Here is a 144,179-nt window from a genome sequence, read left to right as displayed (position 1 = left end):
AATCCAGACCAGCAATATACATGCTTAGTGCTTTAAAAGAACTAGGTTTAGAAGGGATGGGAAGGCAGCTATAAAATATATATAAAACATCTATAACAAAGAGAATATAAATTGGAGAAAATTTATATAGAAAGCAAAGGGAGACAATGAGAAATGTATGGCCAGCAGAGTTAAGGACAATAAAAAAGAGTTTTTAAAATTATATTAGGAACAAAAAGAATCCTAACAACAGTATTAGTCCATTACTAGATGCAAATGGTAGAATGACCAAAAATAATGCAGTAAAGGTGGAAGTGTTCAATAAATATTTCTGTCCAGTATTTGGGGAAAAAATCAGATGATATATCATATGATAACACTCTTTCCATTTCACTAGTATCTCAGGAGGATGTTAAATAGCAGCTACTATACCAGCAGGTCTGGATAACTTAAAATCAAAGAGTTTTAAAAGAGCTGGTGGAGGAGCTTGCTGGACCCTTAATATGGATTTTCAGTAAGTCTTGGAATACTAGGTAAGTTCCAGAACACTGAAAGAAAGCTAATGCGCCTATATTTTAAAAGGGTAAATGGGATGACCCACATAATTATAGGCATGTCAGTCTGACATCTATTCCAAGCAAGATAATGGGACTCGATTAATAAAGAACTAAAGGAAGGTAATATCATTAATGCCAATCAACATGAGATTATGGAAAATAGATCCTGTCAAACTAACCTGACATCTTTTTCTGATGAGATTGCAAGTTCAGTTGATGAAGATAATATTGTTGATTTAATAAACTTAGAATTCTGTAAGGTATTTGAGTTGGTATCAGATGACATTTTGATTAAAAAACTAGAACAATACAAAATTAACATGCCACACATTAAAAGGATTAAAAAGCTGGCTAACTGAAAGAGCTCAAAATGTAACTGTTAACAGGAAATCATCATTGAATATGTTTTTTTTCTAGTGGGGTCCCACAAGTATGAGTTCTTGGCCTTATGCTATTTACCATTTTTATCAGTTTGCTGGGGGAAAAAATCACCGATAAAGTTTGCAGAGGACACAAGATTTGGAGGAATGGTAAATAAAATGGAGGACAGGTCACTTATACAGAGACATGTGGATCTCTTGCTAAACTGGTTGCAAGCAAACAATATTCATTTTAACATGACTACATTTAAATATGTACATCTAGGAACAAAGAATATAGGCCTTACTTACAGGATGAGGGACTCTATCCTGGGAAGTAGTGACTCTGATATAAAGATTTAAGGGGGGGAGGGTGGATAATCAGATGGACATAAGTTCCCAGTGTGATGCTGTGTCCAAAAGGGCTAATGCAATCTTTGGATGAATAAACAGGGGAATCTCAAATAGGAATAGAAAGGCTATTTTACCTCTGGATTTGGCACTGTTGTGACTGGTGCTGAAATAGTGAATTCAGGGTCCAAATTCAAGAAAGATGTTGATAAATTGGAGGGGGTTCAGCAAAGAGCCATGAGAATGATTAAAGGAACAGAAAACATGCCTTATAGTGATAGATCTCCTTGTGACTATCAATTTAGCTTAACAAAGAGAAAGTTAAGGGATGACTTTTATTACAGTCTATAAATACCTACACGGGCTCTTCAGTCTACCAGAGAAAGATATAACATAATCCAATGGCTGGAAGTTGAAGGTAGACAAATTCAGAGTGGAAATAAGGTGTGAATTTTTAACAGTGAGAGTTAATAGCCACTGGAACAATTTACCAAGGGTCGTGGTGGGTTCTCCATCACTGACAATTTTTAAAATCAAGATTGGATTTTTTTTTTAAAAGAGATGCTCTAGAATTTAGTTTGGGGAAATTCTATGGACTTTGTTATATAGGAGGTCAGACTATATGATCACAGTGGTCCCTTCTGGCCTTGGAACTAACCATTCTATGAATATAGCTTTCTTGATGGAGCTCCACTGTTCTATACCAGTTGAGGATCTGACCCTTATCACTGGTGTGAAGTGGTTATGCACACAAATTATTGTACCTGCTATGGAATTCCAACTAGAACTAAATGTTTTTCTGTCACTGGAAAGCTACAGAAGTACAAGTTCCTGCAGTTCAGAAAGTGAAGGGATCTTGCAACTGACCAAGTTAGATGGTCAATAAACAGGGGCTGTGCATTTTGCCAATCCATATCAGCACTAAAATGCAGCCTGACACACTAGTTGACTCTCTCACTGCCGTACGCACCATCATAACAGTATGTACAACCACTTCATGGTTAAAAGTCATGAAAAGAGCTGATTTTCTTGTAAACCTCATGGTGTTTTATGAGGCCACATTTAGCGTATTAGTGAGAATTATAATTACAACTAGAATAAAGGAATTAGAAAGTAGAAAAGTATTATACTACGTATTTCCAATATTAAAGCATTTATAAGTAATAACAGCTGAAAATGCATAGGAAGTATTTTAACCTTGATGGTTCAGATATCTTGAAGTTACAAATGTATGTATTAGAGATCAAAGATCACAATACATCCTATATTTTGTCTCACTAGAGGACATCTCAAATAGCTTCAAGTGCAGATATGTATTTTCAGGGATTCAAATCACTAGAACAAATTCCCCAAACAGCATGATTACATTAAGGTCACTCAGAAACAATTGCACAATAGTTATAGACTCCATTTTAACACTAAATTGGATCTTTCCCATAGTTTTCAGTAACAATTGTCTCTGTAACCTCAGCACCACCTGGTGACCCCTGCCATAAAAATATAAAAGAAGAAGAAAAGAACTAAATATGTTGTTACATTCCCTTGACTTCATAGTTTAAATCAGAACCTCATTTTTATTTTAACAAGTATTTTTGTGTTATCTTCTATTTTCCTTCCAAGTGACAGGTTAGTTTGTGTTATGTTAATCCATGTTGACAATACAGAGCGGGATTCTTCGTCAGAACCAGGCCTTAACACAACTTGCCATTGACCTTTATCATATAATTAGATTCCCTTCATAATTTCACCTTGATTATCCTCAGTTGAGCCATGAGGAGTCACAGGATATTAAAACAGAAACAAAACAAAACTTTTAAAATTAAAACAAGTTGGCCAATACCAAGAAGTTTTCAGATGCTTTTTTGTGGGAGTGGGAAGGCGGGGATGGTGAGGGGACAATTTTCAGGCAAAACTCGATGAGGTGTTTTCAATTTAAAAAGGAATACTACTCATAAAAATAATTTAGTATTTTAATGTACTATACCAAATATACTAACGCTTTTATGAATTAATCTAATTTTTGTTTGTTTGTATTTGTCCATTCCCATTTCTTTCTTCAGTTTAATGATGGCCACAGTCTTAGTTACAACAACATTAAAAAGATGACCCTGCCAATGACAAGCTGTGCCCAAGATTTTGTGCTTGTCCATTTAGCCCATGAGGATTTTCTACATGTCAAACACCACCTATTGCGCTCACTGCAGCCTCAGTTTCCCCTTAGGGGCTCCCCAATAACTCACAAAGGCTTTCACATGTCCAATAATACCCCTTTCTGGGGTCCTATTTATTAGCATAGATTTTAAAAGAAAAAAAGAAAAACTTCCACCTGAAGATTTTCCTTCACCTACTTCTTCCCTACGCTTCAGCCTTTCTAGTTAGTACTGGATTTCTGCATTCCTCAGGCTGTGGTTGGGAGCTAAGAAGAGTCTTTTGCCTAGTCTACGCTTGCAGTAACCTGCAGGACACATGTAGCTACACATCTCAGTGAATGACATAGAGAGGCAGTGGGGAAAGACTTCGTTCAACAATTTCCCACTGCTGGAGCCTTCCACCACTGCCTCACCTCTGCCAGAGCTTTTCCCTGCTGCCAGAGTTTTTCACTCCGGGGGAAGGCAATGGGACATTGCACTACTAACAATAGCAATGTAGATGCGGGAGGCGCTGCCTGAGCATGTAGAGCTGTATGGAGTATATGCCCTAGAATTCTGCGTATCTGTACTCTGCTTGCCTAAGCAGTGCCTCACCATCTATACTGCTATGTATACCTGTGCTAGCTGGGAGCGCAGTGTCTTTAAATCTGCCCTTTGTGTAGAGTTGCCCTCCTGCTGCATACCATCTAGCACCTCCCAGGACTTCTTACCTTTAGTATCCCTTTAATGCTATATAGGCTTCCCTTATTTACACTCTAGAGGCCTGATTTAGCCACAGGATCTGCCTAGAATGTGACTTTGCCCATTCTCTCCACCTGGGAGGCGAGCTAACTGTGTTACACATGGGGCTGCACCCATCTCCCCTTCAAAGGGAATAGCCACCCAGGATACCACACAATAATTCAGAGAATAAATACACTGAGTTTAATTCTTCATTGCCCTACAATTTGTTTACATCAGTGCAAAGTAAATGCAAAGCGTCTGTTAAACATTCTGATTTGGTAGCATAATACACTCACTTTGCACGAAAGTAATTAATTACACAGGGTTAACAGCGATGAAAATTTAGGTTCATTATAGCTAATAAGCAACTATCTTTTAGTTAATATGGTACATCACACAGTAACAGCTTACAGTTTGTTACAGTGGTTATTATTTTTAGCCCATCTGACAACCCAGAAATCATATCGCACTATCTCAAATGCAACAGAATCCAAATCTATTTCTTTTCCTCACTTCTCCTTCTATGCTAGTCTAGACAGGTGCATTAATCTAGTTTGCCAAGAGCAATCTCTTTATCTATGCAGATAGAAACTTTTTTTTTCACTTTTATCATTATGAATATCTGCATACATGCATAGGATAAAATAAAGGTTCCTCATCACATTTTTAGTCAATTTCTACTTAAATTTTGGTCTGATCATCTTTAATTGCACGTTCAGTAATGAATATCTGACATTTGTGTTTGAATAAGAATGAAGGAAACGGGTTGCTTTTATCCTGCATTTTGTTGATAATATTGTTATGAGCTGGATAAAACCCTGTTATGCGTTGAGTTAAAACCCCATTGAGACTGGTAGATGTGAATTCACACTTCAGTTAACATAACTAAAAACACCTAAGACAAAAGGTGTCTAAACCTATGCAGGAGCTTTTTCTGAGTAGGATTTTGGGTAGGTGGATGTGTCCTCTCTCCCCCCACCCTGAAACCAAGGTCAGACAAGAATGGATGAATAGAAAACTGAAAGCATGGTGGCTGACTCTCGAAGAAACCTGGGAAGAGGTTCTTGGGTCAGGTTTGCAGGCTGAAAAGAGTGTTCTTGGTGGAGTGAACAAAAGACGTTCTTGTTTCATGCTACTTGATTCCTTCTGCATCTAGAGATGCAGGACTTTGATGCATTTTTGTTTATTTTCAAAGAATGTAGAAAGAAAATACCAGACTCAATCAATTTCTATTTCCAACTAGAACAACCTAGTAGACCTTGAATTTTTGGCTAGCCACTCAGCTAAAGAGGGGCAACAATATTAATATCACCTTACGCTGTCATTCTGTTAGCATCTGAGATCTAAGCATCATCATCAACCTAAATTAGTATTTAGATGGGAGACTTTTAAAGAACATGTGTATCCATCAGCATCTAGTGCTGGTGATTCACTAGGTAGATCCAAGACTGAGATCTTTAATATTACTGACATTGTTTTTGCCATATAATGATGCTAAGGAACATGGGTGATGTTGAAGGACCAGCTCTTTGTTTCAGACTCTGTTTAATGAAAGGTCAACAGAGTTCCATAGTTCAGGACTCTGCAGTAGGGCAGACTTCTCTTATTGCCATTCCCTACATTGGTGGTGGTGGACAGGTGATGTGACTTACTTAAGGTTGCACAGTAGGTCAGTGACTGAGCCAGGAAAAGAAACCAGATATTCTGACTCCCAGTCCAGTAGCCTGGCCACAGGCCCACACTGACTTTTGATAGCAACCATAACAAACATAGGACTGTCACAGCTAGTTTCAGGCTCAACACATACAGCTGGCCACATTCAGGAGCTAGAAATCAGGATAGGAGCACAGGCAAAGGAAGTAGAAATTATGACCTTGTCATATGCTATGCCCACCCCACTCCTTAGACTTCAGAGCCTGAGCTCCTGTCCAAGCCACAACTTAAGTGTGGCCTGGAGAGCTATTTTTAGAGAGCTAGCATGAGCCCCGCTGGCCAAAAGTCTATCGACCCAGATTGGGACACTCACTCCCACTCGCTCCCAATGCGGTGAAGACATACCCCAGCAGCTGAATGTGTATACTTTCTCTGTTTTCCGAGCCAGATACTCCTCTGCCATATGCTTATAAAAATGAGAAGTATCCCCATGAAAGATAATGGTGCTACACTAGTGTAAAACTAATGTAAATGAGAGAAGACTCAGGACCACTGTGTATGCAAGGCAGGCCGTTTTGTGGGAAGTCCCGAAAAGTGAGAAATAAGACTCTAAGGGGCAGGTTGTGTTAGCACATCAGAATTCAAAACTCTGCTGCAGCTTAAAAAAAAGTGGAGCATACACAACTGTACACTAATAACTAATGTATAGAACTGACAAAACAGTGGCATAGAGAAATAATACAAAGATATTATTGAAGCTAAACTTTTATTTTACTTACTATTGTAATATATACAATAATGCTCCAACTACATACATGATCAAAGCATTCCTTGTAAATCAATATGTAAATTAATTCAAGGCTCATTATTATTAATTGAACCTGAACAGAAATAAGTTTTAGCAAAAATAGAATAAAGAAACAAACAGAAATCGAGAGAGAGATTATGTAGGGAAACATTCATTAATATGATTATTTCCTCTGTCTTATACATAGATACCTACTCCTCTCTCTTGCTCACTCTTTCTCAGGTATGATTCCAAATACAAATCTCCATTATCCTGCACCTTCTGTTTTTGCTTTCTGTTTCTATGTTTATGTCATTCTCACTGCACACTCTCTCAAATAAGGCCTGCATAGTCTAAAAGGTTGTCATTATGTTCAGCTTTATTCATCTCTTTTCCAAACAAAATCTAATCTAAACTGTTAATAATATTCGCAAGGACATTTCTCCAAACTAAGTTTGTTATATCAGTAATTGGGTTGTACTTCTGAATTAATGAATGGATCACTTATTTTTAAAAAAACATAACACAGATATGCTTATGGCCTTTCTAATAACTTTTTAACATTGATCTTTCTTTTGTTGTAAGGGTTTCTTGTTTCTGCAACTGCTGAACAATCAATAAGGTTCCTTTTAGCATGGACCAGGATGAAGTGCCAGGATTAAGCTATTCTCCAACACAGAGTTTTCTATTCTAGAGGGGGGTTTTTTAAGTGATTTAATTGTATAATATACATATTTCACTTGATATCAAATTTACTTCAATCCAGGGAGATTACAATCATCACTGTCCCCTCTTTCTCTAGGTAATTCTAAAGGGCTTGATCTCCAGTCATGAAGAGATGTTTTGCATGGATGACTCCCATTAATACCAATAAGAATTAGATGCATAAATCTTTCTAGAATTGGATCCCTTCACTGTAATGGATATGAGCAACTTTTATATCTTTGTGAATGAATTATTATGTTTTGATGCTAATTCTGTCCCTCCTCTTTTGCTTACTCTGTTTCAGATGACATATCTTCATCTTTTCCTATAATAAAAATGCCTGATTTGAAATTGGAATCTGTTTACAATACTTTATTTGGTAAATGTAATACACTGGATGGTAAGTTTACATACTTTGTGATCTCATTCTCATGTAAATGTGCAGGTTTTTATCTCAGTCCATTTTATTTTGTAAGAAAGACATTAAGTATCTGCCTACTAATATTATAATAGCAAATATTTTTCTTAGTATTCTGCAATAGTAAGAAAAATATTTGCTATTATAATATCAGTAAGCAGATACTTAATGTCTTTCTTACGAAATAAAATGGACTGAAATAAAAACCTGCACATTTATATATGCATGTGTGTGTATATATATATATATATATATATATATATATATATACACACACACAAAAACACAGGTATTTGTTGTGGAACAAAAATATCTCCACTAATAATTATCAGATCATATGTAACTTATTTAGCAAAGTTGGTTTATATTTTCCATTCAAACAGAAGTTGTTACAATCTTCTACTTCTGATTAAAGTCAACAAAGTACTGTATACAACTTTGTGCAGAGAGGAAATTTCATTGTCGTATAATATAAATAATGCCACACAAATTTTGTATTCCTGCAGGACAGTGTGTTTACCATCTACTATATAGCTAATTTTAAAATATATGACTCAGGAAATACAAAATAGTTCTGGTTTGTTTTAAAATATTTTGGGGTTATTTTGACAGCCACTTTGACTTAGCCATTGAACTGACTGGTGTAGGGAGAGAGGGTGTGGTTTGTGTTTCCATTCTACTTAAATGTATTCTCTGTTTTACTTAATTAGATCACTTTTTTTTCACATGCAAAGGCAATCACAAGACCTCTTTCCTTGGTGTAACTATACATTCCTGTTCACTTGGGGAAAGAGTCCTGAGACAAACACTACTGACTGCCCCTTTTGTAGAAGTGTTTCTCCAAGCCCTGACTCATGCACATATTGTAAAGTATCATTTTTTCCTATGATACTATTTCAAGCTAAGTGGTTGGTTGCAAGGGCTTCTTCATGTGATAGCTGTGTCAAAACTGCGTATTTGCTTGCTAAACATCTCAAAGGTTTGCATTCACCGTAAGAGACTTGGGAGGCATTCTGTTAGATAGTTCATGAATCCATACTTGCTGACTGCTTTGACATCTGTGAATTTGGGCTTTTGGGGCCTGGTCCAAAGCCCACAGAAATAAATGGAAGTCTTTCAGTTGGCTTTGCAACAGGCATTTGTTTTATAGTATTGTGGTCTGGGCAAAATGTCATTGCAGAAGTTGGGTGTAGCTTCATTCCAGATACATATAGGAAACAGTTAAACTCTTTTTTAGAAGTCCTCAGCTAAAACATAGGCATACATGAGTCAGCCTGGGAATTAGAAGTATGTGAGTGGAGAGTTTTGTTGAGTATTGTTTTGGGTAAGATGGGGCAAGGGAAAGTAAGATAGCAGAGAAAGACTTAGAGAAGGAACAGAAAGCCAGATTTAACCTAACTGGAACAACCTGCAAGACCCCAAATTTGTGGGTAACTGTTCAGATCAAAAGTGGTGTGTAAGAGTCCTCGATGGATGATATGGCCTAATGGTTAGTACACTTAGTGCCCCCTCCCTGTGTGTCAGTCTTACAGACCTGGTCCTCCTCCACTCAGAGGTGTGGTGAGGAATATATATGCTTCAAGACCCTCCTGTAGTGGGAGCAGTGGTAGGGGAGCCCAGACCCACCCATACACTAGGCTGCAATCCAGGGCCCTAGAAAGGTCAACAGTGCCTGCCCCCAGAAAGGTGCCCTCTGAGTTACCCTCCCTGCTCATTTCCTACTACTGCTTTCCTTTCTTAGCTTTCAGTCCCACATAAGGTGAAAAGAAAAAGAAAAGGTAACCAAACCATCAGCCTCAGCTGGGCTCAGCATACAGTCTTACTCTCTCAGGGAGACTTCTCTGGCACCCTCGTCACAAGCCTTCAGGGTAGGTCTGTCCTCCTCCCCCGCATCCCCTTTCTGCATTCCCCTTTCAACTCCTTCTCTAGTTGAAGCGTGCTCTGCAAGGCTTGAGGTCCAGGCTACCTGGGCCTACTAGTGTCCTTTAACACTTTCCAGCCCAGTATTGGGTTTGTATACCCAATCACATGGAAACAATAGCTTTTACCTTCTTGAGATCAAAATTGTCTTTGAGACAGACGTCTACAGGTTCTAAAATTGGTGTTGTGGTAAGTCACAGTTTGACCTTTTTGTATAGTTCTGCATTCACATTTCTGGCTTCCATGAGCCGAGCAGTACGGTCGCTATCATTGTCTGTTACCACTTTGGTCTCTTTGTCTCCACAACCAGGTACTAAAATATCCTTTGTACAAAATATCCTTAAGCCCTTGGATCCCTGCTAGTATTTTGCTGGCAGCAGTGATATTCTTCAGCTGTAGTTTTGATCCTAAATAGCCATTTGCCAGTTATTCTGCCTGTTGATGTACAAAACAAGGGGAGATAACTTCAACGTTCCTCCAAGACCCCTTGCTGATATCCATGATTGGCAGCCAATGCTGAGAATCAATTTGCTTTGGCTGGGTCAGGTAGAATTTCTCCAATTATGGATTCCTCCTTTTTCAGTTTCTGCATGTGGTTTCAAATGATGAACATTTGCTGTTATAATGCCTCACTCCATAACAGCCATAGCTTTCTATTGGGTGCTTTGTATTTATGATTTCTTTAGCATAAGTAATATGGGGTACTGCTGTTCCTTTGCCTGCCCTGCCCGATGTGGTGAATTGTCTCTGATCTTATCCTCATCTGATTATGTGGTTGTTCACTGTGCTTCCATATTTGTCTCTTAGTAGATGCAATGGCGAGGTCAAATACCACATTGGATGTGGGCTGGAATGGGTTAATGGCCTGTACTGGCTTCTATCACAGTCCTTTTCTCATCCCCAGTGGCCTCTCCCAGCTGCCGACTGACGTGGGCAGGTCACAAGGTCCAAATGAACCCTACTGGGGTATTTAAGAACCCAGCAAATAAACAGTCTATTTGCCCTCTCTACAGTCTCCAGCCCAGCTCTGCCCTCTGTAAATTCAGACCTTTGTTCAAACTTCTAACTAAACAGTGTCCCTTTTTGGGATTTACACCACTTTACCTGGGGCAGTGGGGAACCGAGGCCTGCCCACTACTCCAGGTTCCAACCCCGGACCCTATACACAGCAGTCACATATTGCTCAACTTCAATCCTCTGCTGCATTGTCCCTGGAGCTCTTCCTAATAGGCCCTTTTTATCTCTGGCCCTATGTCAGGGCCAACATCCTCAGGTTCTTCTTTCCCTTCAATCCAAGCTACAAAAGTTCAGCCAGCTTTGATTGCCAGGCTCCTTTGACCAGAGAGGAGCCCCCATCTTCCCTCCTCTGCTCCCAGCCAGGAACCAACTAGCTCAGGCCAGGCAAGTCCTTTTATCTCAGCCAGCAGGGCTCTGATTGGCTAGTGCTAGCCCCTTTGGCCCTTGGAGGAACAAGTCTCCAGAGAGGCCTCTCTAGGCAGGTCTGGAGGACACAGCTTCACTGCTCTTTCCTCCCACATCATTGCTTACTGAGTCTGGGTGGATAGGACTGCAGGGCCTCCTGTGAGCAGCTACAAAGACCAGGTACACATCGTCACACCTTTATATTGCATCACACCTTACTCCGCTGGTGATCTCATTGAAGCCAGTAGGAGTAAAGAGCTGGACAGTATGAATCTGGGCTCAAATAAAGACCAATTTTAAAATAAATTCCAAGCAGTCTTCTAAAACACTTGTCACTGCTTCAGTATTTCCTTTACTGTACATGTTGCATGTGTCCCTCATTGACAGCTGCTATTTTACTGATGCTATGCAGCACAGGATGTCCAGTCTTATTATGTTTCGAGACATAGGAAATGGAGCTCAGTATTTGAATGCAAAAGAAGGAAGGAGACTTTCAAAGTTCAAGGTAAGTGTCATTTTTTTTTTAGAATCCTGGGGGAGCAGGGAGAGTCTAATGGTGCTTTACTTAATTTAAAAAACAAAACCTTGTTTGTCACTTCTAATGTTTCCAATAAAATGCAAGAATAATATGGAAAATATTATAAGGGCATTATATAAATCAATCATTTTGTAAATCAATAATATGCCTTCACATGTGTCCAGTTCTGGTCACCTCCTCTCAAAAAGTGTATGGCAGAATAAAAGGGGCTCAGAGATGCGTGGTGAAAATGATTAGAACATGATTAGCATGAAAAAACTCTCATGAAAAGATATTGAAAGACATGGGATTGATTATCTTAGAGAGGAGGTGAATAAGAGAGGACAAATTAAGGTATGCAAAAGAATGAATGATATAAGGAAGGTAAGTCGGGAATTTCTACTTTAAGGTACAAGACTGCCACTAAATATTGAGGCTTTGGAAAAAACTTTCCCTAGGACAGGTAATCTACTCCAGGGGTTCTTCCATCTTCTCTAAGCATCTGTGGCTGGCCACTGTTTGTGACATAATACTGGATCAAATAGGCCACTGGGCTGATCTAGTAGAGTTTCTTAATCAAAACTGGCCCATACACATGGCAAACAGTGTCTATGATAAAGCAATGAAGAGGGGAGGGCACAAAAACTCTAACCGAACATCTATCCTTTGTTGCTATTGGATTTTCTTGTCTCTGGGTTTGTTCCTCCAGCATTGTTGCCAGTTTATTCTATTATGGCCCCATATGAATCCCTTCAGCTTCATAAATTGTATGTTTTGCCTTGGACTGCAAACTTGACAGATGATGGATTTTATAATGTATAAAGCAATATATTGTGGGGCAGATAGTAATAGGATGAAATATAATAGTGAAAAGTGCAAGGTCATGCACTTAGGGATTAATAATAAGAATTTTAGATATACGTTGGGGACGCATCAGTTGGAAACGACGGAGGAGGAGAAGGACCTTGGGGTATTGGTTGATAGCAGGATGACTATGAGCCGCCAATGTGATATGGCTGTTAAAAAAGCAAATGCGGTTTTAGGATGCATCAGGCGAGGTATTTCCAGCAAGGAGAAGGAGGTGTTAGTGCCGTTATATACGGCGCTGGTGAGACCCCACCTGGAATATTGTGTGCAGTTCTGGTGTCCCATGTTTAAGAAGGATGAATTCAAACTGGAACAGGTTCAGAGACGGGCTACTAGGATGATCCGAGGAATGGAAAACCTGCCTTATGAAAGGAGACTCAAAGAGCTTGGCTTGTTTAGCCTGGCCAAAAGAAGGCTCCGGGGGGATATGCTTGCTCTATATAAATATATCAGGGGGATTAACGTTAGGGAGGGAGAGGAATTATTTAAGCTTAGTACTAATGTAGGCACAAGGACAAATGGGTACAAACTGGATATTAGGAAGTTTAGACTTGAAATTAGACGAAGGTTTCTAACCATTAGGGGAGTGAAGTTCTGGAACAGCCTTCCGAGGGAAGTAGTGGGGGCAAAAGACTTATCTGGCTTTAAGACTAAGCTTGATAAGTATATGGAGGGGATGATATGATGGGATAGTTTAATTTGGGCAATTGATCTTGGATTATCAGCAGATAAGTCTGCTCAATGGTCTGTGAGGGGATGTTGGATGGGATGGGATCTGAGTTACTGCAGAGAATTCTTTCCTGGGTGCTGGCTGGTGAGTCTTGCCCACATGCTCAGGGTTTAGCTGATCGCCATATTTGGGGTTGGGAAGGAATTTTCCTCCAGGGCGGATTGGCAGGGGCCCTGGAGGTTTTTCGCCTTCCTCTGCAGCGTGGGGCATGGGTCACTTGCTGTTGGATTCTCTGCAGCTTGAGGTCTTCAAACCACAATTTTGAGGACTTCAATAACTCAGTCATGTGTTAGGGGTTGTTATAAAAGTGGATGGGTACGGTTCTGTGGCCTGCTTTGTGCAGGAGGTCAGACTAGATGATCATATTGGTCCCTTCTGACCTACGAGTCTATGAGTCTATGAGATGATCTTGGTTGAACCAAAGTTCCTGTGAATTTTTACCACTGTAAACCAAGATCAGAATCTAGCCATAAGGTACCGATGGTACTCAAGAACTGACTCTTGCAAACCATATGAAATACCATCTTGCTATGAATTGCAGCTCCAGGCAATACTTTTTCAAAACTGAAACACATGACAGAAGTGGAATAATTTGTTTAAACAGCACAAGTACAGAATTCTTAGCTTTACCAGTATCAAAGGAGAACAAAGTTGAACTTGAATTATAAGTAACATTTTGCTGATTATTGTTTCTCTTCTGGAATAATAGGATGAAAGTCACTATTGTCATGATTTTTTTTTTTCACATTCTGCTTGTCTTTATTATTACTCTGATAATTCAGGGGACCAGAAACAAGAGCTGGATGTTTGTTTTTTGGGTTTGTTCCCACTCCTGTTTCTTGCCTGGAAATCTATTTAGATTACTCACCAGTATTTGGTCATTGAAGGTCATTTGGTTTACAGCTGAAATTACAGCCTCATCTTGTAATTAGAACTTAAAGCTGTAGTAAGATTTTGTAGCTCTTGTGAAAGGATAGGTTGTTGTATGATTAGCTTCAGAATGTTAAATTAGGTGTAATGATAGGTAATTTTTGGGGGCCTAAACTGCACGATGAAAACACCTATCTTGAATAGCAACCTTTGGGCTATAAGGAACACTATCCTAGGCCTCTGCTAAATGTTAATTGTATTACACATTAACATTTCCTTTACCGTAAAATGGCAGAAGCCAAGCCAACAAGATTTTAAAATCTTGATAAGTTAACACTTTCATGTCTTGTTTCAGATTCCCAAAAGCAAGCTGCTTGCTGAAAATGTCCCTTGAATAAACATCCACTTACATACAGTGGACACTTAAAAAATCAGCATTTGGCAATAGTTGCCCCACAGCAGTGGTTGCCGGGAAATGTTAACTTTTTAGTGGTTACCATGGCACATGAAGCAATCTTTTCAAATCTGCGCACAATGCATCCATCTCTGCCTTAGATGTAAAGCACCTATCACGTAGCATCTGGGTGTCCCTGGGGGTAATTGAACATCATGGAATTTGATGTTTTGTGAACCACACAAACCATGGTATTTTCTGAGGTTGCCAGATCATCTGGAGTTTGCAAATCTTTTTTTTTTCCTAATGTCTACCTCACCCAAGCAAGATTCAATTTGAGAATGTAAAGTGAAGCCTATGCTCCCTATAAAGGGGTCAGAAACCCATTCAATAGCTAGACTAGCACAAATGGATGCCTTACACATGGTGACTTGATCTCTGCATAGCACTTAAGTGAAACACTATTCCACCTTCTTTCCCGCCCCCGATCACTGGGACCAGCAGTACAGGACAGAGCAATCTCACAGCTGATCTAAATTGTATCAACAGTTAAAGTCTCCTTGGAGTTGTTATCCTGGCAGGGATTACTGAAGCACAGTGTGTTACAGCCATGACCTGGTGTAATTCCCAGATGCCTCATTAGGGCTGTTGAATAGTGTAGTTGTACCGTACTAGGGCCATTGGATTGGCCCAGTATTTATAATTTGCATTTGAAAATGTGAGCATTATCCTCTACCTGTGGAGTTTGATGAAGGGGGAGTCCCAGAGAGAGTAGCCTCTAAGCCAGTGGTTCTAAAACTTGGGCTGCTGCTTGTTCAGGGAAAGCCCCTGGTGGTCCAGGATGGTTTGTTTACCTGCCATGTCTACAGGCTCAGACAATCACAGTCCCACTGGCCGCGGTTTGCTGTCCCAGGCCAATGGGGGATGCAGGAAGCAGCGTGGGCCGAGGGAAGTGCTGGCTGTCCTTCCTGCAGCCCCCATTGGCCTGGAGTGGTGAACTGCAGCCAATGGGAGCCGCGATCGGCCGAACCTGTGGATGCGTCTGGTAAACAAAGTGACCCGGCCCACCAGGGGCTTTCCCTGAACAAGCAGCAGCCCAAGTTTGAGAACCACTGCTCTAAGTCACATTCTCCACTGTCTTTCACTTTATTCAGTCATTTATACCTGTGCAAAGTGAGTGCATCCTGAGTTGCTGGTTTTACACACTCACTTTGCACAGCTGTAAATGACCACACAAGGTGCATGGACTAGAGAATCAGAATTCCCTTTCTAATGGATTTCAGCTCAGTAAATCAGATTGCTTCACAGAAACTAGCATTATGTGCACTACAAGCAGGTGGCAACCTCTAATGATAACTCAACAGTTAGGCACAAAGGGCAGCACTGCATATTTATCACAAGGGTATATGCCCACTGTGACATCCTGCACCCCATATTCACTAGAATGATATGATTATAATATGGTTATAATATACGGTAATTATGGTGCATCTTATACAAATTGTGATGTGAGCTGTCAATGGAAACATTATGGTTTTCTGAATATCATTATCCTATTTGTATGCATGTATAATTTTTGTATCTGGAGTTACAAATATATCTATATTTCAAATGTGTTTGCTCCTGGGTAACACCCACAAAGTAGTTTACATCCAGTCTAACCATCACATTGTGAAAGGACTACCCAAGACAATGACCAGTCAGCGAAAACAACGGGCCATGGGAAAAGCTTAGCCTCACCTGATAAGCTTTCCTGTAGATGCTTCAGCCAAAATACAAGTAATGGCTCCCATGACTTATCAAAGCATGCAAGGGCATGTGACTAAATCATGTGATATTGGACTCCTTTTTGGTGCCTGTGTTTTTCCACAAACTGTGCTGGGGGCTTTGTTTGGGACAATGAAGTTCCCTCCACATGGAAGAAGCTATAAAATGGGCAAGTGACATTGTCACTGAGCCTCACTCTCCCTACAACACAACACCTGAAAACAACTAAGGAACAAAGGCTAAACTGGGGAAGGGTGTCCCAGGCAGGATAGAAGTTCAGCTTGTGTATGCAAAAACTATAACCTGCTTGTACTAGCTAACAGTGTGAGACACTGCTTGGTTCAAATCCTATCTAGTTTATAAAGCTTAGATTGCATTTTTGTTTTATATCTCAGGTAATCTGCTTGGATCTGTATGCACACTATTTATAATCACTTAAAATCTATCTTTCTGTAGTTAATCAATTTGTTTTTTAAAAATCTAAAATTGTTTTTTGCTATAAGTGCTTGGGGAAGCTGCTCAGAAACAAAAACTGGTGCATTGTCCTCGCTGCTTTGAGAGAGGGGCGGACTGGCTAATAAACTTACTCTGGTCTGGCTTTTGACCAAGGCAAGACAGTATAGTTTTGGGGTCCTAGGCTGTGGAGGAGTTGGCTTGATCTTTTCCATTGTCAGTTCATGTGTGGTAGAGGAGAAGCCTTCATGTAACTGCAGCTGGGTATGTCCCTGCCTGTGTAAAGGTTTGCATGAGTGCAGGACCAGGAGCAGTCTGCAGCTTGCCACAGCAGCAGAGTGTGAGAGGGAGCCCAGGCTGGTGAGACAGAGGGTTCAGTAGTACCCCAGTTCCAGGTTGCATCCCGGGAGGCCCTTCCTACTCACTTTGCTCCTACTACAGTAAATACCCCTAGAATTGTGACTATTGCCTTTGATTGAAGATACTAGATGAGCTACTGCCCCTTTGTGCCTATCTAATGGAAAGCTGCCTTTATAGGGTAGCTGAAGACTTCCCACAAGGGAATCCCTAGTTGGTACAAAGGCAATGTAGCCAGCCCTTCAAAGCCCTCTCCTGATCCTCCTGACAGAGGACAGATGGGGAGCATACCAGCAGGTCTGGACAGGGCACACAGCCTCCCAATATAAATCAGAGCAAGCCTGAGGCTAATCAGAGCAAGCCTGTTAGTGACCAAACCATTTTCTGGCAGCCTCTGGGATCAGGAGGGTACAAATTATTTGACTTCACCCTCAAATCCTGTGTGGAGCTTGGACAGAATCATGATCTATCTTTCTGAAGCAGCTTATGTGAGGAAAGCTAGACTCACTTCCACCAACTAACAGACTCTCTACCATTCTTCACAGGTGAGCACTGGGGGAGGAAACTGTTTTAGCTCCCATTAAAAGGGCACATTCAGCTGCATGTGCTGTTCAATAGAAATCTTGCTGCTTCTCTCAGACTGGCAACCAACCACCAAGATATCAGTGAATGCACTGCTCCTTGAAGGAGCCAGGAATTTAATGTGCTGAGTTGGATTAAAGTTTTATCACAATCTTTTACTGCAGATATGTATACAGCGTTAGGAAGAGACTATGTAGAAAGACTGCAGTTCAACATACTTTGCCTTTCAGTTGCTTGTGCGACCAGATATAAATGGTTGATCATGAAGCCCATTCTGCTAACATTTCCTCAGCAATAGTGTAGGTAGTGCCCCCTTCTAGGATATGCTTTGGTTGATGTTCCTGAGCCTAATGAATTTTGGCAGCACAAATGATGATGACAGACAATTGTTTGTCTCAAGTCACTGAACTTTGTTACAAAGTCACAATAAGCCTGTCTGGTTGACTAGTCTCACGTGTAACAAAATCAAAATAAACCTTCACAAGGAATCATTTTCAAGTGCCATTTTACTTTTGTCTTAGGCTCACAAATGTCTCATGTTCTTTCTGATGTGTTGGATATAATGCAAAAGAAATAACCAACTAAACAAGCACATTCTGTGTGTGGCTGGTTGTGGATAAAAAGTGCTTAAGAACCATTCATTCCTCCCCACTCTTCTTTTCCTTCAATGTCAACTGATTAGGATGGAGGGTGTGTGTCTTTGGTGTTGGGGAACATACTCGTATTATTTTAAAGGCTTACCATTACTAATTGTAGTTGTAATGGATTGGTCATGCTTTGAGCAGGGGGTTGGACTAGATGACTTCCTGAGGTCCCTTCCAACCTGGATGTTCTGTGATAATTACCTTACCATTACTAGAGCTGATATGGTGAAACCACCTAAGAGCCCATCATGGAGCAGTGCCCTATTGTGCAAGGTGCTGTACAAATGGAGAACAAAGTCAGTCTCTACCCCAAAAACCTTACATTCTGTGCTCCACTCCACATGCCTATGGTCCAATGAACTCCTGCTGGCTATGTTATTTTTCAGAATCTGTTGGTTACCACATTTATTGTTGGGGTTTTTGCTTTTTTTTAAAGGAAAAGATAAGATAAAATCCACAATTTGTTAGAAGATTCAAGGCTCATTCATAGCACAAGTGGAGTGTGTAAATTCAAATTCATGGTGAAGAGCAATGTATACAAAGGGATAAAAGCACCTCAGGTCAAATGCTCATAAGTGACTTAGGAGCCTAAGCTTCAATTTCAAAAGTGATTTGGGGCTCTTCAGAGTGTTTAGTCTCATTGACAGTCAATGGGCTTGTGCTCCTGAGGTCCAGATTTGTAAAGCTACTTAGGCATTGCTGCAAAGGAGCCATCATTTCATATCCAAAAGAGCACTTAGGAGGCTGGGATTTTGACTTTCCCTTTTGAAAATGAAGCATAGGTGTTGCAACATTGAGCACAGCCATGCCTAAATACCTTAAAAAAAAACCTGGGCCTAAGTGTCTTTTGAAAATAGGACTTAGGCTACTAGGGTCATTTAGGCATATCTGAAAATGTTACCCCTTGGTTTTAAGGGGCGTTGTCACATAAATCCTCGATCTTGCCATTGATAGTCAATGATAGATTGGCAATATTGGGACCCCAGGTTATCACAGCAGGGTGCTCACATGTTACCAATTTCAGGATTGGGACCTAAAAGAAGTACAGTGCAGCCTTAGCTTACAAAGGAAAAAAAAATGAAGTGATTTGCGTTTTAATTTAACTGTAGCCAAAGTCAAACTTATAAATAACCCCTCCCCCCTCTCTCTGAACTCTAGCCCAAGTACTGGAGCTTGACTTTGCATTGAAGCAATCAAACAAAACTTCAGAATAACATAAGGACCAGTGACCTATCATTTAGCATCAGTTTGCATTTTTCCATAAAAGCAAACCTGTTTGTGCTAGAAATGGCCAAAGGGTTTGTCTCATTAAATTTTGTTTGAATGACTATTTTTTCTTCTGATCAAAAATAAAATGTTATTTCTAAGTTACCAAAAAATATGATGAAAGTTCCTTCCTAAAACAAGGCACGACTGCTTTCTTTTAAAAGCAGGGATCATAATTAAAAGCTGTTATTTCCATTTCCTATAAAGATATTTTGGCAATTAGGTCTATTCTGAAGAGAATTTTTTCTTTTATAAAATGAATAATTGTGTTTCCAAAGAGTAGTAAAGTGGACTAATTCACTCTGGAAAGGATAAAAACAAATGCTTCCTTGCCTATAATTTCTTGCTCTTGACCCAGAGGGTTAGGATAATAAGTCATGATGATATTTATATCTCTCTCTTTAAAGCAAAATGTGTTGATAGTGGCAAATGGCTGGTTTAAAAACAGATCTAATAAGTGATGAAAGACATCATAACTTCACTAAAAAGAGACTCAGTAAACCTCTAACTTTTCAACTTCTGTGGTTTCAAAGTCTATTCCTGAGCTTGTCCTCCACACTGAACTAACTTTATGATTTCATTCCAGTACTGAATATTCTGCAAGCAGCTCCACTCAGGCATACTCCCTGCATCTATACAGTTTCCATTGTTGTCAATGGAGCGCAGTGCAGGTCTAGGGGTCTGCTTGCATGGAGAAACTTTAAGCATCAGAGTCTATATTAGAGCCCAGATCCTCACTGAGTGTAAATCAATATCACTCCATTGACCTCTTCCAGCTGAGGATATGGCCTCACATTTTCAAAGAAGCCTCGTTTAACTAGTCTTCATGTGTATGAGTGCAATTTCCCACACATTCTCCCATTCACACACAAAGGGCCTGCTCCAAAGCCCAGTGAAGTCAACAGATGTTCTCCCACTGACTTCAATATCCCTTACACGTTATAAAATGTAGACACAATATTCATTTGTGCTCAATTTGCAGATAAAATGGAGTGTATGGGCCATATCCTGAGCTGCTGTTACCTGGCATGGCTTAGCTCTAATGAAGTCAAGGGAGCTAATTTACACCAGCCAAGTATCTGGCCTTATATGTATATTTTATCATTTGATCACAGAGGTTTGTGCACAATAAATTGTGCATACAAATGACTGCATGTGGAAAAAGGTAGCCACGCAAGCAGAGATTATGTTTTGAAAATGTAGATATATTAGGAAGGTAGAAGATAGGCTTTTCTTTAGAATGGCTTATGACAAGCCTTAGCCCCAGTAAACTCCTAATGAAATTTTGCCCCTTTCCCTTAAAAATAATGTTAGTAGGTTGTGTAAACATATATATGTTTTTTTCTTTTTCTAGGGCTAAGGATTATAAGGACATTGGCATGGACATGACTTCTTGTTTAGCTCATTTGCTCCTATTGGCTAACTCTCACCAAGAGTGACAATTATCTGTTTGTGACCTCATAAACATCCAGATATGATATTGTAAACGGAGGGAATATCACCTCAAGTGATGGTCAGGAGCAAAACAGCCTGGGCTTCTGAATAGCTGTGATCTTGCTATCATGAAGAAATCCCTCACAGTAAAAATAATTTTAAAGGAAGACAAATAATTTTGCAAAAACGTAGATATGCCCTAAACAGTGGGTCTCTAAGTCTTCCCTAAACTATACGTGGATCTGTTCAAAACTTCATATTTTATAAGCATTCATTGAGTGAAATATGGAATGTGTGAACTCTCTTGGCGTGATTTTGAACCTGCTCAAACACTATGGGTTTGACAGTTTGACTTTAACTCAGTTTGGTGTCCTCTTGAGAGACTTGGAAAGAACAGATGGGGATATGAGGATGAGTAGGGAGGACAAGAGTCTACAGCAGCTTGTGCTGCGTTTCCTTCAAAGCTACCCTGCTACACACACACAATCCTTGGCAAGCAGTGATCAGGGCCTCCTTTTCTTCTCCTCTCACAGCGTAAGTACAAGAGCAAAAGCTTGCCATTTTAAATTACAGTTTTCGTTTCCCTGCATGGGGCCTTTAAATTACAATTTTTTTATGGGCAGAGACATTGAGTCAGAACCTCAGCTACATAAAGGCAGTTTTCCACCGCAGACCTACTGCTGCCTTACCCTGGTCATAGAAGAATTTCTTCTGCCTATGGGGATTCTCCGGTGGTGTGGAGCAGCTGTAATAGCTCCAATGTCAACCTGCCTTTCTGCAGGTGGTGCAGAGGGCGTGACTGAGATCTAGAAGGTGTGGCCCAAGCCTCACTACAACCCCAAAGGCACCCCCCAAAACTTTAAAGTAGCCCTTAGGCTGCTCTGAATGGTGCTAGAGGGCCTGCCTAACGCAAATTGAAGGGGATAGAAGGGGTGATCAAGGCCACCTTTGCAGTCCTCTGACACACTGAGCTTTCCCTAGCACTCCTTAATGACAGCTCAGTATTGTCCAATTGACTCATCCAATACCTGTAAAAGTGGCATGCACAATTTTTATGTTCCTGTATAGATAACAAATGATACCCAACTATATCACCCCACTATTTACTCCAGCAGTGTGAACACTTCTTTGCATGTTAATATCTCAACTTTTAAAATACTGTGCATTTCTAAGCATTTTGTCTACTTGCCCCGTTTTGACTTCTTATTACATAGAATGTCAAGGCACATATTTACTGAAAATTCACAAAGAATACTTGGTGCTTTCCATCTTCCAAGTGCTTTACAAACATTAATTAATTAATAATGTATTCCCTGTTTTCAGGCATGTTAGTGTTCTTGGATATTAAGAGAGATTCTGCTAAATCACCATCTCACTGCATCTCTTCTACTTGCTGTCTAATCCATTACATTGGTCAGATTTCTGATTATTGAGCTTCGCTATAGACAGTGAGTCTGCTTCATAATTTCTCCTAAGCACATGCATCCACAAATGCCTTTATAATTCAGACCATGATTCTATACAACACTCATTGTGACAGATAATAGTGTCTGATTTCATGAGCCAATATGATCTTAAAATAAGCAGAATGCCTTTTACCTGGCTAAACACTACTACTCCTGTAATATGCCTAACCTCAACTGGCCAGGGACTTGCCCATGGATTCAAACAGGTTTTGCCATTCTCTCCATCATGCTGTCTGGAGTGCCGACATCAAGGCAGACTGTCAAAAAGCAGGGCAGACATCCTGAACTGGCTGTATGTTCTATAATTAGATTTCAACAACTCCAGTAACAAATATGAACTTCTGGATCACTATAACAGTCTTACCATGAACTCAGAAACAGCCCCCTTAGACTCCCCAGTCTATCTTGCCACCCAGGCAACCTTGACTTAGAGTGATAAATGGTCACTTACACCAAAGATCAAATATTCAGGTTGCTCCCAGTCTCAAGAGACCAGTCACTTACCCCCAGGTCAATTCGTCTCTTAGATCTCACACCAAAGACAATGTTGGTATCCAATCCTATATTAAACCAACTAAGGATTTATTAACTAGCAAAAAGAAATGACAGATTTATTTACAGGTCAAAGCAGGCAACATAAGCAAAAAAATGAGTTACAGTCTATGATTCCAAAAGGTGACAGAGATGTAGTAATCTGTCCACTGAATGTCTTTTAGGACTAATCCAGGTTGACCCTGGAGACCTCTGCTTTTGTTTCTTAGATTCAGCCCTTGTAAGAGGCCGAACAATCAAGAGATGACTATTTCTTCTTGTGAGCATCTTTATATGCCCTTCTCCCTGAGTTCAAACTGATGGAACGGTGCCCTTGCATGTAACTTCTTCGTGGGTAGATGGGGCAACCAACAAAGATTTTGTCCTACAATGGTTCATTTAGTTTTGATGGTCTTTCTTGATGGGTGGGGGGAAGCACTCTTTCTGTCTGAGTTCACAAGTTCAGAGCAGGCATTTTTACAATTATAAAACAAACTTGCACATTACCTTATAGCATGGGATACAGACATCATAAGTAAGGTTAATGCATGCCGCAGCTTACAAGCATTTTAGAGAGTCTAATCACTAAACAAATCCTTACAAATCTAACACCTGACTCAAACAATACTAACGTACACACGGGCTGTGCTGCTTTCCAGCTATGAATGTGTCAGTGGTCAGCGGACACCTACAGACTTGGTAAGAGCGGGCACCTGGTCTGCCAGCATCATACTGTCTTATACTAACTAAGGTCCAGAACACATAAGCTGTTTTGCACAGACAGATGGCTGTTTAGAGTCTTACTACACTCAGTGAGCCACAGAAGTGTGCCCGTGAAGAGAAGTATAAAGGGTCAGTGTGTTTGATTTAACCCTTTTCAGCCAAGAGGCCATCACTTAGAGAAGCACTGAGGAGACTCCTTTGAAGGTAGAGAGTCAGGATAAGGAACTTGGTAGTGCTGTCCACCATGCCCAGGCCATGTAAACATAACGACTCAGATTTGGTTCAAGGGTGTTCTGTTTCACTGTAAAATTTTACAGAGGCTGCAACTTTATCTTAGGACACCCTAGCAATATCTGACTTCAAGGCTCATTTGTTGTGGTTTCCTGTTAGCAGGGATTTATCATCAGCTGCAGTTTCTTCAGGGGGCTTGCTCACTGGATTGACAGCTCGAGCTGTATTACTCCTATCTTGTACTGTTTGATTTTTGCCACTGTTTGTAACACATTCAGCTATTGTTCATCTCCAAATTATTTTCTCTCTTCAGAATTTTTGTCTTAAACTTTTGAAATGAAAGGCACCTAAAAAGGAAGTAAGGAAAATGTCCCCTTTTGATACTTCCGCTCTAGAAAACCACACATCACCAAGAATCTCTTTTCACCAAATAGCTTGCTTTTCAATACTAAATCTAGAGGAAATTGTCCTTAGAGTTTGTTCCACTGAGTGAGTGGCTTCATCTTTGGATATATCATCCACTTAAAGAACAGCACAAGAAGTACAGAACTTAACGTACTAATAGATAAAATTACTGAGGAGGAGAGCAGCAGGTACTCTCTCCCTCTATCGTGGGAAGTTTGTCTGAATTCAACACATCGGCACTTTTCAAATAGTTATAATTCTCTCAAAAGAACTGTGGTACTTATGGTTTCGTTAAGCTTCCCATGTACATTTGTATGTTTTCATGTTCAGATATAAGAACAGATGCATGAAAACCAGTGTGAAGCTAGCTTTTTTGTATCAGCATAAAGAATTTCTTCTTCAGGTAGCGCTCCTGGCAATACAATTAAATCCACCACACTGCTCTTTTTCAAACATACTATCCCTTCAAGGGTCAATTGATTAGTAACTTCTACAAAATATTAAATTACTGTATTAATTTTTGAAGTTTCCAATAACTGGAGTTGCTTTGAAATTCATTGTTCTTTTCTTTCTTTGAAGTGTATGGAGTCATTAGTTAAGCCTGCAGCTACAATAGTGCCAATAAAATAAAATGTGAAACAAGTGAATAGTGTTGCTCTATAGATGCTGCTACAGAACCAGAACCTCTTCAGTGTACCCTTGCCATGCAGAAATTAACCACCTCTCTAAGAACTTATGGCTACTATAACTCTCAGACTAGTTATTATAAATAGCCAACTTAATACTTGGACGGCCTTCAGGGACTGCTGACCTTGAATTTCCTTCCTATGCGCATGTCTAAAACTGAACAAGAAATCTACATTAAGCAAGTCCTATATTTATAAAATTTCTAGAAATGGATAATGTGGTAGCCTTGCTTACTGGGCTTGGAACCAACAACTATTTTTACTAACTCTGTGTTAGCACAAGGATGAAGGAACATGCAATATGTATCACCAGCTATGTCTTGACCTAGGGGTTGTCACTCCTGCAATTGACTTAATGCCTTCAGCTTGTATTCCATTCAGTCTCCTCTACTAATATGGCTCTCACTCCAGAAGTAGGTGTAAAATAGATGGAAATATCCAGCTGAAAAGCAACTTGAAAATCCCCAAAAACTCATCTCAAATCCTAGAGTGATCTAATTACCCTAAACACTTGAGCATTCTCTCACCTATGACAATTTGGGCGTACAGTAGAGCCACCAAGGCAGTTCCTACACAACACTCCTTACCAAATATTAACAAAGGGGCCTTGTCCAAGGGAAATGGGATGTGATCACGGCACCTGTGCAGACTTCTTTTTCCTGTTTTAAGGGACAGCAAGTTAGAACATTCTTTAGGTTGCTTTACTGGCACCTGGGGGTTCAGGTCAGCAGCTCCAGAGAAAGAACAATGATGGTTCAAAGCCACCTTTATTCCCCATCTGAACTTAAGCCAAGTGTTCTTCACACAGCCTGAAGAAATTGATTCTTAACTTCAAAAAAAAAAAAAAACAGTTAAGCTTTTTTTTTGAAGGTTGAAGCAAAGAAGGTTGCTAATTGGCAAAAGTATACTTATTGCATATTTTATACAACTCAAAACTTCAACATAAGACAATAACCAATTGAGAATACCATTTTTATGCTACCCACATCATAATAAACAAACATTATACTTATCAACAAAAAAAATCTTATTCTAACTCAGATTGATTATATTCATTAAGTATTATTTTTATCTGAAATTTGGTATCTATGTAACCCCCACTTCTGTTCACTGGCCCAGAATGAAGTTGTTAAAGATAGGGGAAGCCTGCCTTGTGACTTTTTACACAACTCTGGGAAACTGGACCTGAGGCTCCTTTGTGTGCTCTGAGTTATGTGTCAGTGTGTGTGCAACTCAGACCAGACCCACTCAGACAAATCACCAGGAATAAGGCTTTATTCTCTAAAGAACATAGAACAGGATTACAAGCAGCCTCCTCACTGCTTGCCTGCTATGTGCTCCCAGCTGAGTCAATGCTGAGACCTCTTTCTGGGGGGGCAGAGGGTATATCCTGGCAGGAACCAGGAATTCTCCCAACATGCCACAGTTTGTAGTCCACAACTTGTAGTTCCCAGGGCTGCTGTTAAAGTACACTGGACTTTGAGCTACACCCTTCCCCCACTTATTGAAAGGGCAACCTCATCCCTTTCCTTAGTCAAAACCTCTCAGGTCAAATATCGCATGCAACCCCTTTTTTCAAATTTCCTAAGAGCTTTCTGCTGCATGTCACCCCACAGCAGCACTGGCCAAACTCCCCATCTCTGCTCCTTTTTCATCAGGCAGCCCACTGTTCCAAATCAAGCTGGATAGGTGCCCTTCACTGTCTTGCTGAGCACCGAGAAGCTGGTGAACTATCTCTGGACACTTATCCAATCTGGTCCCACTCTGTCTGCCCTTCTCCAATCCAGTTAGGTTCATTCAGATTCTCCTCCATTTGGTCAGTCTCTTCCGTGGTCCCCATGGTCTGGTCAGACTCCTCCAGCTCAGAGTACTGTGGGTCTGAGTCAAAATGGTCTGGGTTTGGTTCTGGGTCTTGTGACTCAGTACAGTGCAGCCCTGGCTCCCCGTTACTGCACTGCCCATGTCCCAGGTGTCCCCTGTGTATGACTTCCCCCTACTGATTTCCTTTCCCCTGTAGCAGCCTGTTCTATCTACAGAGCCCCCAGTAAGTTCCTTCTCTGCCCCTGCCTCCAATGGGAAATTTTCCTCAAGTCCCGGCATGGCTCCCTCCATTTGTACCTCACTGCCTGCTGGCTGATTGACTCCACCCATAGGTAGAAACATGCATGGTATCATCCGTTCCCCTCCTCTTGATTTCGGCTGCACAGCATAGACAGGTAAGCCCCCTTGTCTTCTGATCACGATATAGGGAATTGGTTCCCATCTGTCTCCAATTTCTGTCTCCCTTTTTTCTCCCTGGCTACTAGCACCCTGTCTCCAGGAGCCAGTGGGGCTTCTCACATCTGGTGGTCATAGTACTGTTTCTGGTGAAGTTTGGCAGCTCCAGATGCCTGTGCAGCCTGATGATATGCTCTCTCTAGGCATTCCCTTAGCTGGGAGATGTACTCCTCCACTCCCTCATCTCCCCGGTAGGGGCCAGATCTACCTTCAGCTTTGGGTTCTGGCCAAACATTCAGAAGAATGGGAATAACCCAGTGAACTCATGCCAAGTGCAGTTATAGGCATGAGTCATGGACTCAACATCGTCCTTCCAGTTCGCCTTTTGGTCTGGACGCAGGATTCCCAGCATATTCATGAGTGTTCAGCTGAACCGCCCAGCAGTTCCATTCCCTTGAGGATGATAGGACATGGTTCTGCTCTTTGAAGTCCCCAACAGTTTCCAAAGCTGGACCAGGAGATTACTTTCAAAATCTCTCCCCAGTCTGTATGCATCCTTTCAGGGATGCCAGAGTGGTAGATGAATTGCTTTCACATCTCCTTGACCACAGTAGATACCCACTGGTCCTGTATAGGGTATGCCTGAGCATAGTGAGTGAAGTGGTCAGTGACTACAAGGACATTCTCGATGGTCCCCAAGATGGTTCCAGGGTGAGAAAGTCAAGGCACACTAGCTCCAGAGGCCTACTGGTATGGATTGAGACAAGCGGAACTCGGCCTTCAGAGATGTCTCTTTCTTAGGCAGCACATTTTGCAAGAGAGGCACCACCCCGATTGGTGGACTGAATGCCTGAACAATAACAGTGAGTGCAGATGAGATCGATAGTACGGTCAATGCCCACGTGTCCCATGTCCATGTGCAGAGCTTCTAATACTTCTCTCTGGAGTTTCTCTGGCAGCACCACCTGTTGGATTTGTCCCTCTCCTGGGATTGTTGTCCTCCTATAAAGGATCCCCTCTATCAGCTACAATTGCTTCCATTGATTCAGTAAAGTCCGCACTGGTATTTCTTCCTTCTGCCTCTCCCAGGCACTGGGTGCCCATTGCCTGGGCAGGTAGGTCCTTACTCAGGAGATTACTGCATCCTTTTCCTGCAGCCTCCTCAATTCTTCTTTGGGCAGGCCCAGGATTAATTCTATACCTGGCCTGGGGAGCAGCTCAGCTCTCTCTGTTGCATTCCTTTGACATTCACCCTGGGTTGTTATGGAGGACACATTGCATCCAGCATTCAGAACTGTAGCCACTTCCTCCCAGGGTAACCAAGACAGACCATCAGCATTGACATTACTTCTCCCTGGCTAGTACTTTATGTCAAAGTTGAACTCTACCAGCTTTGCCATCCACCTTTCACAGATTGCATCCAATTTAGCAGTAGTAGTAACGTAAGTCAGTGGATCGTTGTCAGTCAGCACTGTAAATTGGCGAGTAGATAGTCTCTAAATTTATCTGCAGCTGCCCATTTTAATGCCAAAAACTCCAGTATATGGGCAGGATATTTTTTCTTCTGAGGGAGTTAAGCCCCAGCCTCATAAGTTATGACTCTCTCCTTCCCTGACTGAACCTGAGCCAGTACAGCTCCTAGCCCCTCTGTGGATGCATCTGTCTTGAGTATGAATGGTAAGCTGTAATCAGCATATCCCAGTATTGGTGCAATAGTCTGCTTTGTCTTCAGCTCTGTGAAAGCCTGATCACATTCCTCTGTTCAAACAAAACTGCTTTTCTTAGTGGGATCCTCTGATTTCTCCTTCTGGTCTGGGCTTCAACTGAAGTTAATCTGAATAATGAGGCTGCCAGTTTGAAGTAGCTTTGATATATCTCCTGTAATAGCCAGTGTATCCAAGGGCATGTCTACACTATGAAATTAGGCTGATTTTATAGAAGTCAATCTGTACAACCGATTTTATACAGTCAATCGTGCATGTCCCCACTGAGCGCATTAGGTCAGCAGAGTGCATCCTCAATACCGTGGTTAGCATCAACTCACAGAGTGGTGCACTGTGGGTAGCTATCCCACAGTCCCGCTGCCCAATGGAATTCTGGGTTAAACTCCCAGTGCCTGATTGGGCAAAAACATTGTCGTGGGTGTTTTTGGGAACATGTTTTCAGTCTCCCGTCTCTCCCTCCCTCCCTCCTTGAAAGGAACAGCAAACAATCATTTTGCACCTTTTTTACTAGGTGCAGCTAGCAAGCACAGCAAGCATAGAGCCCGCTCAGCTGCACATTGCTTTTGTGAGCATTGCAAACACCTCGTGCATTATCCTGCAGTATGTGCAGAGCCTAGCTAGGAGCTGCCAGCATGAGGAAGATTGTGAGGAGGACATGGACACAGACATTCCTGAAAGCACGGGATGTGGCAATTGGGACATCATGGTGGCATTGGTGCATGTTGATACAGTGGAATACTGAACCTGGGCCTGGCAAGTAAGCACAGACTGGTGGGACCGCATAGCGTTGCGGGTATGGGATGATTCCCAGTGGCTGTGAAACTTTCGCATGTGTAAGGCCACTTTCATGGAACTTTGTGAGTTGCTTTACCCCACCCTGAAGCGCAGGAATACCAAGATGAGAACTTCACTGACGTTTGAGAAGCTAGTAACAATAGCCCTGTGGAAGCTTGCAACGCCTGACTGTCAGTTGGGAATCAATTCAGAGTGGGCAAATCTACCATGGGGTCTGCTCTGATCCAAGTAGCCAGGGCAATCAATACCATTCTGCTAAGAAGGGTAGTGGCTCTGAGAAATGTTCAGGGCATAGTGGATGGCTTTGCTGCAATGGGCTTCCCTAACTGTGGTGGGGCAATAGATGGAACGCATATCCTTATCTTGGCACCAGAGCACCTTGCCAAAGAGTACATAAACTGCAAAGGTACTTCTCAACGGTGCTGCAAGCACTTATGAATCAAAAGGACCATTTCACTGACATCAACGTGGGATGGTCAGGAAAGGTGCATGACGCTCACATCTTTCAGAACTTTGGGCTGTTCAGAAAGCTGCAAGAAGGGACTTTCTTCTCAGATCTGAAAATTACCATTGGGGATGTTGAAATGACTATAGTTATCCTTGGGGACCCAGCCTACCCCTTGTTCCCATGGCTCATGAAGCCGTACAGAGGCAGCCTGGACAGCAGTAAGAAGCAGTTCAACTATAGGCTGAGCGAGTGCAGAATGCTGGCAGAATGTGCCTTTGGATGTTTAAAGGGGCGCTGGCACAGTTTGCTGAGTAGGTTAGATCTCAGTGAAAGCAATATTCCCATTGTTATTGCTCCTTGCTGTGTGCTCCATAATATCTGTGAGAGTAGGAAAGAGATGTTTATGGCAGAGTGGGAGGTTGAGGCCAATTGCCTGGCAGCCAATTTTGAACAGCCAGACACCAGGGCAATTAGAAGAGCACACCAAGGTATGCTGCACATCAGAGAGTCTTTGAAAAACACTTTCATAACTGACCAGACTATGGTGTGACAGTTGTATGTGTTTATCCTTGATGCAAAGCTGCCCCCTTTGGTGAAGGTACTTCCCTGTAAGCCAATTCCCCTCCTCTCTTTGACCATAGCTGGCACAGGAAATAAAGTCCCTATTGTTCTGAATCCATTCATTCTTTATTTATTAAAAAAAAAATTTAAGATCACTGACAATGCTGACTAGTAAAAGGAAGCCTGGGTGTACAAAGGGTTTGATAAGGGGTGGGGTGGGGGAGGAGCAGGGCTGGCTCCAGGGGTTTTGCTGCCCCAAGCAGCCCCCGCAAAATAAGCCGCAATCGCGATCTTCAGCAATTCAGCAGGAGGTCCTTCGCTCCAAGCAGGAGTGAGGGACCCTCCGCTGAATTGCCGACAGATACCTGAAAGTGCCGCCCCGCTCCGGAGTTGCCACCCCAAGCACCTGCTTGATAAGCTGGTGCCTGGAGCCAGCCCTGGGGAGGAGGAAAGGGCAAGGCCACATTGCTTATTGTAGACACACTACAAATCAAAGCTATTTGAATGGCAGCCTTCTATTGCTTGGGCCATTCCCTGGAGTTGAGTGGCAGGGTGCCTGGAGCCTCCCCACTCCCCACCCCTGGTGCTTTCTTGAGTATCTGAGTAAGGAGGATATGGAACACACCAAGGAGGGCAGGCAGTTACACAATGGCTGCAGTGGGGGTCTGTACTCTAGTTACCTTTCCTGCAACTCCACTAGTTTTCTCTTCATGTCCGTTTGCTCCCCCATAGCCTCAGCATCTCTTCCTGCATGTTCTGATCATGCTCACTGTATGTATTCCTTGCCTGCTGTGCATTCTTCTCCTCCTCTTTCTCATCCACGAAATCCTCATCCATGTTGCATAAGGCTGCTACCTTGCAGGTGTCCACTGAGAGTGCTGGGGTACTGGTAGGGTCCCCCTCTAGAATGCCATGCAGCTCATCATAGAAGTGGTATGTCTGGGGCTCTGACCCAGAGTGACCGTTTGCCTTCCTTGTCTTTTGGTAGGCTTGCCTAAGCTCCTTAATTTTCCCGCAGCACTGCTGTGCATCCCTGGTGTAGCCTCTTTCCACCATGTCCTGTGCGATTTTGGCATATGTATCAGCATTTCTTCTTTTTGATCGGAGTTCTGCCTGCACAGATTCTTCTCCCCATGCAGCAATTAGATTCAGTGTCTCCCGTTCACTCCATGCTGGAGCTCGTTTGCAATTCTGGGACTGCATGCTTGCCTGTTCTGCTGAGCTCGCCACGCTGACCAAACAGGAAATTATATTAAAAAGTTCCCGGTGCTTTTCCTTTGTATCTGCCTAGTGCCTCAGAGTTGAAAGTGCTGTCCAGAGCGGTCACATTGGAGCACTCTGGGATAGCTCCCGGAGGCCATCGAATTGCACAGCGCTGCATCTACACTACCCCAAATTTGACCCAGGAAGGTCGATTTTAGCGCTAATCCCCTCATCGGGGAGCAGTACAGCCATTGATCTTAAGAGCCCTTCAGGTCGGCAAAATGGCTTTGGTTGTGTAGACACATTCATTATAAAATTGACCTAACGCAGCTAAATTTGACCTAACCTCGTTGAGTAGACCAGGTCCAAGAAACTGTAACACTTCCTTCCTGTTAGAAGGGGTCTTCCAATCCCTCACCTGCTGTATCTTATTTGGATCTGTTTCAACGCCTTTGGCAGACACTATGTGCCCAAGGTATCCTACCTCTTCTCATAGCAAGTGACAGTACCTGGGCTTCAGCATGAGACCGTGTTGACGGAGTCTATCAAAAACCTTTCTCCAGGTGCTGTAGATACTTCTCAAAATATGGGCGAATACTATGACATCATCAAGGTAAATCAATACTGCAGAGAAGTTTAAATCCCCCAAGAGATGCATCATCAGCCTCTGGAAGGTAGCCAGTGCATTCTGTAGACCAAAAGGCATCTGATTACATTCAAACAGCCTGATAGGGGCGATGAATGCAGTTTGGGGTTTATCCTAGGTTTTGGTTTTATGCCATTTCCACCTGCCAATACCCTGATGTCAGATCCAGTGTGGAGTAATATCTGGCTCCTCCTAGGGCATCCAGGGCTTCTTTGATATGGGGCAGAGGAAAGACATCTCGAGTGGTTTTAGCATTCAACTGTCTGTAGTCAATACACACTCGCATAGAACCCTCTTTCTTCCTTGCCACCACTGTTGGTGAAGCATAAGGGCTCTGCCTTGGTCTGATTGCACCTGCCTTTGCTATCCCCTGCAAGTGTTTTCAGACATTCTGATATTGTGCCAGAGTATTCTCCAACAGGGTTGCCTCGCAGGAATAGTATCAATCAGGGGTATCTCATGCTTGATTGTGGAAGTGCAGCCCAAGCTGAGATCATTTTTAGAGAATACGTCTGCATTCCGTCTCAGCAATTCTTCCAATATCTTCAGTTGAGCTGGGTCCTGCACAGCTACCTGACTCAGATCCACTTATCGCACAGCAGCATTGGCCTGCGCTACTTCCCTCAGTGCTTGTTCTGGAGAATATTTTAAGTTGCTGCTCATGCTAGCCATGCTATAGCTAAAGGTTGGTTCCTCTTTAATACAGCTTTTATTTGTCCTACACTCTGCAGATAAATATAAGCCCTCTCATGTTCAACATCCGTTATACCTTTCTCCAACCTCAGATCTTCTGGCAGGTGAGTCTTAGCATCGGGTTCCTACCAGAATAGTGTATGGTCCCCATCCTGTACCCCAGGGGACCTTCACAGGTACACTTCTTCCTTCTCCAGCTCTTAACAAGATGGGCTGCTTGCCAGCCTATCTCAAGGATGGCCTGTCTTGGCCAGAGATCACTTGCTAATAGGTTGCCTTCCAGGCTGGTGACTTCCCTTTCAGGCAAGCCAGGAATTGGTTCCCCTACTGGTTAGCTAAATTCTGCCAACTGGAACGGATGACATTTGTCCCTAACAACATGGGGACTCCCTGGCGGTACTTCGTCCCAGGCACCACAAGGGCAGGGACTCTCTTGTAGGTTTGGCCAAGAAAAGATAAATCTAACTTGATTGCTCCTTGATGGGAGACTTCTTGGCCACCGGCTGCCTCTATTAGGATATCTACAGGCATGAGATGCAACTTGCCCAGGGTAGGGTGGTTTCTCCAGAAATCCTCTGTGATTGTTGTGACCTGAGCCCTTGAATCAATTACAGCTTTGCACAGGATACCATTCACTTCCACAATTTCCTCTTCAAGGGCTCCACCAGGCCAGAATGCGAGGTTGCAACTGGTAAGTTGTGCACACTGATGCTACTGGGGAACTTCTCACCAGCTCTACATCTTTCACCTTCCCCTCATTTTCAGGCTTTAGCAGTTTAAAGAAGAGGGAGCCTTGACTTGCCCTGGCCCCATGGGGTGTGGCTGAGGGGACTGATGGCAGCCACGGGCTATGTGACCTTGTCCACAACAATGGCATATGAAACAGCCTCTGGCTCTATGGATACTAACATCAGAGATACCTTGACCATTTCTCCATCTAGAATTTTGGGGCATCGTCCTCACTACTGCATCCTGCTACAGTATTTGTTGCTCCAGTTGTCCCATTCTCTCATGGCTCTGCCTCTGGAGGACAGTCAGTTCTTGGACTAGCCCAGTTAGGCCCTTCACTGCCTCCAGCATCACATGATCTGGGGTACTGCTGGGTGGAGACACCTCAGGAGCAGCCTGCACAGCACCATCGAACAGGGCAGCTCATTGCATGCTGTTTATCCTCTGGGCTGGCATATCCATTTCTACCCTCTATATTCCTCTCCTGGGCCAGCTGACGCAGTTCTGCTTGCAGCTGTTGGAATGTCATGTAGCGAGGCTGCATAGGTGCCAAACTGTCTCACACTTCTCGTTCCCAGATGCCCCACATGAACTGCTGTGTCAATTTATAATCCCGATCAGGGAATGGATGGCCCTCTCAAAGATTCTCTACTCATAGGCACCGACTCCATGGGTGATCCAGGGCTGGAGCACCCATGGGGAAAAATTAGCGGGTGCTCTGCACCCACCGGCATCCAAGCTCCCTCCTCCTAGCCTCCTTCTCTCCTGAATATGCTGCATCCCGCTCCTCCCTCCCCCGCCGCTGCCTAACAGCTGTTTGGCAGTGCTTAGAATTTTCCCAGGAGGGAGGGCATGGAGCAAGGACGTGGCGCACTCAGGGGAGGAGGCAGAGAAGAGGCAGGGTAAGGGCGGGGACTTGGGGTAAGGGAGTGGAATATGGGCTGGAAAGGGGTGAGGATGAGGTGGGAAACGCATGGTGGGGCGGGGCCAGGGTAGTCGAGTACTCACCGGGCAGAGGAGAAGGCGGCACCTATGCCTCTACTACCTGCAGTAGGGCTGCTAACTCGATGGCATAGGCTTTCTCTCTAGGGTGTTAGTGTCTCTCTCATAAAAGTTTGCCATGGGGTCCAGCGATAAATGGCAGTCACTGTACTCTATTCTAAGCTCTTCAATAGGTCGGGCTGGAAACTGCTCCTGAGGTGGCAAGTTAAGGACCAATTTACAGGCCCCCCCAGTCAGGTATCTGACAAGGATGGGGAACTTCAAAGGCTCAGGAATGCCAGTGGCTGCTAGAAGATACTGTTTATCTTTTATCCAGTCCTTAATGTCTACCCTGCAATCTGCACAACCACTGAAAACAGGAACCCCATGGATTTGGTGATGTGCAGGGAGGTATGGCATTATCGTGTTCCTCTCCAAGATCCTCCCCCACACACACATACCCTCACTTCAAGTAACAGGAGTCTCCAGGTTACAACACCCATTTGGGGTCTCTACTTTCACTGACACCAAACTAGAGTCAGGCCAACCCCCCTGAGCTCCAAACTGTGAATCCATGCTGTCCTGGTTCTCTTGTGTGGCAGCTTCCCTACTGTGTGCAAAAAATTAAACTTCCCTATCTGAGTCATGGCACGAATAACTAAAAAAATGTAACCCCCTCTCCTGTTCACTGGCCCAGTATTAGGTTGTTAAAGATAGAGGAAGCCTGCCTTGTGACTTTTTACACAACTTTGGGAAACTTGGCCTGAGGCTCCTTTGTGTGCTCTGAGTTATGGATCAGTGTGTGTGCAACTCAGACCAGACCCATCCAGACAAACCATCAGAAACAAGGCTTTATTCTCTAAAGAACATAAAACAGGATTACAGTCTATCAGCCTCCTCTCTGCTTGCCCGCTACCTGCTCCTAACTCAGTCAGTACTGAGTTCTCCTGCTGGGGGATGGGGTGGAGGGATAGAGAGTACATCCTAGCAGGAACCAGGAAGTTCTCCCAACATGCCACAGATTGTAGTCCACAACTTGTAGTTCCCAAGGCTGCTTTTAAAGCACACTGGACCTTGAACCAGAACTTCAGCTGTGATAAAATACCCTTCACACACAATTACATAATTCACTTATGCTTGAGTTTGAGACTCTCCCCATGCACCTTGTAGTGAGGCGCCCTGGCTCCCAGCTGCGTCTGAGAGGGCCAAGCCCCTGCAGCCTCCAACGTGGGCGGAGCCACCATTGCCCATTCCCGCCTCCTGGAAGTCAAGGGGCGGGACAGGAAGTATAAAAGCACAGCCTCGGCACTCACTTGGAGGCCAGCCACTGAAGAGACCAGACACAGGTGGCCGAGCTCCCGCCCAGCCTGAGCTTCCCCGTGCCCAGTATCCTGAGGAGCTGCCTGAGCTTCCCCATGCCCGGTATCCTGAGGAGGACTGGCCAAGCCTGCCCCGTGCCCGGTATCCTGAGGAGGACTGGCTGAGCCTGCTCCGTGCCCTGTATCCTGAGGAGCTCCCTGAGCTTCCCCACGCCCAGTGTCCTGGGGAGCTGCCTGAGTTTCCCCGTGCCCGGTATTCTGAGGAGCTGCCTGAGCTTCCACATGCCCAGTATCCTGAGGAGCTGCTGGAGCTTCCCCGTGCCCAGTATCCTGAGGAACCCAGGGTCTGGGACCCACCGGAAGATGCCGGCGAGACACAGGTACCCAGAAAGGGGGAGGTTGGAAGTGGCCCGGGGGTAGCTGACCCTGGTATGGCTCCCGAAGAGCCTGAACCCATGTCAGTGTGTTGCGGCCAGGATCCCCACTGACAGCAGCGAGTCTTGGCCACTGCTAGGGCCCCAGGCTGAAACGCAGTGGAGTGAGAGGGCCTGCATTCCCCCTACCACCCTTCCAAGGGTGGCAGACTCCCCCTTTCGCTGGCCTGAGGAGGACGTTCTCATAGACTAAGAGACTATTTGTTTGCTCAGCCCCTGCTGAAGGGCCTGAGCTCTGAACTGCTTAGTGCCCCGCCCTGACCCAGGGCCTGGGCTGATCGACTATTTGTTTGCTTAACCCCTGCTGAAGGGCCGGAATCCAGAACTATTTGCTGCGTCTAGTGAGGCGCCCTGGCTCCCAGCTGCGCCTGAGAGGGTGAGCCCCAACACCGGACAGTTACACACCTTTACATGGCTAGTAACCTGTAGAGTTACACACAGAGTGTGGTGTTTGAGACAGAGGGCCTGACTAAACTCAACTAATTTTATTCAACCTCTGTAACTCCACTGATGTTAATGGGCTTCTCTATTGTGGGTGCTTGAGTTACACTCTCTGTATCGAGGAGGGAAGAGCAAGGTGGCTTCATGTCATCTTCCCAGCCCCTGCTGTTGGGCCCAGCTGGGGGCCAAAGTGGCTTTTCTGATACCCACCTCCCTGCTGTTGGTGTAGGGGTAATAGCTGTGGGGAAGAAAGGGGACATTTGCAGGCCATCATGTTGTACCACTGATTCTTGTCTACCATACTGTCCATTTGGGACCACTGGCAGTGTGTGCAAGTAAATTACGCCCTGTGCAAATCTGGCCCAGGTCAGGGGATTACACAGACTGCCTTAGCATCTCCCCATCTAAACTGTGCTGTGCACTCCAGAGCCATAACTGCCAAACCGGACATTGATACCTGTGTGTTGAGTCCCCATAAAAGCAGCCAACAAAAGCTTAATTATGGAGACATTTGTCTACAGAAAGCAGATTACAAACTATCCACATTCAGCACTTGGATACAAGATTATTTGTGACATTGCAGCTATCTTAATCCACAGCCTGTGAGCTCTTGTTTGTAGTCCACAGGCAAATATAAACGTGTCAGAGTACATCTCTTTTATTTTGGGCTAACATGCTACAAAATAGTCAACAGTTAGCATCTGAATCCCTCTGTGCTGCTGTTTCTGTTTCCTCCGGGTCCAGTCCTGCTCATGTTGACAGGAGTCTGGTTGTATTTTCAGTCAGAGAAAGATTGAGCCCTCAAATAATACTTTTATAAACGGTGTTGGCAAGTACAAGGGTTAACTGGAAACTTAGGCAGGCTTTATATTTCAGAAAGTATTTTTTTTTTAAAGTTCTGTTTTAGGCACCTATTCTGGTGTGAAAATTTGGTGCCCAGGAAACTGAAGGGTTAAAACAATGGCTAAAAGATGGACATATTGTGAGTTGGTGGTGTCAGGCTTCCCTATACAGTTCTCGCAACACACTCACTCCCAGACTGGTACATTTCCAGCCTGGTACTGACTGACTCGTGGGCAAAATCTTAGGGCTCTGTTGAATTGTGTGATGACTCTTTTATGTGATCAGATGTTCTCTAGGGACTAGGACAATATCACCAAATTCATTTCAACTCATGAGCTACTGGAAGCCTGAATTTGAAACCAAAAATCTTCACAGCTCTCATTGCACTAATGCTCTGTGAAATTTTGTTTCTGGACAAAATTTGTAACCATTTGGGCTTTTTTAGACTACCAACATACAAAGGGATTAACAAGTCTCCTAGGAAGAAGTGTAGGCTGGGATGGGGCAGAAATCAAAGCTGTGCTAGGCAATATAATGATATTAGGGATAGATTGGTCCATCAGCAAATAAAAATAGATTTTACTGGTTTATGAATGACAAGGTGACTGAGGTAATAAATAGGACCAACAAATAGGAGACAAGCTTTTAAGCTTGGTTTATGAGTGTAATATATTGGGGCATCCAGTCAAATCCTGCTTTTGAGGGCAGGAGTTGGTGCCCATAGACTGATTTCTGATAGCTGATCCAGCATAACAATATTCGTTATGGCAATTACAAAGTCATTTACCTGTTCACTTTACTACCATCAGATCTAGTCTCCTTCATTTAAGAACACAGGTTTTAGCTTGACTATGGTTGTTTGTATTCCTACAACCCACAGTGCATGCAGTTGACAATGGTATTATGTGCTTAAATTTTCACTACTTAATTGTAGGGGAGATTTTAGGATCACTGGCGAACTAATCAAGTTACAGGTCATAATATTTAGTCCCCAGGACATATTTCCTTGAAGTGTACCAGTGGCACCCATTGTCAGAAATAACAGTACATGTGAAAATGCCCTCAGCATAAATCTTGGATGGCCTACATGCATTTTTTCCGAGACAGAGGTTCTTTCCCTTCAAGAAACATTTGAGTAGAGTGGTGTGTAGGACAAACAAAGGGAGAGAACTCCAAACCAAGAGTAAAAGTCGTATGCTGCTGTTATAGAAGTTACCTACCTACAGCAGTATGCCACATTTATACTCTTAAATAGAAATGTTCTGTTTGCTTGCTTAATAGAAATTTTAATGGACTTATAAACTTTAAGATCCTGAATTCATTAGCTTGAGATTTGATCAAAATAAGTAGGAAGCATACAATATGTGCTATCACTCAATCAACGTCAACATAGGCTCAAGGAGAGTGCAAAACTGATATTTCTATGTATTTGAGTGTCAGTCTGTGAGTGTATATACACACAATGCTCTGAATAGTGCCCCTGATCGTCAGCTTTGGCTAAGGAATGTTCAGTGCATCTCAGGAAGCGGTGGAATGGTGGATTAAGCCATCTGTATGATCACACAAACCCCAGGCCATGCCGGTGTTTGATTTGTCTCTGGTGCAAGTTAGCTGGTGTAATCTGCAACAACTGCCAAGCCCCTCAGCAGTGCTGGGGGGTGGGAGGAGGCAGCATTGGAACCACTATAGTAGCTTTATGTACCTAAGGGTTCCCCTATGCAGGGAGGTCTGATCAGTTGTGAACAGCATAAAACCACCCCAACCTGCTATGGGATTAGGGCCATTATATGTTAATATGAAGACTTTTTCCAAGTAATCTTTGCCATCTGTCTCACACAAATATTAATATAATATATCGGTCTTCTCTTAATATTACAGAGGAAGCAGAATGCTAAAGCCTAACATAGAGACAAGAAGAGTTAAAAAAATAAAAAAGAAGAAGCTTATACAACCATATGGGATAGCCTAGGAAAGGGTAATAATAAGTGGTGGTGTTTGTTTGTTTTTTTTAAAAAAAGCCTTCACTGAAAAAGCAATGCAAATGGCTAACATTGCTATTGTTTCTCCATTGTCTCTTTAGCCTACAAAAACAAGGTATTTTTATCTATTTGGTTCACCAATGCAGTTCATGTAAAGATCATGTATAAAGCACATGCTGACAGTATAGGTATTACAGATAGTAGTTATTGCTGGGCAAAAAACGAAAATCAGTCATTATCGTGTATAAATTCCAGCAGAGCTGAAGTAGTATAATAATGTTACGAGTTCAAGCCAGCAGGATCTTCTCTCTATATTTAACCTTGATTTCCTCAGAGACCAAATATGCAAATCACCAAATGAGATCTGCAATAAATGTTGCAATCATAAGGAAGCGGTAAGTTATAGTTCTAAACAGTCAAATCAGCCTTTCCTGCCCATGCAGAACTTCAGTTTAATCCTTTACTAATAGGATTAATAACCGATTCACCATTCACACCATCCTCTGCATTTTTTGCATGAACCAGTTTATATATTTCATAGAGGGACAAAGTAGAATTTTAGACCTAGTCAAAAACTATGGCAATAAGGCACAAAATCAGCTAAGGAAGGGAGTTCCATGCTGAAAATGAACAACTGGAAGACTGCTGTCCAAACAATATATGCCGTAGCTCCAAGAAGCTAGATATATGAAGTGTGTGGGATACCCCGTGCTTCTAAACTAAAGGGGGAAAAAACAACCTTGAGGATAAACAAGTAACAGTAAAAGGAATAAGTCCCTCTTAATAGAGACTTACAAGAGGATAAACAAGTAAAGAAATAAAGAACCTGTGAAGCTCAGAAACATGTATGCACTTCATGAAATATAACTCCACTAAGAAATGCAAATCTCTGACAGACTGCCTTTGATTTCTTTTAATAACACTTGAAGGTCAGATACCATAGCTGTTCCTGGAAATCCTAAAAAGATTTCCAGGGGATGGCTCTACAAGTTTGAAAGGAACTGCCATATACTATATTGTACAACATATATCTATTGACTAAAATATATTAGGTTACTTCCTACTGCTGACTCAGACATAGTTGTTATAAAAGGGTTTCACGTTCCAGCAAACAGCACGGAGTAGTCTAAACAGGCTTGTAGATGCTGGACACAGAACAGCCTCAGGAAGGTCACAGAGGTCAAGCTGATTACCGCCTCTAGCTTTGGCAAGCTCAGAGCTCAGCTGGGTTACCCAAGTTCACAGCAAGCTATTGACATTCAGCTGCATTGCTTACTCATTACCAGATCAGCAGGGGACTGTCTGGGTCTAAAGTTAACCCTTTTTATGCCACACTTTAAGGTGCTTGCAGCACTATTCTGTATGTTTATTCAGAGGCCAGTGCTGAACAGAAAGCAGCCAACTGTCTACATTGTAAGTAGCAACGTATCTTTTCCCTTCAATTTTGGCTCATAAGTCACATGGTCACTTCCAGAGGAAAGTCTGAAACAAGAATACAGGTGACATAACAAATATAACAGCATTTTAAAAACAGAATATTAAAATTAAATCCATTTTACACTTTCATGTTGAGAAAAGTATGAATATGAGATGCACATTTTAAGTTGAAAGAAAATATTCCATCATGAAGAACAATTTCATATGATACTTGGGCAAGGGAGCCATTGAGTGATTCAAAAGACCTGGGTCTCCTTGCTGCCCATGTTTTTGTGAAATAACAAGTCTCTCACTGTTTAGTGTTTTTCTTAAAGCCCCAACTTCTGATTATGTGAGAATCTCAGTTTTGTTTTGTATTTTTAAAGGAAGTTTCTAGCCCTCATGGATTCAGAGAGAAAAGCTTGAAAATGTGAACCATAAAGCAAATAAAAAAAATCCCAAACTTATTATTTTTAAATTCATTATTTTTTAAGTCATTCATAATTATTGAGCGGGGGGGGGGATTGACCTGATTTTTGGGTGCTTGAGTTTGGCAGCACTGCATCTACCCTACATCTACCTTATCTCACTGGTATCATATAAATCCATCTAAAAGAATCTTTGTTTTATTCCATACTTCCTAAGAAATAAAAGCAGAATCAAAAGTATTTCTGTAGCACTGCAATAAAAAATGCTATTTTACTTCCCTATCAGGTCAAAGACCTCCTCTACAAAGAGATGCAGGCTGTACCATTTTATCAGAGCTATAAACAGATAGTCAATAGCAGATATGTCGAATGGTCTTATTTATTTCAGCTTTCCCTGTAACTATATTGTATGCCAGATTTCATTTGGAACATTGAAGTCAGTGGAAGTGAATTTCACAAATCTTTAAATATTAGTTCAATTTCATGAGATTTTTATGGTTATTTATATATATATCCCAAAGTATGTTTGGTGCTTTACAGACACACAGAAGAGACAAGGGCCTTATCCCAGGAGCTTATAATCAAAAATTAAATAGATAAGTAAGTGATGGAAGAAGTAATGCAACAAAAAGACAAGTGAATAAGTTTAGCTTGCATGTGGTTAGTGCCACAAGTTATCTTTATTAACAATATTAATTTCTAAAGTCAAAAGAGTGGGAGTTAGAGTACATAGGTCACTTCAAAGTATTGTTTCAAGGAGACGTAAGTGAAAGCTTTCTGGACTTGGCGAAGGAAAAAGTTCTAGGTTTATAGCATCTCATGGAATATAAGGAGACAAAAGTGGGAGAAGGACACAAAGGGACAAAACCTCTCCAGCACATCATCAAAGATCTACAACCTATCCTGAAGGACGATCCCTCACACGCATAGACCTCGGGAGACAGGCTAGTCCTTACTTACAGACAGCCCCCCAACCTGAAGCCAATACTCACCAGCAACTACACACCACACAACAGAAACACTAACCCAGGGACCAATCACTGCAACAAACCTTGTTGCCAACTCTGTCTGCATATCTATTCAAGGGACACCATCATAAGACCTAACCACATCAGCCACATCATTAGGGCCTCGTTCATCTGCACATCTACTGATGTGACATATGCCATCATGTGCCAGCAATGCCACTCTGGCATGTATATTGGCCAAACTGGACAGTCTGTACGCAAAAGAATAAATGGACACAAATCAGACATCAAGAATTGTAACATTCAATAACCAGTAGGAGAACACTTCAATCTCCCTGGACACGCAATAACAGACTTAAAAGTGGCCATTCTTCAACAAAAAAAGCCCTTCAAAAACAGACTTCAATGAGAAACTGCAGAACTGGAATTAATCTGCAAACTTGACACCATCAAATTAGGCCTGAATAAAGACTGGGAGTGGCTGGGTCACTACAAAAAATATTTTCCCCTCTGTTGATACTCACACCTTCTTGTCAACTGTTGGGAATGGGCCACATCCACCCTGATTGAATTGGCCTCATTAGCACTACAAAAAGTAATTTTCCCTCTGTTTCTATTCACCCTTTCACCTAATTTAATAGGCCTCGTTAACACTGATCCCCTCACTTGGTAAGGCAACTCCCATCTTTTCATGTGCTGTATATTTAGACCTGCCTACTGTATTTTTCATTCCATATATCTGATGAAGTGGGATATAGCTTATGCCCAAATACATTTTTAGTCTCTAAGGTGCCACAAGGACTCCTCGTTGTTTTTACTGATACAGACTAACACGGCTACCCTTCTGAACCCTGTCACAAAGGGGATGGTTAGTCAAGTTGTTTGGGCAGAGCAATGGGGAGATGAAATAAAATAGGTGGAGGTATAGGCAAGAACTAAGTAGTCCAGGCCTTAAAGGCAATGATGAAGAACTTAAATTTGATACAAAGGGTCAGAGATGGGACTGAAGAGGGACTGGGTATGACCCAAGCAGCAGGTGAAATAGGTAATACTTTGGGAAGACTGAGGTAAAAGTGATTAGGATCTCAACAGTTGTTTGACAGAGACAATGGAGAACAGAAGACAGATTCTGTAGAGGAAGAACTGTCAAGACTTAGTGATAGTATCAATGTAGAGGGGAAAAGGAGAAGGGAATGGGGTTGAAGAGAAGATTTTCACTATTTGTTAGATTAAGTTAGTACTGGAAGAAGGCCATTCAGGAAGCTATGTCAGAGAGGCAGTTGGAGATTCAAGTTGTTAGTCTGAACAGGAGGGGAGAAATGAAGATGGAGAAGTAGTCTTATAACTCATCACTTTAGATGATGTTGCAGTTAAAGCTCTGAAACAAGATGAGATTGCCTGAGTATAGACAGTGAAAAGGAGAAGGCCAAAAAGAGGACGCTCTGAGAGATACTTATGGAGAGCAGGGAGCAAGAAGAGTCCCCAGAGGAATGGATATGAATAAATACAAGGAAAGTGCAGACTTCCTGAAGACTAGAGAAGAAAAGGCTTGCAGGAGGAGAAAGTGTGCTGTGAGGCTGAGAAAGATGGAAAGGAAGCTTTCAGAATTGGCCCAGGTGACATCATTGTTGACTTTGGAATGAGCCATCAGTGCAATGGGGGGGGGGGGCAGAAAGTAGAATGTAGGGGGATCGAGGAGACAGCTGGAAAAGTGGGAGCAGATTGTATATTCAATACATTTTGTGGTAAGGAGAAGGAAACATATGAGTTGGCAACTGAAGATGGAGTTGGGATCAAATGAGAATTTTGGATGACAGGGGAAATGATAGTGTGTTTCTAAAGCAGTGGAGAGACAGAGAGTAGTTGAAGATGATGGAGGGGCAGGGTGTAAGGTATATTTCAATCAGAGTTAGGAACTTAAATATCTCTTGAGTATCTGGGCCTCAGGGATTGGTTGCACAGGGAAATTGACCAGATTAGTGCTCCACCTGGACACTTTATTCTCTAATAAAAGTCACTTTATTCCAGGATAAATACTTTGCCTTGGAAGTGCACTAATTATTCTGAAGTAAAAGTGACTTGTTCTAGAATAGAATGTCCACATGGGGAGCTCTTCCAAAACAGCTGTTGTAGACTAGCCTACTTTGAATAGCTATTGAGATCAATTTCCCCCATGTAAACAAGTCCTAAGAGAAATCAGGAGCTGGGAGAGGAAAGGACAGAGGATTTAGTGGATAACATTAGGAGAAATATACCCCAGTCTCTGGCCCTGAAGAAAGAGAGGAGGGTTCTTGGGGGAAATAAAAGGGAAGAGAAAATAAATGCTCATGGCTTGTACCAATTTTCCTTTTAAAGGTATAGGGAAATGACAGAGGTAGTGTTCAGTGATCCTCAAAGACAGCTAAGTCCCCACTGAAATCAATGGGAATTAGGCATCTAAACAGTACTGAGGATCAGGGTCTTAGTGCTTAAATTGCTTGCAAGAGCTCTGGTTCCACTGGCTGTTTATAACAAGACCTTCACCATGCTTTGACCATTAAAGGCATGTCCCCAGTATCACAACAGGAGATGGGGAGAGGGTTTAAGTAGCAGCAAATTTGTCATAGCTCGAGATGGGTAACTAATGCAAAACAATTGCACAAATTTGAATTTTAAAATGAATCCTGCTCTGGCCATTCTCACAACCTTTTAAGGGTCTCCTCTGTGAATATTTGAGTGACCAAGTTTTCCTGGTATAAATGTTCAGAGAAAACAAATTTCAAAGTCACATGCACAAGTGTTCTTGGAAACTGAATTTTAAATTCTCCCACACACATATTTATGTGGGATGTGCTTGTTCACTCACCCAAACAAGGAATAGAAACACAGCTTTGTGCTTGTCTGACCAATCCTAGTTAAGCCCAAAGCTTGAATTTAAAATATCTGTGAATGAGCCAAAAACCTAAACAAAATGTTTTTTTCTAATAAATTCAAGTAATAAGTTTAAGGAAATTTACAGACAAAAATTATTCATTTAACATTAATTATAAGACAGGACTGAATTAGGTTTGTAATTAAGTTTCTTCGGGGCAGGGACTGTTGCTCTGTTCTGTGTTTGTACAGTGTCTAGCATAATGGGGTCCCGGTCCTTGACTGGGACTCCCAGGTGGTATTACAATACTCCTAATAATGATTATTAGAGATGAGAAATAAAACTGCTAGTTTCACAATCTCAGAATATCACAACATTAGTTAGACATCTCGTGTCATTATTTCTCCTATGCAAACATATTACAGGTAGCCAAAGGGAATCACATCTATCATCATTAAATAGTACTACTGGGCAGGGGCGAGCACAAATAGAAAGGGAAATCAAATGGAAAGAACAATTGAACTACTAAACTAATCCTCAGTAGACACTTAATTAAAAGCCTACAGTGACGAAGTTCTGCTGTAGGCATGTAGTAAATGCCCCAGCATTATTAGTAACTCTGGTCATAGTTATAAGTTACATAGGGGAAGGATAGACAGGAAATGGGGGGCAGGGGGCTATAATTGGGGTGATAATTGGACTACTTGGCTCTTTGAAGCAAGTGTTTAACTAAAGACACTCTATTGTATTGGCAAACAGATTTAAAAAACAGTTGTTTTGGTTATGAAGAAACACTGTTCCTTTTGATGCAGTGAACAGATGCCTATTTCAGAGGGATATAAACCACAGAAACCCAAAAGGTGCCCTCTGGCTGAGATTCCAAACTTAGCCTGTTTACCATTCTGTGAAGCTCTCTTTTGTACTATTCTTTATTTCTTTAATCCTCAAAAATTCTGTCCACCATCTACAAGGAACACACAACTCATTAGCTACATTTTCAGTTTTTGCAAAACACAAAAATCATTAGTCCAGCTGCTTCAATAAACACCCTAGAGCTGAGTCTATTACTCTTAGGTCATCAGAAATCAGCCTGTGCCGGTTACATTCCCAGGTCTTAAATGAAGTATCTGTAATTATGATTTTTAATGTTATGTTTATGATATTAGAATTGGTCTTGCTCTAGCCAAGCACTTCTACACTTAGTTCATGCAAGAACCCGTCATACTGTACAATTAGAATGGAGTCAGGGCCTGAGCTACACTATAATTATAACTGAGTCAGTTACAGAGTTGTCTCTTGACCTTGTTACAAAACGTTTCTTTATGTTTTAGTGTAGGTGGATCTTAGGTATGTTCCTGAGCAATTCTAAAAACCTTGGAAATGTTTTGGTTTTAAGCTACAGTAATTCCCAATTAAGCTCTTTCCATATTAGGATATGCAGGAAATGGTCCAAATTTACTGGTCACTAACATACGTGAGACCTTCCCCAGACAAGATCTTTGAACACCAGATATTTCCAAACACTGTTTCACACCTGTTTGCTTGCTTTCCTTCCTTCCTTCCTTCACACCCCCACACCCCTACCCTGTTTGTATGTTTGCTGCTTCCTGACATCCTTATCATGTTGCAATAAATCACCCCTCCCAAACTGGATGTTATCAACTCAGTTAAGATGTGATGCTTAGATACTGGGTTGGATAAGATTGGCCAGTCCTGGATAATCAAGCCTCTTAGCAGGGAAATATATTTAAATAGGTCAGTTAATCTCACAAATCAGGAGCTATCTGTACTACAATTGCAACAGAGCTACAGTCTGGGAGTGTATTGTTTTCTGAGTAAAACTTCATTAAAATTACTGTAGTATTGCATTATACTTCATTCGATTATATCGAAACTATCATGCTTTAGGTTTCTAGGTTGTTTGTTTGGATTTCTTTAATTGTAATAAAATATATTTTCTTTCGACGTGCTGGCATAAAGTGATACTACATTTTCAGCACAGTGTACACGAAATTAAGTGTACTAATCTGCTAGAGTTAAACAGGTCAGTACATCTGATCCACTGCCCACCAAGCTGAAAATGTAGCCCTTATTCCTTATTTTGGCTTTGTGCCTTTCTTGATATTTAAAATATTACAAAATGATGTGTTACTGACTTAATGCTATTCAAAAATGAGAAACTGCATGTGCATAGTAACAGTTTTTTCCTCCTTTTAGATTTCTTATTAGTTATTTATATTACAAGTATGCCTGGAGGCCCTCAGGGACACCCCATTGTGTTAACTGCCATAAAAACATATAGCAGAAGGCAATTCCTGATCCAAAGAGGTTTCAGTCTATACAAATAAGACTGACTGGATGAAAATGGAAGCAAAGGCACAGAGAAATGAAGTGATTTACCCACAGTCATACAGCAGGAATGGAGCTCTCAACTTCCAGCTCAATATCCTAAACACTAGACCCCACCTGGAATATTGTGTGCAGTTCTGGTGTCCCATGTTTAAGAAGGATGAATTCAAACTGGAACAGGTTCAGAGACGGGCTACTAGGATGATCCGAGGAATGGAAAACCTGCCTTATGAAAGGAGACTCAAAGAGCTTGGCTTGTTTAGCCTGGCCAAAAGAAGGCTGCGGGGGGATATGCTTGCTCTATATAAATATATCAGGGGGATTAACGTTAGGGAGGGAGAGGAATTATTTAAGTTTAGTACTAATGTAGGCACAAGGACAAATGGGTACAAACTGGATATTAGGAAGTTTAGACTTGAAATTAGACGAAGGTTTCTAACCATTAGGGGAGTGAAGTTCTGGAACAGCCTTCCGAGGGAAGTAGTGGGGGCAAAAGACTTATCTGGCTTTAAGATTAAGCTTGATAAGTATATGGAGGGGATGTTATGATGGGATAGTTTAATTTGGGCAATTGATCTTGGATTATCGGCAGATAAGTCTGCTCAATGGTCTGTGAGGGGATGTTGGATGGGATGGGAACTGAGTTACTGCAGAGAATTCTTTCTTGGGTGCTAGCTGGTGAGTCTTGCCCACATGCTCAGGGTTTAGCTGATCGCCATATTTGGGGTCGGGAAGGAATTTTCCTCCAGGGCGGATTGGCAGAGGCCCTGGAGGTTTTTCGCCTTCCTCTGTAGCGTGGGGCATGGGTCGCTTGCTGGTGGATTCTCTGCAGCTTGAGGTCTTCAAATCACAATTTTGAGGATTTCAATAACTCAGTCATGGTTAGGGGTTGTTATAAATGTGTATGGGTAGGGTTTTGTGGCGTGCCTTGTGCAGGAGGTCAGACTAGATGATCATATTGGTCCCTTCTGACCTATGAGTGTCTGAGTCTATAAACCTTGCAGCTTCTCCATTGCTACTGTGCCCTACAATGGTGCAAAATTTGACACCCATGACAAATGATATACATATTATAATCTGGTTTTAAATTCCTACAGTACTTAGCTGTAGTTATGAATAATCTGCCTCAAAGGAGAGCCAGTGTGGCCTAGTGGATGGCACCTTGGACTGGGACTTAGAAGACCCGCTTCTATTCCTGCCTTTGCCACTAGCCTGCTATGTGACCTTGAGCAAGTCACTTCACCTTAGTTTCTGTATCTATAAAATGGGGATAATGATACTGACTTCCTTTGTAAAGTGCTTTTAGATCTAATGATGAAAAGCAATACCTGAGAGCTATGTATTATTATTGATGTGCTTTTGTCAGATAGCCATTCATTGACAATGCGTGCACACTAGATACACATTATCTTACATACATTTATTTGGCTGGGAGTCTGGCAACTATCAGCATTTAATGGGTGAAGGCAGGGTAGTTTTTAAAGTCATTTGTTTGTATTTAGCTCAATCCAGTTATATCTGTCACACTTCAGGGGAACTGCACCTATATTCCCCATCCATGGTCCCTCAAGGGCACCTGCTCTAGCTTCCCAGCTCCTCAGCTGTTGCCTCTCTTGAGTGGAGATCCACCTCTCCGTCTCTCCTGGCCAGGGTTTTTCCAGACTGCACAGTTCCCTGCCTATGCTGTGATGTTCCCATCAAGTCAGACTGCCTAGACAGACCAGCATTGGCACTTTGTTTTCCTTTCAAATGCTTATGAACAGCATAATTGCCAGCAGTTGTAAGTTAGCCCACAATTCTGTATAAGCAAGCACGTTTATTCTTAAGGTGAAAGCACTACAGAGAAAACATACAAAAAACAATAAAAGTTTCTACATGCATGCTAAAGGCATACCACAGCTTGATCATCAGTCTTATGGGGCTTCAGTAGGCCAAAGTACTTCCAACCCCTCCCAAGAAGGATGGGGGGAGGGGCTTGAAGAGAAGGCTCTAATTTTACAATCAGCTCTTCCCTTTTGAGATACTTATTCACACCAAGGCAACACTGAAATTTGTTACAGAATTGTCACAAAAAGCAAAAATCATCAGATATCTAAGGAGTTCTCATTGCTACAAGGCTATGCAGGTGGACTGTATCTGTGGTGATGGTCTCCATGCTTTTTCCTAGTCTTCCTTTTATGTCTAAGACAAATTTCTATTTTCCATGAGCCCAAACTACATGCCTTTCACCATTCAAATCCCTCATTAAAACACACTACTTTCCAAAGAAACTATTGTCATACACATGTATATTTCACCTGTTTTAAGCACTTAAACACAGATCTCAAAACTTAAATCTATGGTATATGGGATGGTGTAGTGTAAGGATTGGTACACATTTCATTGCATTACTAATGAGTTATGAAGCCATGAATCAGTAGAACTGGTGTTAAAAGAGAGCATAAAAATTGTGAAGAAGTCATTATTTTTCTTTTGTCAAATTTTTCAAAATTCTGAAATTCATAAAATGTTGTGGCGTTCTATTAATGAGTTATGCTTGTCAAGAAGAGCTCTGTGTAAACTTGAAAGCTTGTCTCTTTCACTAACAGAAGTTGATCCAATAAAAGATATTACCTTACCCATCTTGTCTGTCTAAAATGATTGCCAGTATTAACTTTTATACTATACCACAGCACTGTGTACTATATATGCCAAAATATCAAAATATTTCAGAAGGGTTTTAGAATCTTAATATGTTTGTTGGTGCTATTTTTTTCATATCTTTGTGGTTAAACCAGCTTGCCTAATATCATGAATCCAACTGTATTAGCCTGGTAGGCAAATAAATGTAAAAAAAATAAACATATGGAGATATACCTATCTTGTAGAACTGAAAAGAACCCTGAAGGGTCATTGAGTCCAGCCCCCTGCCTTCACTAGGAAGATCAAGTACTGATTTTTTGCCCCAGATCCCTAAGTGGCCCACCTTAAGAATTGAGCTCACAATCCTGGGTTTAGCAGGCCGATGCTCAAACCACTGAGCTATCCCTCCTAACTACTAATATTTTGTAAATCTGTAAGAATAATCTAAAATAATTATATATGTCTATATATTTTTTCAATTTTAAGATCCAATAGTTCAAGATCTTCCATGGTCATAAGCATTTGTTTTGCCAGAAAGCTGGGAAACTCCTCTTTCTGTTGATATGAAGCATCCTCTCTAGCTTTTTCAGATCTTAAAATGATTATTGTACATCCTATATTATAGCCCTATGATACTGCTGGAGTTAATAAAAATGGATTCATTCAATATACTGGGTTATAGGTTCTAATTCTAATCTCCATCACACCAGTCAAGTTGGAGTAACACCACCAAAGTGAGTAGTCTTTAATTATAAACATGTCATGACATTCATATGGAAGTACACCAGTATGATACCAACATAAGAAAGATCCCAATCGGACACTTAATCTTTATCAAAAAAAGGGCCAATACTTAAAAATAAAGCTTTCCCTTTCCTGCCCCCAGTCCAATCCATCTACTCATCCTTCTCTCTTTTGAAAATATAGGTGAATAGATGGGCCTTCCTAAAAGTCAAATGATTTGGGCTTCAGTGGATTGACAAGGGAAGCGAACTTAAGTAGTCAAATACAGAAATCACCTTGCAATGCACAATGTTAACATCAACTTTCCAATGTGACATTCATTAATAACTTAATAACAATTACAAGCTTAACATTATAGTTTTAGCAGGTTTACGTGCCATGTCGGTCAGAAAAAAAAAAGAAAAAATATTCAAGAGTTCAAAAGCACAAACTTCTACAATATATTTAATTATGACTTTAAAATAAACATTCCACAGTGCACTATATGCTACTAACTAAAGTTCTGTACAATATTATTTAAAGCTATCCATGAGGCCTAACCTCATAGCATCAGAATTGTTCTGAATACCATCTACAGAAGTGAAGTTGACTAGAATAAAAGAATTAATATATAAAACATGGACTGAAGTAGGTCTACTTTTGTGTAAGCAAATTCACAAGTGCATATAAGGGGTTCATAATCTGGTCCTAATATTAGTTGAACGTATTTTCAGGTGTATATGCATAACATATTTTATAATATATTAACAGGTCAGAGTTAAGGTTATCTGTTACAGTGTGAATTTTTTTCCGTCCTTTGATGTGTGTGTTTAGGTGATAATACTTCTGAACTGAGAGTGATTGTGTTAGAGTATTTTGAGGAAGCATTAGAAAGAGGATAATGAGGTAGCTTTTCTGATGTTTATGGGGAACTCATCCCAAGCATGAGGGGCAGCATGGAAAAAAGCATGCAGGTGCTTGTTTGAAAATTTAACAAGTGAGTGATGGAGACTGGCAACGTGATGATTGAAGGCAGAAATTTTTGCAGGAGAAGAGTCTAATGCTCCTTTGCCGTGATGCCTACAAAAAACTTGATCCAGTTAAGCCACTATTGTGCTGAGACCACTGCCTGTCATGCTGACCACTATTGTGTCATTGTATTCCACTGTCTATCTGGTTGTCTGTTTCTTGTCTTACACTTAGATTTTAAGCTCTTTAGAGCAGAGACCATAGTGTTTGTCTCTTTTGTGTTTGTAACAGCGCTTAGCACAATGAGGTCCTGGTTCATGACTAGGCCTCCTAAGAGTTACAGTAATATAAATAATAACGCACGTGCATAATCTTATGCACAGTGACTAGGCTAACTGAAGTCATTGAGAGAAGTTAACGCATCAGATCTTTACAAAATTGCGGCCTTAGACTGTTGGTGTTGAATAACATGATGTCATGAGTTAACACTTGGAGGTAGTTGTTCATCTGGGTGTGATTTCTTTCCTTTTTAGTTTTTGCGTTGCGAGGAAATACACTTGTTCAACTTTATATTAACAAAGACACTGACTGGATAGAAACACTTTTTTGCTTTATGTCTAAGCTCATATGAAACTCCAATAGTGATAAGCCTTTTGGAAATACATATATTAAACAATAATAATTAATAATGTATTAAATTTTCTCAGCGAATTTTGTGGGTACTGCAGTAAGTTTTATCAGTCTGTAATTCTCAGGATCTCCCCAATACTTATTTAAATTAAAGATACAATATCCTGTTGGCTCCCCTCCAAATCTCTCATGTAGTAGCTGTTTTGAATGAAAAATTACATATGTTTAATAGCTCAGTTATTTTGTTTAATTTCTTTAGAACTTTCAGATAAATAGCATCCAATCACAGTGATTTACTGCAATTTAATTTGTTAAGATGTTTCAGCATGTTTTTATACCCTCTGGCAACAGTTTACCTTTGCAACTGTAGTATGGGTATTTCTGCAATATCCTCTTTAAAATTATTTAGCAGGTTTGCAATCTCTTTTCCCTCTTTGATTGGACTCTTCTTACCCTGGTAAACTAATAAAACCAAAGGCTCTCCTGTGGGTACCTTACTTCTTGCTCCTTGCTATTAAGCTAGAGCGGTTTCCCCCTCACCTCCTTGCCTCTTTCTTTCTTCCTTTCTTTTGGACTTGGATATACTGTGACTGTAAGGAGGTATTCTTAAGCATATTCCATGATAATTTTAGTGAGCTTTACTTCCTAATTTTTCCAAGTGGAAAAATCTCAAATTAAAACAAAACATCATTTTTCTGACATTTATTCTCACAGTACAGAATGATCTCCACTGGAAAGACATCAGACTTGCAGACCATTGTCATTTGAAAGTCTAGCAGTTCTATAGGGTGAATTCTGCTGAACTCCTAACAAATCCCAATTCCTGCAAGGGCAGTCAGACTTTCAGTGACAGAATGGAAGATTGTTGCAGTGTTGTTGTAACTATGTTGATCCTAGGATATTAGAGAGACAAAGTAAGTAAAGTAATAGCTTTTATTGGACCAACTTCTGTTGGTGAAGCTTTGGACCCAGGGCCTGCTCTGGGCACTCCGGCCCTTTGAGAGTGGCACTTTCCAAAGGGCAGCACTCCGTGGGTTTTTGTTTGTTTGTTTGTTTGTTTTTGCCTGGGGTGGCAAAAAAACCTGGCGCTGGCTCTGTTTGGACCTGAAGAAGAGCTGTGTGTTTCAGGGACCCACAGTGGAACTCGGATGCAGCTTGTTGCCCTCAGCTGATTCATCTAATGAACCTGACCCCCTCACTGGCTGAAGACGTCAGCAGGCACATTCTTAATTCTGTAGCAGGCTAGGTCTCAGGCAACTCAGTAATGTTCCATGCCTACAGCTGTGTTTCTGGTCCTTCTCCTTGTTTCTGGGCTCTGGCTCATTCTGTGGATGTGGAGCTTCTGACCATGTTTTTGACCCTTGTTTCCTGATTCCTGGTTCTCAGCTCCAGCTCATTCCTTATAATTAGTAACTTGACTCCTGATTTGAGCTGTCGCTACTAGGCCTGATCACTTCTGCTCCAACCATTAGGCCAGTTACAAAACTGGGTTTTTGAGAAATGAAAAACTTTAAAGATTTTGGTGAAAACTTGGGTTAAAAATATGCAGAAAAGATTACAAAATGGGTCCATTTTGAGCTGTGTGTAATGCAAACAACTTTGAAATTTTAAAATTTTTTAAAAAATCATTTCATTGTTTTTTGATCACCTCTACTTGTAACAGAAGCCAGTGAAGTCAATGTGGATACTTACCTCTGCCACATGATGATGTGTAATCATCCTTAATGCTATCCAAAATCATGTGACAAAGTCCAGGAAATAAATAGCCTTTTTAAACCAGCACTCCTGTATGTCATGTTTGTATCAGATAACAGTGGAAGTAACCAAAATGAACCCCACTCTTCACTCTGGAAGAGGACCATGGAGAGAACTGGATGTGTCTATTGCACTTCCAAATTTGTCTGGAAGCAAGTGACAGTGCAGAGGAATCAGACACTGTAAAATCCTTTACACTGCTCCATGTGGTGCACATCCAGAAACCCAGACAACTGTTCCTCTCCATTTTCCCCCATCCTCTCCCCTGCTCCATGATGCTCCCCTGCTCCCCACACCAGGCCTATCTGACCCTACCTTGTTGATCCTTTGGTGTCTCCAATTTATCGCAGACTTCTTTTCAAACTGTAGGGGAAGGTGAATGTCCCAGCAGCTCCCTTACTCCTTATCCACATTGTGGTTACACTCAGTTACTTTACGAAGGAAGGGGAGCAATCCTGGGCTCAGTCACAGGACACATAGGGCCTCTCCTGCTGCCCTATAGTCTTCCAGGCATTGCGGCTAGGTAGGAAACCAGAAAGAAAGCAGCAAAACCAACTTGCTTCAATTGCCTTGATGTGGCAGGTGGCTAGCAGGCATTGAGATCAGCTGATGCAGGGACTGAAAAGGCAACTGTTTGGTGCACTCCTGGCTCACTCAGGAACTAGAAGCTGAGCAAAGGCTTGACTGTAGGCAAGGGAGTAAGATAGCATTGGAGAAGTGAGGCCTGTTATGGCCTTGTCATTGCAATGTGCCTGCTCAGAGGGGAGGAATAATAGTTAATGGGAAACAGCATAGTGTGTGTATGTGCATGTGAAAGGGGATGGAAGGAAGAACCAGTGAAACAGGTTAGTGAAAGGTGGTGGAAATCATTCTTACATTTTGCAGTATTACCAACGTTAAGTGTTCAAAAAATCATTAAACAGGCCTCTAAATCCATGAAATTGGATTAAATATATCAAATTTAAATATAAATATTTGGTTTCTTTTGAAACTAAACCTTCTGATTTTTTGACCCTTGAGGGTTTGCATTTTCAAGCTTTTCTCTGCAGCTATGGGAAATTTGAAACTTAATGTGTTTTTTTTTTAAATGAAAAGTGAAGCTCTGATGTAATAGCATGATTTAAGATAAGCTTCGAAGGATTAGGTTTTTATTGGTAAGTGTTGGTAAATGTTAATTTTGCCATATACACAGAAACAAAAAAACTTTCTATTAATGGAAATTTACAGATAGGTAAAGGAAGAAAAGTGTTGCTTGAGAACTTTAGAGTTTGACTTAATTATATTTATTTTCTATATTTTGACATGGGAAATTGACAATTTATGTTTTAGTGGCTATAAAGCTTTAACTTTTTGGATCTGTCTACTGTCATTAAATAATTGTCTGATGCTGCCATTGTATTGTCTGGTTTCCCCAATAATTTCCAGTGAAAATTTAAATAAAAATAGAAAAATTCTTAAAATCCTTAATTTTGCACAACTGTGAAAATTTAAACAGGTAAAAATGTTAAAAATTGAATTCTGCTAAGCCTACTAAAGATCAGTTCCAAATATTGTAAGACTTGTGACAAACTCACAAAAGTTGGCAACAATGCTTTGGCCCAGTAAATGCTGCTGATAGCCTCAGAAAAGGATTCCAAATCTTTTAAAGTTCCTTTGTCACTAGAAATTATATGGAGTGTAGCCTAGTGGATAGCATGTGTGAGTGGGCCTCAGGAGACCTGGGTTCTATGACTGACTTAGCCATTGGCCTGCTGGAAGACCCTGGGTAAGTCACTTCATCTCTCAGTGCCTCATTTTTCCCCATCTCAACTGAGGATAATGATACTACTGATGAAAAGTACTACATAAGAGCTAGGTATTTTTATTTATGATTATGCTGGGGCCACTTACCTGCACATTCTGCAATTTGGCTGTGTAAGTGCACAGACATCAGCACCTACTATACTATTTTGCTAATGCTGAGAGCTGGTTTACAATGTTTTTTTTTACAGGGCTGATCTGTTGCCTGCTCCTTTGTGTATCTTTGCAACAGATGGAGCTGGTTTCTTGCCTCCTATGCACTATACAATTTGAGGTTGGCATATTCTTATTGTATTCACCTCCTACTCCTAGAATCAGAGCAAGATTGGTATTTATTTATTTTTTGCAGGGGCAAAGGGAGCTAGTGTAGCTTGAGTCTCTCACAACAGGAACTTGGAAAGTGTAAAGTTTTCTGTTACTACAAGGTATCAGTCCAACAGAAAAGGAAGGGAGGTTTTATCTCTGGAAAGATAAGATACAATTATGACAATAAGAACAGGAGTACTTGTGGTACCTTAAAGACTAAAAATGTATTTCAGCATAAGCTTTCCTGGGCTACAGGTTACTTCTTCAGATGCATAGAATGGAACACACAGACAGAAGATATTTATACATACAGAGAACATGAAAAGGTGGAAGTATCCATACCAATAGTAAGAGGCCAATACTTATGATACTTCCACCTTTTCATGTTCTCTGTATATATAAATATCTTCTGTCTGTGTGTTCCATTCTATGCGTCCGAAGAAGTGAGCTGTAGCCCACGAAAGCTTATGTTGAAATACATTTGTTTGTCTCTAAGGTGCCACAAGTACTCTTGTTCTTTTTGCGGATACAAACTAACACGGCTGCTACTCTGAAACCTGAAATTGTGACAATGGCTCATTTGTTGTAACATTGTCACCCAAGCCCATCTCTAAAATAACCCTTCTGTAAACTATGACAAGCAAATATTTATATTTCATCAATGAAAAATACATTTCTTGTCTAAAATAGGAAATAGTTTAACACTTTAACAGTGCTATCATAATGAATTAATTTGGTATTCATGGGAATACTGCATGTGCTTTTGTAGGGATTCTACTACCATTTTCACTTTCATTAATGGCCACTTATATCATACTGATTTTTCTCCAACGCCACATAATGATCTATAATATTCATGAATAATTGCACTTTAAGTGGAAATTAACAGGGTCAGCTACTCCCAGAAATATGTCAAAAATACTTATACTGTTTTAAGTAGGAACTGAAATATTATTAACAAGCCTTTAAGACACTTCGATACCTGTGTTGAAAATTCGACAAAACAAAGTTCTAAAATATGCATTACCCTCCCCCAAAAGGCAACATGTTTTATGGTGGGTATTTCTTTGTAACCATGATTTTATCTGCAGAGGAATGAAGGTACCAACCAACATTAAGGAGAGAAGACAGGAACTTCCCTTTCTTTTCCAAAATTTCCATTTTGGCTTTGTCTATGTGGTGGAAAGATATAAATATTAAACAGTAGCAAATAGTCTCACATTATCAGTTCAGTGGATAGCTTGAAAAATATTCTTTATAGTAGATTTTAAACTAGATTTATAAATTCTGGCATGAACAAAATAAGTCTAAAAATATCAAAATGTTCCTTTGCTGGAGGTTAAACTCTGCTGAACTCTGCTAGATAGTCTAATTTTTGCAGGATAATCCTACTTCAAGGATAGAATTAATGCATCTCAGAAGGAGGTGTCATTATTCCAAGATGACTTTCTCTGAAGTGTGTGAGGAACCAGCTTTGTAACACAGCATAATGGTCTAATGGGAGGCAGGCATACCACAAGAGCCATGACTGGACCTCCTGATATGGAGCTCAGCATACAGCTGAGAGGGCTGCTTCTCTTTCACCTCCCTCTCCAGATTCAGCAGTAAGGTCTCGCTTCTGATCCACAAATCTGGAGCACTGTAATGTGAAACACTGGATATATGAGGGTATGTCTACAGTGTGGTTGGGAACATGCCCCCCAGCCCAGATAGACAGGCACATGCTAGCACCACTCAAGCGAGTGTGCTAAAAATAGCAGTGCAGATGTTGCAACACAGGTGGTGGCACAGGCTAGCCACCTGAGCTTGGACCCAGGGGATCAGACAGACTTGTATTGGTGTAGCTAGCCTGAGCTGCTGCCTATGCTGCAATGTCTATACTACCATTTTTAGCATGTTAACTCCAGAAGAGCTAGCCTGTGACTGTTTACTTAGGCTGTGAGACTTGTTCCCAGCTGCCATGTGTATACCCTGAGTGTCTAATAGCATCAGTTCCTTTTCAGAGCTGTAGCTATGCCAAGATACTGACATCTCTGAAATACACACTGTTTATTAAGTATATGGCTAAGTTATATATTGTCAAAAGAGTCCTACATAGTAGATGCAAAATTGGATTAGATGATACACAGGTTGGGACAGCTCCTTGGCCCCATTCGACTCGTTTTGTACTACTTGTAAAACAAACAGCTGAAGATTCCAACTGATCTCATCTGTGAATTTTCCAGGGGTGGAGTAGACATGCATAACCACCTACGTCAGCTCTGTACCTGAATACTGACATAAGGCTGTTACCAGAGAAAAGATGGCAGGGCCAGTGCATGTCTGATCTCTAGTGAGCTGCAGCTGTGGTCAGCCCCTGACGTATGAGGGGACATTTCACATGGCTATTATTGGAGAAAAGTGTGAATCAAGCAATGGAAATGGAATTAAAGAAGTGAAGCAGAGAGAAGCTCTGCCCTGACAAGTCTCATACAGTTTCAAAAAGAGCCAATTTAGCATTATTTAATAACCCATAAACTACTCAAAAGATTTAACAATACTGTCTTAGAAAATTTATTGTGTATTCAAGAGAGTAAGCACTATGAATCTGGAGAGCAATCACTAGATGATGCACAAAAAAAGCAGTTTCTCAAAACAAATTGAACCAGGGAGACACTGTGGCACCTCCATAATACTACATGGGGTAGTATTTTACAAATATCTGATTAAAGATTATTCAAAATTATTAAACAAGACACATCCACACTACAATGAAATAGAAAATGAGAGTTCTCATTGATCAAACAGAAACACTACAGCCACTGACAGTTGTTTTTGTGGTTCTTGTATCTTTACTTTTGCAATGTTTTAACAATAGCACTGAGCAGGAAATGGTTTTCTCATTCTCTGAGAATTTCAATTCCCTCCCCCCATCCTGAATTGGGGTGAAAAGTCAATCTCAAATTTTAACCAATCTACAATCATGAGGAAATGAGGGAGGGAGTGAATCAGGTCAATCAAAGTGTTTGGTTTTGATTTTGACCTCTGATTTTTTTAAAACTATTTAAAATGCAAATTAACTAACATTTTAAAATGTAAAGTTAGTTTGAACCAAAAAGTGTCAAAATGGGGTACTGACAATTTAAAACCTTGTTTCCAAAAAAGTTTCTAATCAGGAGATTTGTCTAAAACAACCCTTTCCTGTGAACAATTTCAGTTTTGATATTTTCTGTCAGAAAATTCCTGACCAGTTCTGAGTTATCAGCCACCAATAGTGACAAATCTTCACAGCTGTATGCAGAATATGGGAGGAAGATAGATAAGTAGTGTAATGGTCCTGAAAAATATATACTACTATCTGAAATGTAGAAAATGAATTTTGTCATTAAATTTTAAAAAAGAAATTGTTAATTATTAGAAAAAGGAGGGATAGCTCAGTGGTTTGAGCATTGCCTTGCTAAACCCAGGGTTGTGAGTTCAGTCCTTAAGGGGACCACTTAGGAAGTGGGGACAAAATCAGTATTTGGTCTGCTAGTGAAGGTAGGGGGCTGGACTTGATGACCCTTTGGGTTCCCTTCCAGTTCTAAGAGATAGGTATATCTCTATTAATGTGGTAATGGTCATTTTATTACATGGTACATTTAAAGAATACCCAGAAAAATAGCTACAAAAGTCATGCAACTGGTACTCAGCTCAAAATTTTGAACGTGAGTGGAGTTTAACATTTTTGAACAAATTCAATACTTCTTGATCTCAGGAGTCATTTTTCTTGTTCTGCTTTTAACTCCTTATTAGCATTCTCCTGTAACACAGTTCTATAATAAAGCAGCTATCATTATAGTCTCTGACAAATGATGCCACAAGTAAAAACAAGAAAGCAGTGATAAAAAACAAGTTTAACACAAAACACCAGGCACAAATCCATAATGAAATATGACCCTAGTGGAGATTTGTCTTATATTTCATACATCTTATAACATGTTTGAGGCATCTTAATCACATTCCCATGGAATTTAAAGTTGACGTCTGTTTGTTCTGTTTTAAATGAAATAAATCCACAGTTACGTGCTGAATGCTTCAAATAGCTGCAGGTAACATGGGCATTCAGCACAAAGCCTTCTTGAATGTAGGTAACTGGGAAGAATAATAGTCAGGTGTTAATATAACACTTTCTATGCACAGATCTCAAAACAGCTCACAAGAGAAGAGTGGTATCATTATCTCCCTTCAGTCTGAAACCTAATTGGAAGGGAAACCATGAAGCTGGCAGCAGTTATTTTTAGCTAGCTTCTCTATTAGCTCACTTTACAAAAGGAGATTGGAAAATGGGCAGTAGTTGGTGAGGCTGCTGCCATCAGTTGATGGTTCCTTTAGGACTGGATGGACTCTCTGTTTTCTCGAGTGGGTGGTAGGTTACCTGGGGAAGGCTACCATAAAACAACATAACATGTTGATTGATAGACAGCTGCTGGAGATGGCTCTCCCTACTAGCTTTAATCTAACAAGTGCAGTGCAGCCCCAGCATCATGGATTTGAGTGTGGACTTGCTCAATGCCTCCTGGGATTCTGGATATTTACGTGGGTGACTTGCCTGTGCTAAAGTCTATTGCTGCTATGGCTTCACTGCTATTGGTACTCATGCTATGTAGACTAGCTCAGGCTTGTCTACACAAGCTGCAGTCCTATGTCTGACTGTAGGGCAGACATACATTTAATATGTCTCTTATTGTGCCTTTTATCTCTCTCTGGTAGATCGTGCCTTCAGCTCAAATTTCTGTCTTGTAAAATTTTACATTTGCCCCATGGGGTTTCATGAAAGTAAAGTCCAGGTATTGCTTCCTACTCTATGCCAAACTTCTGCATTTGTTCTGTACATGGGATTCCCATGGACTTCAGAGGGAGTTTTGCACATGGATAGGCAGGCCATTCATCTGGTTTTAAACCAGACTGGCCTGCTTTACAAATGTTTGTTTCCCATGCAGTATTGAGATAAAACCATATCTGGTTTTGTCTGGTAGGAGACTGGGGACACCTTAATGAAAAGTGTGCTGCTCTGCCCCTGCTGGCGTGACCTCAGGCTCACAGTGCATGCGGGGTCACGCCATTCCCAGAAGCATTTGAATGTCTGGCATTTAAGGAATGTGTGAGTGACCCTCCTACACAGATGATCTTTGGAATTGTACACTTAGACCATATCTACATGGGGACACCCAGGAAAATTAAAGCAAATCAACTAAAGATGTCAAGTCATAAACTGAAGCATGTTAAACTCTCATATTTATGCTCACATTCAGTAGTAAAGTGGATTCATTTTGCTGTAATTTAATCCTCAGGATTTGGCCTGCATTAATCCTGAGGATTCAGTTACACAGACTAAGACTTGGTCTACATTACAGAGTTCGGTCAACGGAAGGCAGTTTATATCAACCTAACCTTGTAAGTGTCTACTCTACACCGTTGCTCCCACCAATGTAAGTCTCCCACAACACTGACCTAATAACTCCACCTCCAAGAGAGGCATAGCAATTAGGTCAATGTAGTTACAACGACACAATGTCTGTGCAGTACTGTTCTCACCGGCACTTATATCAGTGTAACTTACAACTCTCAGGGGGGTGGTTTATTCACATCCTGATTGACATAAGTTATATCAAAGTGGTAGTGTAGACATGGCCTTAATTTTGTAGTGTAGACAAGGCCTAATGCCATTTTATTTCACAGTGAAAGCACCCACATGGAGGTTTAATGTGCTTTAATTTATGTGCATTTACTTGATACCATTGGTTGATTTGCCTCCACTTTTCTGAATGTCCCCTTGTGGATGAACCCATAGAAAGAAGAATTATCTACTGATATAAGAACCAGTTCCTTGTTATTCTCTATTCCTACATAAAGAGAGATGGAAAAACCTGTATCAGGATTCCAATTGCACAGTTGGCTGCCTTCCCCCTAAATTTTTCATAAAGTTTAAATAAGTTTCAGATGTTGGAGCCTGGGCTCGTATTATCTTAACAACTTAATTTTTTTATCATGGTCAGTTCTCCTTCACCATTTCCAACCAACTGCCACAAACTTTTCCTCAAACTGATCGTTCAGCATGATTTCACTTATTTTCTGACAGGAGAATTACACTGGGGTGGGGGAAGAGGAGAAAAGTCCTGCTCATAAACCAGGTAAGTATTAATTTAATTCACAGCAAAAGCAGGAACTGGTTCTTGTCATTTCAGAGGGCATAATACTTTGTATTAAAGTGTTTTCTTAATGTTTGTCGACATGTACAAGGCCACATTCTACCCACATTTATTCTGCTGGCATCTTTGAAGTAATACCACTGAAGCCTGTGGTGTTCCTCTGGGATGGAATTGTAAATGGGATTCAAATCTGGTCAGTATTATTTAATTTTATCCATTCACCTTTTAGAGCCGTGTGCATTACAATGAACCACAGCAGTGCTAGGACTTTTGGAAAACCAGTTAACTGTGAGCCAAACCCTTACTCATGTGAGTAACCTTTAGTCATATGAACAGTGTCACTTCCTTCAATAGGATTATTCCAGTGAGGAAGGACTACTTACATAAGTAAGATTCACAGCATCAGGCTCCAGATCTCTCTGGGAAGTATTTTATCACTTCCTCTGGGTCTTGGTGTTTTTTGCAATGTCAGTTCTGAATAGCTACCACTCGTCCCTGCATCTAACATTCTGTACCTATTGTTCCATGAGACCCAAATGCCCCTGTTTCAAGACAGAGTTCAAGCTGAGAAGTGACAACATTATCATAAACTAATAATGTTATGCATTTTTCCTTTTAAATTCCATTTACAGTATTAGTATCAAAAACAATAAATATTTCCCCAAAATTATTCTATGCTCAGTTGACAAAATGTACTAACACATTTCCCATTTAACAGTATCCATTAAAAGGAAGGACTGAGCCCACAACTGTTGTAAATCAGCAGAGTTCTGTTGAATGGGGCTATGCCTATTAAAGTATAATTTAAAATTATTGGAGGAAAATTATGAGTATTAGGCCATATCACAGCGTGTTTGTATCCCCACCAGCAAGGGGAGGAAAGAGTTAATAAGATTCCTTGGAAGTGAGGGCAAATGGATGCTACTCCCCTAAGGGACTAAACTAGCTTTCAGTCCTGGAGGGAGGGTTTGCCTTACTAAAGAATAAGGCTTTTAAAGGGAAGAGTTTGGGCTGAGCGAAAGGTATTGCTTCTGAGGAGGAATAGACAGTGCCTGGATCCCATAGGTCTCAGTACTGAACAGTATAGAGGAAGAAAGGCTCTGCACATAGAGAGCATGATTGTCTGTTGCCCAGAATTTTGAAATGTATGTCTGTGCAAAGAGAATATAAAATGCCAGTGTTCTGATCCAGTAGCTTTTTAGACAAATTTTGCACAGGTGTATATGATGACACAAGGGACAGGCCCACAGGGAATCAGGCACAGGCTCCAGCTTTCTCCTTGCCCCAGGAGTGCTCAACCCCTGCTCTGCCCCAGGCCCCGCCCCCACTTCACCCAAGCCCCCACCTCTGTCCTGCCTCTGCCCACCTCCACTCTACCTCTTCCCGCCCAGTTCGTCCCCTTCCCCTGAGTGCATCCCATTCCCACTCCTCCCCCAAGTGCCTCCTGCATGCTGTGGAACAGCAGATCATGGCAGGTGGGAGGTGCTGGAAGGGAGGGAGAGGAGTTGATTAGTGGGGCCGCTGGCCAGCAGGAGCCTCTGGATGGGTCTCTCCTCAGACTTCAAACTCTTCTCTGCAGGTGGAAATTTGGGGCCTGATCTCATCTCAGTGTAAAGCAAGAGTTACTTCATTGTGTAAAACTAGTGTTAGTGAGATCAGAATCAGGCCTTTCATATCTGCAATGTCTCAAGCAATGCTCCACAGTGATCTCTCTTAAGCTTTATCCACTTGAATTTGATTCCTCAAGACACTTCTTTGATTAACTACACTCCTGGGTCAGGTTTCTGAAATGAGTTTTTGATTTTTAATTTTAGTTTCTTTTTATATTTTCTAAACGTCTCTTAACCACTTTCTTGCATTCTTTTATGTTTCCTTTTCATTTAACTGAAACTAAAGATTTTTGAAATCTAGGACTATAGATGAAGTATGGTAATATTTTTTGCATTGTAATATTTTCATGTAGACAATAGGTCTTGCTAGTAGCAGCCAAAGGTGGATGTGACATACAGGGATGTAGTTACAGGTCTTACATGTTCTCAGGTGTAATCTGCTGCAGTATGTATCCTTTCCCCTCTGTCTATGATGATAGGTACCTTGGAAATACCATAAATAGACACAAAGGTGTGATTTCGATCAGGTCCAAATTCAGCAGAAGCCAATGGAAAGGTTTTATTTTATTTCAATGGGTTTTAACTTAACCCCTTCATGAGGCTGCTCCTTTGGCTCAACACATACAAATCTGTATGCTGCCTAACTTCAAGCTGTGTATGATAGATGGTACATTGTGCCTGCATTCATAAATTGCCAGAGTGTTTACTTAGTTTTCTGCCAAATGTAGGGCTCAAGATACTTTATTCCTGGGCAAAACTAGTGTATGTATTATTTCACCAGAGAGCAGTGGTCTGTACTTCAGCTACTCTGTCTATTTCCCAAGGTAAGATACAGCTTGTCTCTAAGCATGATGCAAAATTATCAGGGGTTGACAGGAATTCAATTAGTAGCTGGGTGCTAGCATGTAATATGTGGATGACAGAGGTCATTTAATAGCCTATTGACCATTTGGCACTAGAATTCAGATTCAGACACTTCAGCATGACTCCTCCACCCACCCACATTAGCATTAATGGCTCAGAACCTGTAACCTGCTCCATAGGGGTTGACCTCTAAGCCTGGGCATAGCCACACGAAAATCATTGGGGCTCCACACCAGTGGTCTGTTCAATGGAAGCAGCTTGCAAGTTTTGGCCGTGTAAACAGCCATGCCTAGTCTGCATCATTCCCTTTCAGCCAAATAAGGCTCTGCTGCAGCCTGCCTCAGTTTCCCCTTTAGTGAGATAACAATGAAATTATTTTAACAGCCCAGTCAAGGGCAAGCCAAACTCTCCAACTTCACTCTATGACCACTTAATAAAGACTCTGAAAGGAGCCCTTGAACAATGGCTCTTACTTGAGAGCCCAAGCAAAATTTGGAAGTTCAAAACAAGCTCTCTCAGGAGTCTGGTCCTGAAGGAGCTGGAGCCAGGATCACTTAGTTACCAGCTACGCAGCTTCTTTAGCAGTTAATTTCCACAGCTTCTTCCTAGCCTACCCCGGTTGTCCTACTAACTCTCAGTTTCCTCTGTCAGCAGCTTCTTCTGCTGTAAGGCCCCAGGTTTCTTCACCGTCTAGAAACCTCAGCAATCTTTTCTCTGCCTCCTCAGGCTCTATCCTAGGTCTCTCTGCCTGGAAATCTTTGTATTTCCTCCCCCATCTAGCTTCCTGCTGCTGTTTTTATGAGTCAGCCCCTCCTCAGCCAGCTAATTTTCCCACACTCCTCTGAGGTGTGGCAGGCAGGACTAATTAAACAGGGCTGGCCAGCTTTAAGCCTCTGGCCCTTAGAGGGGAAGGCCACACCTTTACAGGGCTGTAGGAATATTGTTATGTATATAAAAGGATGAAAGCTGAATGTAATGTTTATAGGATGATAAATTTCAGCATCCTTAGGGAAGAAAATATTTTTTTCAGCTGTCGTGTGTGTGTGAGTGTGTGTGTACGCGCACATGCGCGCGCACTCGTTCACATTTGAGGTCAAATGCTAAGTCTGTTTGGAAGAACTAAAGAAAAACACTTAATATTTGCTGTAATTATGCTGGAACTTTGTATTCAGTATTTCTTCTAACAATTTGTGAAATAGGTTTCCTTTTCTTTGAATATGTCAAGCTCTAAAAGGAAGAAAATCGTACAAATTTAAGTTGTGACATTTTTGTATGATTTTCAATTTCATTGGAGCTGAAGAGAAAGAAACAGAGCTGATTGCCTCCATCAAGGTATTATTAGGGAAAGAGTTTAGAAGACCTTTGAATCCTTGTTTTTTTCTTAAAAAGCCTGCATGAAAAATAACAAAAGTAATCCCTTCATTGGCAAGCTGGAGTTAAAGTGCTCAGTACAGTTGGAGAAATGAAGCACACTCTGATTTACACAATGGCTGCTGTTGTTCTTATTTATCATTTGAAAATCACCCTCTTTTCCTTGAGAAAATAACATAGATCTAGAGCACTGCAGAGAGATGCTCAATAGCAAGGAGGAACCAGAAGTCTGAAAGTGACAGTGTTCTGCCAGGTAACCTTTTGAAAAATGGAAGGAATAAAAAACCTCTGTTTGACAAATACTAGAGGTTTAGGGCTAAGGTTTTCCTGCCACATTTATGCTGCATGTCCTTTTGTTCCCAGGGAAGAGTGGGAACTAATGTGTCACATCACAGGTGGCTTTGAGCACTGTAACAGTCCAGGCTCCAGGAGGATACTGATTTGGAGATTGTCCTGGTGGCTGAAAAAAAATACAAATGTGCTGTGCATGAACTTCAAATGATGGAGCATCTCTGAAAAGTAACAGATAGCAGGGAGGAAAGCAAAGAGAGAAGCAGACAAAAAGTGAAAGGTGGAGAGAGCTACTGAGGGAAGAGGAAACTAGTGAGGGCAAGAGGAGGCTAAGTGGCAAAGAACAAGGCGAGAGAAAACAATAGAGTTGGATAAAGGGAAGAGGAAAACTAGGAGGAAAAGATATGAGAAGGGAAGTCTCTAACCTGTGGAGACCTGGAGAAAGGTAGGTCATCAAGGTGAAGAGGCAAACAGAGAAGCAGTAAATAAAATCACAAAAAATAATAGGAGTGGGAGGGGAATGAGAAGGTGAAGGTAAGAACAAAAGAGTATGCAAGGGAGGGATTCCTAGCATTTCTGACTAGCCACCAAATGGGGCAAACTTACTGTAGCTTAGTTTGCAATGCTCCTCTATGTCTGTAATGGGACCATATATGTGTGTAATAAAGAAACAAAAGTGAATATTTTGTTTGTGATTTGGTGGGAGCCGAAGTTGTGTGTTTGCTGAAAGATCCCAAACTGTAATTTTGCTATTAAATCAGATCTTTACAAATGACAATAGCTTCAACAAAGATATCTAGATAGATGGCTAATGATGGTGTGGGAGAAAAGATAGGGAAAAACTGCCATATGAAGTGGAACAAAATATAAAATGATGTGATTCTTTTTAGGTCAGCTTTGATTTTTTGTTTATTTACCTTTTGCACCATTTTTTTTTACATCTCTTATGCTTATATCTAATGTACTTTCCTAAAAATTAAAGCTGGATCCGTCTTTAAAGGTTGCTTGTATAGAGAGAGCATTCCAGTACTATGACCTTTTTCCTTTGTTTTTGAGTCAGAATGTAAATCCTACAGGAAACTGAAAATAATTGTCAGATTTATTTCTTTGTCATTGTCCATGATCTAAATAACAAGAGATACTTACAAAGCATATGAAGTGTGTGAACTCTCAAAATGAACACTGTTACTAGAAAATATTTTATTTAAAGAAGCAGGTTACCTATCTGTAAAAATGGGCCAAATTCATCCCTAGAGTATCCTGTTGACTTTAGCGGAGTTATACACCAGGAATAGCTATGGCCCATTATTAACAGGCTAAGAATTCTTGTCTACTTTAGCTTAAATGCAGATCTTGAACTGAGTGGGTGTAGCTAGTTATTTCATACACCCACTTCTCATTGTTGCCAGTTGAAAAGTAGGTAAGGTTAAAAAAAAATTGAGGCATATTATTTTTTTTTCTAGTCCAAGCATGGTTTCTCTGAAATCAGTATTCTGCCACAAATATTTTGAGGCCATTTAATAAAATGCAAAAATGAGTAGGCTTCTATATGTGTAAGTCCAAAAAGAATCGTTGAAAATAAAGATGATCTTTCCCAAAGGAGGAAATTATACTAATTTACACATAAGCAAAATTTAGAAAACTGAAAAAATAAAAATGTGAATAAAACCAAAATTAAAATTTTCTGATCTGGATCTTGTGGGTCTGATAACCTAAAATTTCCCTGGCCCTAACTGCCTTGTTTACTTATGATTGATCTGTACTCTAACAACTTCTTCAGTGTATTACACAGAAACTTTTTGTTTTCACATTCTCTCTCTCTCTCTCTCTCTCCCCCCTTACTATATGTTTGTTTTAAATAGACAAGCATCAGTAACCAAGGACAGGGGAATACATGAAGAAGGATAGCAGTCTGGCAACATTTAATGATCTCTGGTAGTGGTAAGATTTTATTTGGTGGATTAAAACTGATTCCTTTTTATACTGGCATACAAATGGCTGATCTGTTTGCCTTGGCCTAATGAAATAGGGAGCTGTGGCGCCAACAGGAGAGGACATGAAGGCAGCAGATTTAAAGGGTTGAGAAACAGCAGCAGCAGCAATACAGGATGGACTGTAAATAGCCAATTCTCCATCTGTGTTCTATGATCAATCATTTCCTGAGCTGCTCATGTGAATGGAAGATACTTATTTTTTGCTGAATTCCTTATAAAAATTCTTGAGTCTCCATCATGCTAGTCAGCTACCTACTACTATGACTAGCAAATGCATGATGTTTTCCTTCCTCTACACCTTATCCCTTGAAAATCTCTTCTTCTCACATGAATATACCAAGGAGTCTCAACTTTTCCTCTCCATATCTGGTCTATTTCCTTCTGTTTAATTTTGCTTTTCTCTCTGCCCCTCTGATGTCATCTCCAGGATGGCTTCTTCTGGATGTCTCATGTCAAACTCAACACAACTAAAACTGAGCTACTAAGCTTTCCTCCTAAACTCTCTTTTCTACCTTCATTGCACATCATGAAACGAAACACTTCCGTCACTGGAATCCTGCCCATTCTTTTTCATAACATCTCTAGTGTTCTAAAAGTCTTTTCCTCTCTGTGCCTGCATCTACTTTTAGTCCACACCCTAATCATTCCTTTTTTGACTCCTCTCTGTGGAGTCTCCTCCCTCCCATCTAAAACAGCCAGCAATGCCCAGGTGTGAGGCTTATGGTTTGTTTGCATGACCTCGTTACATAATGAGGGTAGAACATGAACTCTCTGTTCTTGAAATGTGATTCTATCCTGCACACAGCTCATCTTTAATTTGAAAATATGGTTGTGCTCCTAGTGGTACATTTGTCTTCTGGCTACCCTACTAGTATTGCTTTCTTGACTGCCTATATTTGGACATCTTTTCCTGTAGCCTCTTTGATTTCTATCCACTTTGCTGTTGAAACTGGGAGATAGCAAAGCAACTTCATGGATTTAATGTCCTGATTCCCTTCCTCTCATCTTGCTTATGCTGGATACATGTGCCCTGCCCCAGTAATTGTCCTGGACATTAGCTGAACTATACTTGGCAGTGCTAGAAACACATCAACATGTGATGCAATGTCTTTGGAGCACTAAGAAGGGGCTTTGCCATGATTGTTTCTATGGGCTGATGTTCTGATTGCACTGTTAGTAGGTGGCCAGAGATGTACTGGTGGAATTGCTCCAATCCAAATACCACATCCAAAAACTTTCCCTCCCTATTTGGGCATACCCCTGTTCAGCCTCTGACAGGACTCTGCCAGCCTAAGCGACCAGCTGCTCCTGCAAAACAGCTACACCCAATGCTTTCTCTGGTGCATCACAGTGGAGTGTGAGTGGATCTCCTTGCCTGGTAGTGCTTCAGGACAGGAGGATCCATTGTCAAATGCTAGCAGCTGGTGATCTGCCTGATCCGACTCAATATTCTGCCTTGTAAGATGGTGTATGGGTTCCACTACAGCAGCCAGGTATGGACAGAAATTGGATTGAAAATGTGTCATTTTTATGAAGTACTGTACCCCTTTCACATCTACTGGAGCTGGCATGTTTCTGGCTGCTTTGATTTTGTTGGAATCTGCTTTCAGTCACCTCAGGCTCTCTGAGTTGCATTTTTTCTGGATTGAGTTTTATATTCTTGCCCCTGCATCACTGTAGGAAAGACTGTCTTTCATTGTCTCATTCAGCTTCTGTATCATTGATCTCTTCCCCTACAAGGAGGATATCATCTGCAATTATTCTATTCCCTAGAACACCTCTGGTGCTGGGCTTATGCCCATTGGCATGCACAGTCACGTGTAATGACCAATTGATGCTGCAAACATCATCAGCATGTTGAACTCTTCATACAGGCTTATGTGCCAAAACCTGTTCCTCACATCAGACTGTGCAAATTTTGGCTTTGGAAAGTTCTGGCTACATGTCCTCAACTGGGGCAGTGGATAGTTGTATCCTTTCAGTGCCCAGTTCAGTAGCTTTGGGTCTATGCAAATGTGTAATTTTACCTAATGGCTTCTTTACCATCACCATGCTGCTTATCCAGGTGCTCTGCAGGTGTTATGATACCTGTGTTCTGCAAACTTTTCAGCTTTTTGCATCCTGGATTACACAGTGCCACTGGAATTTTCCTTTGTGGCAAGCACACAGGTTCTAGTGTGGGATCTACTTCCAGTCACAGGTTTTTCTCTGAGTCATCCATTGCCTTTGTAAACATACCTTGTATGCTTTTAAAATTGTCTCCATACTCCCTGGCCCCCCCCATTTTTTTCTTCTTGCCTGAAGCTATAAAATTCTGATGCTGCACCCTAATAAAATCCAGGGTTTGTGTGACTGTTTTCCTTGAGAGGTCAGTAGTGCTTACCATCCACCACCACTAACTTCAGTTGGTACTGTCTGCTATTTTTTTGGGTTAGTTACCAGGAGGTCACATTTTCCTATGGATGGCTTTATGCTCTCATTGTACATAATTAGATGGTGCCTGCTCTTTCTGTTCAAGTCCAATTCACCCTGAGGAGTCACACTGCAGGAGGCCATGCTATCCATCTGATATCACACAGGACATTTCCCTGTTAACATAGTTGTATGCATAGTTGTATGTATTGTATCTTGTTGCTTTCTTGTTCTGACAGCCTGAACCTGATATGCTCTCCTACTCAAGGGGAGAGTTGTGATGTTATCACTGCTGTCTGTTGTGCTAGTCCAGAGGTCGTCAACCTCTGGCACGCAGCTCCCCAGGGTAAGCCCCCTGGCGGGCCGGGCCAGTTTGTGTACCTGCCGCATCCACAGGTTCAGCCAATCGCGGCTCCCACTGGCTGTAGTGTGCTGCTCCAGGCCAATTGGGACTGCGGGAAGAGGCACAGGCTGAGGGATGTGCGGGCCATGGGTTCCCGCCGCCCCCATTGGCCTGGAGTGGTGAACCACGGCCAGTGGGATCCGCGATTGGCTGAACCTTATGGATGTAGCAGGTAAACAAACTGGCCTGCCCCACCAGGGTGCTTACCTTGGCGAGCTACGTGCCAGAGGTTGCCAACCCCTGTGCTAACCCCTTTTTGTACAAGCCTAAGTGAATCTTTCTGGGAACTTTTTATGCTCTTGCTCACACTGCTAAAATGTATCAGAGGGATAGCCATGTTAGTCTGGATCTGTAAAAGCAGCAAAGAGTCTTGTGGCACCTTATAGACTAACAGACGTATTGGAGCATGAGCTTTCGTGAGTGAATACCTGCATCCGATGAAGTGGGTATTCACCCACTAAAGCTCATGCTCCAATACGTCTGTTAGTCTATAAGATGCCACAGGACTCTTTACTGCTTTTACTGCTAAAATGGTTCAACTTGCCACATTCTTTGCAATTGTGCCATAGCATGGGTCACTTCTTAATCTGCTCATGCAATGTCCCACAGTAAATGCATCTCGCTATGTATATGGAACTCTGACCACCAGTGTCTTTTGTTGTTCTGTCACTGAATGTGGCTCTAGGGGTGTTGTGCCTCCTAGGGCTTCCATCTTTTATCTTGAGGCTTCCACCACACACTTCATATCTAAGTCTCTGTCTAATATGTGATTACCTTCCTGGAGCAGCCACTCCCACAAGTGGTCACCCTAAGTGCTGCAGACTATCCTGTCCTGAATCAGGGAGTCTATCAAGTCCCCAAAATTGCATGTAGAAGTCAGCATGTGCAACATAGGGGTGTATACCCTCCCTTCAGATTGGTCTCCAGTGAAAAACCTGAGTTGCTCTACAGTTTCATTCTGCTTTGGGAAGCAATAGGTCCCCAGGGCTCCTAGGACTGCTGTGAGGTTTGAGGCAATGGTGAGCTTCAGAATGGTGTAGACTTCTCTACCTTGTTCCCCAATAAGGTAAACCAGTAATTGAACTTTTCTGCTGTCATCAGCCTCCTGCATGGCCAGATCTGTGTACTGCTCAAATACCTCCCTCCACCGGGTCCATCATTGGGCTATGCTTGTGTCTGCAAAGTCCAGGGCTCTGGGGGCTCCAGACTGAGTTTCATGGCTCACACTGCCAGCTGCTGCACTTCAGAGAGCTCCCAGGCGCCACCATGGTTCAGTAGCACATGGTAAAACTGAAAGCAGGTTAAGTTCAACAAGTGGAACTTTGTTAAACCCTGTGCACTGCTCCATCCATGTGCCTGAGCTGCTTCCAGCCTAACACCATCCCTGTTGTTTTTCTGTCCCTTCAATAACAATTCTTCAAGGGAACATGGGCCCTCTGTCTCCAGTTCCACTGATCCTAGTACACTTCTGAGCCTCCTCCAATGATACCAGCCTCTATATCTCCTTTGGCTCCTTCTCATACAATCATCTCTTCATTTTCTTTTCCATGCTCTCCTACATGCCTGGAACATATTTGCCAAGCTTCCATCCACACTTCACTGCAGTTCACTTTACCATGGAGCCTTTAAGAAGTGAACTAATTAATATATTCTTTTCTTTTTTTTAAAACGCTTTAACTGCTCTCTGGGGTCCCAATGCAGCAGAGTACTTAAACATATACATAGCTGTAAGTACATGAATCATCCCACTGAAATTAATGGTCTTGGGTTTTGACCATTGAAGTCAATGGGACTAGTAATATTCTGAAAGCTATGCCCAAATGAATTGGGATTTATGATATATACTAACTTCAGTCTCCACAGGGTCTTATTTATGTAGCTCTCTGCATCCCTACCTTGTTCTTCCCTTTTGTCCATTTGTGCCTTCTCTTATCCAAATTCTATATAAATATATATTAAGCCTCCTGGGGCAGGAACTTGACTGCATATCTACTCTATGAAGTACCTAGAGTACCTTTGGGTGTTGTGCAAATAATAATAAAAATGTCAAGAGCCATTTATTCTGATGTTGCACTGAAAAAGTTTTGAAATCTCAAAATTTTTATGGGACAGGAAAATTGTTTCTAGCGTAAGTATAATGCAGTATATTTGCTAGTGAGTGAATGTGTTTCTTGTGTTTTAACACTGAACACTACAAGTATAGAGACTAAATCACTTTGTGTCAGGATGATATGAGTAAACTGAAAGTCACTTTGAGAATACTTTAGCATGCCTTAGAGGCAATACTGATAAGGAAAAAGACAAAAGGACAAAGACAAAATTAACTTTTAATTTCCCACCAAAGCTACAACTGACAGAAATAGGGATACAAGTGGAATCCCATGCAACATACAGTACAGGATTATATATTAAACATCTTATCTGATTTAGCTCATAACAGATACCAAGCATATAACTATATATCTATATATATACCCCAGTACATAGCACTGATAAATTTTAGTGACACATTTTCATATTTAGTTTCAGTCCAATATCTTTCTATCCTAAATTAGATGAATACATAAACAAATCAGATATATTAATCTTCTGTTGAGAATGCTTCAGTAATTACTTACAAAGTTATTTACATTCTGATATAAAGCGTTACTTAAGATAAAGAGTGGCAACTTTCTCCTCCTCAAAGGTATTAGGCACCTAATGTGCTGTACCTTACACAGAAATGTAGTTTTGCTGTTCTGTACGATCACCAGGTACATTACTGAAGAAGAACTTGATTTTCTTATCTGATTTATTTTATGGAACTAGATAAAATGCAGCTAGTGTGTGGTATACAGACAGCCTGATACGTGTTCGGTATATGCTATATTACAAGCAATAAAACAAAACAATGTGATGGCATACACAGAGTACCTCTATCCCTTAGGTGCATTGTGAGACAGAGGTCAAATGACAAGTGCTTTTGACCACCCACATAATTTCAGTCTCTAAAATCTAGCATAGGGTGACCAGACAACAAGGGTGAAAAATTGGGACAGAAGGTGGGGGGTAATAGGCGCCTATATAAAAAAGCCTGTCTCTATAAAATAGGGACATCTGGTCATCCTAATCTAGCATTATAGGATCTTAGTCCATGACTAGGGTTCCTACGTGCTATCATATTGTTACTACAACCATATCCGTGCCTTTTAAAATGCAGTATTAGTTAATGAAATGTTGTTAGTTATATTTTTAAAGAATTACTAATGCACCCCAATGCTGGGGATTATATTAGTGTCAGAAACTTTATCAAGTCAAATTCTTCCTTCCAACTGCATATTGTATGTGTCTAAGAACAGAGACAAAGAAACGCTTTAATTGCAGTCACTGCAAATGACATTGACATTACCCATAGAAACAGAAAGAAAGAAAACAAGTTCCTAAAAAACTTTCCAAGCTCAAAATCAACATGAATACTTGTCTCTGATCCTCCGGGGACACTCAAGTGTAAGAATCTGGAAAGCTATAGGAAGCTACTTCATTTGTCAAAAAGCTTTTTAAAGAAAATGTTAGTGCCTGAATGGGTAGCTCTGGAGAATAAAGCATTTTATCTATCCACTAAATGGATAACATGCAGAAAGAGACAATGCAAGTCTTTCCTTGCCTTCAACCCTGACCTGGAGGTCTGGTAACACTTTTAAGTGTCAGAGGGTCATTCTGCATGCCTATTCAGTTCTTGGCTTCTCTGTTGAGACTACCAGCAGGATACCAGTTGTAATGATGGTTTTTGTGATGTGGACTAGGAAATGGCCTGAGACTACCAATGCATTACACATTTCAGGCCCCTGAACAGCAATGAGATGGTGACAAACTCTGGACACCATATACGTGAGGGACATCAAAGTATTGACTGGCTGTGAGCCAGCTGGTTTCCCTGAGTTTTATGTTCTTAATTGATGAATTATCCAAGAATATAAAACTGTCCATGCAGAAAGCAGCATTTATCTGTTTAAACCTTAATGCAGAAAGTATGTAGGAAGCTCAAAGTACCTTTAACACATAAACCACTGTTTAAATATTCTTATGCGAAAGGTGGTTTTAAAAATGCATTTATTGAATTATCAAGATGAGTACTTGATATAAAACTCTCCATGAAAGGGTTAAACTCAAGATTTTTGCAAAAGACTCTTACAGGATCTGATATAAGGCGAGAGTCATGTGAGAATAATGACTTTATGAAGCCTCTGGGACATAAAGGACTGGACTGTGCTTTAAGGCAATGATCTTTGTAGAGGGCAAGGCAGAGCCACTCGCAGCCTGAGTGGATTCTCTGCGAGGAATTGTTGTGTCTTAGGGAGGGTGCCTAATAGCATTAGGAATAGTGGGGAGTACCAGGCAGAGCCATCTTTTAGAATAGTGCAGCCTGCTCTGGCTAGAGATTCTGGCCTATTCCATGGGCTGTGGTGGAAGGTGTATTTCCCTACAATTCCCTTCTCCCTTGTGGCAACATGCACGTTTGAAGGTGTTTTGAGGAAGCAATCCCTGCTCTTTCTGAGAGCAAGGACCACAACTCTGAGCAGCCTCTATACCATACCCACAACATGGGGAAGACTCTTCACACCACTCTCCCTGCTGCATGCTTTATAAGATGGCATTACGTATAAGTGAGAGGGCTGGACATGATGTGCCTGGAGGCATAGCTTCCACTGTCAAACAGCGCACAGAACTGTGTGTTCTAGCTGGAGTTCTGAATGTGGCACTGTCTGTCTGAAGCTTTGTTAACATTTGAAACCATTGTTCCAGGTAAACAAGAATTGTATGCACACAGTATTAGGGAATTATGCTGCAGGATGCTGAACCCCCTCAGCTCCCTTACATTTCACTAGGGGCCAGAGGATGCTCATAGGACACGTTGGATAAAGATGAGCAAGAATATCCTGAGTATTTGCATCACTCATTCCTATCTCTAACTCAACCAGACCACTCTGGAGGGAGGACAATAACTTCCTTGCACAATAGCTGTAATTCCAGAACATATACAAACACATTCTCAGTGAGTAAATGTTGGCTGACACAGCAATGAAAACTCAAAAGCCCTAGTTACCATAGAAGAGTTCTTGAGACCACTAGTAACTGAAGAAAGTAAAGCTTGCGAGAGCATTCTGCTCAAAAAGGTTTTGTCTAGTAACGAATAGTGGGCATGATTATGCCTTCTCCCTCACCACCACCCCCAAACCAGTGTAACTCCAGTAACTCCTGCTGTACCAGGGCATAAATGAGAACAAATTTCCAGGTTGGAAATTTAAATTAATTTGAAAAACTCACTTCTTAAATAAAAAGGAATACACATCCCCTAAAGTGAAAAAATACAAGCAGCCTTCTAGTTCTGAAAACTTTGAAAAATTGTCTTCTGCCACTTTGCATGGAAGCAAAATGTAACTTCATCTATTCAGGCCCTAGACACATAGAACTAGATCCTCTTCTTTTATCTTTCAACCAGTGGATAGACTAGACCAGTCAACTAACAGTGATGTCCATCTGTTGACTAGACATCCTAGGGCAGATCTTCAGATAGTATGAATCAGCCTTGCTCCATTGGCTTCAATAAAATTATGCCCATTTGCACTATATAAAAATCTTGTCTATTTAATGTGTGCCTCTTGCTTAAAGCAATAACTGAAACTAAAGACAGGACCCTCGAGGTCTGAAGGCAGCAATTCTGTCAGACAGGAAAGCTAGAAGAGGGAAGAATTTCCCTTGAATAATTTAGAGAGAACAGTGCTAACCATATCATAGTTAGAAGTTGCTTGTTGCAATATTGTATGCCAAAATGTGACTCTATTTCATAGTGTATTCTACAAATCAGATGTTGCTCATGAGCAAAACTTATCAAACCAGGGGAGAGAAAATCCCGTGCCATTTGAAATTTCAATTAAAAGATTTCCCAGCCACCTTTTGCACATGAACTGCAACACATGAAAATTGGCAAGAACTGAATATAAAAAGTACGTGGCAATATGTGCTTCCCATGTTAAAGATCAGATCAAGCTCTTAGTGTTAAACCACTTTTTATAACCACTCATAATTTTTTTTATGTCACTCCACCATGATTTTTATACAACCTCCAGAATGCTGTGAGTTAGCTGTTAAATATAACACTGCTCTAAAATTACTGTTGGAAATAAGTGATTTTTAGCATGGTATTTGAGATGTTTGGAACTGCTTTTCAGCATCATGTGTCCATTTCTGCCAATAGGCCAGGTTAACAATGGGAATTACTTAAGTGGAAGAGTAATTACCATCATGTATTTATTATATGTCTTAATGCCATAATTTTCTCTCTTTCTCCAAGTAAAGTGCCTTGCAGGATGCACCTGTATAATTAATTTCCGTGGAAATGAAACTCTTAAAAAAAAAAAAAAAATTCCTGCTGTGTAAACATTAGAGTTGCCTCAATAGATGAGGCTAAATTCTGATGTAAATGGTTTACCTTTCCTGACCTCTGGGTGGAGGAAGTTAGGGTCAAATTGGGATTTAGTTCTCCCCCCACACCCTTTCCTTACTTTCTTCAATAATCCTGAAGGTGCATGTTTTAGTCATTATGAGCTTGATCACTCCTTAAAGACACAGTGTTCCACTGGCTAGTGTAGACAGGGAATAGGGTCATGAGTCTGTTACCCACTTTTGGGGTATTTTGTGCCACCCAGTCCTAGGTGTGTGAGAGAAAGCGAGAAATTCAATCTTGTGCAGAATCTATGTACCATCTAAGTCCCATTTCAGCCCTATACTGAGGTCTTAAGCAGTGCCTAGGCCCTGCACTGGTATCTGCAAAGGGTTAAATATCACCTTAGAGTCTTGATTCATCAGCAAAAGTTTGGCTTCTAAACCATGGCTAAGATTTTGGCCCACACCTGCCAAAAGTTTTGAGAAATCTTGCAGGGGGGACGACGTCAGGTACATAAGTTTAATGCAATTCACAAGCAGCTTTGACCTCTCTGACTAGCACTAACTCAGCAGATGACTACAGGTCTGGTTGACCTTGGCAGCAGTACAGGGTCGTATTTTGACATGGCTGAACTGTTCTTGAACAATTTCTCCAGTGCACTGGATACAAACAGTCTTTTCTTCAGCATCAGGCATGCATGTCTTATCTTTCTACCTATTCTTTTTTTAAAGAACCATAGCTATTGTAAGACACGCAAGGAAAAACTCACTCCCTGTTTATATTGTTTGTTCTCCTGTGCCTCCACTGTTCTACATAAAACAATAATGCTCCATAAATGCTTGTTTTTACTCATTTTTTGGTTGGCTAGTTTTAAAGGTGTCCCCTTCACATCTCTTGTACTACAGAATAGAGCATTAGGGCCTGATCCTGTGCTATTGACATCGATGGATGATTTGCAGTGGATTTAATCTCAGTGGGAGAAGGATTCTTAGTCAACTGAGAATATTGATGTGCGCTGCACTTTTAAAACAGCAGTACATCTTTTTAGGGGGAGAGGGGAGAGATGATGGGGTGAGTGAGATAGGAGCCTTTTAATCTTTACAACAGTAGAACTAGGTTGTTTCCTTGGTTTTTCTCTCAAAGTGCAAAACAGTAGTGAAGGAAGCAGTTTTTCAGGCATCCATATGAAGAGCTGAATCAATTTTCTTTGCATGAATCCAGGCAATATCAGTGCCCTACACTCCAGCAGAGGCAAAATACCAAGTCAATTGGATGTCAAACATAAATACTTTGCCTATTTTGTCAATGGAATACCATAGATTACATGTAAAACCTGGATTCAAGCCCCATTGTGGAAAATGATTAATGCCAGGGTGCATATATTTTCAAAAGATTATTATTTTTTAAGGGCAATGCAGTGCACCACATGCACATGAAGACTATATCTGGGGAAGGAAGGTAGGATTATTCATTATAAATAAGCAAATCAGAACGTGACTCATTGCCTTGCTATTCTTCCTTTCCTTTCTTTTTCACCCACCTTCCCATTTCACAGATGGTTTTGGGTGAAGCAGATAAATTTCAGATATTAAGCAGCCAAAAAGCATTATATCACAAGGCTTTTTACAACTTTATTGCTCCCTCTTTTGAAGTATTCCCTGATTTTTGTCCTTGTCATTATCATTAAGCTTTATAGCTAATTCCTTTGTTGGAGAGATAAAAAATGCATGTGTTACATGTATTTTAACTGTGCCAATTTATGCCATGCTTTAACAGTGTATAATGTTACTTTTAATAATGATATCTGTGTAAGACATCTATTTCTAGTCTAGAACATTAATCTTACACAAGAAATTTGCCAGTCCAATTCTATTAGGATCTCCCTATTAAATTAAATGAAACCACTATGTAATGGATAATGTAATGTTCTATGAAGCATAGTGGAAAGCATCCATGTTCACAGGTCTGGCAGAACAGGCATTCTGCACACAATCCCCACTGAAATCATTGGGAGTCAGGAGTAAGGACTGGTAAATCAGAAAAAATTAAATAGTTTAATCCAAATTTATCTAAATTACCCCAAATGTTCTATAATCTCACCAAGCTGCCTCCATCGCCTCTTCTCAAGCTTGAGCTTTTCCCTGACACCTGAGTCTCTGTCCTCTGCAGCAGTGAAGGGGTGTGTGGCTTTCTAGTCCCCTATGATACATTCAGGATCTGTCTGGAAGTCTCCTTGTGTTCTTTTGTGGTAGTGGAAAACCCAGTAGGCCAGCTAGCTTCTAAATCCCAGATCTCCTGAGGGGAATGTCACTATTTACACAGGGTTACATTACTCCCATTAAGAAATGTGTGTGTATCTCTGAGGGCAGAATTTGGCCCATAGAGTTAACATGAAACTACATCTCTTCATTATTTTCTAATAAAACAGTCTCTTTGGCTCAGATCCTGCAAAGAGTTACTCACGTGCTTACTTTTACACTGTGGGAGCAGTCTCGTTTATTTCCATGGGCAAACGGTGCTTAAATTTAAGTCTTTGCAGAATTAGGGCATTTGTTAGTGTAAACATTTCAAGGAAATAAGTCAGAGTGTAGATATAAAATAGATTCAAGTAAATAGCCAGTTACACAATCCTTCTGTATGGAAAAAAGAAGGGACAGCTTTACTCATGCTTAAAATGGGGCTTGAAAATACTTCTGCAATCTGGAGAGTTTGGAAAATTGATATTAGGATTTGGTTTAAAATAAATGTCAAGAAAAAGTTAACGTTTATTAAAAGAGTTTCTAGGTTTTAACTCACCAGTGCCCAGAACAAACAGAAAACGCAGAAGAATGGAATATTTCTGTTCAATGTAAGTAATTTAAGAGCTGGAATTTTGCAGAAGCAGAAACACAACAGGTGTGTTGTTGAACACACATTGGATAGCAGAGGAAGAAGGCAAGGATGACAGTAATAGGAACACACATTTGACTATATTAACTAAGTGTCTCTTTTGGCGATGAAATAGGATTTTATTTATTTATTTATTTTTAAAGATTAGTTTGAGTTAGTTTCGTTAGTTGTTACATGGCAGAGGTGACCAGACACCTCATTGTTCATTTCTAACTTTATTTGCTGGACTCTATAGAAACACACTTTCAACTTTCCCTCTTTCCTAGTGGCTTTTTTTTGTTTTTGTGTTTTTTCTAGTTTTAAGTGAATATAAATTTTATGTTTGTGTGTAAAGCCTGCGGGAAGGGAACTGTGCTCGGTCAGACTGTGTGAGGCCCATTACGCATGGCTTCTCTCCTGCCAACTTTAGAAAGAGCTTAGGAAAAATTATAACTGAGTAGGGAAATTGAGGTAGTGGATGAGGGAAGAGATTTTTCCAAATGGAAAATTTTAAGTTCATAAAGTTTTACAGCTCGAATACCTGAAGCGTTAAAAAACAAATCCGTTTTTTTTTTCTTTTTTTCCCTAACAGAAATACAAGAGTGAGCCTGCTCCATTCCATTACTATAGTTTAAACTCTGAGTAGCTCCACTGAATTCACTTTGAGTTATACTGACATAAAACTATTGTAGAGAAGTGGAGAATTGGGCCTTCTGCCTTTTCCTGTCTCCCTTTGATGCCTTCCCTGCTCCACTGAACTCCATCACCTCTTATATGAGGAAAATCTAAAGCCCTCATCAGTGTATTGCTTCCTCCTGTATCCCCCCTATCCCATGGAGCATGTTTCCATGCATCCCTTCCACATATCCCAAGTTCCTTAACAGGTAGGCCCGTTACTCATGGAAGTGTGTGTGTGTGGGGGGGGAACAATAGCAGAAAATGTGGAAATGGCAGAAATGCTAAATGACTTTTTTGTTCTGGTTTTCACCAAAAAGGTTAGTAGCGATTGGATGTCTAACATCATGAATGCCAGTGAAAGTGAGATAGGATCAGAGGCTAAAATAGTGAAAGAACAAGTTAAAAATTACTTAGACAAGTTAGATATCTTCAAGTTACCAGGGCCTGATGATATACCTCCTAGAATACTGAAGGAGCTGACTGGGGAGATATCTGAGCCATTAGCAATTATCTTTGAAAAGTCATGGAAGACTGGAGAGATTCCAGAGGACTGGAAAAGGGCAAATACAATGCCAGCCTTTAAAAAGAGGAATAAGGACAACCTGGGAATTACAGACTAGTCATCTTAACTTCAGAACCCGAAAGACAATGGAGCAAATAATTAAGTAATTAATTTGCAGACACCTAGAAGATAATAAGGTGATAAGTAACGGTCAGAGTGTATTTGTCAGGAACAAATCATGTCAAACCAACCTAATAGCTTTCTTTGACAGGGTAACAAGTCTTGTGGATGGAAGGAAGTGGTAGATGTGGTATATCTTGACTTGAGTAAAGCTTTTGATACTGTCCCGGATGACTGCCTCATAAACAAACTAAGGAAATACAACCGAGATGGAGTTACTGCAAGGTGGGTGCATAACTGTTTGGAAAACTGTTCCCAAAGAGTAGTTATCAGTGGTTCACAGTCAAGCTGGAAGAGTATATTGAGTGCAGTTCCACAGGGATCAATTCTGTGTCCAGTTCTGTTCAATAGCTTCATCAATGATTTAGCTAATGGCATAGAAAGTACACTTACAAAGTTTGCAGATGATACGACACTGGGAGGGATTGCAAGTGCTTTGGAGGATAGGATTAAAATTCAAAATGATCTAGACAAACTGGAGAAATGGTCTGATATAAATAGAATGAAATTTAATGAGAACAAATGTAAAGTACTACACTTTGGAGTGTCCAGTTGTGGGAACCACATTTCATGAAAAATGTGGACAAATTGGAGAAAGATCAGAGAAAAACAACGAAAATGAGGGAAGATTGAAAAAATTGGGCTTGTTTAGTTTGGAGAAGAGAAGACTGAGAGGGGACATGATAAATGTTTTCAGGTATATAAAAGGTTGTTACTGAAAGGAACTGTAAGGAGGAAAATTGTTCTCTTTAACCTCTGAGGATAGGACAAGAAGCAATCAGCTTAAATTGTAATAAGGGAAGTTTAGGTTGGACATTAGAAAAAACTTCCTGTCAGGATGGTTAAACACTGGAATAAATTGCCTAGGGAGGTAGTGGAATCTCCATAATGGAGATTTTTAAGAGCAGGTTAGACAAACACCTGTCATGGATGGTCTAGATAGTATTTAGTCCTGCCATGAGTGCAGGGGCTGGAGTAGATGACCTCTTGAGGTCCCTTCTAGTCCTATGATTATATGATACCCTGCCTGTGTTGCGCCTAGTCTGTTTTCCTGTTCTCCTTACACCCTGATCATATCATTACCTTAACCCTTGCCTTCTTTTTCTTCTTCTTTGGTTCATGTCCATCAGCTCAATACTGACAATGGGGCTATATGAAATCTTTCTATCGCCTTTTGTCTTGTATCAGCTTCATGGCTTCATTTATCTTTAATCCTTTTTGCTCCGACAGTTTTGACCATGTCTATCCAACACATCCTTGGTCTTCCTCTATTTCTAGTTCCTCCCGGCTCTGGATGTGTTGCCATTTATGGTAACCCTTCTGAGTCCATTCTTGACACCTGTCTAAACCGTCACAGTTATCTTTCTTGAATCTTCTGTAACAGAGTTATTTCTTGATCTAGCTGTTTTCTTTTCACTTCATTTTTTATTTTCTGCAATCTTGAAACAGTCAGAATTCTCCTCAGACAGTTCATTTCTGCAGTCAATATTTTTCATGCCTGGACTACTGCCTCTCTGTATTTCCTACCATGTCCTCTTAGCCCTGTCTTCTTTGACTCCAGTCAGCAGCTACTGTAGCAAAGCCTGGAGTCAGCAACAGGTACATTTTTATATTTTTAAATGAAAAATCCATATCACTGAGCAACATAGTTATACCAATCTAAACCTCAGTGTACAGCGGTATATCAACGGGAGAGCTTCTCTTGACATAGTTGCCATTTCTTGGGGAGGTGGATTATCTATACCAATGGGAGAAGCTCTCCCATTGGCATAGTATCATCTTCACTAATGCGCTACTGTGGTGCAGCTGCACCAGTGCAGCTGCACCGCTGTAGCATTGTACAGGAAGACAAGCCCATTGTAATTCCCTATTAATTCTGATCTTCCCCCACACCTTCTCCTGGCAAGCACCCCCTGCCAAACAAACAAAATATCTAATGTGCTGAAAGACACATCTCATAAAGACCAAGAAAACAAGCCACATTTAGAGTCCAGAGACCATGCTATACTAGAAATACAATGTGCCAAAAGCAGGGGCATTTTTAAAAAAAACAGAACTGAGACATTTTTTGAAATATTTTAAATTCCTTTCCTGAATTTTATCAAACTTCCTAGAAGAGTCTACTCACAGAAGCATAACACAACAAGATCCAGACTGGTTATGGCCTGTTGGAACCACAACAACGCAATGTTAAATAATAATAAACAATGAGATGTGGTACACACAATTCAAGGAGAAATTTTTGAAGGGGCGGGATTAGTTGGAGGGACGGAATGTAATATGGGTCTTGTAATGGGATGCTAACTTCAGTTTTAACTGTGGACTGGATTCTGCCATTCCTTTATAGAACTCTTAAAAACCTCTGTCACCTAATTGAGCAAAATTCCCATTGAGTTTTGCTTGATTAACAGCTGTAGACTTTGGCTCAATATCATTGTGATGAGAGATGCTACAGCATTTAGGGTCAATCTAGGCAACACTGAACTCCACAGCGGTTGGCCCACAGATGCTCTCCAGCCACAGTGGTTGCTCTCTATTTGGGGAGGCAAGTATCTCCTCGAGCAGATGCAAAATGTTGCATTAGGCATTCTGAAGGGCAAAAGTGTAGACTGGCAGGCTTATATGGCAATTGAGCTATTGGGAATGATAGGAGATTCAAGGAGCGTAACATTTCCCTCCCTTTTAACAGAGCTGTAGTTTCACTGTCAAGGAGGTTTTGTTATTGACTGCTTTGTTTTTTATTTGAGTGGGTTATTGGTTATTTGTGGGATTTGTGCATAAAAGTTATGACAGTTTGCATTAGATAAGGCCCTCTGTGCATCTGTCTAGATGACAAAAGCAACTGCTTTTTTTAAAATTGAGTTAGCTCACAGGATTTCAAACACCCCTTAGTAGCTAGTGCAGACACAGTTTTAAACCCATTAAAAAGTGATATGCTAACATGATGGTAAAGGTGTTATATTGAGTCTATACTAGGTGCTATGGAGTGTTTGAAATAATGTTCCTTTAGACATATCCTGTGTGTTTCACAATAATTAATACATAGATAACTTTCTAATCACACCATACAATTTAAAATTCTGCCTCAGAAATATGCTGCATGGAAAAGCTATAGTATTAATTCATGATTAAGGCTAAGTTTTAGTCACGGGTATTTTTAGTAAAAGTCACAGACATGTCATGGGCAGTATACAAAAATTCATGGCCTGTAACCTGTCCATGACTTTTACTATATACCCCTGACTAAAACTTGGGGTGGGGCTACCCAGGGATGCCATAGGTGCTGAGGGAAGGCAACCCCGGTGCTGAGGGGGTGGGTGGTGGCACACAGCCTTGAACCCCCGCTAGTGCGGGGGGGGGGGGTGTTGGTGGGACTGGCAGGCTCCCTGCCTGTCTCCAAGTCTCCCCCACCAGCAGCAGCAGAGTTTGGGAGGGGTCAGGGGGTTGAGGCACGGGACAGCGTGAAGCGGGCTCTGGATGGCGCTTACTTGGGAGGCTCCCTGGAAGCAGCAACATCCCCTCACTCAGCTCTCAGGCAGAGGCGTGGTCAGGCAGCTCCACAAGCTGCCTCTGCCTAGAGTGCTGGTTTCACAGCTCCCGTTATGGGAGTGGTGCCTGCAGGCAGAGTGTCATAAACAGATGGTTAAGGGTTAATGTCTCTTTTACCTGTAAAGGATTAAGAAGCTCAGTGAACCTGGCTGACACCTGACCAGAGGACCAATTGGGGGACATGATACTTTCAGATCTTGGTGGAGGGAAGTCTTTGTTTGTGTTGTTTGTTTTGTTTGTTGTTTACTCTTGGGGCTAAGAGGGACCAGACGTACACCCAGGCTTTCCCAATCTTTCTGAATCAGTCTTTCATGTTTCAAAATTGTAAGTATAGCCAGGCAAGACGGATTAGTCTTATGTTTGTTTTCTTAACTTGTAAATGTGCCTTTTGCTGGAAGGATTTTTACCTCTGTTTGGTGTAACTTTGAATCTCAGGCTGCGGGGGGAGGGGGGAAGTCCCTCTAGTCTATATGAATCTGAGTGCTCTGTAAGCATTTTCCATCCTGAATTTACAGAGATAATTTTTACCTTTTCTTTCTTGAATTAAAAGCTTTCTTTTTAAGAACCTGAGTGATATTTCCTTGTTTTGGAATCCAAGGGATTGAGTCTAAACTCACCAGGGATTGGTGGGGAGAAAAGGAAGGGAATGGTTAATTCCTCTTTGTTTTAAGATCCAAGGAGTTTGGATCTGTGTAGCTTCCCAAGGCAACCCAGGGAAGGGAAAGTGTCGGGGTGGGGGAAGGAGGGGAGATGGTTTATTTCTCCTTGTTTTAAAACCCAAGGGGTTTGGGTCTTGGGTTCCCCAGGGAAGGTTATGGGGGGAACAGAAGTGTTCCAGACACAGACTTCTGGCTGGTGGCAGCGTACCAAATTTAAGCTGGTAATTTAAGCTTAAAAGTAATCATGCAGGTCCCCACTTTTTGGACGCTAAAGTTAAAAGTGGGGAAAAAACCCTTGACACAGAGACAGTGTACAGAGCAGCCTGGCCATGCCTCTGTCTAGGAGCTGAGTAAGGGGGACATTACTGCTTCCAGGGAGCCCCCAGGTAACTGCCACCTAGATCCCACTTCACCTCGTCCCGTGCCTCAACCCCCTGATCCCTCCCACACCCAAGTTCTGCGCTGGAGCACAGTAGCCTGAGACTGCCCCAGCAGCAGCCAGTGTGCCTGAGCTGCCCCTGAGCCAGGTGCACTGGTCACTGCAAAAGTCACTGAGGTCATGGAATGTCACAGAATCCGTGACTTCTGGGACCTCCGTGACAAACTCACAGCATTATTCATGATGTTATTATCATGCAAAGCAGTCACTTGGTATTATGAAGAACATATTCTGTGATCAGAGTTGGCCTTCTAAAAGTGTAAATACTGTCATGCACTTCCATAATGATTCCCTGCCATCTTTGCTTGCACAGGAACTCATGAAACATTACTTTGTCTTGAAAAATCAAAGCAGAGTTTTTGTTCATGCAAAAAAGCAAGCATTGCATAGAACTGTTATAATAACAACCCCACAACTCCTACTTAGGCTCTGAATTTTAACAAAAAGTAAGTTTTAAATTCATCTTATTAGTGACGTACATGTAAGCTTTATGGTTTTTTAAAGAAGATGTACGATTTATGAATTAGCTGTAAATTAGCATTGTGGCTTTACTGAAGGCAGGTTGGGGAGACAGGCTGGGACATCCTATGTAATGCTTTTTCAATATCTTAAATGCTGTTCTGTATTAGTGTGAAATAGTTTATGCAAAGAAATGCAAACATATGCATATTATGCAAACAACATATTTGCACATTTTTTCTGCTGCTATACATGCACTATAGATCCTGAACTGCTTGTGCAATGTTACCACAGTCCAAACTCCCATTGACTTCATCAGCATTAGCATAGCATGAATGAAGATTTTAAAAGTTAGCCCAGGAGAGAAGAACGGTGATAGGATATGCAGGGCTGGTTCAGACAAGGTTGCCAAACTTGTATCTTCAAAGGAAGCCTGGGGGCTCTATCTGCCCCACCAGGGTCAGGATGAAATGCTACAGTGATGTTTACTGTTTATGTTCTAGTGTCACCATGTAGTGATACATGAGCTCCTTCATACTGACTGAAATCTCTGAGGGAATAATAATTTTATCCCCTCAGGTGGAATTTGGATCCTTTTATTATCGTCCTGTCTAGAGGACATTGCAGATTCCCTCACCTCCTGTTTAAAATCCATTATTGCCCTCTCTTCCTCCTCAAATACAGACACAAATACATTTCCTGTCCCCTCACCTTCTCTCCAAACGTCAGAGCAATTTGTGGGGTTTAGGGATGGAGTGGCAAAGGTGGGACACTGAATTTTAGGACTTAAAGCAGTGGGTGAGCTGCAAACAATAGATTTCCTGGGGTTGAGGAGGCACATACATTGGCGGGATGCAATGCTGAGTTGATGGTAAAGAACAAAGTGGTAGGAAATATCAGAGGTTTTTTTGTTTTGTTTATTCAATTACAAGTGTCTTAGAATATAATGGGTCAAATTAATTCCTTCAGTCATTGGAATTGCACCAGTGCTGAAGTTTGCATCAACTATTTCCAGTCTGGATGGTGAATTTTAAAAGACATGTGAATTTCTTTCCTTCTCCTTGGAATCTGTCCTAAAAATGTACAAGTGCCCTCCCTCCATCCCTCTCTATCTATCTATCTATAAGTATAGACCTGTATCCCAGATATAGTAGGCCAAAATCAGAGATTAGTGTAAGTGTAAAGGGAGTCTGTTGGTGTAAGTACATCTTCTTTTGGCTCGCTCAGGATGTATGTTACAAAAACATAGGCTAGATCAACACTAGAAAAGGTTTGCTGGCATAGTCATACCAGTAGACCTTCCTAGCAGAAAGCAGTTTATACTGACAAAAAATGCTTCTACTGGTATAGCTTATACCAGTTTGGTGAGCAAAATAAGGCATATGGCAAAAGTATTTGTATGCTGGTATACCCCCACCTATGCTAGGATTAGAAATGACACCAAATTTAAACACCCACAAATGACATTACTTTACTGGCATGCAATGTAGTTGTAGCCATGTCAGTCCCAGGATACGAGAGAGACGGTGGGTAAGGTAATATCTTTTTTTGGACCAACTTCTGTTAGTGAGAGAGACATTACTGGCAAATGTTTCTAGAGCAGGGGTCCCCAAATTGGGTGGCACACACCCCTAGAGAGGTGTAGAGGAATGTGGAGGGGGGTGGGCATGGCAGGGTCTAGGCCAGGCCTCACGGGGGGTCAGGGGGAGGTATGCCATCCAGTTCCTGCCCCGCATTGTCCCCAGCTCCACTCTGTCCATGGCCCCCCTGGCCCCGGCTCCATCCTCACCCTGGCCACAACTCCATTCCTGGCTTCAGGGGGGCATGGACACGTTCCATTATTGATAAGGGGGAGCGTGAGAGGAAACGTCTGGGCACCACTGTTCTAGTGTATATCTGTCCAATGACTCACACCAGCTAGGCAATGTGTAACTTTCCCATTTCTCAGCCCTTTGATTTTGGCCCATTGAGGCTAAGGGGGTCTAAGTTGGTGTAAAAATTCTTAGGTTGAAGAGCCGAAAGAGAGAGGCACAGGAAGAAAGAGAACTAACTGGAAGGTATAAGAATGCATGTAGGTTACCCCAGGGCCGGTGCAACCATTTAGGCGATCTAGGCAGTCGCCTAGGGTGCTAGGATTTGGGGGGCGGCATTTTCTTCGGCAGCGACTGCGACAGCCAGATCTTCAGCTGCCCCGGTTGCCGCCGGCATTTAGGCGGAGGGAGCTGGGGCAGGGGAGCGTGGGTCGGCCACCTGCAGCAAGTAAGCGGGTGGCAGCATGCAGGGGAACTCCCCGCTCCAGCTCACCCCTGTCCCGCCTCCTCCCTGAGCACACAGTGGCTGCTTCACTTCTCCCGCCTCCCAGGCTTGTGGCACCTAAGCTGATTGGCGTTGCAAGCCTGGGAGGTGGAAGAAGTGAAGCAGTGACGGCGTGCTTGGGGAGCAGGGGTGAGCTGGGGCAGGGGGATGCCTCAGGGTGGGGAGTGGGGAGCTGCTGCAAGGGGGTGCCTCAGGGCAGAGGGGGGGAGCTGCCACGGAGGGGGCCACCTCAGGGTGGGGCTCGGGGATGTGGGAGGGTGCAAGGTGGAAGTTTCGCCTAGGGTGCGAAACATCCTTGCACCAGCCCTGGGTTACCCCCTACTTAGACTTGCATATTCTTACACCTTTTTTTGGCTGCTCAGCATGTAAGTTACACCAGTTTAGACTATATTTCCTCACATAATGGTAAGCAGATAAAAATGGGCCTGTGGAAGTATGTGAATAAGGTACTCAAACTTTTATATTCCCTTACCACTCCTCTCTGAATTTGTTCAACTATGTAATATGTTGAGTTGTTTAGAAGTCATCCTAATTCTTTTTGTAAATTAAACAGAAACTGCTACTCAGCCTTTAATATTGTGTGACTAGGTTCTACCCAATAATATACAATAAAGTCATGTTTGCTTTAATGTATTTAAAAGAAAGGGAGGGATGTGGAAATTACCATAGTACCTTTTGCGGTACCCTGACAGTACTCCTCTACCTGCCCCCAGAGAAATTCATACACTCTGCTGTGTTTGATTTTACTGTTCTGCTTCACTGTAGAATTCTAAGAACTTTACTTCACTGCTTATGTTGTTCATGACTTACAAGGTTACTGTTAAGTGTTGGTACAGACTTGGGGGTGAGGAGAGGAGTAGCCAGGATTTTTTTTTTTTAACTATAAATCCACTCTGACATTTCTGACAGAGGAGCTACAACTGTGCCAATTGAACTGACTGATTATAACCATAATAGGACTCAGAATCATATCTGTCTTTCAAAAAAGCAAGTACTTTGAAATTTCCCAATGAGTGTTTCAAGCACTGGTAAAAGTTTAAACCTTTAAAAGACTCTAGAATTTAGGTATGAAAAATGCTGATTTATATACTAGGCCCAATCTTGCATACCCATAACTGCAGAGAAATAAATTGTAGTTCTAAATAAGGCTGGCCAGAAAACAAGAATTCCATTTCATGACAAATTTTGAGGTTTAGAAATCTGTTTATGTTCCACATCAGAACAGAAATGAAACCTCGAAAAATGTTTTGTTAAAAAAAGAAAAATAGAGAGCGAGAAAAAAAGACATCCATTCCAGAATAACCAATAGTATGATGGTTAGGATGCAACTAGGATGTAGGGATCCACTTTCAAACCTCTGCTCCCAGGCAGAGGAAGGACATGAAATTGGGCCTCCTGCATCCCAGGGACATACCTTAATCATCAGGCCACTGGCTATTCTGGTGCCCCTCTCTGTGCCTAGACATTCCATCTGGGCCCTGAAAAACCTCCCAGACAGAATATTTCTACAAAATATTTTGGTTTTGACAAAATGACCTTTTATTTACGCAAAAATGTTGTCAAAAATTTTTCAACCAGCACTAGTTGTGACTACACAAAGATGCAAGATTTCTTCCTATGTAATCTGTTTCAGCTCTTTACATTTATATGATGTTGGGATAGTGTTAAGAATTCTTTACTTTTGAAATTCACCCCTTACAGAGGGATGGCAAAAGTCCTGGATACCACATAAGTCCTTAATATAGGAGAATTAAGTGGGACTTAAGCAATGCATAGGTCTTAGAGCCCCTGTGCAGGGATGAATTTCACTCCATATGAATGTTCATTGTTATTAATTGATGTATAAAACTTAAATTGAAAAAACTGAATTGCATCTCAGCTAGTAACTGTCCAGCAATTTCTCTTTTGTTTAGAAAAGAACTTTCCAATTATCATGGATTGTTTCTAAATGTTGAGCCCAGTCAAATATTCGTGCAAATCACAATAGCTCCATAGACTTTGACATTTGCTCATTTACTTCAGCTGAGGATTTTGACCCATTGTTGTCTAAACACAAATCTTATCATAAATGAATATTTAAAATACATGACATTTTAGTAGTTGGTGAATTTAGAGCAGCAGAGGGATGTATATATCTTCAGTTGGATAACTTTGTTAATTTAAAATTAAAACTATAGCATTTTTTTCTGTGTACCAAATTCTGTTATTCCTTTTGTGCTCTTTACATGAATTGAATTGCCTAGAGGGTCTGAAATGAAGAAACATAGAAAGAAGTGCGTATATTAGTTCCAAAATGAAATTAAAATGGCCCTAACCAGCTGCCTGAACATGTGGCTTTGTTTAAAAAGAAGGACACATGAAAATACAATAACTCAGTAGGAGGCACAGCACAGATTTGGCTCATGTAGAAATCCCTTTAGTTTCTTTTTCTTTCATGTGTGATACTATTATTTATAATTCTAGTATTGTTTGCAGGTCTCTAACTATCATGTTTACTCCTAGGAATTGTTTTGTGATGGCTGATTGCCCCAAATCAAGGATGGCAAGATAACCTTGCCTTCAGCTAAAATCACTTGGTGTTTTTTCAGCAGATGAAATACAATTATTGATAGAGTACAAAAATCAAATATTGCTGCTATTATAACTGGCAAGTTGCATATGGAAGGTCTAATTTTTTTTCACAATAATTTGCAGCAAAAACTCCATTCTTGGTAAACTTGATTATTTTGTTCAAATTTAAATTAAATTTTTTTTTCATCCTTCTTGTGAGTTTTTTTTCTCCACCCCTTCCCACACACTATTAAAATGTATTCATAGGACCTAATGAAATAACAGCTGTCTGGAGAATGGGGATGATCTAAGGAAAAAGTAGTTTCCATTTCACCTTTTTTTTGTCTTATTCAGAATTTTAATCTGAATAGATTTTACTGGACATGTGGCTAGTAGTAAGTTACAATCACTCAACCACTTCCTTCTCACATAGCCCCACATTCCCCAAAATATTCTGTGTTTGGTCTAAACAGCAGAGAATCCTGTGGCACCTTATAGACTAACAGATGTTTTGGAGCGTGAGCTTTCATGGGTGAATACCCACTTCGTCAGACGCAGGTAGTGGAAATTTCCAGGGATAGATATATATATGCTAGCAAGCAAGCTAGAGATAACGAGGTTAGTTCAATCAGGGAGGATGGGGCCCTGTTCTAGCAGTTGAGGTGTGAAAACCAAGGGAGGAGAAACTGGTTCTGTAATTGGCAAGCCATTCACAGTCTTTGTTTAGTCCAGAGCTGATCGGAAGGAGACTCTACAAACTCCACACCGATTTCAACAACCTTTCCCCCCACCATCAACCTCAGCCTGGACCCAATCTCACAGAGAGTATCCACTTTCTAAGACCACCGGTGCAAACAAGTGATGGTCCGATTAACACCACCTAAGTCAGACAAAGCCTACGATGCTACTGCTACCTTCATGCTCCAATCTTCCCCAGGCACCATCACACGTCAGTTTGTCTACACCAAGCACTGCAGGTACAACCGATTCTGCTCTAACCCCTCAGACAGAGGACCAACAGCCTACAAAATCTCCACCAAGCATTTCGTCAAACTACAATACCCACGAGGAATTAGGTATGAACGATGAGGCAACAGAGCCCGGTACCCAGAAGCTGTAGCCTACTGCAGACAAACCCAAAGGAAGAACCATACTAGCCTCACTGGCCATCACATACCCCCAGCTAAAAACCCCTCGCACGCAGTCGATCAGGACTTCGAACCATCTGGACAATGATCCAAACTTCAGATCTGGTGAGGCGAATCCTTGCCCACAGACACTGCCAGACCTGGAGATGTATTCTCACCAGCACTTGCCACACGCGTGTACGCATGTAACTCAGCTCAGGAACGGATCCATGCAAACAAAGCTTCCGATCAAATCTTGCCCACATATCTACACCAGCGACACATCACAGCGAACCTAACCAGATCAGCTTCACTCATCACTGGTTCATCACTGCACGTCCACCAATGTAATATACGCCATCATATGCCGCAATCGCCCCTCTGCTATTACATCGCCAAACTGACAGATCACTAGGAAAAATAAATGACCAAATCAGTATCAGATGGCAAATACAAAAACCTGTAGGAAGACGCACTTCAACCCCCTGGCCACACTATGCCACGCTTAAGTGCATGCCTGCAAGCAAAAAACTTCAGAGACCAGACCTTCAAAGAAAACTGCTTGGCTTCAGTTCATCTCAAATTGACACACACAAGCTCTAGACTAACACAAGACTGTGAACATGGCTTGCCAATGACAAACCAGTGTTCTCCTCCTCTGGTTTTACCCTCTACTGCATAGAACAGGCCCCATCCTCCCCTGATTGAACTAAACTCGTTATCTCTAGCTTGCTTGCTAGCATATATATCCTACCCTGGAAATTCCACTACCTGCATCTGATGAAAGTGGGTATTCACCATGAAGCTCAACGCTCCAAAACGTTGTTAGTCTATAAGGTGCCACAGGATTCTCTGCTGCTTTTACAGATCCAGACTAACACGGCTACCCCTCTGATACTTGTGTTTGGTCTAGAGATGGCTCTGAGCCAAATCTCTGGATCTAACACTCCTAGCTATATCGTGTGGAGAATCCAAAATCTAGGTTCAAATTGTACAGCTTGACTTCCTCAATGTCCACTTTCATGTGACTGGTGAAGACAGTACAATATAGGACTAACTGTCATTATTATAGATAGCTATTATGTGTATAGAGATAATGCTGATACACTGGAAAGGCCATCTGTTCTTCCATCTATGTTCTTATACTAGACTCATCAGGGCATGGAGTGCTTCACAGAGTACAAAATTGACAATGATGATTCAAGCCCATGCACTCAGACAATAGAATCTGCATGCTCATTTGTCATGGAGAAAAATGACATTTGCCATAATTGCCGAATGTGGCCCACTGCAACTTGGAACCATTGTTCTAATTCTGGGAGATCTTGCAAGACATTATTACATTGTTAGAGCTGGGGTAGGGGAGGCAGGAACCAGTTTCCATGTCCATAAAAACTTTCAAGGGTTTAAAAAAATTTCCCATCCTGAAAGGGGACAATAAGAGTCAAAATCTCAAATTTTTATAAACTGAAAATCTGAAAAAAATATTGTTTCAAGTGAAAGGAAACATTTGTTTTTATATTTTAAAATGTTTCATTTTTATTTAAAATGGCTGCTTTTTACTATGATCAGTTTAATGTTCAAAATACTCATTTTGAACTGGAAAATGAGTTTTTAATTTTATTTCAAGAATACTTGAAACTATTTAAAAAAACTGAGTAAAAATTATTAAAATTGACTCTCTCACAAAAAGTGTTTGATTAAAAAAAAAGAATAATAAATTCCCAACCAGATATAATCATAACCACACTTCATAGGAACACATAATGGAAAGCCTGAAACCAATAGGTTCATATTGGTGCTTTTCTCTCCCTTCCTTTTTTCACCTTTGTCTTGTGCTTTGGTTTCCTTCTTTTCCTTTCAAGTTTGACATGTAGATAGAATATCTTAGTTTGCCTGCAAATTAGAATATATATACCTGTATAACTGAGACTATATATCATACGCACTTACTGACTGGATTCCTTTCTAGATGGACAAAGACTACCTTCATATTAATTGAAATTTCTATTTTAATAGCTGTTTTAAAATATTCTTTTGCCTAAGATTGATATTACGGCATTAGAAAGGCAAGAGAAAGTATTGTTTTAAGAAAATAACCTGCATAAATATGAAATAATTATCTTTGGCTTTATTTGTGCTCTGGTCTATAACTTGAAGGCAAACCAGTTTTTCTGTACCTTTTGGGCATTGCCATTGTTAGTGTCTTTAAAATAAAATAAAAATATCAGCATTTGTGAACAGATGTAATTACCACAGATTTCCTCTATACATCATAAAGAACATAACTGTAGTGACCACATGATAATGATTGGAAAATGCTGACTTCATAAATGACTTCTACTGTGTGTATGTTATCTGAATAATTGTTAGCATAAGCTGATGTAATGCCACTGTGAACTGCATAAAGCTTCAAGTGTTCCATCTGGTAGGTGGCCAAAGTTCAGTGTTGTATGTGTGCAAGCTAATTTTCCAAGTGACAAAGGGTAAAATTTTCAAAAGTGCCTGTATATCTTTGGAGCCTCACTGAAAATAAATGGGACTCAAGTGTTTAAATCACTAAGGCACTTTTCAAAATGTTACCTGAAGTGGCTTGGGATCCTTTGGATGAAAAGTACTATATAAATGTAAGATTTATTGTTACTGCTCTGTATATACTCTGCGTTATGAGAGGAAACAAGCTATCAGTGCAAAAGTGTATGAAGTTATTAAAAAGAAAAGAAATGAATAAAGACAGGAAATGTGATTGTCCAAAGATAGATATTATAAAATGTAACAATCTCCTTTACTGGATCTGTGCGCCCAGCATACAACCTGACAGGACTCTCAGAGGTAAATTTCAAACAGTCTCATTGGTGTGTCATGCATGCTTATCTGCTGATGGGGTGATGTACAATGGTCAGTACTTGCCTCCAACAATCACTGCCTTTTGTATTGATGATGAAGAGGGACCTCTCTGGCAAATGTTGCTGCAGTTTTTCCTTCCATTTCCCCTTACTGGCCTCTGACATTATTCTGCTGTTCTGTCAGCTAAACTTTCCTCTTGCCTGAATTATTCCAATTTTTTTAAAAAATGCTGTGAGATTCTTTGAAGCTTAGAAGGCAAAGGCTTCTGTTTTAAATAATTTGTCTTTTTTTATCTGAGTTTCCTTTGTTAGCTGTTTCTTTTTATTTTCCATTTCACTGTTCAAAATGTCAGGTGAGCAGCCCAGAATCATTAGGTCATACCTCAGATTTGATTTGAAGCTCTATTTCATGGATGTCTGTGATCAGTGCTTCTGTTGGCCTGTGGCAAATCTTGTCACTTCTGGGTTTCAGGTCTGCTCAAGAATATTTTCTTGAGCCTTTGGGTCCCATTGGATTTACATTAGACATTGGCTGACCTACAAAACTACCTGTAGGTCTGACTCTAAGTCTGTGTAGAAGAGGTGGAGGCAGAAATCTTCTAAAGTCATTTGAGTACTCCAGTTAAAAGTTCATTACTGGAGTAGCTGGCAACAGAGATGCTTGTTCCAGAACATATCTAGCTGGTTAGTCCCTCAGTTGTACTTCAATGTTTTCACGTATATTCATAGATTAGAAGGCCAGAAGGGACCACTGTGATCATCTAATCTGACCTTGTGTATAATGAAGGCTATAGAATTTCCCTGAATTAATTGCATTTGAACTACAACATACCTTTTAGAAAAACATCCAATCTTGATTTTAAAATGTCAGTGATGGAGAACCCACCACAACCCTGGGTAAGTCGTTTCAATGGTTAATTACTGTCAGTGTTAAAAATTTGCACCCGAATTTGCCTAGCTTCAACATCCAGCCTTTGAATCATGTTATACCTTTCTCTGTTACATTAAGGAGACTGTTATCAAATATTGGTTCCCCATGTAGGTACTTTAAGGGGTGATTTGATCACAGTTTATATCTTCTTTTTGTTAAACTAAATAGATTGAGTCTATCAATATAAAGCACGTTTTCCAGTCCTTTAATCATTCTTATGCCTCTTCTCTGCAGTTTACCAACATGCTTCTTGAATTGATTCTAGACACAGTATTAGAGCAGCAGTTATACCAGTGCCAAATCCAGAGGTAATATAACTTCCCTGCTGCTGCTAGAGATTCCCCTGTTATATATTAAGGGATCTCATTAGCCCTATTGGCCACAGCATCACACTGGAGCTCACGTGCAACTGATTATCCACCATGACCCCTAAAATTCTTCTTTAGAGTTCCCCATTCTATAAGTGTGTCCTACATTCTTTGTGTCTGTATGTGTAACTTTATATTTAGCTACTTTAGTAAAATGTTTCATCATCGTATGATATGACTATATCATCTGTTTTTCCCCAAATATAGAATGCTCTCCTGGCCAATGGAAGGTTTTCTGTACTTTTGGGTCCATTTTTGTACTTCACAAATATTAGCTAATTGTCTTGATGGATCAGGTATTAACCCTACACTTTCCAGATTGGGAAAGTAAGTGTCAGGAATGAAGGCCTGAAGCTGAGCCTGGGATTAGCTATGCTCAGTCTCCAGGCATATTAATGAACACAGGTGAGCTACAGCAAAATCACCTGATTGGCCAATGCACCTGGTTACCTGAGGGGAACCAGCAGGCATGCTTAAACCCAGCAGTAGCAGGTGGCTGACTGCTCAGTGCTTATGCCCACAACTGTGAGTGCTCCTGTGCCTGCTTTGTTCCTGCCCTGCTCAGTTCTTGACTCTGGCATGTCATCCTAGTGTACAATCCAGGCTAATGAATAGCTATGTCTCCCCTGCGCTCTAACCTGGGGTGCCCTTTACACTGCTTTGCTTCTGTAGCCTCCAACTTGGACTGCTCACGAAGAGCCTCCAGCATGCAAGTCACCCCAGCTACGTCTCTGTGTATGCTGCAGCCAGCCAGCCACACCTGGGTTTTTATCAGCCTGGGTTATGCTGAAGAGTGACTCCAACACACTCTCAGTCTTAGATTCCCCCCCAGAAATGTATGTCCTGTACTGCCCAGACCTCTGCTGGACAATACAAGTTTATATAAAAGTCAATTATCTCTTTAATAGAAATAATATGCATAGAACTTGCCACCCCAAATGGAGTTTATCAAACACTTCAATGTAAACACACTGGATTAGATACAATAATGAATCAAGTTTGTTAGCTACAAAGAGAGAGATTTCAAGAGAATAAAAGTAATGAGGCATAAAAATCAGAAATAGTTACAAGAAAATACAGTTAAAACGCTACTGGTGTCTAACTTAAGCTTCTACACTACAGACTTATGTCAGTATAACTACATCACTCAGGGGTGTGGAAAGTCAGTTATACTGACCGAACTCCTGGTGTAGACCATGCTGTGTTGATGGGTGGGCTTCTCCTGCCAGTTTAGCTATGGCTTCTTTTGTAGGGTGACCAGATAGCAAGGGTTAAAAAATTGGGACAAGGGGTGGGAAGTAATAGGTGTCTATATAAGAAAAAGCCCCCCAAATCAGGACTGTCCCTATAAAATTGGGACATCTGGTAACCCTACTCTTGGGGAAGTGAAGTACCTATGCCAATGGGAGAAGTTTTGCGGTTGGTGTAGGTAGCATCTTCACTAAGCGCTGCAGCTGCACCACTGTATGTGTAGACAAGCTGTTAGCAGGCCCGGCTCCAGGCACCAGTGTAGCAAGCAGATGCCTGGGGCAGCCAATGAAGAGGGGGGCAGAATGTCCGGCTGTTCGGCAGCAATTCGGCGGCGGGGCCGTCACTCTGTCTCGGAGCAAAGGACCTGCCACCGTAGAATGAAGCGGCAGTAGAGGTGCAGCTGATCACAGTCGCAGCTTCTTTTTTTTTTCTGCTTGGGGAGACAAAAATGCTAGAGCTGGCCCTGGCTGTTAGCAAACTATATATCAGATTCAAGCAAAGTTTCTCACCATATGCTTTTAGCAGTCTTACTGACCGAACTCCTTAGGTAAGGACCACTTCTCCCGAAGTTCAGTAGATGCTTCCTTTGTCATGTCTGGTGCTGTGAATGCAATGGGAAGGAAAGAGTGCCTTGGGGTGTTTGATCCTCCTTTTTTATAGTGTCAGTCCCCATCTTGAAGAACATTTCCTGATGAGAATCAGAACAGAGTCTATATGGAAAGATGTTTCCTGCTGCTTTCTACTCACCTAGTTGAGTTTCATTTGTTTCCCTGCTTGCGCGATGACTTTGTCTACTGCTTAAATACAAATTAAGCAAAGAACATATTCCTTTGTTTGAGACAGACCTGTTTGCCAACCTCAGTCTGGAACACATGCTAATAACACTAGACAGTGGAATCTTATAACTTCACAGTGTTGCCACACACATTTTTTCAGGATACTAAAGGTGAGCAAATTATGAGTTTTCAAATGATACCTCACAAGGCATATTTTGCATAAAGATTATTAAAATAGTGGGGTATGCACAAGGGTACATTCTGTCAGACTTTGGCTCTGATCTGTGTCTCTCACTCCTGGTTTCTGGCTCTGACTCTCAGTGCTCTTCCTAGTCTCTGACTGCTTTTGCTCTGACCACCCATGCCCCAATCACTAACACTAAGACAGAAAAATTAAATAACTTGACCAAGGCTATAGAAAGTGTCAGTGTGACAGTGTGTCAGTGTGACAGCAAGGCTGAGAAAGGAGGAGATCCTTGTAATTTATCCCATGATGACCCTACATTGCTTTTCATGTTTTTCAGCTGCCTTGTTTCCAGAGGGAGGGATCCCCGCACCCATCAGCATTGCCATGAGCTTATCTGGGATTCTCCCCAAAATTGAGGGTCTGGTAGCTGTGGATCCAAAAGGTCAGCCCTGAGATCATTGGGTAGGGACACTGAATTGTTTAGAAGAATCAATTACAAATATTCAGCTCCAGCAATTGGTTACACTTTCAATGCTCTCTCTCTCTCTCCCCGCCCCCTCTCTCTGTCCAAGTAAATGGCTAATAATTTAAAAAAAAAATCCTGACAGATTTCTCAAATCAGGGAGGCCCATGTGTGCAAGCATTGCAACCCCAAAGCTCAGTTCTGAAAGCTGTAGCACTGCTTGGTTAATCGATATCCCAAAGGGGAGGGACTGATATATTCACATACATTAAGTACAACAAGAGCTACCTGCCTAGTAGATAAATGTGATTACTTAGCATTTCTTTTTCTATGTTAGTGAAATTATGGCCTGCTGCTTTTTCATAGTAATTTGTCTGTGTCTTACCATTCATGTTGTAGTCAAGGCAATGAAAATGGGGGAGGGGGATATTGCAGAGATCCTCATTATGATGCTGACATGTAGTGAAATGCATGTATCTAAGTACAACTCTCCTGTTAGACTGATCTTTGTCACTAATGGAAACCAGATGTGTGTTGGAGGCATGTTCTCCTCTCTGATTGTACTAAAAACACCAAAAGAATACAGGAATATGTACTTGAGACTCAAAGTTCAAGGGATAGATGTTCACTGAAGTCAGTAGTGTTAAAGTAGGGATGAATTTGTCCCTAATTTTTAATGTATAAAGCGGCCGGGGGCATAAAAATGTATTAGTTTTCTAAATCACTGAGTATTATTGCTTTGCAATGCACTATATTTCTAAAAGCTTAGCATGGAAGGCATATAAAGCATGGACCTGACATGTCTGAACAAGTTAACACTGATACAAAACTAACATACTAGCAGCCAATGAACAAAAGCTTTGGCCTTCAGCACTGATGCTTCCCTTCATGCCCTATCACCTACATGGCTGCTTAGGGCTAAATTCTACCCTTTGATGTGAAAGCAGGCACTCATCCCTGTGTGTCTTGTAAAATCTCTGCTCTCCTATGCCACTGGATGGGACTTGAGAGATCTGGGTTCTAATTCTGCCTATGCTATGGGCTGCCTGTGTGATCGTGGGCAAGTCACTTAATCTCTCTGAGCCTTTGTAAAATAGAGATAACACTTTGCAACCTCTAAGGTGTTCTATGATCTTAAATTCTTTAATATTTGCAGGGTGGACAGATATTATGCTGATGACCACAACTGAAATAAAGGATACAGCTACACTGCAAGTGAAGATGTGATTTGTAACATGGGTAGGCATTCACACCTACCTTTAATCTAGCCAGTGCAGGCAACAATAGAAATGAAGTCATGGTGGCATACAGTTCACCACAGGCTACCCATCCCAAAAGGTCCCCAGGTTCCCCAACAGGCTTGTACTGGGGCATCTAGGTCATGCTGAAAAATGTGCCATCATGTCTTCAGTACTATTGTTGGTGCGAAGATATACATACCAAATCCAGCTCCCCCTTTATGGCTGTAGATGACCTCAGATGCAGCAACATCAATGCAACACTGCATCACGACTGAGTGAGGCTGGTCAGGATTAGCAAAGCTGTACAGGGCTACATCTCTTGCATTCCCAGGAAAGCATGTTCCTCTGCTGTGGAATTTAGGGGAAGGGAATTCCATGTCTAGAGAGGATTCCCTTCATGCTGGCTATCACCGACTTACTATTAGTATTGTGACAATGTGCAAATTTCTGGATACAGAGAATAATAATCTGTGACTATTAAATAATCCTTTGATTGCCAGGTAAATAATTCAGTGCCTACCTTCTCATGAGGCCTTTGTGGAACTAGATGAGGTCTCAATGGCTCTGCCTGTTGATACGGCTTGTATTTCAAGCATGAAAAGTGGTTTCCTACCACTTTAGTAATGTTATGTATCCGCAGCTGATACAGCACCTCTCATGTTCATTGTTTGCATGTCTCCGTTCCTAAATGACCCTTGTGGATCTTCTATAGCATTTCTTTTTGGAGGCTCAATGGAATTACCACCTTACTGCCCCTGAAAATCACCCCATCTATCACAGTAAGTTTTTGTCTCCAGTTCCAATAGTTTTTTATAGCTGGACAGCAACTGCTTATTTCTTCAGGCCATCCTTTATCACTTCTTTAAGGATTCCCAATGATTCATCTTTCTATGTTTCCTCTGCAGCTCCACAGAGCCCCTAGCACTGGGACCTAGCATCACATTGCCACCAGTTTAACCCCCGCTTCCACCACATACATGGGTTCACCCAGGGAGCTCGCTCTGCCAGTGGGAGGGGGAAATTGGGCCCGAATGCTAGGAGCTCTGTGAGGCTACAGTGACAGCAAAGCAGCTCATTATCCTTGGCCACTCTGTCCTCCTGCCCCTCTGGCCCCAGCTCATCCTGATGGATTCAGTGCTGGGGAGCTCCATCCCCAAGGACCCCCCAGCTTTCCCTCTCATAATTCAAGCACCGGTGACAAGTAAGGTTTGAGAGTAGATGTGGGCTAGTAATTCTGATCACTTCAATCTGGCCTAGACGGGATTTAAGGTTCTGGTCAATCCATATTTTGCCTACATTCTAGAAACAAAATTACAATTTACAGCTGAGCTTATTTTTGGTATAACCAACAAATGGTAGGCAAAGCGGAGTTCAGACTAGCACTCCAACACTTTTCACGGTGGAAAATTAGTTAAATAGCAAACTCTATGCACCAGACTCTCATCTGTTTTACATCTTCTGTGCAAAGTGGGTATGAAATGTTATCATTCTGACCTGGTAGATTTTTACACACACTTGGCACAGATGCAAAAAATTATACAAGATGCAAGGCAGTGGAGAATCAGGTCCAATAGCTTGTGTTCCTGCCTTTGGCAGCCTCTGTTAATTCACACTGCTCATGTTAATACTGTTACAGCTTTGCCTTTTGATATTTTTCTTCTTTTTAATAATTATTATTAATGTAATTACCTTCCTTTCTATTCTACCTCGTGTCCCAACCTGACCTCATCACCGAAGAAAAAATTATAGGGTGCTACTGTACCTGTTAAAGAAAAGACCCATCTAAAGGAAAGCTTCAGAAAATCTAATGATTACAGTCCTGGATAGCAAAGTATAAAAAGGAAAAAAAAAAAATCAACTCTTCAGAGAAGCTGGTAATAATAACATAGCAAGGCTAAAGAGTGATTTATTAATTAATAATGTTATAAAAGCACAAAAGCATTTTTATAATGATCCCCAAATGAAACAAAGTTCAATAATAAAATGCTTTGGAAATCCTAATAATTAAGATATCAATTTACTGCATGTAATTATCGTCCAGCTTTCAGAGCTGACCCTTCAACCATTTTCTTCATTTAGGCTGGGATGATTGACAGAGGGGAGAGTTTGTGATAATGATCCACCCATTTTACTGGACTGAAACATCCTATAAGGCATAAAACCCACAAGTACTATAATTAAGAGAGCAAAATAATACACCATAGTTTAGTGCACTGTATATTAAATCAACATACTACATGTTCATTTTTTTTTAATGGATCCTGCAAGCTTTACTTACCCAACAATTGGACACTGTGGGCCAAATTGTCAGCTCCACTTTGTTTACTCTGCATCATGAAGGCAGCACACAGTATACCTACTAGACCCAACTAGCAGAGCAATCCTCTTACATGGGGGAACTCTGCTAGCATAAGGTTTATGGAGAAGTCAGAGCAATCCCGCCTCCTCTTCCATATATGGAGATGGAGGCGGCATAGCAGTGAGGTGGAATTGCTCAGCCTGCTATGTCTATCTTTCAATGATGACCTTACACCAGTGGCTTAAATTAGAGCAAGTCCCCAGCTGCTCTAACTTCCCCTGAGCCCAGCTGGCCCTGGGTCTGGGAATCTTAACCAGCTTCCTATGGTCCCCCACTCCCATTCACTGAGACATAATTCAGAAAAGGTAAAGAATCCAGCCCCATGTCAGTTTAGCATTAATCACGAATTTAGAATGAATGTTTTAAGACTGTATTCGAGAATCATTTCAGGATGTTCAGCAAGATTTGTTTGGGATCTTTTTTTCTTTTCAGGAGTTGTTAAAAAAAATTACTAATATGAATTTTGGAAGGCTGCATTATCAAATCTTTATACCACACACCATCACATGTTCTCTCACTTGCTCTGTGCATGTTTGTTGATATCTTTATTATATCAACTATTGTAATTTTTTTTCCATACCATGTTGACATCTTGGGACCTTCCAGGGCTAGAGGTGAGTGCTGGTTCCCTTCAGGAAGGCAGGATCTCCCCTTTCCCATGGTATAAAGCTCCTATTTCTAGCTTTGTGTGGGCACAAGAAAAGTCATGACATATTAATGTACAGTAAAGCTATCATTGGGATGGAGCTGAATCTTACACTATCCTGGACCTCAGGCGGATAGAAGTTTTCAAGTTGATCTTTTATTTTTAAATGGTGACTGTTTGAAGCTTCTTAAGAATTGGAATGTAAGGAAAATCCCATGAAAAATGGATTAGTTGCTAAAGGCAGGTGAGCTAGTCAAAGAGGCATGATAAATTTACTGTCGTAGTTCTTGGATATGGGACCATGCATGACAGGACCCTAACTGTGACCTGTTACATTGTTATATAACATATTATAAATGAATGTACAGAACATATTTGTGAAAGGTTTTGTTCAGCAGTGCATATTGTATAGCTGATAGTGCTTGTCTTAAAGTTGTAATGCAAATACATACAGTCAAAGTTTATTCTGTGGCTTTGAATCAGTAAGAAATTCTGAGTACACAATCAGCTTTGCATTCTTTTGTCTGGAGTATGGTATGACTGGCAATTTTATGATCATCTTTTTTATTAAATTAGAAAAGTTGGAGGGAACATTCTGTATGGTAGTGTGATGTTCATTTCTGTGACGTGCACACAAGCATGATAGCACTGTTGAAACTGACATTAAATGTGTTTATAGAGGGGTGGTCCATTGTCTGAATGATAATAGACTAGTGCCTAGACATGGTTATTGTTTTGCTTTTTAGCATTTTCACTCTGACGAAGTATTTGAACAACGTTAATTATATTACCAAAAGTTTGTGTGTGTGTGTGTGCGTGCGCGAGTGCACATAAACGTACAACAAATTACATTAGAGGACAAGCAATCAAAAGTTAGGAAAACCCAGAATTAAGGTTGCCCATGCTGTGGCGACTGCCTGAAGGCATTTGTGCCACAAGAGGGTACAAAGGAGAATGCAGAGGTAACAAAAAAGCCTGAGGCAGACACCTCCATTCTGTAGGTTTCCTAATACCCTGCCTTCTGCTTCTGGCCCAGTCGGTGGAGAATTTAGCTGCCAAACTCTAACAAGTTTCTAATAAGCATGTTAAAACATCAAATTTTAGGGCTAATAACTTGGTCAAATATGGGTTGATCTTCATGGGCAGCAAAAATGCAGTTTCTTGACAACCTTCATATCGAATTTCAATTTTATGCCCCAAAGCATAGGATTGCTAGAGGTTCTCAATATAGTTAAGTTTTTTTAACATGAGCAAAACAATATATTTTCTCTTAACCTCAATGTCTGAACTATTTTTGCTGAAATTTTTCAAAATATGTCACCATGGGGCAGACAACCTGGAATCAAAAATTTCAGATTGACAAAATTATAGGCAACTAAAAACAGTGTGTATCATAGAAAATGATAGGCAACCTACTATGGACATCTGTGCCAACTCCACCTGTAACACACACACACACACACACACTATGAAATAAATGAATGTACGGTCATCGTAGTAAGGAACATTCTGTTCTTCCATTTATTTATTTTCTTCTAGACATATTCAGGCAAAACCAGACTGTCAAACATACAAACTGATATAATTGTAATTTTTAAATGGCTGAATTTCAATCAGAAGTGTTAAGTCCAGTGCTGGTGTACAGCTAGTCCATTTTGAAAGTCACAAAACCTATAAAGAGTGTGAGACAATCCGATCTCTACTTTTATTTCAGTGCTTTGCATTTTAGCGGGGGATCGTATGTTAGCATTTATACAAAATAGATAAAAAGTCCCATAAAAAATGATGTTTAACTTGAATTAATCAAATCCAAATGTAGAAAATAACTTTATTTGGTATATTAATAACAAATCATTTTCAGTTCACTCTTTCATCCATGAACAATGCCACTGTTGCCACCGTTTTGTGTTTGTGCTAGTAGCTGATGTTAACTGGTAGTAGCTCTAGGTCAAATTTGAGTTTAGACACTTTAGCACCTTCACATGCTCCTTAATTAAGGAAATTTATATTCCAGGTCTCTGCTGTGGCTGTTGAGCTATTCAGTGACCATGAAACCACATTCCTCCTTGAAGTTCTGTTATTCTGGGGCCCTTTACAGAAACATGCAGTAGCGTAGGACAAAATTTTTCATGCAAATCCTTTTTCTGCTGAAAAATGCAGATTCTTACCAAAGCAGCTACTCCCAGAGCCAAACCACCCACCCACTCACCCCCTTTTTTTCAGACCATTTTAAGCTTGGCAGCTCATGTCATCTCCAAAAGCTGTTAGTAGATGCCACTCGCTGCTTCCCCTCTGTAAAGTATGTCTATTCAGCCCGCAGAAGTAAAACCTCCCACCCTAGATCCACAGATTCAGGCTAGCGGGGCTTGCGCTAGTGCTCTAAAATTGCTATGTAGACAGTTCTTTGAAGCCATGGCTGGAGCTCTGAAGCCTAAGATGTGGGTCAGGCTTCAGAGCCTGAGGACCAGTCTGAACCACAACTTCAAAGCGCTCTCTACACAGCTACATTTACAGCGTTGAGTGCGAGCCCCATTAGCCCAGTCTGTGGACCCAGGCTGGGAGGCTTGCTTCTGTTCTGAGGGCTGTATAGACATACTTTACATCAAGTCTGCTACAGTGTCCTAGCTATAGTAACACCTATAAAGCAGCCTGTGAAGAAGAAGATAGAAGGCCTCAGAGATGGGAAGCCCAGTTAGATACTCAAAGAAGCAGAGCCTGTGTGAGGATAAGGGATGAGGAATATCTCACCATTCTGAGGGCTGTTGTGCACCCTCATAGGCCCCATTTGTGGCTGCCAGCTCCAGATTGGAGCTTTCTACTGTGTTTGAGAAGGCCACAAGGTTCATTATATTTATCCCCATCTGTTTATCAACTAAGGGGAGACTCCAGCCTGTACTCAGGGACATCAGAGGTCAGAGGGGCACGGCTAGACCAAACACCCCAGAGCACCACGATCAGGATTTTGGTCTTAATGTGGATGGAGAAAATGAAAAATCTTTCTGTTTGTATTCCATTGTATTTTTGCAATAGGAAGCACATCCAAAGCTGTGGGGCTGCAGATGCTATGCTGACCTATTGCATAGACGAGTTTGCTCCCTTTCTGAATGTTGTACCTCCTCCCTCAGTAGGGACCCATGTAAATAGCGACCCAACATTGTCCCCTTACAGAGGCATCAGAGAGGGCTGTTGCTGTTTCCTGTTGGATTGGGCCACAAGAAAAGAAGGTTGCATAGAATTGCTGACACGTTTGAAAACAGGAGTGTGTTTTCACATCTCTATCTCTTTTGCATAACTCATGATATCTGAATTAAGTTTCATGACATATTAACACTCTGGAGCTGACTTAATATACTGTGTTTTATAATACATTATGTATGACTTTTGTGCTATTTATCAGTTGTGCTGTAGTTTCATCAGCCACTGTCCTGAAAATGTCTTTTCCTATGACACAAATCTTAAATAATATTGAATCCAAATTCTGTTGGCTGTATTTAATTTTGCATTCTTCATCCTATTACAGAATCTCTAATTTGCTGAAACCATTCATGTTTCAGCCATACAGCTTTCTTCTGTCTCTCCTTCACGTACTTGTCACAAAGTCCCCATTCCACATCTTTCATATTGCACATATTCCCCTAGTGTTGTGTTGTAATTTTTGTTTGTAACATAAGAAGTATTAAGATTTGGTATAGCTTTGCCTGGGCATAATGTGAAAAAGAACAGTGCTTAAACATTAACATTTCTAACAACAATGAACTACAGAGAAATGTTTTGTTTTTTTTAAAAAGCCGAACATGGTTTTCATTTTTGCACATTCACAGTTAAAGCTTCTAAATATAGTTAAGATGTAACTGCTTAAGGGTTTTTAACCAGTATTTTATCTAAAAGGTCATGAAATCTGTAAATTGGTCTGACATTGCATACAGTATGTGCATTGGCAAATATGCAGTTAGAGATTTGCTGGTATTAATATAGCTGGTCTTAAGATAACTTTAAACTCATTCTTTTTTGAAAATTAGGATCTTGGAACCTATTAATTATGGACATTTCCCCAGTAATGTTTCTATGAATGTGGGATTTCCACTTCTAATTCTCAGTAATGTTAACAGGAGTTACGCATGTAAAGCCTTAGTGTAGCAGTGAGAGAACAGTGTTCTCTGCAATTACTTAAGCTGTATTTTTATATAAACAATATGTACTGGGCTATTAGAGAGTAAGGGTATGGCAATACTTCAAACTGAGGATGTAATTTCCAGCTCAAGGAGACATACCTATGCTATCTCTAGCGCTCTAAAAATAGAATGTAGCCACCGCAGCATGAGCTGCACAAGAGGCTACTTGCTGCCGAACATGTACCTGTCCGGGAAGCTAGATATACTCAGGCATCTAGCCTTTACTACTACCATGACTATGCTCTATTTTTAGCACGCTAGCCCAATCAGAGCTAGTATGTCTCCTCGAGCAGGGAATTACACCTTTAACTTGAAAGTGCAGATATACGCTAAGAAGAACCTGAGTGAGCTTAGGAAGTTATTTGGCAGAGTGCTTTGTGGTTCTGGAATAGAATCTCACTGTATCTGTGCTGCATGTCTGTATTTGCTAACAACATACAGAAATATTATAATAAATATATTCCTTAGAACTTCCTTAAGGTTTTTGTTTAAAAAAAAGAGAAGAAAAAAGTAGCATTCTTCTTTAAACTTAATGAAATGTTAGGATATTTTTTGTTCGTTTTTTTTTAAAGAACCTTTGTATTGAGGAATTCTTGTACTAAATAAATATAACTGTGCAATTAGGAATAGCACATCCTTTTTGCTTCTTGTATTTATCATAATGGTAAATTAATTTTAACACTAAATATTATCCTGGAAAAGTCAGCCTATTAAATTAGCAGCATAAAAATTCTTCAGAGACAAGACTATTTGCTCTAGTGGAAGGGATAGCTCAGTGGTTTGAGCATTGGCCTGCTAAACCCAGTGTTGTGAGTTCAATCCTTGAGGGAGCCACTTAGGAATCTGGAGCAAAATCAGTACTTGGTCCTGCTAGTGAAGGCAGGGGGCTGGACTCAATGACCTTTCCAGCTCTATGAGAGGTGTGTGTGTATATATAAGTTTGTACGGCTCCTATTCTGATGGGGACCTTTGAGCAGTAGTGTTATGTAAATATACAACAATAACATCCATCCTATATTGATGTAAGAGCACAAGGTGAGAGGCTTCTCCCACCAGTCTATACCCATGTTACTGAAATCAGGAGAATTACTGCTGACTTATAGAGTTAAATGAAATGAGTTATTAGGCCCACAGTCTCTATGTTTCATCCATGTTCATGTAATAGATATTAGGGCTGGAATGGATCATCTAGTCTGACCACCTGAATAATACAGACTGTAGAATTTACTGTGTGATTCCCACCCAGTCTGGTTGAACCACAGCATATTTTTTGGAAAGACATTCAGTTCTTGATTTTAAAACCTCCAAGTATTGGAAAATTTACAGCATCCCGTGATAATCTGTTCCAGTGTCTCATTATCTTTACTCTTAGAACTTGCATCTTTTTTTCCAGTTTAAATTTTGCTGAGTTCAGTGTCTAGCTATTGGATCTTTTTAGCTACAATGGAACAGTTTCAACAGGAGAGGCTGAGGGAGCCTTACATCAGAATATCCCATAGCCAACTGGTTGGAGTACTCGCCTCAGAGATGACAGAGCCTTGTTCAAATTCCTTCTTCCCATCAGATGGAGTGGAGACTTGAGCTGAGGGTCTCCCACATCCCAGGTGAGCACCCTAACTTACTGGGAGGTCTGCTGCTGACAATTCCTCCTCCTGCTGCTGTTTTATGTGAATGTGCTTGATGGGCCTTATCTGGTAGGCTTGCTCAGAAGTTGCCTACTGAATTGGGCCCTGCATGCGACTTAGGTGGCTGAATGCCTGTCTTCCTCAATTTGTGAATTGCTCTGGGGCTTAGATATCCACGCCCCTAGAGTGGGGCAGCAACACACATACCCAGAGGTACCTGGGAAATTTTCCTGCCACCACTTAGGTGCTGAGTGAGTTTAGGCATCACAGAGTTCAGCAGGAGTTTTATGAATATCAGTGGAGCCTAAAACTGGGATTTAGGTGTCTAACTCAGAGGTTTAGGCATCTATGTACTTTTGTGAATCTAGGCCTTTGATCCTAGAAGCATCACCTTGCATTTGGCTCAGTTAAAATCCATGATTGTGGCCCGTTTACCAAGGGATCCAGATCGCTCTGTATTACTGACCTGTCCACGTACAAAGCAATCTGGATTGCTTGGTGAGTTGGGTGTAACCAAACAAACATTCATATGTTGTAAAGGACCCAAACGATAAAAGGCATTATTAGTTAAAGCCAACCAAGAATTCAACCCAGAAATGAACTGAAAGCAGTGCTGACTCTGGATCACTGCTGTGATATGTTCCAGATGATCCACTCTATTAAGTAAAGGGACAGCTAAATTCTACATAGATGTGTATTTCTTACTGGTACCTTCTGTCTTAAGACTGTCAGCTCTTTGGGGCAGAAAATCTAAGACTGTTCTGTTTGGAAAGAGTATAATATCCAGTAGATTTTACTAGAAATAAGAATTAATAATAGCTTGAGTTTGCAGTGATCTTTAGGGTGGCCCCACATAAAGGGAAAGCAATCATTTGTGGGCCAAAGGCCTGGATAAATATAATAAGGGCCATTATGAACAGGAAAAGTCAGTTTCCTAGTCAAGCAAAAGAAAACAACAAATAAAACTCTTGCAGGTATCCCAGCCTGCTTTGCTATTCTCTACAGTCATATTAACAGAATACAAATAACTCCACAGTGAACATAAATCAAATTATAGAATTAGGTAGGAATTATGAGTCTTTCATATTATAAATCAATGACTAAAGTCTAGCAAGCAAACAAATCAATTCAAATAAAGGAGCCACGGTTTTCCTCGGAGAACCTAACGAGCTGACCTAACTTATCTGATTAATTGTTTTCCAGTCCTAGCCTGGAGCCGAGTTTCCGACAATGGGATCTCTCTTTTTATTCATAGTTTCTCTCCTATGCTCCTTCTGTAGCACTATGTTGTTTTCTTTTGGGTCTTTCCTTCATCTTCCCTCTGTGGATCATTTTGGTCTATGATAAGGAAAGAAAAGAAAACAGAAAAAGATGCCAGCCACCTTAGAACAGAGAGGAAACAAAAAGGTGAAAAATTCATATTAGTATCTGTGGAGGAACAATTGTGAAGGGACAGTGCTGAGGGGATATACAAAGGAGGTAATAATTTATGGAACTCTTCTTTCCAGGACGCTATAACAAGCTTTGTAATATCTGAAGCCAAAGCCCAGACCAGGTGCTTACTTTAGCTATATTTAAACGGCCTCCCTCGACACCCTCAAATCTCCAGTCCTCTTTCTAACTCTATTACTCTATGTATACACACAATGCAAACATTCATTGAGAATATCTAGAATGCACATAAATTGTGTTAGAAACTGTTTTGGGTTCCAAGTAACATATACACCTAAATACACAGGTCACCTGTAACCAAACTACCCCAGTACAAGTCACCCAAATGTCTTATATGGCCAAATCCTGAATTCTTTACTCAGCTCTTAGTCAGAAAGACTTGATCAAACTCTCATTGTAATAAGGGCTACAGGATATGGCCTCTTATGAAGACCACCCATAGTGGCAGTATAAATGTATACTTTATGCTGTCCAGGTTAGAGTGCATTACTGTTAAATGCATGGAAGCAAGCACTGACACGTCTGTCATTTGTAGCAATAGCAAAGAGCTGTAACTTGAGGTCCTTAAAGATCACATACTACTCTTAACCACAAGTAAAGTAATTATGATGTCCTGTCCATAGTGATGGGAGTTTTATTATTAGTAAGGGAGTGACTATGCTAATGAGCTGATATAAAGTTAGCATGAGAATGCAAATACCTGTGTCAAACTTCTGAGCATGTGAACTAGATGTTTCCAGAAGCATGAGCAGACTCTGAATGATCTATGTGGTGCATCTAGTTAAAGTCCCTTCTCTAATGAAAAACTGATGCTTCCTGAGGCATAACTTAAACTGAGTAATTACATTCTGCCAGCCTTAAATGCCTTCTATAGTGCCCATTAGATAAGTTCACTTTTCCTCCTAAAAATACGACAAACAAACCCCATTGTGGCAGGCCAAGAATGCCTACTATGTTCCATCCAGACATGATTTCTGTGTAGATGGTCTACAAAACTCTTTCAAGACCAAACATGTTATATTAAAATACAGTTGTTATTATCATTAGTACTGGTTACAAAAACTGAACTCTTCAAGAAATGTTAAACAGCAAGTATCCACAATACTCATGAAGATATATAAACATTAACAGTTTTGTTATTTTTTCTTGTTTTTTTTAATAAGTAATATCTATTCATCAAGTAAAAAACTATGCTTTAAATCTTTATAAACAAAGAACTCTACTCAAGGAGGAGATGTTAATAAGTAATCAAACAAAGAGCTCTGTTATAGAGATTAAATGCTCCTGCGTCTAAGTACAAAGTTCATGTTGCAAAGTGCAGCTGTTACTCTGCTTATAACCCTATAACACCTTTAGAACCCTAGTTCAAAGTCTGTCTATCTGCTTTCCTGTTACCAAGCTGACAAGGGCAAAGTCCAGCCCAAGTTCAAAGTTCAGTGTCTGAAGGCTTGCTGATTGTGACTTTTATGCAGAACTGACAAGTTTTAGATAAGCCATGAGCTGCTTATTTAAGATTATTACTACAAACAACTGAAAAGCTCCTGTCTTAGGTTCTTACACTTAACGTTTGGTTACAGGCGTTAAATTTAAATGGGGCCACTTACTAATTTAAAAAAAAATGCACATTATAATTGATACTACTTTAAATAATATAGACTACTTTAAATAATACCTTTTGAAGGAATAGACCAGTAAAATAACACATGCAGGAAATAAAGCCCGTTTTAAATAAATCTCAGTAGAGGGAAAATGAGCTAAATTAAAAGAATTAATTCTCTGTATGCAAAGAAGTAGATTAGCACTGAAAGCTGACCTGTAAAAAATAGAGATGATCATTTATATGTTTTGTTTGTACCACAATAAAATGTGCTTTCATTTGTTAGACAAGAGGGGGGTGGGAGGGTACATCAAGATACTCTAATTTCCTACTTTCTTTTCTCCTTACAAGGCTTTGAATGGAGCTGACCCTGTGTGTCTGCTTGAAGAGGGCTGAATATAGCTCCCTCCCAAGTCTGTCTGTGCTGCTGCTTTAATTGACCAGTGGGGATCTGTGGCAACAGCAAAGACCATTCCACCAGGTACTGGCTGTGAGCATGCTGCTTTCCCAAAGCGAGAACAAAGATTGGTCCTCAGTCCAAATCTTGTGTGGCAGTCCCTTGTAACTCCCACTGTCAGGGCGGTCCAGTAAAATGCACGCCATAAAACAATAAAGCCCTGGGAAATGAAACCTTAGTAAACAAAATGATTATATTGAGTATATCTATTTAGCAAAATGTTATCGTGTGTGTGTGTGTGTGTGTATTCAATGCAAGCAGTCTTGTTAAATGGAAATGCTAGTGTTTATCAAAGGCTGCATAGCTCATATTTACTTTAAAAAATGTAACAAATACCTGTGAAGATTCAGTGTTTTCATGGCAGTGGCTGACTCAGAGTTTCCTTCATGGCGGCTGCCATCTTTCATGTCAAGGTACTGTTAAGAATTGAGATAGAGAGACTCTCGCATTGATTTCATTTGAAAAAATGCTCCTGTCGTAGTTTCTTACTCAGATCTGAACCTTAGCATTCAGAAAATGAGATACTAGCATGAGTCCCCTAAGCTTAATTACCAGCTTAGATCTGATAGCCTGCCACCACCCAAAAATATAGTGTTTTGGGGCACTCTGATCTCCCCAACCTTCCCTTGGGATCCGAAGAACCCAAATCCCTTGGATTCTTAAAACAAGGAGAAATAAACCATTCCCCCTTCTTCCCCTTCCCAGACTTTCCCTGAGAGAGACAGTAATCCTGGCACAGAGAGAAATTAGCCTCTCTCTCCCCCTTCCCTCCTCCCCCACCAGTCCTGGTGTTTACACCCAATCCCCTGGGATAAAACAAGGGAAACAAGGAAAGATCAATCAGGTTCTCTAAAAGAAATCTTTTAATAAAAGAAAGGAAAAAGTAAAGAATTATCTCTGTAACTTCAAGATGTAAATATTACAGGGTCCTATAGTTTACAGACAAAGGAAGAAACCCTTCCTCCAGTACCAATACAAATCAAAATATTCCCAGCAACTACACATATAAAAGTTAACCAGCCAGATCCACATGTGCAAATAGAGTAAAACAAACAATTAAAAAGCCTAAATCGCCTGTTCTACTTACTATTTGAACAGAACTTTAGAGAGCCTGTAGTAATGTCTGGTCCCTCTCATACCCCTGAGAAAAGAACACACACCCAGAACAAAGGACCCACACCCAAACTTCCCTCCACCCAGGGTAAAAGTATCTTGTCTCCTGATTGGTCCTCTGGTCAGGTGTTTAGTTCTCTGTTTGTTAACCCTTTCCCGGTAAAAGAGACACTAACCCTTAACAATCTGTTTATGACAGCTCCAACTTAAACCCATTTTAAAAAATACATTTACATTTATGTTTAATTCTTCCATGTGGGTGTAAGTAGATTTTGTTGTTTAAAACTCGCTTGTTCTCTTTTTCTTCATAAGCAGGTGGAATCTATGAACCAGTTTGCCCTGTTCATAGATAGAACTCACAACCAGATGGCCAAGAAAACAGAGTTCCCCAGGAGCAAGGAGCACAGACTGACAACAGCCCTGCCAGGGACCCAGAGTTGGGAGGCAAAGATCATAAATCTGGGTGAGGAGAGCCAAGGTGGCAGTCCTGCTCAGAATTTAGAGCTATGCTTCGGGGATGTCTACACTACCCACCAGATCGGTGGGTAGCAATCAGTTTATCCGGGATCGATATATCACGCCTCATCTAGACGCGATATATCAATCCCCGAATGCGCTCTTGTTGACTCCAGAACTCCACCAGAGTGAGCAGCGGTAGTGCAGTTGACAGAGGGAGCCGCGGCCGTCAATCCCACACCGTGAGGACGGGAGGTAAGTCAAAATAAGATACTTCGACTTCAGCTACACTATTCATGTAACTGAAGTTGCATATCTTACATCGACCGCTCCCCTAGTGTAGAGCAGGCCTTCCACTGCTAAAACTCCTGAAATAAGGTAGGAGCAGCACTATTCCCTGCCCTCCTCTAGGGCTAATCCCCTCTCTAGGGAGCAGTTTGGGTGCATGGTGTGCACACAGAGATCTGAGAAAGCTGTACATGAAAGATACAATTTTCCTTGAAGACATGTGTTCTTATGAAGTATTTTCCTTATCTGCATTTCCTCTTTCCTTTATAGGGGGAGGAATAGTTCAGTGATTTGAGCATTGGCCAGCTAAACATAGGGTTGTGAGCTCAATCCTTGAGGGGGTTATTTAGGGATCTGAGGCAAAAATCTGTCTGGGGAGTGGTCCTGTTTTGAGCAGGGGTTGGACTAGATGACCTCCTGAGGTCCCTTCTCACTGTGATGTTCTATGAATCTCTCACACTCCTTCAAGGGCAAGGCCAGGAGAGAAGCTTCCTAGCCAGCCAGCATTTCTCCCAATAGTTTAACACAAATGTCTCATTGACAATAACTAGGCAAGTTCCTCTGGCAGGAGTACTGAAAACTAACAAACAAGATTAGACCAAAATAGGAATGGCACATTGAAGTGAATATTACTCTTCTTTGCTTGAGAAATCTCCTTTGTTGTTTTCAGTAAGATTTTCAAATTTGACCTCACTCATACCCTATACTGGAATTGGAGGGATAGACAGAGAGTATGGGCTTGTCTACAGAGGCTTGCTTTCCCTTTTTAATTATGCTGGTATAATTAAAGCAACAATGTTCCCCTCTCCCCTTCTGAAATGAATGTAGTTTTATCAGTAGAGAGGTGCTTATACTGGTATAGCTTATTACAGGTTGGGAAATTAAATACCTTCCCCTGGTATAAGGCCCCTTTATATCTGTATAGTTGTGTATACACTAGGGCTTTTACTTGATACAACTATGTTGGCAAAAATTCCCTCCTAACCAAAATAGTTATACTGATAAAACTTTGAGTGTAGACCAGGCTTTATAATAAATAAATAATAATTGGAGATATACCTGTCTCCTAGAGCTGGAAGGGACCTTGAAAGGTTATCAAGGCCAGCCCCCTGCCTTCACTAGCAGGACCAAGTACTGATTTTTGCCCCAGATCCCTAAGTGGCCCCCTCAAGATTGAACTGACAACCCTGGGTTTAACAGGCCAATGCTCAAACCATTGAGCTATCCCTCCCACCCTGAAGTGTGATAAAGTGGGAGTAATAAAGTGGGAGTAAAAGAGGCATACTATCTATATTTACTTACAATAATGGATAACATCTTGTCCTTCAGGAAAGCAAAAAAATTAATTTAAACAAAATGATATTTACACACAAACACTTTCATCCATGCACATACATACTTTTAAAACATATACTGAAATATATCTAAAAGGAACATTCATATTTCGATGCTTTCTCCAAATTAATGGAAGAGAGATTGTCTCCACTACAGTTAGTCAGTTCACAGGGAAGATAGTAGCTCTTTTTCCAAGATAATAAATTGAGATGCAACTGCCTATCCACAAGCAGGATTGTGACCTGAATATCTGATTTTTAATCTGCATAATCAGAGGTCAGGTTTTCCCATTTTGCACTAGGTATTACAGTGTAATTTGTCATGGCAGATTTTTATGACTAATGCCCTGATCCTGCAAAGAGATGCACTAGCATGGAACCTTTACTCATGCAGTGATCTTTTGACTACAACCAGACTCCATGCAGATGAAGATTATGCACCAGCTGATCCATACGCAGGAGCAGGGCCCTAGTTTGCAATTCTTATGGATGCAGCACCTCATATTAAAGATGTAGCTTCCATAATACTCTTATTATGGAGACACTGGTTGCAGCACCATAGTTAAGGCTGAGTCGGAATGTTTCAGTGCTCTCAGAGCTTTAAAACTTTGGTTTCTAAAAACCTCAATGTAATGGCAAAAACCAAAATGTAGAATCTAAAACTTGAGCACTATTTAAATATTTCCTGGTGATTTGATGAAAAACTGAATTGATATAGAGAGAATTATTGGAGTTCTAAATCACCTCATTTGGCAATTTTTCACAGGCTTGTTATCATCTTTATGTGTCTGCCCTTTAATATTCTGGGATCCATCCTTTGTCTACAGTGATGTTTCTCATGTGCTGATTGCGTTCATATCAGTTACGAATAGTTAGTGTTTATCAACAACGCATTTGATAACTATGTAGCCATAACTTTATATTTGTGTGTCAAGCTCACCCTGATGAATTAAATGACTAATCTACTGAAGTGAAGATACCATCAAAGAGACAAAGAGAAACTTTCCTAAATAATTCTTGCATTCTTGTTGTAACCGTGTCAGTCCTAGGATATTAGAAAGACAAGGTGGGTCAGGTAATATCTTTTATTGGACTGACTTCTGTTGATGAGAGAGACTCTAAAAAGTAGTTTTTGTTTGCTAATATTTCTTTGCTTATGTGGACTGAGTTTAGACCCTTAATGCTATCTTAATGTAAGACTTTTTTGTGTTTGAAATTCCTAATAATATGTAATTTTTTATGTTGAGTGTATTAGATCAAAAATAGTGCAGGAAAAATCCTGGTACACCTAATTTCTCCATTGTAGATGTTTACTCTCTGTTCAGAAATTGAACCATAGTTCTTCTTTATCTATATGAACGATGAGTAGTTCCCTTTATGGACAGAATGAGAACAAAAAGGGAAAAATTAGGTGTACTGTGATTTTGTCAGGTTGAGAAGCTGTACTCTATTACTGTAACTAAAATTACATTTGCTTGAGTAGAACGTGTATTGTACATAAAAGTTTTTAAGAATAAATTTGAATTTAAAAAGGACTTAATATGACTTTGGTCAAGTCAATCTCATAGGCCATAAGGTTAAATAATGTTGTAATGTTAATGATGATAAGCTATTTCATGTATTAGGTACACCTTGCTGAATGAATGGGGACACAATATAACATATTGTTATCATAAGTAAGCAACATAATAAAAAAGTCTTTTAAAAAGCAACATGGTTTAAATATAATCAAGCTGATTGGAACAGAACTGATCTGAGACCCAAGTGTTAGGTCAATGAGGTTTTGGTTTGTTTTTCAAAGTATCTATCCAATATTTGGAGCGTGTGCTGTGGGTCTGGAATTTTGGCTTAAAAATCTATGTTTTGTATGTGAGTAGATTTCTGTAATCTAGAGTATTTATACTGATACAGGACCAAACTGCTATACCTTCCCAATACCTTACACCTCAAATAGTCCCATTGAGATCAATGGTCGGGATCGGGGCATGGATGAATATGAGCTGGTTGACGCTCAGTCTGGACAAGATAGATGTGATGCTGAGAGTAACAACTAGAAGAGATAGCAAAGATTATTTCTGTCTGTAAGATTGAGGGTGTTCACCTGCCACCGATAACCTGAGTTTATCACAGGTAGTCAACTGCTATGTTTCAAAGATCAAGTGGTAGTGATCAAAAAGGTATATTACTATTTACACCTGGCCAGATGACATGGCTTTTTGTTTTCATTGTAGATCTTGCTACCATCGTTACTGCCTTTGCCAATTCAAGACGAGACTATTGCTGTGAGTTCTAGATGGGGCTATATCTTAAAACTATGTGGAACCTGGAACTGGACAGACTTCAGCTATCTCCTTGGAAAGGGAGATGTCTTATGGAGATGGTACAAGGGATGAGCTGATTATAATGTATTTTATTTTTGTAATTTTAAATAATTGGCAGTGTGTTCAGAACCTGTGTATGGATGATTTTAAAAAAATATCAGTTTGGCCCACAGTACAGATGAAATTTAGAATAGAAGAGAATGTTTCTTTTTCTTTTTTTACATGAAATATCCCTTATTCAGATAACTACACATTTTAAAATGTACTGACCAAGATTAGATAGACTATTGCTTTCATTTTATTTACTCCGTATGGACCTAATCTTCCAAACACTGATGAGCATAACTCTATCTCTGAGTTTTATCTGATTGAACTGAATGGTAACTCATGTGAGTAAAGGTATGTGTGTACAGGACTGAGATCTAAGAAGAAATAGCAGGGATCTGTCTGATATTCTTTGTTTACCCCTTTCAATAAAGCAATGGGGTGTTTTGATTTTTTTGTTTGGTTTTTAAGTTTTATTGTTGTTTTCTGCGCTCTGAATCTCTTTGGATTTCCAGGCCTGCTGAGTGGTACACTGAAGAACTAAAATACGATGTCTGACTTGGCAACAGCAAAAAAGGAACATTTACTCAAATGCAATAAAGATAAGCAATAAGTTTCTGTGACGCATATAGTATATACTCTGCTCTGTTGACTGTTTTTTCTTCTCTGAGCAAAAACCCAACAGAGGAAAGAGAAAAAGCCTACACAGCAATTTACCAAATTATTCAACCAGCTCACTTCCATCAAAATGTTCTAATATAGACAGAGATATAACCCCCAAAACTTGGTGCATCTTTTCAGACCTACTTTTTAATTGTGGTGTTGGTGGCAGAAGGAAGATGCTGACAAAGGGGCCTGATCTTGCATTCCTTGCACATCTCCATCTCCCACTGAACTCACTTGGAGTTCTTTGTATGTGCAAACAGTACAGGATTGGGCCCACAGTGTTTAAACTGGGTATTACATTTTTCCACATAAGTTTAGCAGATTCTACTGAGTCAGCATCAATCAGACAAGAAAGTGATGTGTGTCTAAATTCACATTCTTTAAATAATAACGGTAACTTTCACATAAAGGGCAACAGATAGCATTCAAGTTTAAACTTCTTGTCCTTACCTTCAAGACCCTTCTCAGCTCTGAGTCTCCCTATTTATATTTTCTTGTCACGTGGGCTGCCCTTTTCCCCATTTTTTACCATCAACTTTAATGGAAGCAAAGTTAAATTAACAGTATCTGCTGCTGAAAATCCTACACTACATTTATTAAGCATCAATGTAATGCACCCACTTCTGCAGTGGAAAGTTGGCACCACCCAGCACAATGAAAAGCAGTACATGGGGTGGGAGTGGAACTTTAGCCAAATAAACAAGACAAACCTCTTCTCTTGCAAAAAGCACCAAAGGATTGTAAATGATCAGACGGAGCAGAGAGGACCTTGGTTTTTAAAGCGCTCATCTGAAAAACCTGTGTGCAGTAAATTGAAGCAGACTATAGTGAGGGTAGTAATATTTTTATGCTAATAAATGTGTCATAAGTAATTTGTCAACAAGAAGGTGGAATATACTCTGAAGGAAGTCAGATAATATTTTCTTTTCACATATAAATAGGCTGAAGTCCTAGCAAAAATCTTGTTAAAGATTTATCAGGGTCTTTTTTGTTTGTTTTTTGTTTTTGTTTTTTGAGGGTATGGGGGAAGAGATATCTGTATATTTAAATTTCATAATGCACCCATCACTGTGGTATCTGAGCTAGTCTGTGCCATTTAGAGTACACCCCAAGATAAGGGGAGGTGCAGGGGCATGCTGCCCTATGAGGAGCATCAGGAGGCACTCTGCCTCAGGGAGGCACAGTACTTTATATTAGAGAACCACACCCTATACACTATTGCCCTAAGAAGATCAGCCAGTCTTGGTGGCTAATGTGAAGGTGGATGGCGCCGTGGCCATGCTTCCTCCCTTCCCCCACTGCATCTCTGGATATCCTTCCCAGCATGCAGGAACTAGAATTCTGTCTGGCCCTTGCACAGAGCACATAAGAAGGGAGACCACTTCTCCTGCTCATTGTGCACCCACATAATGGCCAGGCAGCCTCTGGCCTTTGCACCCACTTTTGGTTGAAATCCTGTCCCTGTTGACCTCAGTGGCAAAACTTCCATTGACATCAATGGGGCCAGAATTTCACCCTTTAATTTTTTGTTTCCAGCCTCAGGAGCTACTGCAAATAACCTTCATCCTCTTCCGCTGTGTACATCCAACGGTGTGGGTTAAAGTCCAGACTGACAATTTGGCACTGCTGTGCATAATGATACCATGAAACAGTCATCCAAAGGTCAGTGACTTGCCATAACTCTAGAAGTCTGAGCTGAGTGGAAAATAGATTTATTTGTTTTAATTCATTCTTGCTTTTAACAGACTTTGAAGGGGTGAGTTAGTAACCCAACAATTTTTATTAAAAAGTTGTATGTGAATGTAGTGCTCATTGAAGATGCCAGATCAGCAATAGATGATATGGAAGCCTTCTATTTAGCCATATGATAGGTACAGTACGGACAGACATGTAACCTTATACTTACAATATGACTTGGTGGTGAAGGATGGGGAAAATGGCTCGTTTTCCATATCCATCCTGGAAAACTCTACTGCAACTACCAATATTTTGAGCAAGTCTGGCATCTTGTATTTGCATGTTATTTGTTACACTGATTGATTACATCTTTTTACATATGCGCAAGTCTTTCCTATCACAGGAGCTTTGTACAGCCTTTCCCACTCAGTCTGAGGTCCTCAGTGGAATATTCTTGTCAGTTTACATTCTCCTCAAAACCATATGTCTCACAGAATGATGGAATAGGGCTCCTTTCAAAAGCCAATTAGCCGATACTGCTATAAGATAGGCCACAGGGGTTGATACAGAAATATGACACAATCCTTTAACCCAGAAACTGAGTGTGTGACCTCCAAAAATATTCTCTATCTCAGCTAATCTGGGAAGTGAAAAATTCAACCAAGTTCTCTCCTGTAGGAGTTCAAATTCCAGCTACAGGGCCATCAGATCAGTTTTAATATTTTATTCTTTCATTTGTTCAATAATAAAGTAACAAATGAGGTACAGACAGGCGTACACCATCTGGCATATAAATGCTAATTTCTTAGTGCCAATACTTTTTGTGATGATTGTCAGAGATTTCTTTGTTATTCTGGACTTATTAACATGTTTCTTGATCACTACATATAACTTCTCCTTTATATTAGTTATGTTGTGAGTAAGGGCATGTCTTCCTTTGGGGGAGATGATAGGCATATTTCAGCTGAGCAATGGATGAACAGATCTGTCAGTGTGTATACAAATATAAAAGTGCTGACTACTCACCCAATATGCTGTGCAGGTAAATATGATAATACAGGATGATTATGAACTTCTTTTCCTTTCCTTTATGGGTAAGCCATAAACATTATAGATGTACTATACACTTAGTCTCTTTTTTCCTCTTTAGGTTTATAATGGCATTTCCCTACATGTGAAATAAAACATGCACTAACAACCAGAAAATAAAGTCAGTTGTCCTGTGGCTGAAACGTACTAAAACAAAATAATAAGATTTAAAGTTAGAAGATATGAGCATAAAGGAAGTCATTGCAAGAAGAAAAAGTCTGAACTTGTGAAATGTATGTGAGTGGTTAGGTGGGGAAAGGGTCAGATTGCTGGAGCAGAAGATAATTAATGGACCAGAGGGTGTGAGGCCACATTCTAAAATAAACAGCTGATAATTATTCAAACAGCTAGAGGATGATACAGAATGGATAGTAATACGGGTTTGGGAAGAAATAAGATTGTTAAACAAAATGAAAAAGAAAATAGAAAAATAACAACAGGATCTACTTATTCTACTTTCATTTCCTTATTAAATTATTGCTCATGAAGAATTTCATGATAAAGAAATTCAGGTCAGTACTAAAGGAGATTCACAGAGTTATTTGTTGAAAGACACAGTAATGTGCATAATACACTCATGATAGATCTTAGGTGTCAAGACATCACTTTTCCCAATAGGTAGATTCCCAATCTGTCATACTTCTGTTTCAAAACATGTAAGTGATGGCTGCCAATTCAGGAGGAAATGAAGAGTATTCCTAAACGTGCATTAGAAGTTTCACAGAATCAGAGAAACGTAGGACGGGAAGGGACTTTGATAGTTCATCTAGTCCAGTCCTCTGCACAGAGGCAGGACTAAGTATTATCTAGACCAGTGTTTCTTAACCTTTTTGATACCAGGGACTGGCTTGCTGCCTTCCTTGTGTAAAGTGTTCTTAAAAACCTCTACTGACAGAAATTCCACAATCTCCCTAGGTAACTTGTTCCAGTGCTTACCTCCCTGACATGAATTTTTCTTCCCAACATCTAACTTAAATCTCCTTTGCTGAAATTTAAGCCCATTGCTTTTTGTACTGTCCTCAGTGGTTAAGGAGAACAATGTATCGCCCTCTTCCTTATAACGATCTTTTATGTACTTAAAAACTTATCATGTTTCCTCTCAGTCTTCTCTTCTTCAGACTAAACAAACCCAGTTTTTTCAATCTTTCCTTAGAGGTCATGTTTTCTAGATCTTTAATCATTGTTGTTGATCTCCTGTGGATTTTCCCTAATTTGTCCACATCTTTCCCAAAGTGTGGTGCCCAAAACCACATACAGTACTCTAACTGAGGCTTTATCGTTGTGAGTAGAGTGGAAGAATTATTTCTCATGTCTTGCTCGCAGTATTCTTCCTAATACATCATAGAGTGATATTTACTATTTTTTTGCAACTCTATTTCATTGTTGACTCATATTTAGTTTGTGATCCACTATAACCCCTAGATCCTTTTCTGCAGGGCTCCTTCCTAAGCAGTCGTTTTCATTGTGCGTGTGTGTGTGTGTAATTGATTATTCCTTCCAAAGTGAAGTAATTTTCATTTGTCCTTATTGAATTTCATCCTATTTATATCAGACCAGTTCTTCAGTTTCTCAAGATCATTTTGAATTCTAATCCTGTCCTCCAAACCCCTCCCAGCTTGATATCATCTGCAAACTTGATAAGTGTACTCTCTACATCCTTATACAAATCATTGATGAAGCTATTGAATAGAACCAGATGCAGGACAGATCCCTGTGGTACCACACTCGATATGTCCTTCCAGCTTGATTGTGATCCATTGATAACTACTTGAGTACAGTATATTTGTTATAGACTGAAAGGGAACTACAATGTCACTTCACGTGACAATTTTCTGCAGAACTAGATATGTGGAGCTTCCCATTTTAGGGCTCAATTCAAGAGCCATTGATGTCAAAGGGCTTTAGCTCCTGCCTTTATAGAATTGTGCAAACATGCTTGCAAAATATGGCTCTCTTTTTACTGGCAGTGTCCCTTACTGGAGAACCCTCATGGGCTCATTTAAGATACTCTCCTGTCCTTTGAAGGAGACTAGCCTTGAATGGGGATGTTTCTAGGACTCATCTAACAATGATCAGATGTGAATCCTGTGACATTCTGTACCTTGGGGGAAGAGTATTGTAACCCCCATATTCTTCATTTTTATATAATCGTGATCTCACATATAAAGCATGCCTTGTAAGGTCTCAGGAGGAAGGTTACAATCTGCTGAAAGTCATTTCTTTATCCATATATGTGTATCATTAATGCATATGAAGTTATGAGAATTGTGTTGTATGGTGGTTACTAAAGCATGCTGTAAGTTGGGGAATCAGCCAGATACTAGCTCCCCAGAGGCAACAGCAAGGAAGGTAACTGGGCGGAGTGTCAAACAGCCATTGTCCAGCAAGGGAGCTACAATTCAATTGCATGAGGCCTCACCAGGGGAATTGCTCAGCCTTACTTGGAGAGAGACTCAGCAATGCCCCCCAGACATGCCTGGACTTGTGCTCCAAAAGCAGATGGACTGAGGGTATAAAACAAACAGAGTGGACACATACGGGGCCCTTCTCTTGCCCCCACCTATGCTGCAAGCAACCAAGACACTGAGGAGAAGACAAGACTCCAACACAGGAGATTGGCCCAGGTTTAAGGAACAAACCTGTACATTAAGGACTGCAATATCCGGTGGGCTGAGAGAAACTGCTTAATCTAGTTGCTGCCCAGTCTAATAGGGTTGAAAGTTTAGACTGCATGCTTATATTTTATTTTATTTTGGTAACCACTCTAACTTCTTATGCTTTGACTTATAATCATTTAAAATCTATTTTCCTGGCTAATAAATCTGTTTGTTTATTCTACCTGAAGCAGTGCATTTTGTTTGAAGTGTGTCAGAGGCTTCCCTTGGGATAACGAGCCTGGTACATATCAATTTCTTTGTTAAACTGATGAACTTATATAAGCTTGCAGTATCCAGTGGGGCATAACTGGACACTGCAAGATGGAAGTTCCTAGGGTTGTGTCTGGGACCAGAGATATGGGCTAGTGTCATTCACTTGCAAGTAGCTGGGAGCAGCTTACATGCTAGAGGCTGTGCATGAACAGCCCAGGAGTTGGGTTTCTCACAGCAGAGCAGGGTAAGGCTGGTTCCCAGAGTCAAGGAGTGGACTCAAACCAACGTGTCTCAGTGTCATTCCTGACTGCACTCTGACCTTTCATGATCAGCCCAAGAAAATAGCCTCTAAATCAAACTCTCAAATCAACATTATTCAAAAGTTAGCAGGAACAGGCTGGGGATCAGCTGCCTCAGTGTTACTATGATTGGCCTTGGCCCTGGTGTACTCAGTTGCACAGTATTGTGTACCAGTGTGGACAAGAAGCTACCGTACTCAACCTGTGGATAGACAACTGAATCAGTCCATGCAAATCAACACCTCTACTGGGACAGCAGCAGCCTCTTCCTCGGTCGGGCCTGAGGTGGTCTAGACAGAAAATTGGGAGGCTGTGCCTCCCTGCCCAGGAGGTGCCTGCCCTCTCCATGGCCTTGCCCCCTGGCTGGGGCTGGGGCTGCTCCACAGCTCCCCACTGCCCTTTGTCTGCTTGCAGCTGGTAACACCCACCAGGGTGGGGGGATCTGGCTCCAGGCCCAGCTGAGCCCTTGGGGAGCAGTGACCATCAGGGGCAGGGCCCAGAAGTCCAGGCCAGAACAGGCCCTGCACTCTGTCCTGAGCAGTGTAGCCTGGAAGCAGGGACATGGGAGAGGGGCTGCTCTCGGGCCCTCTGACCCCGCACCTGGGCTTACTCCTGCACTGCTGCTGGTGGCAGTGCTATAACCTTCAAAGCTGGGTGTCTGGCCAGCAGCCACCGCTTTCTCCACTCTGCCTATGGAATTGGGCAGCCGGACAGTAGCGGCCGCTACGGGGGGACGGGGAGGGGAGGTGATGGCAAATTTTGGAGTCGTTATAGCCCCTACAATCTCTCTCCTAGCACCACATGACCACCTCATGTCTCTGGATCTGGCCAGGGAATGGCAAAGTGTCTGGACCTCACCTACCATTCCAAACAAGAATATTGTTACTGACTCAACAAGCCACCTTCCTGGTTTCAACTTGCCGTGCAGACTTTGGACCACATTGAACCACATCCAAACAAACTATGGAAGATGCAGCTACTTGCTGCTGAAGTGGAAAATCAAAGACTCCCCTTCGTGCAACTGTGATGAAAACATTCAAACCATCAAATACATCATAATGCAGTGCCCCAAATATGGCTTCAAGGGTGAATTGGATGATATCCACAATATCACAGAGGAGGACTTGAAATAGCTTATGGACCTACCATGACATCTATAGAATATTGCTCTGCAGATGCCATATGCACATGTGAGGGAGAGTAAGGGTATCAGAATCTGGTCCCTAGAAATTAAAGAAGGAGGAAATGCAAGTCAGAAAATCAGTCCCTTGCCAGAAGGATTGTTTCCTTCATTATAAGCCAAATTCTGATAGGTACTACCTAACATGAGTAAACATAACTAAACAAATAGTCCTACTGACTATTCAGAGTAAGGTAGAGTGAGAGTAAAGGAATCAGAATCTAGCCCTTTATTTGCTAGTGTTTGATGCATTCTAATTTAAGAGTTCTCAAACAATGGAGCTTCTATTACTTTCCTTCAGAGATTATTTTTTATACAGTAATAGTTCTCTCTCTTTCTCTTTGAGATAGTTTCTCTTGATATTCAGTCAATATTTCTCTCTCTTAAATCTTCTCCTTTATTTCTAGGTATATCACCTTCTCCCATTCTGTAAGTAATCCTTCTCATTCCTTGCTGTTTACACCCTCAAGGCAATTCTCATCCCACTTCCATATACTTAGCTGGTACACAGCCAAACTATACATATTTAGCTTTTTTAATTTTACCTCGTAAATCAATCACAGGTTCAAAATCAGTTTGATTTTTTTCTTAAAGCATCATTCAACATTAAAACCACATAATTAATGCAGTCTTTATGTATGAACAATGTGACATAATTAATTTAACTTTGAAAATTGTGCAACTATGATTTTTTTATAGTAGTAGATACAAGATGACAGCATTAAGCAAAGCACTGTTACTCTGAATTGCCACCAGTAAAGCAACAGCCTCTTAAAAGTGTGATTATTATAGAAAGAAACTGTATTCCTTGAGCAGATTTATTCTTTTGTCAAATATTTTTTCAAAAGTTTCCCCTTTGTTTTGCATTGCTGTACATTAATGGTAAAGAGCAAACTAAATTCATTCATTAAAGAAATTAATATAAAGGGACACCATGAAGCATTTTTTAAAATAATTATTTAAAAAAAATTGTTTTTCACTGTTTGTAATAATCTTTAGAAAGTTTCAAAATTAGTCTCTACTGATTTAGCCCTTTTTCTGTTAGCAAGACACCCTTCTTTTCTTCCTGGGATTGGTGCAGAGATGGAATTAGTAGCAGAACCTAGAAGAAAATGGAACACATATCAGAACCATACAGACAAAAGGGTGGGGAAAAGGAGTATTATCTCCATCTCATAGATAGGAAACTGAAGCACAGAGAGATGAAGCATTTTGTCCAAGGTCACACAAGAAGTTGGTAGCGGAGTTAGGAATATAACCCAGTTCTCCTGAGTTCTCATCCAATGCCTTACCTGCAAAACAATCCTTTTTACCTAATCTGTTTTTATCTTCTTACCCATTTAATCTATCCACTCATATCTGTTTTTGAGAAAATCCAGCACTGCAAATTTTCTATTGCAAACATATACTAGGTTTTCCTAGTAACGCTATGTGTAAGTCAGTAAGTGGGATTTACTAAAAGTTAAAATAGTGAAAATTACTGTTAGGAATGCAACTATCATTTTATACAGTGGTGTTTGTAGCTGTGTCAGTCTCAGGATATTAGAGTGAGGAAATATATTTTACTGGACCAACTTCTGTTGGTGAAAGAGTCAAGATGGAATAGATTGTTTAGCACAAGTAGTTAACACATATTTCAAGGGACTATTCAAGGTGAAATGGTTCATTGACACTTAGATATTGCAAAATATACTCATAGGAGAAAGTTCCAGATATACACTTTAAGGTACTCAAAACCACCTTCGCCACTCTACCAGAGAAGCTGATCATATCGTGGAACAGGCCACCTAATTACCCTAAGAGAATCTGCTTCAATACAGAAATAAAACCTCCTTTGACTGCACACCTCTAGGGGCTGGTCTACATTGGGAAGGGGGGGGGATCGATCTAAGATACGCAACTTCAGCTACGTGAAGAGCGTAGCTGAAGTCGAAGTATCTTAGATCGATTTACCTCAGGTCCTCACGGCGCAGGATTGATGTTTGCGGCTCCCCATGTTGACGCCGCTACCGCCGCTTGCTCCGGTGGAGTTCTGGAGTTGATGGGAGCGCATTTGGAGATCGATATATCACGTCTAGATGAGACGCAATATATCGGTCCCCGAAAAATTGATCGCTACCTGTCGATTCGGCGGGTAGTCTGGATGTACCCTAGTTGTCACCTACTGTCACACACTGGAATGCTTATGGGGATTATCAAACAACTACTCCTATACTCAGTGGGGACCTCAACCTGAAAAAAATCTTTCCTGAACCCCTCTTCTGGCCTTCAAACAACCCCTCCCTCCCAACCTCTCCAAGCTCATCATCAGAAGCAAGCTTCCCACAGACCAGGACACACCACAGGCACCGACTCTGTCCCAGGCCCTGCTCCCACTGCACCCCTTTGTACATCAGCCAAACTAGACAGTCTCTACAGAAAAGGATAAATGGACACAAATCAAATATTAGGAATGGCAATATACAAAAACCTGTAGGAGAGCACTTCAACCTCCCTGGCCACACTATAACAGACCTTAAGGTGGCCATCCTGCAGCAAAAAAACTTCAGGACCAGACTTCAAAGAAACTGCTGAGCTTCAGTTCATCTGCAAATTTGACACCATCAGCTCAGGATTGAACAAAGACTGTGAATGGCTTGCCAACTACAGAACCAGTTTCTCCTCCCTTGGTTTTCACACCTCAACTGCTAGAACAGGGCCTCATCCTCCCTGATTGAACTAACCTCGTTATCTCTAGCTTGCTTGCTAGCATATATATACCTGCCCCTGGAAATTTCCACTACATTCATCTGATGAAGTGGGTATTCACCCACGAAAGCTCATGCTCCAAAACGTCTGTTAGTCTATAAGGTGCCACAGGATTCTCTGCTGCTTTTACAGATTCAGACTAACATGGCTACCCCTCTGATACTTGAGTTTAAGCAGTGACTATCACTTTAATTGTGTTAAGTGATTAAATTAAAATACTTATGAATGTTAAGATTCATTCTGGTCCATGTTGAATATGAACATGGATATTCAACAAATTTCTGTGTAGTAACCCAATCCTTAAGAAGCTGCCCCAATCTTTGAGCATCTTTGGTGATCAAAGACTTTGGCTGAGATCTGAGAGCAGAAGGAAATGTGGACCCCTTTACAACATTTTTACCTTTGAAGTCTCAGATTAAAAGTACTGTTACTATTTGCTTCCACATGGAAAAGAATGAAGGATAAGATTGTGAATTAAAATAACAGAGACATGACAAATGTCTTATATGAAATACATTTCCCCAGAAAAGACAAGGTGCCAATCTCTTTGAAAATCAATTACAGTAGTGATCAATTATAAGAGTGAAAATAAACATCTGTATTCTTTATTCCCACTTAAGTGGTTACAAACAATGTGTTTTTTCTCTGGAGTTTCAGAGAAACTTTGTTTCATCCTAGAGGTAGAAAATTTACATGTTATCTAGTTGCAACAAATTCCCCAGACTCAGCCCTGGTATATCACATCTGACCTGTCCTCCATGCAAGCCTTTCATGGAAGCATCTCTGTCATTCAAGATCACACTATTCCCTTCCCCATATTTTTATAAGTTGAATTCAGTACCATTCCTCCAGCCTGGTAAGATGTCAAGAACTTTTATCTTCAGAATCAGTTGCCAGTTCTGTTTAGTGAACCAGGCATCAGGGACTTCTGGTGCCATCAATGCAGTTCAGTCAGACCCCTTTCTTCAGAAATATGTCATATTATTATCCCAACAGCTAGACAGCCAAAGAAGCATTTTTAGACTAATTCTCAGGGAGAAGTTACTGACAATTTTCTCCCTTGAGACAGTCCACTGGCAACAAATTTTGCTGCTGTCATGACACGAGAATAACTAAGGTACTGCATGAGGGTCTGATCTGGTCTCTAAAGTCCTTGGCAATCCTGCCATACTTATTAAAGTTAAATTGACTGGAATATTCAGGCAAATAAGAGCTTCATAATCAGGCTTTCTATATATATGCACACTCATAAATGTACAAAAATGTGTGGAGGGCAGTAATTTTATGTGAAGGAGTTTGAGATTTCAAAATGTATCTTTCACTGGAATTGGAACTAAACTTGAAAATTTCAAAAATCTCTGGGATGGAATATTCTGAACACATTTTCATTTCAGATCAATCTACATGATTTTTTCAGTTATAACTTCATACATGTTATAATATATAAAGTTAAAAATGAAATGAAATAGAAAAACAATGAAATAAAAACTAATTTCAAAATGAAAAACTGAAACATTTTATTTGGAAAATATAAAAACAGGCTGTTTAAAGACTGTCAAAAAAAAATCCCCCAGTTTTTCTCCAAAATAAAATTTCTCGTTCAACAGAGCCAGATTTACCAATGGAAAATGGTTTTGTCAGAACTTTGCCAACCAGTTCTATAAATTTGATACTTGCCAGTGAAAATATTGATTTTATACAGTTCTATAAAAATGATTACTGTTATCCCTGTGTCAGCCTGATCCAAAGTCAAAAGGAATCTTTCCACTTACTTCAATTGCTTTGGATCAGGCCCACGGAGTCTTTAATGCACGAAGATTATTGTGATCTGTGGCACAAATGGCAAGTGCAATATTCCCACACAGCAGTACCAATGTGGGTTGTTTTTGTAATCTTGGTTCATTTTTTTTTCTAGGATATTATCATACTTGGCAATACTGGGTTTAATTACACTTAAAATGATGAAATTGAATAGTCATCATTTTTAACGAGTAGAATCTATACAGTTCGTCTGAGGTGCTGTTAAATCTAATCAGAAATTAGGCTCTAAAATTAATAGGCCTACATTCTGTAAAAAGTTATTTTATAAATTTGGAACTGCAGCTGATTTTGAATTTCATGTACTGTAAAATTCAACTGCATTGTAAGCCTCAGTTAAAACAAATACACAGTGAAATAACAAGTATGCTATATTAGAACATTTAGTGGTTGTGTTTTACATTAAAGGGGATTACCTTTAATGTACCAAACCAATGAATTATGTGAGTATTTTAATTTTACTGTACATACACACTGTGACCAAAAGCAATTGGATAAAATCCATGGGTTTAATCTTTTGTAAAGTAAAACTTCTGGCTGGGGTAAGATGTAGAGTTATGAGTATGCCTCCCTGGCCTACGTGTGATTCTCCACCTCCTCAGGTGGAAGAAAGAAGGTGATGGAAATTAATCACTCCCTAGTGGTATCATCTCTTCCACCCAGACCCCTTCCACCTCAGAGGGGTGAGTGGAAGGGACAGGAATTGAACAGGTGAGGAAAGGTGCTGCAGATGCACACCTTCCCTCCTACCAATCCTTAGTAGTTCGTCTAAAGGAGAAAAAAAACACTGGCCCAAATATTTTTCTGTAGTGGGGAACACCCCACTTAGCAGGCTGAAGAGAAACAGCTGGTAATATAGTTCAGTAGGAGCTACACTGACAGGAAGCTGCAGAGAAGTGTTAGTGGCCCAGAGACTATATTGGCCCGGAGTCACCAGATCCTCCTCCCTATCAGTCTCCCTACACACAGACAAGACACACAGAGTACAGGCCCTGTTTCACATGCAGGGGATTAGCTTCCCTATCCTGACAGTGCTGGAGCACCCACAGAGTCCGCATCTATGGGACACACCAACAGAAAGCAGCACCACACCCTGCCAGAATAGCAGATGCAAAACCTGCTAGCATATTTCCACTGCTACAGTGATCAATGCCCCTATTATACATCTTTCAAGATCCCTGGATGCTACACAGATGGAATTGGAAAAGTTTCAGAAAATGGCAACAAAAATTATTAAGGGTATGGAACAGCTTCCGTATGAGGCGAACTTAATAAGACTGGAACTTTCCATCTTTGAAAAGAGACCACTAAGGGGTGGATATGATTGAGGTCTATAATATCATGACTCATGTGGAGAAAGTAAATAAGGAAGTGTTATTTACTCCTTCTCATAACACAAAAACTAGGGGTCACCAAACGAAATCAATATGCAGCAGGTTTAAAACAAACAAGAGGAAGCATTTTTTTCACATAAAGCACAGTCAGTCTGGGGAACTCTTTGCCAGAGGATGTTGTGAAGGCCAAGACCATAACAGGGTTTAAAAAAGAACTAGATAAGTTCATGGAGGATAGGTGCATCAATGGCTATTAGACAGGATGGGCAGGGATTTGCCAGAAGCTGGGAATGGGCAACAGGAGATGGATTATTTGATGATTACCTGTTCTATTCATTCCTTCTGAGGCAGCCGGCATTCGCCACTGTCAGAAGACAGGATATTGAGCTAGGTGGACCTTTGGTCTGACGCAGTATGGCTGCTGTTATGTTCTTATTTATGTGGAGTACTTTTCTCCAGAGGTTTTGACACAGACCAGTTAATTTTCCCATTTTCCCCAGAGCCTCCTGATTTTGGATGCCCTCTGGTATGTATAATCCTGGGCAACTGCCTGGATATCCAAAGGAAATGGGAAATTCAAAAGGTATTGGAGTGAGACACTCTAATCCCACCATCTCCTCCAAAACAGCTAACAAACATTTCTGTATCCTGAGATCTCAGGTAGCTTGCCATCATCTGTTTCTTTTCACATTTATTTAGGTACTTAAATACAAATTTGGGAGCCTAACTTTAAGCACTTAAATTTTGGTCTCCTTTATTTTAACAGAAAAGAAATATTAAAGATATTATTTAAACCAACAAAATCAAGGAAAGTCAGTGCTGAGGCTGGAACACTCCTCAGCTCCATGCCATTGTAACTTAATATACCTTTTTGTACCTATGTATGACAAAGTTCATCAATCAATCAACAAGTCACATGCCCTGTCTGGTAGACATAACAAGGTGGACTGACAACTCTGTCACATATAGTAGCTTCTCTCATTCCACATGGTGTTAAATCACTTTGGTCCAGATTCTGATACCCTTTCTCACCTTGCCAAGATTTTCCACTGATTTGAGTAGGACTATCCAAAAGGTAAGGTGATAGGCAAGAGGAATTAGGGTATTGGAGAAACTTCCTATTTAAATTATCATTTATTTATTTATTCAGATTTATAATAGAAAGGCATGTTTACCCAAGGCTCTAGGTGCCCCTGCCATAAATTAAAAGAATCAAAATAAAATTAAACAGCAGTTTACTCCTTGACAGCCAACAGTACCCAAACCCTGACAAAACACACAACTCCACGCAAACACCCGGATCTAACCCCACTTTCTTCAACAGCTAGCACAAATTAGATATATTTTGCAGTGCATCTTTAAGGTCAATGTGTGAAAAATGTACACAAAATATAGACTGCAGCTGAGGAAAAAAATGTGTAAAATAAACAACTAATTTACCAAATACAGAGCAAGAACTTATTCTGCAGTCATAGGGCATAAGAGTAGAAAGGTGCCTCCCACTGTTCATATCACAGCTTTAAGAACTTGGAACAATGATCATATAGGGCCTTAGCTGTTTTCACTGAAGTCAGTGGCAAAGTTCTCATTGACTTCACTTGTGGCAAAATCTGGCCCTTAATGAGTACATGATACATCTTAATATAAAATCCGAGATACACCCGGTGCCCTGCTCATGAAAGACTTTGTAGGTCAACAGCAATTATAGCTAATGTAGATCCCATGTGTAACAGATAACCAGTGTGTCGATGCCAAGATGTATAATGTATTTGTTTCTCTGCACAATATAGTGCCCTGGAAGCAAAATTGGGTATACAAGATGAAATATGATAAACAGTCTCATTGGCAGATCAGTAAGGCTGGCATTATAGTAATCTAGTCTGGGGAAAATAAAAGCGTGAATGAGCAATATACAAAGCAAAATACATTTATTTCAACTAATAGGAGGCCTTAATCTTCTGAATGCAACATTAAAAGGAAAGCTTGCAATCAAAAACCAAAACAAGTTTTTTAACGGATGAACCTAAGTTGAATTTCACAGATGGGTTAAAAGTTCAAGTGCCAGTCATAAACAACTCTGGTTTGTTTGATTTTAACTAAAGAAAATTGATGCTCATATAGTCTTTTATAGTCACCAACTTGTCAATACGGTAATAGCATAGTTTGAAATTGCAGGTTTAATTGACACATAGATCTGTGCCTTGTCGGCATAGAAATGAAAACCAATATCATACCAATGAATAATCCTGCATAAAGGCAGTTTACTAATGCTGAATAAGAGCAGGGCCAAAGTGGAACCCTGTGGAGCACAAGAAATAAGTGCATCAGCAAAAGGACACAAATTACTTTTGGAAATACACTGCAGGTAACTGTCGGATAAATATGATTCAAGCCAATTTAGGACTGTGCCAAACAGAAAGTTCCTTAGGCATTCAAGAAGAACATTTAGATCTAGCAAAATAAGAATGGATGGAGAATGAAAATCTGCCTTTAGGAATAGATTATTTCATTTATATTTTATTACAAATTTTAAACATACAAAGACAGAGCGTATGGGATTTGATCCTGTGCCCACTAAAATCAATAGCTGCTGTGATATGAGATTAGGCCCAAGAAGACTAAATTATTGTTCATTTAGGGACATCTCTTTTTCCCAGTATAATTATAAATAAAATTATGTGCACGTTTCATCTCTTACTCATTAAGGTGCCAGCTCAGAGATAACACTTCTATTTACCGCTACTCCTCTACCCGCTGATATTCTGGTCTTTATCATGGGGAAAATTTGAAGTGTATTGTAGGGAGGGCAGAGGAGAAAAGTAAAGAGAAAAATGAGTCTGAAACCAAATTAAATATGTCAAGTTTTTGATCTAATAGATTGTAATTGAATCCGTGGACAAGATTATTTTCAGATCACTGAAAACATATCTCTTTGGCAGGCTCCTTGTCTTCTATCTAGCGTAAAGCTACAAGATGGTGTGTCTGCCCCAAAACAAAAGCAAGTGTGTTTAGAGTATTACAGTCATTAACAGAACTCTCCCAGGCCCACCACTATCAATGGCATAGATTGGTTGAATTTTTTTTCAATTAGAGTTTCCACTAGAATTTTGACCAAAAAAAATCACAAAATAGTTTCATGAAAATTTCCCCTTTACCAACCCATTTTTCAACCAGGAATGGATCTAGTCAAAGCTCAAAAGTTTTGATGATTTTTTTGTTCATATTTCAGTTAATGAAAAAAGGAAAGGGAATTTGCTATCTAGGAAGGACTCTGTTGTATGATCCAATGCATAATTCTTCCCCTCCTTGCATCTGGGTGGTGCAAAATCTGGCCCTAGGGGAAGACAGGAGAATTTTCAGTGAGAGTGAGGCTGAGAATATAAAAAAAAGGGTAAATTGTAGATAACAGAAGTCTTAGTGCTTCAGATAGTAATTTGTACAGTCTTTTAGTCATGTGAATGTAAGAACAATTCACTTGTTGAATCATGCTAGAGCCTCTGCTTCTGGAAAAAGTATGGTCCGGTGTAATGAAGACCAATTTGCATGAAATTATAATTAATATTTACTTTGTCTCTTTCTTGCAAGAAATGCAGGAAACCTCCTAACAACTGGGGAGATAGTTCAGAAAACCATAAACATTTGTTGAGATAAAAACTGAATTTGCTTCCATGGTATTTATGGACTTTTTCCCCAGCTTTCCTCAAACATTCATAAGAATATAAGAACGGCCGTACTGGGTCAGACCAATGGTCCATCTAGCCCAGTATCCTGTCTACTGACAGTGGCCAATGCCAGGTGCCCCAGAGGGAGTGAACCTAACAGATGGTGATCAAGTGATCTCTCTCCTGCCGTCCATCACCACCCTCTGACAAACAGAGGCTAGGGACACCATTCCTTACCCATCCTGGCTAATAGCTATTAATGGATTTAACCTCCATGAATTTATCCAGTTTTCTTTTAAACTCTGTTATAGTCCTAGCCTTCACAACCTCCTCAGGTGAGGCAAGGAGTTCCACAAGATGACTGTGCACTGTGTGAAGAAGAACTTCATTTTATTTGTTTTAAACCTGCTGCCCATTAATTTCATTTGGTGTCCCCTAGTTCTTGTATTATGGGAATAAGTAAATAACTTTTCCTTATCTACTTCCTCCACATCACTCATGATTTTATACACCTCTATCATATGATATCCCCCCTTAATCTCCTCTTTTCCAAGCTGAAAAGTCCTAGCTTATTTAATCTCTCCTTATATGGGACTTGTTCCAACCCCTAATCATTTTAGTTGCCCTTCTCTGAACCTTTTCTAGTGCCAGTATATATTTTCTGAGATGAGGAGACCACATCTGTACACAGCATTCAAGATGTGGGGATACCAGGGATTTATATAAAGGCAATAATATATTCTCTGTCTTATTCTCTATCCCCTTTTTAATGATTCCTAGTATCCTATTTGCTTTTTTGACCGCCTCTGCACACTGCATGGATGTCTTCAGAGAACTATCCCTGATGACACCAAGATCTTTTTCCTGATTAGTTGTAGCTAAATTAGTCCCCATCATATTGTATGTATAGTTGGGGTTATTTTTTCCAATGTGCATTACTTTACATTTATCCACATTACATTTCATTTGCCATTTTGTTGCCCAATCACTTATATGAGCAACTTTCTGTTTGTGGAAATAGAGAGTGGTGGGAATACTCCTGCAGATATTTTTTTTACACCAAAGGTGTTCACCGGTGATTTTGAAGTTTTTTGCAGGCCTGGGAATCATTCAGTCAGGAAGAAGAAATAATATCATGTGATTTAAGTGATCAGTCAAACAGCATGAATAATTAATTACAAATGGCAAATAAGTGAAAACATAGTTTGGATGAATAGGCCATGAGCCGTCCCGGGCTGAATCACGTTCAGTTAGGGACTGAAGCAAAGTCTGGTGAAGTCAATCAGCTCACAAATCATTTGTCAAATAATTCTGAACAATGAACATATTCATGAGTTGGTCTGTTCCAGGGCTGGTGCAACCATTTAGGTGATCTAGGCAGTCGCCTAGGGCGCTGGGATTTGGGGGGGCGGCATTTTCTTCAGCAGCGACTGCGGCAGCCAGATCTTCAGCCGCCTCGGTTGCCGTTGGCATTTAGGTGGAGGGAGCTGGGGCAAGGGAGCGTGGGTTGGCCGCCTGCAGCAAGTAAGGGGGGGGAAGCATGCAGGGGAACTCCCTGCTCCAGCTCACCCCTGTCCCGCCTCCTCCCTGAGCAATGGTGGCTGCTTCACTTTTCCCGCCTCCCAGGCTTGTGGCACCTAAGCTGATTGGTGTCGCAAGCCTGGGAGGTGGGAGAAGTGAAGCAGTGACGGCGTGCTTGGGGAGCAGGGGTGAGCTGGGGCATGGGGATGCCTCAGGGTGGGGAGTGGGGAGCTGCTGCAAGGGGGGCGCCTCAGGGCAAAGGGGGGGGAGCTGCCACAGAGGGGGCCACCTCAGGGCGGGGGCTTGGGGATGGGGGAGGGCGCAAGGTGGAAGTTTTGCCTAGGGTGCGAAACATCCTTGCACCAGCCCTGGTCTGTTCATAGATAAACCACAAATAAAAAATCAATAATTATTTGTTGCAAACATATCATTCAGTTCTAACCTCTTCTATATCTCTTTGGCAACTAGACAGAGCCACCTGCCAAAGAAATAGAAGAAAGGTACTACTGCTCTAAGATGCAATTTATTTTTAAGTAGCGAGGCTTGGTTTGGGAGAATGATCCAAATCTTGCTGTCCTACCAAAGGAAGTTAACTATAGCCCATATTGGAATAAAACTAAATTTTAAAATCTCAAAATCCTCTGTGAAATGGAATTACTATTCTCTGCTCAAGTCCACAGTTAAACAATGCTCACCCTGCCACTGAGGTTTCTGTGTAGTGGATGCCACTTGGGCAGCAATGTGTTTATTTAGGGGTATGTTGTTTGAAGAACATTGACAGGAGGACTGTGTGCTGTGAATCCAAAACCCTCACTGACTGTCTACTGAAAATGTTCTCAAGTGTGTTTTGTTTTATTTCATTATATATCAGACAGAAAAAAGCTGCAATCTTTACAAAATTAAATTTAGAAATTCTAGACACAACCTGCAACAGCTGAAGTTTATATTTGAAAATAAGTCATGCATTTACTAAAGGGATTTTAAAGCAAAATTAATCTTGTGAAAGCAGTTCTTTGATAAGACAAACAGTACAAAAAATATCAAGAGAAATTTCCCCGCTCCTGGCAGAGGGACACACCCTGTATGAACATAACTGTTGCCATCTGGTGTATGGTGAGTCAGACTACTATCCTGGTCCTGCCAGATTTATGTGACATGCAGTCTTATGATCAACAACATTAAAGTCTGATTTGTCATGTAGCTAACATTTTCTAAGGCCATCTTCTCCTAATATGACTTTGAATATTGCATGTTAATAAACCCACTGAGGGGTATTCAGCTGGATCTGCCAACTATACCATGAATGTGATTATAATAAATAAATAAATAAAAATAAATAAAAAACCAAACACACCAGCAAAAAAGGCACATATGGCTTATGTTGTCACAAGTGCTTGGTGACAGTGGGTGCTTCAGTTTTTGGGTGCCTAATTTAAGGCAATTTAAAGTGATCTGTGTTTCTGATTTTCAAAATGTTGAGTGCCCAACAACTGAAGGTAGACAAAATTATTAGTTTTATGTATGTGGGGCCAGATTTTCTTAAGTTTCCACACCCACAATTGGGACGAGATTTCAGAAGAGCCCAACTCTCATTTAGATATCCAAATGATGTGTCCAGATTTTCAAAAGTGCACTGTGCAGTCAGTGCATGCAGGCTTTATGGGAGCTGTCAGCAATATTCAGGTAATACTGCGTCTTATCTTCACTTCTAGTCTGTTTTCCTGCATCTGTCAAAGTTGTTAATTGTGGGCTTTTTAAAACAAAATTATCTGTCTTCAGCCCCATTCATCATTGGACAGGAAAACCCTACAGGTCTTAGCTTCAGCACTCAGCAGGCTCTGAGGTTTTGACTCCCACAAAATCCTTGGGAAAGAGGATTTCTTACTTTTCCACTTACTAGCTGTTTTCTTAAGGTCACAAGGCCTGGTCCTAAAGACAGAGATATTTTACCACTAATTATTATGGCCCAATCTTCTGAGATTACTAAGTGCCCTCATTTTCAGTTATTCACTGAAACTGGGAGTGTTCTGCACACACATGAACAGGCCCTAGTTACTTTTTCTCAGGTTTTCTTGGAGCCTCACACTTAATAATTTTCAATTCTTTTTTTGAGGAAAAACAAACTGGGATATTAAAACACCAAAACTTTAGTTATTTTAATTTTCAGTTTACGAATATAAGTGTTCAAAAGTCAGTAGAGGAAAAATGATTGTCCATAGTAATAACTTGGCTGCATTGCACATGTGTTATATTTTCTATTTCTGTTATTGCTCTAAAGATGTACTGTCATATACTAATATATGTGTAGTTAAAGATATAACATAAATTATAGAGGATATACAGCACAGCTGAGTAAACAGTATCATAACATCCTCATTTCCTGAGTCAGAGCACTTAAATTAGGAACATTTATATTCATATACTTTCTTGATTTTAATAGGTAATTAACATAGATATCTGTTATGAAACATATACTTACTGCACAGTTTATTTTCAAAGTTGAACACAGAGAACAACACTTAGTTTGTCCTTTCAGTTATTTCCTAATGTTAATGTCTCAAACTTTATTCTTTTTATTGTTGGGCACTGGCTGCCAGCTTTCAGTATGTATAATTTGTACATAGTGTTCATTTTATTTTAGAACATACAGTTTCAACAACATGGTTTGTCTCATCTTAAGAACCAATACAAAGGGTTATCCAGATCAGATGATAGCCAGCCAGCAACCTGATACTGTGAAACAGTGGTGTTGTACTCTGATAACCACTAGCTGTTTAGTCTGACAGAGGGCCAGATCCTTAGATTTACTCAGTTTGTTCTCACTGATGTGCGTGACATCTTTGCCTGAGTAAACACTGAGGAAGACCAGGCTAAGGACAAAGTCCAACAAAGAATATGCATAGACTAAAGATGTTGTGGTTGCAGGCATAAAAACTGGGACATCTCCATATGTAGCAACACCATTAACCCATGGATACTATAGTTTTTTTCACACAAACTTTTATACCTGCTATCCTGGTGCTCTCTGATGTCATCCCTGGAAGTAATAACTCCAGACTATTTTGCTTCTGGGCATCACTTCACACTATCAATAATGGTGATAGGTCAGTGTATTATAACATCATTCTTGGAAATACAACATTTTTCAGGAATTTTTCAGAGAGTGACATCAAACTGCAGTAGTTTACAAGTACTGGATGTATTCCCATGAGTAAAGACAGAAAGCAAGTATTTACTACCCGGATATATTAACATGATAATTATTTAAGCTTAATCAAGTAATGTTTGTACAGTTCTTTGTGATTCTTACATGAAAGGTGTTACAGGGGCACAAAGTATTATTACTTTTTAATAAGGCTACGATTTAGTCACGCAGAAGTCCATGGAGGTCATGGAAGTAACGGATTACATGACTTCCTTGACCTCCGTGACAAACATGGGGTCCTATTAATTATTTCCTGACAAAAAATATAAGGACAAAATGGTAGTTCCTACTTAGGATGTAGGCAAGCACACACATGCTCGCACGCACATACACACACACAAACATGCAAATAAACATGAACAAGCCCTAGTGTGTGTATAAAAACAGATACAGTACACCGGAGGCCTGGACAAAACCAACCACATACTCCATGAGAGTTTATAGGGTACAGCTAGCTTGACATGTTTTTGTTATTGAAAAGGCTATAACATCTGGTCCTTGGATTATTACTCTTAGATCAAAGAGTCATGATATGAAGTCTACTTTTTAATCATCCAGAGATTTCTGATAATGAAATAGTGAGAAATATTTTTTTGGAATGGCCCATTCAGCTGAAAGAGAAATTCCAGAAACACGGAAGAATATGAAAACAAAAGAAAGAAGAAGAAGAAAAGAGTAAATATTGGCAGGAACTTGAGGTGCTGAGAGTAGCTCTTACAGAATGACTTTTCTTGATAATGTTTGTAAAAAGGATTTGGTCTATAAGCAATGCCAATATGAATGCTAAAAGAATTCACAGAACCTCCGTTAATACACAAAGAGTTTTATAATATTTTGGAAATGTAATTTGGTTCATTTTTTGGAGACAAGTGCTCTATAATGGCACACACTTTCGATATTTTTTATTTATATACTGGTTTGGTGACTCCCCTTTGCAAACACTGTTATAAAAATATCCAATTACATTTCATTTACAACGATTATAGACTCACTACTCACATGCACAAGGCAGTGTATGAACAATGGCATGTCTACACAGAAATTATCAGTCTGAACCAAATTTAGCCCCCAGTTACACCAGTGCAACTCCCATAGATTTAAGTTAATTCTAGATACTACTACTGATTTGATTAGAAGATAGATGCTGATCTCCTTATTTGAGATATGTGGACGAAGAGCACTAGATAAAAGTCAAGTGTTATTATTATTATGTATTATTATTTAGGCAAAACTTTCATTAAGTCAGTGATGCAATAAATAAGATGTGTCAATGTGCTTTTCACCTGTGTACGGGCAGCAGTATTGGGTGGTCTGATTTTCTAAGAAGAGACCTTCCCGAAAGTGGATAGTCTAACATATTGTATGAATTGAATTGGGCTGAATCAATGATGGAATTTAATCATTTGTCCATGAACCTTAGAATAAGAATTTTTGTGTAAATATATGTCTGTGAAGCCATCTAACTTCTCAAGCATGCCAAAAGCATGTTTTAAAGCTAGGCTAGCCTAATCCTCCTCCAGTTGAAGCTCATGGGAGTTTGGAAATTTTGTGAGATTGCTTTTACAAATATATGGTCCATTTGGGAAAAGATGTTATCCATTTATGTATTTTATTTTAACATCAGACAGAAAATCTTTTTCTAGCTGGAATTATATTGTAGATTTGTTAACCATTTATGAAAATAATTTTCCTAAGCATAAAGGCGATCAAATAGAAAGTTATGTATAAGTCAACAATTTTTTAAACTGTTTTCACATAGTTAAATAGAAAGATCAAATTTGTACTTCAAGAATGTAAAAAATGCAATTACATTTTGATTTTGCAGGGGTTAGTAATACAGAGCATGTTTGCTTTTGATCTATTTTGAAATTTCTGGAGAGAAATGTAATATGTAAGTAGAAATGGCTCACTGGCTTTGGCAAATACGAGTTTACACTTCACAAATGTTATGCATGGTACCAACAACTTTCCAGTAAGTGCTTGTAATTCTGGGAAGCAATTCAACAGTAGCTTCTGTAAATTTACATTTCTTTCAAGAGCAATTCAAAAGTTGAAGACTAGCGACACAAAGAACCAATAAATATATACAAATATCTTGATAAAGTCTGGCAGACTGATTCATTTTTTCATTATGGGTTAGATTCTTCCACCTTTATGCATATGGAGTATTGCCTTATTTGGCAGTGTCATTTGAACTGCCCAATGAGAAATCAGTGTGAGTAAGGGTGTCAGAATCTAGCCCTGTATAAATATGATTTAAAATACTGAAAATAAACTGGTTTGTAAATGACAACACTGATTAATACAATCTCAGCTGATTGTGCCACATAAAAAGATGCTTTCCAAGCCCTGTTCATTTTATATTTTGCTAATAGTCCTATTACAGAATATTTCAGATAAGCATTCTTAATATTGCTTGTTCACAGTTCCTCATTTTGTAGGTTCCTTCTCAATACAAGACGTTCCCTAAGATTAAGAATGAAAAGGCATCTACTACAGACACACTTGATTGAAATAGCTGGTAAATTGCTCCAGTAAT

This window comes from Chelonoidis abingdonii, chromosome 1 (genome assembly GCF_003597395.2).
Source record: "Chelonoidis abingdonii isolate Lonesome George chromosome 1, CheloAbing_2.0, whole genome shotgun sequence".
NCBI lineage: Eukaryota > Metazoa > Chordata > Testudines > Testudinidae > Chelonoidis > Chelonoidis abingdonii.
This window is presented reverse-complemented; position numbering follows the sequence as displayed.